Consider the following 144,179-nt stretch of genomic DNA (forward strand, 5'->3'; position numbering starts at 1 on the left):
AATTGAGGATATAGATGAACGATAGGTGTCTAAGGAGGCTCGAGCCGGCTTGGTCGAAGGCACCGAATCTTGGTGGCATCGTCTGGCCGAACTCATAGAAGTGAAAAGCTGGACGAGAGATGCAGAAATCGTGAATCCCACTTGGTCCACTCTATATCCAGATCTGTCATTCCACACCCATAACTTCACTTGCACGCACGCCCCCCCACAACACAACTTTTCTTCTCCTTTCCCTCGACCCCTCTCTTACCCTACCTCCTCTCAGGCGCTCCGAGTGTTGTAGATTCTTCTACGTAATTCTGTAGTTCTATCCTTAGGCATCGACACTAACTACATTGGGTATAGAGAAAGCTATAGCGGAGCGCCTAAAGTCAAACCGGGCTACCTCTATATACCTAATTATTGTTCAATTTACGAAGATTAAATATAGCGTCGCAACTACGCAAAATAGCGGTTTATATCTATAGGTATAGTTATACGTTTTAATATAATCTATTAGATTGCCTATATAAAGTAGTCGCGAAAATGTTAATAGAAGGATTAATTCTTAGTTTTCTAAAACGAGGCGATTATTATTCCCGTTTACTATCTACCCTACCTAGTATTACTTACCTATAAACGGTATATATAGCGCTAAACAAAGTACGTATAGTCCGTCGTATTAACTACCTCTCTAATCTCCGTACTTTAGAATACCTAAAAAGTGTTACTATTGCCTCTATCTCGCTATCTAGGGCTACGCGCTATACTCTTTACTATTTCTTTCTACTATTATAGCGACTATAACTATCTAGCGCTCGTATATATATATACGCGCGCGCGCGCTAGCTGCTTCGTATATATTCTAAGTTTGACCTTACTATCGCTACTTCCGCTACCGCTACTACCCTATCGTATCTATCGCCGATAACAATGCCTCTACTATAGTCTAATATAAGCGAGAAGTAGCGCCGCGCCTAGGCAAAGAAAGAGAAGAAAGTAGCCCTAAAGAAAGCAGCCTAGAAGAAAGACAACTAGCCTATTAGACCTAAGCTACTAGGTCGCGCTACCGTTAGTCGAGAATCGCTAGACTTTAGCTATTTGCTACTAGTCGAGTAGCTAGCTAGAAAGAGTAAATACAAAGCCTAGTTCTAGTAGCGCTACGATAAGATCTTCGATCCTGCGATATTACTTAAGTAAGTATAGCAATTAGTCTACGATACGATACGTACCTTAGAAGCTATTAATATATATCGCGATATCGTTACCTAAGGACTACGAAAGGTTCTCGACAAGATGTATCTAGGCAAGGGCTATATACTAAAGGAATCCTAGATCTATAGTGTCTAGTATTAGCTAGTAACTAGCCCTATATACCTAGGCTAAGTTTTAAGCCTATATAAGAGGCCTCCTTCTACATTGTAGATAGAGTACTAACCTTGTATAGTACATTATTTATATTACACTTCTATAATGCCTATATTGCAGGGCTCTAGTTATTAGCCTAAGCAACCGTCTTGTTATCCTATTATACTAAATATAGCTGCCTATATTGCTATAAGTTATATTACCCTCGGTAGCCTATACTATTACTATAGGTAGTAGTAGTAGTATTAGTTTCCGTCCTTTATTAGAGCCGAAGGTAGGGCTATCTCTTTATATCTAACAGGTTCGGGTATGTTAAAGGTAGTCTATAGGCACGAATAGCTATAACCGAAGCGAGAGCACGATAAGAGCCTATAATACGGACGATACCGAAGTATCTTAAGGGGCTATTACGATAAGTAGAGAAACCTCTTAACGAGGGCATCGCTTTAACCCCGAAAAGCTACAAACCCTTAGGACTATTATAGCTTAGGGCCTAGTCTATAGCTATAGCTAGCTTCTAAGGACTTAGCTCCGGGTCGAAGACCTATTTAGTACCGCTTACTCGAGATAAGCCCCGCCTAAGGAGGAGATAGACTAATTACCTATCGGCCTTGCTTAGTTTGCTAAGACTATTAATTAATAGCAAATACAGCTTGTAGGTCGGATAGCCGGGGAGTCCCCTATTAATCGGGTAGGGCGTTCCTAGATTCGTAGCCTCGCTTAGATAGTGCTTAGCCTTCTACTAGAAAAAGAAGGCTACCGCCCCCCTACCTAGCTAAAGGAGATATAAGCTAGTTTCTAGGATCTAGGTATAAATAGAGATTGTAGTCTCTCCCTTCGAGTAGCTTTCGTCTAATACTAAACTAAGCTCCTAGAGGTAGTTAGGCGACCCCTAGGAGGCTAAATCCTAATACTACCCTAGGGGTAATACTAGGAGAAATAGCCTAATATACTATTCTCTCGCGTAGCAATACTATAACAAACTAAACAAACTAAAGACACTAAAAACATTTATATAGCATTTTATTGCGACTTTATATAGCATTTCATTTTAACAATTTTACTAATAATCGAATAAGCTCTAGCTCTAGCGAAAACGAGTATTAAGAATTAGCGGAATCCTCTAAATCCGAAACCGCCCCTAATCCTATTAACGAAGAAATCAGGCGGCGACTAGTTAATATAAGTAAGCCTCCTACGCCCTCTACGCTAGAGGCGCTCTATAATGTTATTATAAAGATAATAGAGAAGCAAACTAAACTTCTCCGTTAAAACAAGCGTCGCCCGCTAGAACTAGGGAGTACTATAAACCCCTTATTCGAAGGGTGGAACGCTATAGTATATATAGAGCGTTTTAAGGAAGGCCTAATTAAGTACGAGCTCGATAGAGAGTCCGACTAGTATAAGATCTAGTCCCTTGTAAGGACTACTAGCACTAAGCTTTACCGAACCCTTAGAACCCTAGTTAGCTACCTAGAAAAGGACGATAAGTCTAATACTAACTAGGAGATCTTTAAGTTAGCCTTTCTAAGGGAGTATTAGGAGCGCGATAGCCGTCGTATTAAAGGCAGTCGCGCGTAGCTCGAGACCCTCTGCTTTGTAAGGCGCACTAAGGATAACGACCTAAAGGGGTATATCCGCGAATTTGTTAAGTTAGCGGACGGCATCGAGTAGAGTAACCTCGAGAACTCTTAGAGAACGAGGCTACTCCTCTAGGGATTGCTATAGCCTATAGCTTAGCGTATCTTCCGTCGCTATAAGCTTAGCGAGGCTGATCCTAAGAGCTTTAGGAAATACAAAGAGGTCCTAGTATATATTAAGGCCGATATTAATAGTATAGCCGATACGAGGAAGTTTATCTACGGCGAAGACCGGAATAACCTAGCGTAGATTAGGAAAGAAGCCTTAGGAAGCAAGGGACCTAAGTTCCTTCCTAAATCGTAAAGTGGTCCTAAGACTGTAACTCCTACTATTACTAAGCACTCTTAAGACGTCGCGGACTTAGCTAAATCCCTAGCCTAACTAAACCTAAATGCGAAAGCATTATAGCGAGTTAGGGAGGTTATTAATGCTACTATACTAGGCGATATACTACTAGTCTACTAGGTTTCAGATCCTAACTACCCTAAAGCCCTTTTAGTAGATGTCTACGCTATACGGAAGATCTATTCTAACTTAGATAGCAAGTGCTAGATATGTAGCGGGTTCAAATATATCTAATCGTCCTACCCTATCTAGAAAGAGCTTCTTAAAAGGAAGCTTATTATGTAAGTAAAAATGTGCTCCTAGGCGGCTAGCGCGTGCCTAGAGGAGTGCGAGCGAAGCTTTCGCCTTATATATACTAAGCTAATTCGGTTCTTTAGACCTCGAAGCTAGACCTCGAAGCTATTAATATTATTATACGATTTAGTTCTATTAGAATAGTTTATTAGGAATAAGTATTTTTATATTTTTGTATTACTATTTTTCTTTTCTAGTATTTTAGATACTACTTTTTTATTTTTAACTTTATATATATTACTTACTTTTATTCTAGTTTTCTCTAATTTTTTATATCTATTACTACTTTTTATATTATTAAAAAAACTATTTTTAATTTTTTTCTTTAATGTTTTACAGTTTTTCTATTTAGTATCTTACTTGTTTTACTTACCTATTTTATATTTTCTTATTTATTTCTATTATATGTTTTCTTTTTTCTAATACGTCTAAGTCCTCTTATTTATATCCTTATTTATTACTTGTTTTCTATCTTACTACTTAGTTTAGTACTAGCTTATTATTCAGTCTATTAATTAGCTTATTATTTAGTTTATTATTTACTTTGTTCTCTAGTTTTTTATTTAATCTATTATTTGCTTTATTATTTAGTTTCTTCTCTAGTTTATTATTTACCTTCTTTTTCACTTTATTATAAGTTATTTATTTACTAGAATATAATTTATTTTATTAATTGTTTAACTAATTGTTTAACTAATTGTTTAACTAATTGTTTAACTAATTGCTTTACTAAATGTTTAATTAATTATTTAATTAATTGCCTTACTAATTGTTCTACTATTGTTTTACTTATTGTTTTATTAATTGTTTTGTTAATTGTTTTATTTATCGTTTTATTAATTGGTTTATTAATTGTTTTGTTAATTGTTTTGTTAATTGTTTTATTAATTGTTTTGTTAATTGTTCTATTAATTGTTTTATTAGTTGTTTTATTAGTTGTTTTATTAGTTGTTTTATTAGTTGTTTTGTTTGTTGTTTTGTTAATTGTTTTACTAACTAGGATAGTACCCGTACATAAGTACTTCTGCTCCTTCTACTTACGTAGTAATAGCGGTAGCGCCCGCGAGTTTTTAAATTTTATATATACCTAGTATAGCGGAGCCGCGAATTTTAGGGTTCCTCGCTCTTATTCTCGCTCTCGTTCCTTTAATATTTTTCGGTAATTTTATAAATTTAAATCGTATGTTTTCTATAATTAAAATTAATTTTTCTATAGGTTCTTTTATTAAAAGTTGTTTTATAAATTCTTTTATTAATGTTTTAGTTAATTTTCTTATTAATTTTCTTATTAATTTTTTGTATATTTTACTATATATTTTACTATATATTTGAAGTATTAGAAGGAAGGCAAAAGGCTTTACTAGCGGTTGTTCGGGAAGTCGGCGGTTGTTCGGGAATTCGGCGCTTGTTCGGGAAGTCGGCGCTTGTTCGGAGATACCGGCGCTAGCTCCGAAAGTCTCTACTTGTAGAAATTGACCAATTAGGTATATAGGATTCTAAAATCCGGGGTCGGCTTGGCGTTACGTATAGCTAAGTGTACATTTAGCAACGTAGAGTAGTACCCTCCTTGCTATTGTAAGGCGAGCTTCGCTCGCAATTAGCCTTAGGTGCGTACTGCTAGTAGTAGTAGCGCATTGCCTGCCTTTGTTATTATTAGCATAAAGTCGCGTAAAAGTTAGATACGTAATTTTCTCGGAGGTTGTATTCTACCGTACCGTCCTAGCAGTTCTTATAGAATTCAGCTAATTAGAGCTTTAGCTTTTAGAATCCGGGGAATTACGTAGTAACAACTCGGCGCAATTAGCTACTATAGTACCCTTATTAGTATAAGGCGAGCTTCGCTCGCAAATAGCCGATTCTACTATATAGACACCGGCGACAAGATTAATTTCGAATAGAATCGGAGAGCCCCGAAGCTGCCTTAGCTAAAGACCCTTCTAGAAAAGAAGTATAGCGGCAAGATCGAGTTTAAGAATACTAGGAATAGTACCCTCGCCGCTATTACTAAACGAGAAACTTAGAAGGTTAGGGCAAAACAGGTTAAGGAGCGGAGTAGTAATAGTACTACTAAGCCTATTAAGGTTAACTTTGTTTCTTAGGATCCGGACGTAGTTACTAATATTTACGCGGTTACTAAGAATAGTATAGATGTCTACGCTGCTATACGGTCTTAGACCTAGTCCTAAAACAAGGGTAAGAGCCCTTAGAACCCTACTTGCCCCGGTATAGCAGCCCCTACTAGGATACTAAAGAACAAGGCAGCCGATAAGGCTAAGCAATAGCGAGAGTTAACTACTAAAACTAAGACTCTCTAGATAGCTATAGACCGCGCTACCCGATCTAGCACCGTACCTAGTACCCTACCTATAGAGAGCCTAGTCGTCCTAGAGACTCTAAAGGTCGATATAGAAGATGTTGCTACTAATATTAGTAGTACCCTAGGACTAGCTAATCTACCGGCCTATAAGCGGAAGTTATCCGATCTAAAGAGCTTTCGCTTTAATAGATATATAAACAAGTATAGTACTAGCCTAGCTAACTCTATAGATACAAAGGCAAACGCTCTCTTCTAGGCTTTATAGTTCCTAGACCTTAAGTCTAATATGTCTATAGGAGAGCTACTAGCGTACGGTTTGCCTACTAACCTGTTCTAGAGCCGAATCCCTAACGATACTACCTTTATAAAAGATCTCGCTACCCTCCGACGAAAATAGGGACGAGAAGACTATATTGACGTCTCTTCCCTATAGTTCCTTCCTAAATTTTTAGGTACCTAAGAGTTAGTAGAAGGCGAATTAGTAACCTACGAAAGCTAGGAGACTATCGATAATACTAACGAAGAGGGGGTTAAGGAGATAGGCTAAGGGGATAGTAATAATGCCGACTCTACTCTAGTTTTAGTTTCTATTAAGGCTATCCGATTTACTAGCTAACAAATCGGTCGAGTAGGACCTCCTCGACCTAAAGAACTTTATTCTATCCCTAATAATATAAACCTTTCCGTAGTTACCCGTTCCTTCGCCGTCGTTCCTACTATCTATATTTAAGTTACTATTAGGAGCTATAGTTAATAGATGCTAGCAATGCTTAATAATAGTTCGGAGTTACTTATTATAAGTAAGCGTTAGGCTAAACAACTTAGGCTGCTAATAAATAGAGATATTTCCCTCGGTATATAGGGAGTAAATAGAGAGGTTGCGCTAGTAGGTACTTACTATAATGTTATAGTAGACGCCTTCGGCATATACTTTTCCTTTACCTTCTAGATTGCCGCCGACCTAAATACGCTAATTATTCTAGGTCGACTATAGTCTCGTATAACCCGAGGTATTTAGCGCAACTGCGACGATAGCTCCTAGGAGGGAACTATTACTAACTAGAAGGGCAACCGAGTCGTATTTACTAGTTATATCGGCAATACTAGCTACAAGTCCTACGAGGATATCCTTACTGCTTCTAGACGGTCTTCGGGAAACGCTACGGCGCGGTTGTAAGACCGGCAATCTGCGCTATAAGTTAGTATAGCTTAAATAGGTTATTTCTAGAAGTACGCCGCTCCGTACGTTAAGGTAAGTTTCTAGGTTCTATACTAAGAAGACGAATGCTCGAAGCGATAGCGAGTATAACATAACGACTACCTAATATACGAGTTAAGGTAATAATACTATCGCAAGTATTACTACCGGACGCGGGTCTACTTAAACTAACTAATTAGAGCGCGAGTCTAATACTACCCCGGGGGTGTTATTACGAATCTAACGTTTTCGCCGGCGTTATAAATTAGGACTACTAGCTATATACCTATCGACTTAAGGAAACTTCTAAAGAGGTTTACGCGCTGTTTTGTTACGCTAATCTCTAAGCCTAGCGATAAAGAGAGCGAGCTCGGGTTCGACAATCGATTAGTATATATACCCTATATAAGAGGGTAGCTAACAAGATTAAGCCCGTAAAGGGCAGCGTATATATTACCGATAGGTCTAATCCTAGCGGGAATCCTAACTAGCGACAAAAGTGTCTTAATTAGGAAGCAATATTGCTACCTAGGGATAGTCTATACGACTAGAGATATATTACTAAAAAGTTCTCTACTATTCCTAAGGGTTTAAGGCTAACACCGGAAAGGCTTGCGAAGATTAAACCTAGTATAGAGCTTTCGGATCTTAAGCTTAACCTGCTATATAAGCTTCTATACAATCGCGAAGCTATATTAGCATATAACTTCACTTACCTAAGCAGAATTAACCCGGAGGTTGCCCCTCCGTAGAAGATCCGAACGATCGAATATAAGCCTTAGGCCTATCTAGGTTTCAAGCTAAACCTAAGCCTACGAGGTATAGTCGAGGATATAATACGGTAGCGCGTAAAGGCCGGCACACTTAAGCCTTCCTATACCTTGTATCGTAATCTATACTTCCTAGTTTAAAAGAAAACAGCTCCTAGGGAACTAAAGAAGTACCGTCTAATTAACGCTATATAAAAGTTTAACGTAGTTACGATTAGAGATACTAACCTCCCTCCGGAGACTAATAGGTTCTCGGAAGCTTTTGCTAACTGTATTATAGCCTTACTAGTTAATGTTTTCTTAGGCTACGACTAGATCCCTCTCTATCCTAATAGCCGCGACCTTACTAGTTTCGAGATACCTCTTAGGCTATATAGACAAACTACCCTTCCCTAAGGGGCAACTAACTCCGTAGCCTAGTTCGTTCGCATTATAAACTAAGTCCTCGCGGCCTATATCTCCTATATAGCGATGCCTTTCCTCGACGATATCGGTGTTAAAGGCCCTAAAACTAGGTACGACAATAAAGAAGTAGAGCCTAGTATCCGTAGGTTCTTTCTCGAATATATCTAGAATCTCGATAGCGTTCTCTGCGACCTAGAGCGAGCTAATCTAACGATATATAGGGAGAAGCTTTAGCTCCTATATAAACGAATAAACATTGTCGGGTTTGTAACCGATAAAAACGGCCGCTATCTTAATAATGTACAGGTCCTAAAGATAGTATCCTAGCCGGATCCTACCTATTAAAAGGATGTCCGAACCTAGCTTAGAGTAGTCTCCTACTTCCGTATCTAGGTCGAGAACTTTGTATTAGTATATAAGCCTTTATATGCCTTACTTAAGAAGGATACTAAGTTCGAATAGACCCTCGTATACTAAGCGGCTAAGGACAAGGTAACTAAGGCACTCGTTAGCGCACCTATACTTACGTCTATTAACTACTTAGAGGGTACGGGTTTAATAATTATTACTATCGACTCGAGCGGGGAAGGCTATAGCGAGATACTAATATAGTATAACCGTAAGGAGCTATCCTTACGTTATCCTATTAGGTACGACTCCGGACTATAGAAACCGATCGAGGCCCGATACAATACTAGTAACCGAGAATGCCTTAGAGTCTATAAGGCTCTAAAGAAGTTCCGGCTATAGCTCTTTAGTGTGTTCTTTCGTCTAGAAATCGATACTTAGACGCTAGTCTATTAGCTTAACCGTATAGCCTCCGACCTACTAAACTCTACGATAGCTCGGTAGGTTACCTAGATCTATTTGTTTAACTTCGACGTCTTCTACGTTCCTAGTAAGAAGTATACTAGACCGGATAGCCTTTCTAGAAGGCCCGCTATAGAAGAGGACATCGCCGAGATAATAGAAGAAGAGGATATCGATACGGTAATTAACCGCACTTTCTTCGCTACCTTCTATATTAATGCTATACTAGCGATTACTAGGCCTGCTACCGACGACTAACCTAGCGACTAACCTAGTAACTAGCCCGACGAGAACCCTACTACTAACGATAATAACTAGGCTAAAGCTAAGGCGGATAAGTTAGATAGGGACGATATCCTTAATAGGGTCTACTCCGACGACTCCTATTATATCGCCTACTTCCTAACCTATATAAAGAAAGCACCTAGTCTATCGAAGAGCTAATACTATCGTATTATTCGCTACTCCCGGAGGTTCCTTATTAAGGATCGCATCCTCTAGCGATAGGCTATAGTTAATGCACTACTCTAGCGTGTTATTAACGACTTAGCAGCCTAATAAGAAATCCTTCGTTCCGTTTATAACAAGCTTAGCTACTAGGCGGCGGAGGGCACCTTCGATATCCTTCGTCGGCGCTACTAGTAGGACGGCGTATAGGCTAATATCTCCTACTACTATAAGAGCTGTCCTAAGTGCAATTTTAGGAATAGCTACCGACGTCTAGGAGAGCTACGTATTCCTACTACCTAATTAGTCGGGGAGCGATAGTACGGCGATAGTGTCTATCTTAGCCGCAATAATAGCTTATATATTATTCGAGAGGGTCTTTCTCGATAGCCGGAGGCCTATTATTTCTATAAGGGCTACGGCGCTATTAATGCTCGTAATGTAGCTACCTTCCTATTTAAAGATCTGTTTTGCCGCTAGGGAACACCTTATAAGATTATCTTAGACAACGCTACGAACAATATAGCTAAAGAAGTTTAAGTACTACTTGTTTCGTATAGGGCGAAGAACGTTCGCATCTCCCCGTACTATCCCTAGTCGAATGCTATTATTAAGCGTAGCTATCGGTCTTTGATTAATGCCCTATCTAAGATAACTAATAGAGGGGATAGGTCCGTTCCTATCTCTACCCGCGTTCTAGCCTTTCTCTAGGCGGATCGAACTACTATTATCGATACGACTAGACTTACGCTAGTAGAGCTTATAATTAGGAGGGACGCCGTTCTTCCTATTAAGTTGTCCTATCGTACGTATAGCGTTTACGATTAGGGGTCTATTCGTACTAGGGCAGATCTTCTTACTCTACGGGCTAAGGCTCTTAAGGATATAACTACGACTTCTTAAGAGGGTCTTGCTCGATAACGGCGCCTTCGTAAAGAGGCTAAGCAGTATTTTAATAACTATAATGCTATTAATTAGGAGCCTCTAAAGGTTAGCGATATAGTTCTCCTATACCGGTCCGAGTTAGAATATAGTTGCTTCTATAAGCTAGCCTTTAAATAGAAAGGGCCTTATAGAGTGTAGGAGGTCCTTAACGATAGTTCTACGTACCGACTTTAGGAACTTAATAGTGCTACCTTAAAGCACTCGTACCCCTAGGCTAACCTAAAGAAGGTCGTCGAGTTAAGAGAGCCTACCCGCTCTCCCCCGACCGAGGAGGAAGTTAATACCTCTATAGACCCTCTACCTACCTTAGATATCTATCGAGAGGAGGATCCTACCGCGATTATAGATCCTATTCTACCCGATAACTTTATATATCCCTAGATACGTCTTAGTAAGCTATTAGGAATAACTTACAAACAAAGGGAGGGTTATATACGTATTAATTATATATAGAGCATTTCCGATATTAATTCCGATAGTAAACTAGACTTCTAGCTATCTAACTCTAACTCCGAGGAGGAGCTCGACTAGTCTAGCGACGAAGACCGCCTAGAATTATAGCTAGATCCCGAGACTAAATAATTGCTTGTCTTTCCCTACCTCTACTATATTATTTTCCTTGCCTTCTCCGCGCTATTAATATAGTACCGCCCTATAGCTTTAGTCCTTACTGCTTATTCCTACGGTGTTAATACTTATAGTTGTTGCCCTCTTTTGCTTTTACTTTGTCTATTGTTTTGCTCTTTAGCCTTCGAGATATTGCTATAACTTTATTCCTTTACTCTTGTTTCCTTAGATAGAACTATACGAGGCGTGTTTTCCTAATAATACCCTAGGGGTAGTATTAGGAAAATGGCCGAACCTAACCCTCTACCCTTCTAGGACTACTTCCCTCTAGATTTCTAGACTCTAGCGACTACCCTTAAGTAATAACGATAATAAGATACTCTACTAGAGGATATTCCTATCCTAATTAGTACTAGTTACGTAGGATACTAAGAAAGGGAGGATCCCTCTCCCTTCCTAGCTCTTAGATAGACATAGCAACCTAGGCCGATAGCCTCTAAGAATAGGGGCCTTAGGCTATTAAGCTTAGCGTCTAGAAGAAGGAAGAAGGAAGAAGGTAAACGTATAGACTACCTTTACGTACTTACTAATGTAAAAGGTAATGCTATATCTATAACGGCAGTACTATAGGCTAACGCACTAACGAATTAGCTGCGCTAGGCCTAGGCGACTTGCTCCTCGTTACCGAGTATCTCTAGAGAAAAGCTAATACTACCCCGGGGGTATTATTAGTCCCGCTAGCCTTACTACTATAGATTTCTACTAGGGACTCGAACTGACTAGTTATATTTCGAGTACGCGAGAGTCTACGATAGCTAAAGTTTAATAAAAGGCGCGTAGTCGCTACTAGCAATTAGCTAGATCGATTGTTAAACTTTAGCCTCTTCTAATAATAAAGAAGTCTCGTATATAGCTTTACTTTTATATATAGCCGTTATCCGTTTGCTTTACTAGCGCGGAATATACGGACTACGTTACCTTCGCACTATATTTAAAGCGAGCTTCCTAAGCTCCTTCTTCTACTCGATTACTAACTAACTCGCCGCCGCCTAACTACCCCCCCTTTTCTATCTAAACCCTTTAATTATTATTATTAAGCAACGAATATACTCGCAAACTCGTTTATAACCTACTTCCGCTTCGGTCGACTATGTCTTCCGGCGCCCCGAATCCGCTAGGCGCTAGTAGTAGCAACGACCTACCTACCTCTATTAACCTAAGCCTAGCTGCCCTAGTTCCGATCGAAGCCCTATCTAATAGCGCCTTAGCTACTACAACTAGCCTCTAGCACTGCTTCTAGATTGTTACTGCCTTTAAAGACCCTTAAGAGAAGATCTAGAACGCTCGTACCCTACTATGCGTTATTAATAGGAATATTAAGAAGGCTACTATCTTAGTTGCGTACGGTATAAACAACTTGCGTTAGTCTATCGGTAAGCGTATCTTTAAGCGCGAGGTTCTTAACGATATAGATATCGAATAAGCCTTTCCTATCGTCTATAGCCTCGAAACGGCCGGTACCTAGATTCGTTTGCGCTTTAAGACCCTTAACTAGGCCTTCGAACATTAGGGAGGACTAAGCAGTCTTCCTAAGAGCCTTATTAACTTCGCCTACGGTAGACAAGAGCGTACTAAGCAGGTCTCTTCGTTCGTTAATAAGTATAAGGTCCGTCGTTAAGGCGCCGAGCACCTTTCCTATACTATAATCTATCGCGTATCTACCGCTAGCAAGAAGGTAGGCAAGCAGTTACTTAACTTATCCTTTGCGCTTAACGACTTTACGACAGCCTACTAGAAGAAGCACTACGATACGATTGTCTAGGTCGATCTTAACGTATAGATAACTAAGGATCTACTAAAAGAGAAGGGCTATCGCATTAATAGTATAGGCTTTATTATTAAAGGTTAAGAGGCTCCTATCGTTAATGTCCTTAAACGTAAGGCTCTTCGCCTAGAAACCGAGGCCGATACAGCTACTAGTCTTACGCTCGCTATAGAAATATAGGCTAAAGATCGTCGCTCGACCTATAACCGTAAGGTCCCTTAAGAAGTTTAAGACGAGCGCGCTAAGGCCGAAGCAGCGCGTAAGAAGGCATTATATACTCGCTATGCCCTCCGCAAGGCTACTAAGAAGTATAGTACTCCTTCTAGTACCGACTATAGTACTAACTATAGTACTAACTATAGTAACTCGGATATTAATATACTAGATATACTACTAGAAGATATCTCCTCCGAAGGCTCCTTTAGCGAGCGTAGAGATAGAGGCCTCTCGCCGATCCTATTAACTAAGAACATCTATAGTTCTTATAAGGGCGACTCTATTGCGCACCTTATTACTAATATCGATATAGTTCCTAAAGCCGATATAGGTAAAGCTTCTACCGCCCTATCTATCTATTAATAGCTCGACGACCTTAGCAAGCTAGGTAAAGAGCGGTTTACTATATATACTAACTATATTAAGAAGGCCGCTAAGGTCTATAGTCTTTACGCTAGTACTAAGACGAGTGTTCTTATTAGTCGCCTATTAAAAATTAGACGCGAGATCGCTAATTAGGATGCCTTTACTGCTCTTAAGACTAGTTATACTAACTAGTTTCCTAGACGCCCTACTGCCGCCCTAACCTCCCTAGGACTCTATATATTTAACCCTACTAGTACTATTACTCGCGATCTTACGCTAACTAAGCGTCGGTACAAGTTAATTACTAGCATTCTCGGCTAAGGCACTTCCTTCGACCGCTTTCGTTAGACTAGTAATACTATCTTCCCTCGAGTCTTCGGTTAGATATAGTCGCCTCGTAGAGCGTACCTTCCTCTTATCGTCGACCTAATATAAGAGGAGTTTCGTATATTCTTTTAGTATATACGTAAACTGCCTAAGTCTAAGTAGGAAGGCCGTAATACCCTTTAAACCTGTAGAGTAAGTAACTAAATCGTCCGTTAGCATCCCGCCTTATAGCTCTTAGCTATTGCCCTTCGACCTAATTACGTATACGAGCTTATCTCCGTCCCTAAGCCTACTAAGTACTTTAAGGTAGGTAATAGTAGTTATAAGAACTGCCCTACTAAGGAGACTTCTCGTCTTAGATAAGATATAGTTAAGCTCGTAGCTAGTAAGGGTACTAGCTATCTACGTATTAAGGTTTCTCTTATATCTAAAGATAAGACTGCCTGTTTAACTATTATCGAGGGCATATACGAACTAGAGGTCTTCGAGAACTAGGTTAAGAAGCTTAATGCCTGTAGCCTAGTTCTACTAAACAAGATTAGCAAGCTTACTAATAAGTACCTTACTAACGACGACCTCGGCTATATATTCGATAGTTAGCCTAACAAAGGCGAGGCAGCTTAGTAGATCCTTAACCCTCTAAAGGAATGCGAAGTCTCTATTTAAATGCTATACCTTCCGTATAGCGAACTAAGCCTAAGAGCGACCGTATATTAATCGACCTAGGCTACTCTCGTATTATCGATAGCACTAAGATTAAGGGCTACGATAACTTAACCGTCGCTAAGGTTGCTAAGGCGTACCGTAATCTAACCGCCCTTCTAGGTTCTAATACCTTCGTACCGTTCGCCTTCCCTACCGCTATCTTAGTTAAAGGCCTTAGTTATATTTCCGATACCCTAGTCGGTAGAATTCCTTAGTTAAGTTACGTTATTTAGAACGAAGTTAAACAAATCCTCTAGTTTAGTAAGGAGGAGCTTAAGGACTATCTACGCGAGTAGGAGAAGGCTATATAGGACAAGGCTACTAATCTCCTCGTTAATTAAGCTTACTTCGAGGCAGAGTACTTTAGTGCTAATAGCTTTAATACCTACGGAGGAGTTTAGGAGAGTCGACTAGCTAATAAGGTTATTGCTAGTAAGGATTACGGTGCATTAAAGCAGCAGTAAGTTAGCGTAGTAGATTAGATGCTTAGGAAGTTGTTTTTGCATATTAATAGAATCTAGGAATAATGCTACCCCGGGGGTGTTATTACGGAGTTTCTAAAAAATAGCCTTAGCTAAGATGCCTAAGGTGCCCTATATAACTGTTTGTTTGTTTTAAGCGCGCAATGTAAAGCGTATCTAGTTAGATACGAAGAAAGGGAGGGATATTAGCTAGTAACCGGCCCTATATACCTAGGCTGAGTTTTAAGCCTATATAAGAGGCCTCCTTCTATATTGTAGATAGAGCACTAACCTCGTATAGCACATTGTTTATATTATACTTCTACAATGCCTATGTTGCAGGGCTCTAGTTATTAGCCTAAGCAACCGTCTTGTTATCCTATTATACTAAACATAGCTGCCTATATTGCTATAAGTTATGTTACCCTCGGTAGCCTATACTATTACTATAGGTAGTAGTAGTAGTGTTAGTTTCCGTCCTTTACTAGGCTCTCGTATTTGCCTACTCTAATATAATAATAATAGCAAAGACTAGCGAAGGCAAGAGTTTGCCTTTTTAGGCCTTTAGCCTATTAATAGGTATAGTAGTTATTAAGATTATACTATTGAATTGTCTCGGTAAGGAGTATATAGAGGATATACGCGAGACTACTCGACAAGCTAACTACCTAATTAATATAGTTAATATTACCGTAGAGAATAAGAGTATAGATCGTAACCTATTTTAGAAGATTATAGATAGCAAGGTCTACTATATTATCCTTAGTCTAGAAACTATAGCTAGCGAGGACTTCCGAGCTATTATTCGAGACCTAAAGGCCCGGGCTCGAATTGGTTTAGTTGTAATCGACGAGATATACCTAGTAGCGAAGTAGAAGGAATTTCGTAAGAAATATGCCTAGATCTTCTCTCTACGGAAGCTACTACGTACCGATACGGTATAGTTAGGCTGTTCTGCTACTAGTAAGTAGATCGAGCTAAGCTAAGCTAAACTAAACTAAACTAAGCTAAGCTAACTATCGCTAGTATCTAAGGAAACAGAGGAATTTATAGCTAAGAATAGTAGCTTCCGACCTCTTAGAAATAAACTGTATAAGACTAAGGTTCTCCGTAGTAGTATTAATCGACTAGACACTATATACATCCTACGTACTATTAACAAGGACGAGCTTAGCTACTACGACTACTTATACTTCGTAGTTAATAATAGCGTCGGTCTAGAAAAGGAGGCGATACCTTAGGGTATTAAGAAGGCTCTGCTATTTATTAATAGTCGGAAGTCGGTCTAAGAGCTCGCTAATACTATTCGTAGCTAGCTTATTGCCGCGACTACTAAATGCACCGATCCGAAAAAGCGATATACCTAGGACAATAAGGGCGTTAATATATATACTACTATCTTATTCTATACTAGTAGTATAGCTAAGCGCGACTAGACCCGTCGATATAAGTAATACAGCCGTACTATAGATAGCCCCGATAGTCTATCGAACATTCGTATTATAATCGCGACGACTGCGTTTAGCGTCGGTCTAAATATTCTAGATATCGAGATTGTCGCCTAGGTTAAGTATCCGATTACTCGAGACATTAAGGATCTAATATAGCGGCTTAGTCGTATTAGTCGTACCCTTCTATAGTAGGGTAAGCGAAGTGTAGCCTTAGTCTTCTTGCTATACCTAGTTAATAATAGTAAGAAGTAGCCTCGCCTAGACTCTTATTACTTAGCGATTAGAGTTAATACTCGAAAATCCTAATAGCATCGCTATACGCTAGGCCGTTCCTTAGGTCTATTACAATTATAGATCCCTAGAGAAGATGCTAAGGGAGACGGCGATACGAGTGCTACTAGCGATATAGATGCAGATATAGATATAGATGCTAGTATAGATCCCTAGTATTAGACTAAAGCAGAGATAGCTACCCGCGAGAAGATTCCAAAGATCTAGATACATTTCTAGAATAATCGATATCGAGACTATAGTATCTACCCTCGTAAGGTAATCCTCTAGTACCTTAGCGAGGATAAGGTAATATATCTATAAGACCTACTATCGAGCGAGCACTGCTATATTGCCTATAACCCTAACCTAGATCTCCTTTATAATAGTAGGCTACTAGTAGAAGCTATAGGTCCGATCTTCCGCAAGCTAGGAAATAGGATACGTCCGGCTATTGCCTTCTAGAAGCTATAGGCGTAGTTGTCTTCTAAGAATAATAAGTACCTAGAATAGACTTATCGTTGCATATTTGACCTCCCGTTAAAGACTATTCTAGAAGACCGAAGACTCTAGAGTATATACAATGTATTTACTACTACTAGCTAGTTCGAGCAATAGGAGAATATAGTCGTTAACTAGCGGCTCCTTAAGCAGAAATCGGTAGAGTTTATCGACTAGTTTAAAGCTCTAAATATCGACTAGCGCCTATTTGCGTTATATAAGCTAATTAATAAGATTAAGCGGATTAGTACGAGTGTCTTTACTAAGTAGAAGGCTAGTCTTAACGCGAAAGCTAAGAAGCGCACAGACAAATAATAAGCTATCGCTGCTACTGCTTCTACCGCTACTAGACTAATATCTAGTTCTTAATCCGCGGCCGGCCGATTATTACTAAATCCTCCGATAGTATCTCTAGCGCAGCGCCTTACTATATAGAACGCCGCGCGAAATGCCGTCTAGGCCGGTATTATAGAGTCCTTACGTAGCGAGGTAGCGAGAATAGGTCTTCGTATAAATTAGATCGAGAGAGCGACTACTACTACTACTTCCGGTCCTAGTACCGGCCCTCGCCTACCTAGTCGTATAGTTAAGCTAAGGGTAGTACTTCTAGGCAATCTAGCCTCTGCCTTTCTATCCGCTTCGGCTGTTGCTATAGGTGCTACTATCGCTCGTAGTCCGGATAATCCGCGTAATAAGCGTCCTACCTCTATAAGTCTAGTAATAAGCTAGGTACCTCGATATAGAGCGCGCCGGATTAATTAAGTTAAATCGGAGCGAGCTAAGAGAGCCGAGCAGTTATTAAGTACAGTTACTCGTACTACTAAGGAGAGAGGTAGCCGTAAGCTACGTAGGAACCGTACGCTATTAGAAGCTAGTCTCCGTCTTATAGGCTAGTTACTAGGTAGCTCGCCGATAGGATTACTAAGCCGTCGCCGCTAACTCTACCTAGTTAAGCTACTTCTACGAGAGCTAGCGTATAGTACCTAGTTTAGCTGCTTCTGCGAGAGCTAGCGCTAGAATTAGCGGTAAAATAGCGCTAGAATTGGCGGTAAAATAGCACTAGAAATAGTACTAGAAATAGTACTAGAATTGGCGCTAGAAATAGCGCTAGAAATAGCACTAGAATAGCACTAGAATTGGCGCTAGAAATGGCACTAGAATAGCACTAGGATAGTAGTAGAGTTAGTAGTAGAGTTAGTATTTAATAAGGTCCTTCCTTACTACCCTTCTATTATGTCCTTATAAGCTCGCTAAGTCCTTGTCCTATCCCCGGAAAAGTAAGCCGTAATACTACGCTCGATCGCAGGTTGTATACTATACTATCTTCTAGATCGGATAGGTTATATACTATAATATCTTCTAGATTAGATATCGGTAGCAGTATTAAGCTGCTTCTGCGAGAGCTAGCGTATAGTGCCTAGTTTAGCTGCTTCTGCGAGAGCTAGCGTATAATATAGGATACCTAGTTTAGCTGCTTCTACGAGAGCTAGCGCTAGAGATAGCGCTAGAATTGGCATTTAATAAGGTCCTTTCTTAGTACCCTTCTATTATGTCCTTATAAGCTCGCTAAGTAGGCTCTTCTATTATATCCTTATAAGCTCGCTAAGTAGGCTTTTCTATTGTGTTCTTTGCGACGAGGGTTTGTAGATAGTCGTAGGTATCGATAGTCGTATATATCGATAGTATATAAGAGCTAGGCGAGAAGCGTAAATTCGAGGAAGCGATAAGGATACCGAGTCCCGCTAAGACCCCGGATTTAGTATAGCAGAGCGCTTAATTAGTAGGATTAAACGTTATAGCTACTTCCTTCCGCGCATTTATAATACCGACTTTTACGACTTTTATAATAGTATTACTAGTATAGCGAGATACGTCGATTTAGCGCGTTTCTAGCAAATAGCGCTAACAAAAGTGTCTAATACGATAACGACGGCCGCCTTAGGTACTAAGAACTGCCTCCGAAACCCGAGAAGTTACTAATACTAGCGAGAAGTTACTAGCGAGAAGTTACTAGCGAGACTAGCGAGAAGTTACTAGCGAGACTAGCGAGACTAGCGAGACTAGCGAGACTAGCGAGACTAGCGAGACTAGCGAGACTAGCGAGACTAGCGAGACTAGTACTATACTTATTGCACCGCATGCTCTTATAGGTACTACAATATATACGGTAAGGATAGATACGTAGGGCGATAATATATATCGAGCGTAAGCACTCTTCGAGAAGCTACGATAGCCCTCTTACGTTAACGCCCTCTATTGCTTAGACTCTCCCTAGAACGATTATTCCGATAACTAGTTACTATATAAGGCAGAGAAAACGAATAGTAGCGTCCGGGGATCTAATTAACTAGCGGTACTAAGCGGCTATAGAAGCATATACTCCGAAGCATACTAGAATTATATATAGCCTATATACTACGCGTAATACGCAACAATTAACGCATTCTATTACTAACTATAGTACGAGGTATATAGGAAGGGACTTATTAAGCGAAACAATAACAGCTTATTCGCTAAAGCGATACTTATTAGTACCTAGACAATAATAGAGTATAACCGCGCCCTTAGTATTAGAGACACCGTAGAAAAGGGTTGTCGAGCGCGTTACAGTCGTATAGCAATATTAATACGCTTACTAGAAGAGGAGGCGCACTATAGTCGAATAGCAGTCTTAATACGTAAAGGGCTATAGTCGTATAGCAGTACTGCAGTCGTATAGTAGTAAAGACTAAGACTAAGACTAAGCGCCTTCGGGCTTAAGTATACTAGAGGCCCTTACGCACTAAGGTTATTATAACTAATAGTCTTAACGAAGGCGTTACGCCGACTTAACTAGATACGCGTATATTATCCTATAAAGAATCCGAACGTAGGAAGCCTATAGCCGCTACTTAAGGTATACCTTACTAAAGAGTTTTTACTAAGTTAGGCCTAGCCGCTACTTAAGGTATACCTTACTAAAGAGTTTTTACCGAGTTAGACCTATAGCAATGCTACGAACCTATCCTATCTACTTAGTAGGAAGGCGCTACCTTTAGCTACTTTCGGTGTACCTTACTAAAGAGTTTTTACCGTTAGCTACCGTCGGATAAGCTGTATCTATCTAAGACCTCTGCGACGTTCTAATAAAAACTATACTCTTTCGGTTAAATACGCAGTCGACGCCCGCTAAAGCTATAGTATACCTACTCGCTAGGAGAGTCGCCTTCGTAACGTCTTACGTCGACAAAGCCTATCGGAGACTAAAAGGACTAAACAAACTACCTGCCGAGGAACCTTAACTATTAGATAAGCGGCTCTATCGGTAGTAAGCCGTAGAACTAGCAAGGAATAGTGTTAATCGCTATAGAGCTACCTATATGCGACAAGGAGGTATCGACACTATTATATACGCCGATAGCTAGTGTATTACTAGGGGTGTTAGTATGTTAGTATATTAGTATATATAGAAGAAGAAGAAGAAGAAGAAGAAGTTAAACTAGGAAGCGTAGGTCTATATTAGCGTATCGCAGGTAAGGTTTGCCTCTACTAATAGGATTGCGGTATTTAGCTATAATAGCAAGGCAACAATAACGGCTATATATTATCGCACTTTTAACGCAATAGCCGCCGACTACTGCTAGTTAAATGCCTAAGGCTAGAATTGCTAGCAACTAGAGGTATAGGCAAGGACTTCGTATTAGGCTATAGCTAATTAAAAAAGCTCTTTACTAAAATTACCGGAGGCCTCCTTTAGTATTAGGCGCTCTGAATTTATATAGGAACTAAGTCTAAAGCAAAGCTAATAGTAGAGACCGCTACTCCCGCTAGTTAGAGTAACGCTAGTTATTAAGCTATTATCGTACGCCCGCATCCCCGACGAGGTACATACTCTAGTCTACTACCGACGAGGGTCTACTACCGGCTAGGCGCGCACTCTAGTCTACTGCTATTACTTCGCCGCTAGGCGCGCACTCGCCTAGTCTAGCTAGCTATTAAGCTATTATCGTACGCCTAGCCTAGCTAGCTATTAAGCTATTATCGTACGCCTAGCCTAGCTAGCTATTAAGCAATTATCGTACGCCTAGCCTAGCTAGCTATTAAGCTATTATCGTACGCCTAGCCTAGCTAGCTATTAAGCTATTATCGTACGCCTAGCCTAGCTAGCTATTAAGCTATTATCGTACGCCTAGCCTAGCTAGCTATTAAGCAATTATCGTACGCCTAGCCTAGCTAGCTATTAAGCAATTATCGTACGCCTAGCCTAGCTAGCTATTAAGCTATTATCGTACGCCTAGCCTAGCTAGCTATTAAGCTATTATCGTACGCCTAGCCTAGCTAGCTATTAAGCAATTATCGTACGCCTAGCCTAGCTAGCTATTAAGCTATTATCGTACGCCTAGCCTAGCTAGCTATTAAGCAATTATCGTACGCCTAGCCTAGCTAGCTATTAAGCTATTATTATACGCCTAGCACTAGAAGATAAAGCACTAGAAGATAAAGCACTAGAAGCTAACAGCCTATATTAATTAGTATAGCAAGGAACGGTAGCTAAGCGATAGATATAGTAGGTTAGATTTCTATATACCGAATATATTATCCTCTTAGTTAAGCTCGTTGAGATAGGTAGTTGTTTGCGGCTCTTGTGCCTCTATTAGGGCTAAAGAGGCTATACGTAATTGGCATGTAACTAGGCTAAGTAAAGCTAGGGTCTTAGTGCCTTAGGTAGGGCTTAGCGCTTAGCGTTAGGCTAACTCTCCTGCCTTCCTCCCTCTCCTCCTAGATCCCTATCGAATACTATACTAATTCACTACTACCCTATCTACCTGCTAATATAACCCTTCTTATATAGTATTCGATCTACCCTTTAAGGGTAGCAGCTAGATAGTTCTTATTTCAAGCTTTTAGCGGTATAGCTACGAACAAGACTAATCTAACTATATTGCGCCCGAAGAACGGGACCTATACGTACTATTCTATCGAAACAACCGTACTAATTATTAAGCAAGGCCTTCTATACGGCCTATTATACCAAGTCAATCGTACTAGACTAATATCTACTAATTCCGCTATATCCGCATCTTAGGGGCTAACAATATATTATTAGTGTTACCCCTTATTACAATAGCCGGCTTATTACGAAACAACAACCGTACTGCCGCTAGCAGCACTAGCAATAACAACGCTAGTAGTATAGTCCTCGCTAAAGTGCCTGCTAAAGTGCCTCCTACTAAAGAGCCTACCGGAGAGGCTATTAAAGAAGAACCTACAATTCCGGGTAATAATCTAGAATTACCTATTAACGATATTCTTAACAATATTATTAATCGACGATATAGCTAGCTAGCCTTTAGCCCTTAACTAGTAGGGAGACTTTAAAAAGCCACTTAAAACAGGCTTACTACCCTACGTTAAGAATAATAGCTAAAGGATAATCTCCTCGAGATTCGCCGTCTATAGGAAGCCCTAACAACTAATACTAAGCCGATAGTAGGGCCTTCCTTACTACCCGTCCCTGTCTAAAAGAAGGATACTAAGCTTAAGGACTGTACCGTATTTAACGGCTCTAGCCGCAAGCAATACAATAATTATATACGCGATTGTAAGCTTAACTAACGAAATGCGCCGAGGGCTCTTCTAGATAACTATTCACTAGTTGTCTACGCTATATAGCACATTAATAGCGACCTAAAGCGCACCTAGGATAACCATTTCGACTCCCTTACTAACTAGACCGCTATTTAGCAGCAAGACTACAAGACTATTATACTAGACACCCTTAGAAACCCTATACTAAGGCAATAATACGCTTAGGACTAATACCTTCGAGCTAAACAAAAGACTAATCAATCGGCTCGCTTATTTAAGGCCTATTTAAAGACCCTCGAGGACGATTTGCTAGCTAAGACCGACTCTATCTAGATTTCTAAAATACGCCCTAAATTGCGATAGGAGCTTATCCTCGAATTAGACCGTCGCCGTGTGTTCGAACAAGCTAATCTAACACGCATTCAATTTATAGCCGAAGTAGAAACAGCCGAACGGGCTATTTAGCTCTAATAACGACTAGAATTAAGGATCCGACTAACTAGTACTAACCGTAGCAACCGTAGCCGCGGAGGAAACTAAGGTTCCTACTAGGACAACAATGCTAATAATAGGAACAGTAACGATCGTAGAAGAGGCCGTAGCCGGCGGCTATATAGAGGAGGCCGCGATAGGGGCCGTAGAAGGGGCTCGTATCCCTATAATGCTAACCGCTCTACTAACAATAATAATAGCTACGGTAGTCTACTAACCGGATTGAAGTGCTTCAATTGTAATAGTACTAGCTATCTACTAGGCTAATGTAATAAACCTAAGGACTAGGCCCGAATTAACCGTGCTTCCGCTAAATACCGAAAGCACCTCTTAGCGGCTAACGCTACCCCTATAGGCTAACCTTCGAAAAAAGAGTAAGCGCCGTACTAACTGTTAGCCTCGTACGGCGTAAGACTATCGACATTGTGCTAGCTATAATACGCTCCTGCCTTATATAGGACACGAAGGGCACTACCTATTAAACTAAGGTTATACTAGATCTAGGAAATTCAGTTAGTGCCCTTATTAGCTATCGCCTAGCTAAGTAATTAGACCTTCGACAACTGCCGAAGACTAACCTACTAACCCTTGCTTAGTTTAATAACGCTCGGCACTTAACCTATAGGGCCTACTATATTCCTATAGTTCTAAAGGACGACCTCGGAAATAAACGCCTACTAGACTTTACTACCTACGTAGTAGATATAGACAACCTGTATAGGGGAGCTACTATTGTTATTAGCAACCCTGTTCTTAAGTACTACGCTATAGCTATAGACTTAGGCATTTAGAAGTAGCGATTTAGAATCGCTAGGAAAGAGGACATTAAACACATTAATGTTAGCGAGTGCCCTAACGATATTAGGGTCCTGTTTATTAGCAACCTAATACTAGCCTCCGCCTTAGCTAATCCGACTACCGATTTGCTCGGAGATAATAACGATAAACCTATGCCCCCTAATAATCCTAATTAGCTTGCTTATATACTAGAGCCTATCCGAGAGACCTATATTAATGTGTTTAAACACTACTTAGCATCGATATTGCCTATGTTTAAAGAGACGGATTATAAGATTAATATTATAGAGGGCAAAGAGGTCCCTTTTAGACCCCTCTACAACCTTAGTAAGCGAGAGCTTGCTATATTGCGTAAGTACCTAGAGGAAAACCTAGCTAATAGCCGGATACAGTATAGTAATAGCCCTACTAGTGCCCCTATCCTATTCGTACTAAAGAAGGATAGTAGCCTACGCCTCTATATCGATTATCGTAGGCTTAATGCTATTACTATTAAAGATCGCTATCTACTTCCTCTTATTAATAAGACCCTCGATCGCCTTTCTAGTACCTACTACTATACTATATTAGACATTAAGGACGCCTATTACCGCATTCGTATTCGTAAGGGCGATAAATAGAAGATAGCCTTTCGCACTCGCTATAGCTATTTCGAGTACTTAGTTATACTATTTAGGCTAGCTAATGCCCCTACTATATTCTAGTCCTATATCAATCGGGCCCTATTAGGCCTATTAGATTACCTCTGTATAGTTTACCTAGATAACATCCTAGTTTATATATACTTACCTAATATTATAGAATACTAGGCCGTAGTACGTAAGGTCCTCGACCGCCTACGAGCCTATAGACTGTATTACAAACCTTCTAAATGCACCTTTGCTACTAAGGAGGTATTATTCCTTAGCTTCCTCGTATTAACCGAGGGTGTTAAGGCTAATCCTAATCGGATCAAAACAATTACTAAATAGCCTGTTCCTACGTCTATTAAGAAGCTTTAATCGTTCCTCGGCTTCGCTAATTTCTACCGCCGCTTTATTAAGGGCTATTTACGGTATATAATACCCCTAACTAAGCTTACTAAAACCAAGGCTAACCTAACTAGAGAGTTCAAATAGACTAATAGAGTATAAGCCGCTTTTAACGGCCTAAAGCAACGCTTTACTAATGTCCCCTTATTGCACTATTTTATACTAAGCAAGTAGATCCGAATTAAGACTAACGCTTTATAGTTCGCTATATCGGCTATTATGTTATAGCAATTAGATAATAACTATTACTAGTACCCGATTGCCTTCTTTTTACGAAAGATAATCGATATAGAACGTCGATATAAGACCTACGAGTAAGAGCTCTTAGTAATCGTAGAAGCCTTTAAGCATTAGCGCTACTATCTCGATAGTGCTTAGTATACAATTCAGGTCTATATAGACTATAACAACCTGCGTAGTATTACTAAGGTTATAAGGGTTATAGGTCGATAGGCTAGATAGGCCGTCTACCTCGCTAGGTTCGATTTTAATATATTATATCGGCTAGGCGTAAGCAACCCTACTAATAGCCTATCGAGGCGACCCAATTACGATAGCGAGACCTAATATATCAATTCTTTGTTTCCAACCCTATAGTATAAGATTGCTATAGCCCGTATTATTAATAAGCAAGCGTAGGATAAGCGGACTTCCGGACCCCGCGGCGGTAACAAATACTATAGCGGAGTTGTCGTTCTTCTAGTACACATTAGAAAGGACGTAGATCGCTCGAGCTATAATAACTCGATTAAAGACATTACTATCTATAGTAATAGCCTATATAGCGATAGTACTATAGAAGAGGTTATAGTAGTTCCGGCTGCTAGTGCTATTAGATATATATAATACGTACCTCGTTCGATAGCGAGGGTGCTATTAAATAACCTTACAAATAGGGATAGTTAATCGTTTATAGATAAGCTGTTACGTGCTTAGTAGAGGGACGCCTTTGCTATCGAGCGCATTAATAAGCTTGTAAGTAGGCGGGCGACTCGATCTAGCAAGAGTAATAGTTAGTCGATCGACGATAAGGGTTACTTAAGGTTTAAGGGCAGATACTATGTCCCCGCTAAACAATCGATTAGATAAGAGCTTTTAAAGAGGCACTATAATAGTAAACTCGCTAGTTACTATAGTATAGAGAGGTCGTACGAGTTACTATCGCGTATATACTACTAACTAAATAGTAAGCGGTATATAAAGGAGTATATACAGACCTATATAGTATACTAGCGAGTTAAAGCACCGAAGCACTTGCTATTCGGCGAGTTGTCTTTACTCCCTGTTCTAAAGAAGCCATTTGCTAAGCTAATAATAGACTTTATTATAGGCCTTCCGCCTACTAAGCGTAGGGGCAGTAAGGACGTATATAATACTATCCTTATTATAGTAGATCGATTTACTAAAGGCGCTCGATATATCCTAGCGCGTAAGGATTAGACTACTATTAATATAGTAGAGGCGCTATAGACTAATATCTTCTATACCTATTAGGGAACCCCTAAGGGGATAGTCTCTAATAGGGGCTCGATATTTATATCGCACTACTAGAGCGAAATATGCCTATAGCTAAGACTAAAGTATCGGCTATTAACAGCCTTCTATCTATAGACTAACGGTTAAATAGAGAGGTAGAATACTACCCTATAGTAGTACCTACGCAGTTATATTAACGAGAATCCTAAGGATTAGGTTAATCTCCTATAGCCTACAGAATTCGTGTACAACAATAGTATACACTTATTAACTAAGGTTTTACTATATATAGCTATAATAGGTCAAAACGCTACTATACTATAAGACCCCCTATCGCTCGAGGCTAAGCGTAAGGAAAGGGAAGCGCGTTAAGTACCCGAAACACTAGCGGCTATTAAGAGGGTTTAGAAGATGCGAGAAATCTATACTAAGATAGCCGAGAAGTTAATAAAGGCTTAAGAGTACTAAAAGACCTACTACGACAAGCACTATACGCTAATAACCTTTAAACAAGGCGATATAGTTATACTAAGCACTAAGAACCTCCGTATCCGCAAACACCTATTACCTAATAGTAAAACAAGGCCTAAGCTCGCACTAAGATACATTAGCCTATTTCGTATCTAAGAACCGAAAGGCAATAGCTAGGCCTACTAGTTATAGCTTCTACCTTATTATACTGTCTATAACACCTTCTATGTCTCCCTCCTTAAACCGTACTACTAGCGCGAAGGCGATAAAGCGCCTACTAAACTAGAAGAAGTCTTAGCTAATAGCGAAGAACTATAGTCTATAGAACGCATCCTAAACTATCGGACTAGGCAAGGCAAGAAGGAGTATCTCCTAAGATAGTAAGGCTATTTACCTAAATAGGACTCGTAGGAAGCTAAAGACTCTTTTAAAGACATAACTAAGTTATTAGATAAGTATTGGACTAGCGTAAAGAACAAGAAGAAGGCTAATATTAAGATATTAATTAAATAGCTATCTAAATTAATAACGAGTTAAAGAAGAAAGAGAGAAAGGCTCTCTCGCGGGAGAGGCTTTTATCTACTCGGCGGATGCCTTAGGCATTAAGTTATATAACCCTTAGTTACGTAACCTCGAATTGTATATACAAGTCGCTAAGATCGTAATAGCACTCCCCCCCTTCGTAGGCGACGTCTATAGCGCTTTATCTACTCGTTGCTTATATAGTATTACGATTATAGCGACTAATAATAGTACGCTCGGTCGCATTAATATCGCTAAGTTAATAATATATAGTTACGGCTTACGCGGGTAGCGCTTATAATAGTCCTTTACTACTTCTTACGTATTAGTAGCGTTCTCGGCGGCTTCCTATATCGGTTTGTTATATCTAATCTATTTTACCTTATACTATATATTATCTCTTTTGCCTTTTATATCTAGTATTCTTTCTACCTCCTACTCCTTATTACCGTCGATAACTAGCGGTAGCGGTAGCTCGTATCGTTAACTAGGTATGCCTATTTTAAGTACTAGTATAAGTAACGAAGTATAGAAGACGTTATAGACACGTATTAAATTAGGTAGCTTTAGTTAATACGCGTAGGGCGATATTACCTTAGTAATCTTATACGGTCCTAAGTTCTTAACGTCGAGTTTAACGTTAGGTCGATCCGTACTTATATCTTTAAGCGATAGGAAGACTTTATTACCGATATAATAGGTAGGAGCGAGTCGGCGGTATTAGTTAGTTAAGTCTTCTATACGAGACTACTAATACCGTATCTATTCGATAAGATATATTTCGAGGCTTTATAGGTAATCGATCTAGGCTTAAGTATTATTATCTAATAGTAAATCTTCTTCTAGTAGGGTTAAAGGTTTACTTCCGAGACGAGGATTATAACTATAGCTAGCCTAGAATAGTAACAATCCGGCAGTTTCGGAGGGCGCGTTATTTATTACGAATTCGGTAATAGGGAGCTAGAGGCTCTAGTCGTCCTACTCGTAGTTTATATATAATTAGAGATATCCTTTAACAACTTTATCTAAGCGTTTAGTTTATCTATTAGTCTATAGATAACGAGCGGTCGATAGGTTACGCTTAATACGTAGGCGCTTATATAAGCAGTTCTAGAATTTAGAGATAAACTATATACTATAGTCGGAAGTAATAGTATCCGGAAGACTATAAAGCTTCTAAATATAAATAAGATAGGTATCTACTACTACTTAAGCGTTCGAGCGTCCTTCCTTATATATAAATAGGATAAGATATTATATCTTAGTTAGTCGATCGACGACGATAAGGATCGAGTTATAACCGGAACTATTAGAAAGACTAGTAATAAAGTCTATTGTTACGCTCTTCTATCGAGTAGTTGGTATAGATAGAGGCCGAAGAAGTCCTCGTTTAGCTTATTTTAAGGATTTAGTCTAGAAATAGGTATAGTAGGCGCCGATATATCGTTCGACGTCCTCGCGTATTTATAGCTAATAGTAGCTATAGCTAATAAAATAGAATATTTTTATAATACTAGGATAGCTAGTAGCGGAATAGTCGTAGTATACGCGGATAATATTAGTACGGAGCGACTTATCCGTTTCCTTAGCTTCTAGTATATAAAGATAGTCGTAATAGAATAGGAAGTTATTATTTTTAATCTCGTAGTCCGAAGAGAATAATAGAAGATTATTAAGAGGGTTCGCTCTACTACGAAGATATCCTTTTACTTATTAAAAGAGAGTATCCTTAATCGAGGTATCGCGAATTCGCTTAGTAATATTCTCGGCGTCGATAAAGGTCTCGGCGCCGAGAGTTTCTATAGTAAATATAACCGTACCGTTACTCGTAGTATTAATACGGGCTTTCGTAAATAGAGGTTCGTCGTAACCCTTACCCTAACCCTAACCCTAAGGGTTATCGTCGTAAAAAACGTAAAAGTCGTAAAATTGTCTGTTTCTTCGAGAATTACAATTATTTACCTTAGGGTTACGTAACCCTAATTCTAACCCTAACCCTAACCCTAACCCTAACCCTAAGGAGAAGATTTTATATATAGCGGATTAGAGGCCTATAGCTAGATTGTATAGCTTTAATACGAGCTAATAGTTGTATTTAATACGTAGGTCCTTAGCTAATAAAGGTAGGTTAGTAAAGCGGTATATAAGCGAGTCCGGCTTAGCTCTTTATCTACTAGGATAGTATATAATCTCGAAATTAAACCTACTAAGGAATTTACTCTAGCGAGCTTAGCGGCGATTAAGTTATTTAGTAGATATATAGAACTATAGATTACGGTAATCGGTAATAACTTAAATAGGCTCCTCGTTAGAGTAGTAACCTTCTAATTTAGGTCTCTATAATTTAAAGGCTTTAATAATAGCGAGAAGCTCTTTATTATAGATCTCGTAGTTATATTTAGCGGGCGTTATCTTCTTTAAGAAGTAAGTAATAGGTTTCTATACGCTATCGATATATAGTTAAGATATAATACCGGTAGTAATATAATTAGAAGCGTCGGTCTCGATTATTATAAGTAGGTCTAGGTTATAATAAGCTAATACTAGCGTAGAGACGAATATAGCTTTAAGTCGTTCGAAGGAGTCTTAGTAGGCTATCGTTTATACGAAGGGCGTATCTTTATACGTTAGTAGGACTATAGGCTTAACGATATATACGAAGTCGCGGATAAAGCGTTAATAGAAGTTTATAAAGCCGAGGAAGGACTATATATCTTTAATATTAGTAGGAATAGGCTAGTCGCGTACGGCTTCGATCTTCTTATCGTCTATATAAATACTATTAGTACTAATAACAAGGCCTAGGTACTTAACTATTATTACTTTAAACTCTAACTTTAATATATCGGCTCGTAGGCTAGCTTTAAGGAGTGCGTCTATTACTTAGCGAACGTAATAGCGATATTCTTTAATTAAATTAGAGTAGATAAGTATATTATCTAGATATATAGTATAGAATACGTCGAGGAAGGGTCGGAGAGCGTTATTAATATATTACTAAAAGGTTAATAGCGCGTTATAGAGCCCGAATAGTATAACCTTGTAATCGAAGAGACTATAATAGGTATAGAAGGCTGTTTTCTACTCGTAGCCTAGTTCGATACGAAGTTAATTAAAGGCCGAGATAATATCGAGTTTAGTATATATAACTACTTTACTTAATCGATCGAGTATCTCTTAAATAAGAGGAATAGGGTATCTATTCTTTACTATAATCTCGTTTAGCTTACAATAGTCTACGTAGAACCGTAAGCCTCTACTAGGTTTCTTAACGAACAGTACTAGCGAAGAGCACTATAAGGTTAATACTTAAATAAAGCCCTTATCGAGGTTGTCCTTTAAATAGTTATATAGGACCTCTAATTCCTCGTATAATATACCGTAGAGCGGGCTATACGTCGTTTCCTTACTTTTAATAATATCGATATAGTAGTTCTATCTAAGTCGGTATAGTAGTAACTTCTTCGCATCCTTCTACGAGAACAATATTAGCCTACCGTAATAGTACTAAGGGACTTTATCGGCCGGGTTAATATACTTCTTCTTAGCTATCTCTTTTTCTATATCCCGTAACGACGCGGCGAATACGAATAACTCCTTCTTCTTTATTTACTAGTCGAAGACCTATATACTTACTAGAGCTATAGTTATACCGGTAATATAGATAAGCGGTAGTAATAAGCGTTTCCGCTCTAGTCGAGGTAGCGGAATTAGTAGAGGTAAGGGCGGAGATAAGAACTAAGTTAATACCGATCGGCGCGTAGAACAATCGCGCTACGCGTAGTACTTTTATATCGAGTCGATAAGCTTTATCGTATCGGTATCGTCCGATAGGTTATAAGCTAGTTATTATTAATAGTACTACGTTGCTACGGGTTCGGCGTAAGCTAGCGTATCGTTATCTTCGCGGTCGGATAAGCCGTAGGCGCGAACGATAGTATACGAGTTATTATAATATTCCTTATAGTAATCGGAGTTAAACTATACTCGGTTAAGCTTCTAGTCGATACGAGGGTTATATTTATTAAGCTACGGACGGCCGAGGATAATAGGATAATATCCTAATATAGTAAGGTAGAAGGCCCTATATTCGATATAGCTATTAATATTAATAGTCGCTCTAGTATACTAAGTAACGTCTACTACGAAACTGCCGTCGAAAGTAGTTAATCTACGTAGCTCCTTTAGGCTATAGATAGGAAGCTAGTATTAGTGCGCGTAATATAAGTTAATAAAAGATAAACCGGTATAACCGTAATCGACTATTACTAATAATTAATATTCGGTATTCTACCCTACGTCTAATATACTAGACTAAGGTTTATTATAAGCCGTTAAAGTATAATATAAGACGAGATATTAATTATCGCCCTCGGGTATAATACTTCCTAATAATACTAATAAACTAATCTATAAATCTTTCTACTATCGATATTTCCTTCTATAATAGTAGCCTAGGTTCTTCGGTAATAACGATATAGGTAACTCTATCGGTATAGGCTCTTAAATACGACTTTATCTAAGAGCTATACTTTTCCCTCCTTATCGCTACTATAAGCGTCTTTATTATTAGTAGAAGATAGATCGGCCGGAGCGGCGGCGGCGGTACTAAAGGTAGAGATATTAGTATTTAGACGATTACTATAGCCTTAAGCGCGGCGGATAAGCTCTAGATAGGTAGTATCGGAGCAGACGTAATTGCTACTATAGAAGCGATATAGTCCTTCGCGGTAGCGACGATTTCTCTTTTCGAGCGTTATACGGCGACGATTACCCTAACTCTAACCCTAACCCTAACCCTAACCCTAACCCTAAGTAGCGGAGAGGTCTATAGCGTCTAGGTTATAGACAGTCGTAGTCGTAGTAGTAGTAGTACCGTTACTATTCGCCGAGGTAAACTATTCTTAGTTATTACGTAGAATAGTATATCCTTATAGAGGGTATCCGTTACTAGAGCCGCTAGCGTTATTACTATAGCTACGGCTAGTATTAGGGCCTTAGTTAGCGGTACTACTAGATCCTAGCTTAGTATTATTACGATTGCTTTCTATATAGTACTAACGGAGCCGATTGTCGATAATAGTTAGTCGGCGATAAAGTAACGAAAAGTTAGTAGGCTTATTATATATATTACTAAGCGCTACCTTTAATTTAGAAGACAAGCTACGCTTAAGGGCGTTAACTTAAGCTCGGCCTTTATAACTAAGTAAGGCGTTAAGTCGATTAAACTCTACGAGATAGTAAGCAAATTCCTTATTCTTCTACTTTAAGTTGTCTATCTTATAGCTAGTAGTAGCGACCTCGTTAAGGTTACCGAAGGCGTTAACTAGTAGGTTATAGAAGTCGTTAAGGTTGTTAAAGTCTATAATTACGCCGTATTCGTCGTAACGGACGTATAGTTAGACTATAGAACGGGCCTTACCGGTAGTACGACTATACGTATATATTAGTCGGTCCTATAGCGTTAGAAAGCGATTATTATTAATTATTAACTTAATCGTAAGCTTAGTAAGGAAGGGTTTTAGCTTTTTACGGTCTCTATCGTATTTCTCGGGGTCTAGATACTTCTCGCTCTTACTATATCTAGTATAGTTATTATTATCGTCGATACTATAGTTAAATCGAGAACGTCGGAGAGGCTTAGGTTAGTCGCAAAAGGTAAAGAGGTCGAGAGGTTAACGGAATAGAGGTCGGCTATTATCTAATATAGGTCCTCGACCGATTAGATTACGTAATAAAGACGCTTCGGCGTCGCGACGAGCGCGAGCGGCTTATTTACTAGCTCGTCGGGCGATATCTTCTACGGAAGACTATTATTATTATAAGCGAGCGACCTACTAAGCTAGGTTATTACGCTACTATTACGTAATAACTAAGGAGTTACGTACTAAATCGGCGGTTCGACGCTAGTATTCTACTTTAGTCCGAGCCTATACTAGCTCGCTATTAAGATAAGTGTTAGTCTTATAATAAGCTTGTTATATCTATTCTAGTATCTCTACCTCTTACTAGTATTACTAACGAAGTGTAGCTGCTAACTAATATAGCTTAGTTATACGCTAGAAGATATATTTAGCAGCCTCCTACTCGTTTACTCTATTAAAGAACTAATAGAAGTCTTAGAGGCTACTAGGTAGCGGCTATCGTAGTACGCTATCGATATCGGCGAGACTAGGTCGTAGACCTTGCGGTAGTTGTAGTAGTTCTAGTATACCGTTTAACGGGGCCCTAGCTATTCCTATATAGTTAGGTATATTCGTATATTCCGAGCCGCTACTACGATCGGTAGGCGGTCTTAAAAGATCTATAGCGAATCGGCGGTATTACTACGGTCGGGTAGCTTACTATACCTAATATAGATTAGTATATAGGTCTATTAGCACTATCGTATAATAGGGAGTATAAAAGGGCGATAGCGATCGCCGGCGGCGTAATTCCTTATATAGGCGTACGCGATAGCACCTACGACGTTATCGTAGGTAATAAACGAACTCGTTATTCTATTAAGATATTAATTAAATAGCTATCTAAATTAATAACAAGTTAAAGAAGAAAGAGAGAGAGGCTCTCTTATAGGAGAGGCTTTTATCTGCTCGGCGGATGCCTTAGGCATTAAGTTATATAACCCTTAGTTACGTAACCTCGAATTGCATATACAAGTCGCTAAGATCGTAATAGCTAAGGGCTTATAATATTACTAGAAAGGCCTAGGAGCAATGCTACCCCTAGGGTACTATTAAGCTAACTAATTAGAGGCAAGCAATTATTAGTAAAGGATAACAAGACTATACTACGATAACGGACACGTAACGAGTACTAACGAGCGCACTATTACTATTAACTAATCGCCTACTCTTTTAAGGAATCTACCTCTTTACTAGCGTATTCTATAAGACCCTCCTCTTAGCGCCCCTCTTATTTCTACGTTCTATCGAAGCCTAAGGCCTAGGCGGTTAATAGAGGCGGCGCGCGCGCGTAGGCGAATAGTATTAGTAATAATAATAGTAACGATAGCGTTACGCTTATACTAAAGGGCGATACGGCCGGCGCGGCTATATTAGTAATAGTATTATAGAGTATATTATTAGTCGAAGAAGGAAATTAGAAGAAGGTAAAGTTAGCGCTAAGACGACTAGCGCTGCTATTATTAACATTACTTACTATTGTCGCTACGCCTATAGATATAACCTTACTTATACTACGAGCCTAAGGCACCTTTAATTAAAACTTTAATTAAAAGCTTTAAGCCTATTAAAGGTTTAATTAAAAACGTTAAGGCTAAGTTAAAACTTTAACTAAGTTAAAAGATTAAGCGACTAATAGACTAACTAAGGGCAAAAACTATAGAGCTAAGCTAGCCGGGGTCGATCTTATAGACAATAGGTTACTCCTCGATCTTTCTAACCCTTTAAGCGAGGCGAACCTTAACTACTACACTTATAATAGCCTTTACCTATAGAAACTAGACGAGCTGTGTTTTTTCTAAAAAGTAAATAATAGCCCTCGTAATAATAAGAACAAACCCTCGGAAGCGGACAACCCTTAGAAGCGGATATTACTAGGTCTTTTAAGAGTAGACGCAAAGAACTCGATACAATATTACTTAGAACGGAGGCAGTGCTGCAATACCTCGTACGTCTACCTATTATAGTAGGGAAGACGCGCTCGTATTATAATTAGTCGAAGGCCTTTAGTTCTTATAGATATATATTACTTTTTAGTTTATTATATATAGATATAGCGTAGTTAGAGTTGTATATTATATTGTTTAGAGGTAAGGTTTGATATAGTTACATAATTAGGTAGTTAAGTGTTTAATTTAGCGCGGGCTAAGCAGCTTATTAGACTTGCTAAGTTAGCGGTAATAGAGGTCGTAGAATATAGACAGGCTACGAGGGCGCGGCCTTTAGAAGGGAAGCATATATTAGGGCTAAAGAGGCTATACGTAATTAGTATATAACTAGGCTAAGTAAAGCTAGGGTCTTAGTACCTTAGGTAGGGCTTAGCGCTTAGCGTTAGGCTAACTCTCCTACCTTCCTCCCTCTCCTCCTAGATCCCTATCGAATACTATACTAATTTACTACTACCCTATCTACCTGCTAATATAACCCTTCTTATAGCCTCTTATGCCCTCTTATCTCCTTACTTCTCTCCTAACTACCTAGTACGACAGTCGACGGTACTAGCCTACGTAGAGTTACTACTATCGACGGTAGAATCCTCGATAGCGCTAAGGTCGCTAGTAGCTACCCGCTTAGCAATAGTAGTAGCCTCTATCTCCTCGTTTATCGATATAGTACTACGACCCTAATAGTACTACGTATTACCCTCGTTAAAGTTAGCTACCTTCTCTAAGATCTATATGCCTCTAAGCTGCTAGATATTATTAGAGACGTTGCCGCTAGGGTTTCCGTATAGCTTTGTATACCTATTAGAGTATAACTTCTCGGCTCTACTAAATACGTCGATAGATGTATCCTTATAGGTATAATAGCTACTTAGCTTAATCCTAGTTAGATTAGTTATTATAGCACGTAAGACCCTAGACGGCTCCCGATTTAAGGCTACCTTCTTAAATGTAGCCTACATATTATAGGTCGAATTAGCGTATCGGTTAATATCCTCGGAATACTCGTAATTATAGAGCTCGAGACACTTATTAGCTGCGACGGTATATCCCTTATTGCCGTTTATAGAGACTATACTCGACGTTAGGATTGCTTTTTAAGCTACTAGATTAGCACTAGGACTAAGCAACTAGCGTAGGTAGGTTATTAGACGGCTATAGTTGCCTTAACGAGCACTAAAGAATAAGGGGATTAGGAAGTCGACTAATCTACGAAGATAGCCGATATCTATATTCCGAATAGACTTACGTAACGTAAGGAATTGCTCGATCTCCTTTAGTATTCGAGCTATAGTCGTAAACTGCGGATCTGTACCCGGTTAGCCGCGCTAGGCAGCTAGAGATAACGTATCGTTATATATCTTATTAACAAGATAGATATATTAATTACGAGTAAGTCGAGAGATAGCGGCCTCTACTATTTCTATACGACTATCCTCGCTAGCGATAATTACTCGGCCTTTATCGATAAGCTACTAAATAACGAGACCGATAATACGAGATTAGAAGCTCGTCTTTAATAGCTGCTAAACCTCGAAGAACTTAGCCTTATCCTTACTAATCTTATTGTCTCTATACTAAAAGGCAGCATTAGCCTTTAACGTCTAGGATACTAGTAATAGCTCCCTATCTCTGTTATTGTCCTAATAGGTCCGCAACAATGTAAGGCCGTAGTTTATTATAGTATAGAACTAGGTAGGAGAGAATAAGAGATTGTCTCGCTTGTCGTACGTATCCTTACTCTCGATACTCTTATTACGGACAGATAGGCCGCGTAGAACAGTTATCTAGTCGCTATTGTAGATAATTAGCGGTCTATTAGGTCTATTCTTAAAGTCCTTATCTTAATCTAGGTCTATAAAGTTAAGAAGGATATTATCCTAGACTGCGTATATACCTACAATCGTAGCCTCGTCGTTAAAGGATAGGGGTATAGAAAGTACCTTAGTCTAGGTAGCCGGCATCTTATCGATAACTAGCTACTTCGGACGACTAATAGTATTACTATTATCGTTATCGTCGTTACTAGCCTCTGCCGCCTCCTTCTTAAATATAGCTTTAACGGCCTTCGGGAAAGTATGTACGATAGCCTCGTTAATATAGAATAGGGCGGTCTTCTTACTAATCTTAGTAATCTTAACTGTCTCGGTACTAGCAGTTAGATTAGCTATATCCTTTAGAACCTATACCTAGGCCTTGTCTTCGTATATGTTCTTAAAGATATTATCTAGATCGAGAGGCTTATCGTAATAGATTATGCCCTTCTTTAAACCGCCCTCCGGGATGCTCTTATTCTCTATAAGGTACGATATAGTAATACTTAACATTTCGTTAGTCTCGCTACCGCGCTAGATAGTATAGGTCTTTATACGATTAAAGTTGTCGATAGTCTTACTACACTACTTATTAGGATCGTTCGCTAGCTCGCTAATCTTCTATATCTAGACCTCTACATTCTTGCCTATAAGAATCTATACGGTGCGATACGAAGGAACAAGCCCTAGGTTACTAAGACACTCGAGTATTCGCCGGCTAGCACTATTACTAACTAGAAAGATACTAAGCGCCTTCGGGAAATACGAGGCGTTTGTATATACTATCGAAAATAGGACCTACGAGGTAATTATTATAATCCGCTTCTAGATCTAGTTATACTTGTCGATAAAGGTCTCCTAGTATTGCTTTTAATCTCGCTATAGGTTAGGTAATAGTTCCTCGCTAAGAAGTCGATACTAGGTTAGTACGATCTCTTTAATAGTAGTGCTTATACTACTAAGGTTAAACTTAGTATAACTAAAGTCTAGATTATATATACTAAAGTAGTCTCGGCTAATAAGGCTCTTTAGTTCTTTATAAACAATACGACCGCTAAATAGACGCTCTTCTAGAAAGACGTCTAGAAGCGACTAGAGATTTCTCTTATACTACTTTAAGCGCTTAGTCGACCGATAAGGCTATAACTAGCCGTTTTCTACTATAGATTTTACTATACCTAGCTTGCCGACTAGATACTTAATAAAATATAGTATAGAGATACGGCTCTTCTTTATTAAGGCTTTAATCTCCTCGTACCGCTTATTAAGGGTTGTCCTAGTCTATTCGTTAGTCGCTACTCGGCGCTGTTCTATAGCGGCCTCTTCGTCTAATTCCTTTTTACTACTATCGCGAGCCTCGAGGTCCTCTTTATCGTTAGATATCTCCTCGTCGTCCTCGCTAAGGTCTTTATTTATAAATACCTTATCCTAAAAGTTACTAATCTTATCTATCCCGGCTAGTCTAACTAATTTATCTAGAGGGTTAGAGAGAATGCCGCCGCTACTTAGATAGATTAGTAGATCGGTCTATACGTCTATAAGAATAGTCTATTCCTTAGGTCCTCTAGGTAAAGTAGTATCGTCGTCGTTTAGGCTAGTTATATTCTTATTATAGTTATAGGCGATAGCACTACCGACTAGGTTATTATTAGATAGTAGAACTAAGGTTAAGGAAGATAGATCGTCGCTCGATATATTAGTAGTAGTAGTAGTAGTACTAGTAGCTATAGTAGCGGTCTCCTAGCTATAGTAGTAGCTATAGTAGTAGCTATAGTAGTAGCTATAGTAGTAGCGGTACTAGCAGCGGTACTAGCAGCTATAGTAGTAGCTATAGTAGTAGTAGTAGTAGTAGCGGTCTCTTAGCTATAGTAGTAGCGGTAGTAGTAGCGGTCTCCTAGCTATAGTAGTAGCGGTAGTAGTAGCGGTCTCCTAGCTATAGTAGTAGCGGTAGTAGTAGCGGTCTCCTAGCTATAGTAGTAGTACTAGTAGCGACTTTTAGGTATTTTAACTTTAGCTTTAGAGTCGCGTCTACTATATAGTAGCAACTTAATAACTATACCTCGGATAGACTTATACTATATATAAAAGGTGTTTAGAAATAGTCTATAAAGGACCTCGAAGTATCGAGTCGGCTATAGGAAGGTTATCGATTGCCCTCGAAGGCTATAGAGTAGTTAGTAGATATCGGATAGAATTTTTACCTACCTAAACAATAATTACCGGCGTTAGGAGAAGGACCTCTAAGTGTTAGCTAGGCGATGCGGTATATTATATATTAAGGTGTTTCTAGTAGTATAGCTAGCCGCCTAGTAATCTAGATAGCTATAGTCGAGTCGGCTTAGTAGAATAGCGAAAACTTAACGTACTAACGTCGTATAGACTTGTTTAGTAGGTAGAATAAAGCGCAATTAGTAGGGCTATAATCTCCGCTATTTAGATTGTTGTATTTGCGTAGTCGCGAAAAAGTAGTACGTCGCAGGCTAGTTTAGCACGGCTTGTTCTTAGGCTTATAGGCGAAGAATTATTAGGTGTGTTTGTAATTGGCTGGTCGGAAAGTTCGGAAGCTAGCCCTAATTACTAATCTATCACGTACACTCGGTCGCAGTTTGATTCTTCATGCCCACAAGCCTGATGGGAGGTAGCTCTTACCCATAAACCGGCTTCTGACTATACCCAGGAAACCGCTCCAACTGCCCCGCATCAATACCCTTCAGCTGCGGACATCCCAAAGGCGCAATCAGCGTCCCGATCAAATCCGTCAGCGCGTTCAAAGCTCCCAGCAAAGCATCAGGTTTCGCCTGCGCCGAAAGCTGATACACGAAACATCCGAGATTATTCCCCTTTAACAGAGTCCCCGCGTTGAAAACACCCCCGGTCAAGTTGGCGACGTCGACGCCGGTGAAGGAGTTGGTGGTGCCGGTGTTGCCTCCGATGTCGAGGAATTTGGGGTGCAGGGAGGCGGCGTTCAGGACGTCGGCGAGGAAGTAGTCGACTTCGTAGGGGTAGGCTTTGGCGCGGCGGTACCAGTTTTCTGGGATGCGTTCCGTGCCTTGTACGGCGTTGTAGTTTCCGTTTGTTCCTTCGACGCCGAACCAGGATTGGATGGTGGAGTAGCTCAGCAGGCCGGTGGGGTCGGTTTCGGAGTGGTTGGCCATGAAGCGGAAGATAAAGGTGTAGGCGGCGGGTTGGACGAGGACGCCGGTGAAGGGGCCGTTGAAGAAGTATTTGTTAGAAGCGATTTGGTCGTCGAAACGTTTGGAGCGGAAAGCGGTGAGGGAGTTGAGGGTTACGGTTCCCGGGGAGTTGTTGATTAGGTCTTGGAATTGGGAGGTTACGGTTTTGTAGTTGTTGCCGGATTGGTAGAGGTCTGGGCGGGTTGGGGAGGCGTCACCTTCGTATTCTGTGAGGAGGTGAAGTGTTAGAGAGGTGTTGGGGATGGAGATGGCGTGGTGAGGAAATTCTTACTGTTGTGCGAACCGATGAGACCGTTTCCGAGAGGTCCGGTCGCACCACCTTGAGCGATGGTTGGAGTGCCTCCCATACTCCATGAGGAGAGGTCGCCGTCGATAGCGCCACCGAGAATGGACAAGAAGCCGGCCAGCAGTGGTCCCATGCCGACCACAGCCTCGGTGGCGTCGATGTACTGCTGGACAGTGGCGTAGCCGTTGTGTGGTAGGAAGCCGTGATTGGCGAAGGCATTCAGACCTGAAACAACATCGTCAGCGACTACAGTCAAGCAGCAATCATCGATATGCTGCTACGTACCTGGGCAAGGCCCTCGAAGGTCACCTGGACCTGGAGCCACATACTCGTGCCCGCTTCCCTTCGACACATCGATGTACTGTTCTGCAGCGTTGAATGTGTTGCTGGGCTCGAAGATTGCAGTCGCAGCATCAGCACCAGCCTGACGAGCATCGAGCTCGCCATTTCGTCGTCTCTGGATGATGTTGTTGATTTCGAGGGCACGGGCGGCCATCTCTGGATCGCTGGCCACCCTTTCCAGCATAGCAGCTGGGAAGGCATTGGCCAATGGAGCGGCCGCAGCCAAAAGGACTTGGGAGGTGGTGAACTTCATGGTGATTGAACTGACGAGTTGACAGTCGACACGGAGTTCTCTCGAAAGGCTGCTCAATCCAAGGTATCGCGATGGGACTTGCGTCGCTTATTTATTGTCCTCCCTATTCGCGCCTCCATTCCGTTGCCCCAACTGTGCTTCGATGCTTCGTATCGTCCTTGACACAGTCCACTCCACGCGAAGTACATCAGCGTTGAACCCGGCGGAGGCGAGTTGGTCCAGCACTACTACTGGCGAAGAGTTTGCAGGAGACCAAGAACGACCAGTTATTCCAATTCTGGCAAGTCGAGATGTTTAGCGGTGCCGATCGACAGTGGGGACGTCGGATTGGGCTGGTCGAGGACTGCCTTCCAATCGAATGAAGTGTATTAATTTGGGCCTCGGCGTTCTCCAATATCAGATTTTGTCTTATGAGTTTCTTGTTGTTCGTCGATAGGTGCTCTCGTACAGCCGGATTGCAGCGAAGCTTTGCTGTGTTTGCGACTATGAAACGTTGCACACACCCTAACTGCGTGGCTCGTATGCTTGTCTTGCGCATGCTATCAGATGACAGTCTTCTGCTTCGATCTTGCAAACGTATAGATGTTTAGCGTGTAGCTGGCTGTCCATTTCCTGGACCATTGATGGTCAGCACCCACAAATTGCTATGCGACTAAGCCAAACGCTTCCCTGGCACTGCTGCAGAGCCCGACATTGACTTTGAAACTTTGCTGTTTCCTCGGCGAGGGCAAGAATTGGCGATTGCTGCATGGGACGGCGTTGTAGGGCTGCCATGTGATGAGGCAAGTTCGCTGCTATCACCATCTCGCGTGCTGAATCGCGAGCCAGGCCGTCGGTATCTTCCTGCTTTGTGTGCATTGCTGATACCCATGGCAAGCATCATGGAGAAGCTTAAAATCAATCGCAAGATCATGCTGATGGTGAACCAGAATTTCTGGTGATAATTAGATACGAGTCGGCTCTGATTAGTCGCCATTCCATCTAAGACTGTGGTCGGCGCTTTAGTGTCCGCCTCTTCGACGCCACGTACGAAAGACGCCACCTAAGAGCGCTATCACTTTCCAAATAGTATGCTATGATGAGGGTATGATGATGAAGGAAGGAGATTTTTTCGACGTCGTGGAAGTTCTCGTAAGGAAGCGAAGTGTATACGAGAGCTGAGAAATTTATGCATGAAGTCGTCTGAATACGCTTCCGGCATGCGGTGATCGTTATGCTGATCGCAACGGCACTCGTGTCGCAACGACACATCCGTGCCGCGTGTGCAGGAAGGGCTCGGCCACACCACTGCGCAAAGTATTAATACGGATGTTGGAAGTCCTGCAGTGACAGCAGTTGACCTACTTCCGCGCAGAAAAGACTTGAGCTTGAAATCAGTTTCATTTATTTGATTGACTTGACTCACTTCATCGATCAACTACTTGTATTCCGTCCTGTTCTCCGCCGATGTACAGAAAGCTGTGGTGACTGGAGGTGGCAGTGGAATCGCAGCTCAATGCAAGCATTCTGAGCTTGTATCTCGTCCATTCGTCGATGCCGTAGAACCTTTATCCGAACGCCTCGCTAACCTCATTCAATTGCATGGCTGTCGTTTATCCTATGCAAGCAGCTCAATTTCAACGCTGATGCTTCTTCACGACCCGATGTCGAGCATGACTGCTCTTAGCGTCATCAAGATCGGACCCAGAGACCAGAACAGCATCTTCGGACGTCGGAGTCTCTGCCTGGCTACCATCGTCATTTCTCTCTGGCTTCTGAGTGCCAGCTGCAGTTTTTCGCTTGTGTTGCTCAATACTGAAAGAGAATATACTCGATTCGTCACGCGAAATCTTCGCCTCGGATTGTGGCTCGCTCTTATCCTTGCTTACTTTGCTGTCCGCGCTCTTCTCGTCTTTCGAATCCTCACTGCTCCCGAAGAGATCGGCCCAAAGATCGGCGAAGATACCCTTGGACTCCTTCTCCTCCGCAGGTATGCCACTGCTTTCTTCGTCATCGATGGCCTCGCCAGTGATGGCTTCTGAGTACTCCCAGACCTCTTTGAATTCGCCTCGAATCAAAGCAGTGCCCCAGACACTGGTCAGGACACCTGGCACCAGATAGAGCAGTGCTGGCTGAGCATGCTGAAAGACTGACATGAAGATCAGAGTCGCTAGCATACCCACGATGTAGCCAAGGACTGATGCAGTGAAGTATGGTTTTGGAAAGCTGGTTGAAAGTCGCGCCGGAAGCAATGCACTCTTCACGCCACGAGTCCATAGCTTGTCGCCCCAGTAGCCACTGACTGTAATGTACGGTGCCTTCTCTGTTTCCATTGTGCATACCTCGCCCTCACATTTTTGCACCTTCTTTTGCTTCCGGAGATAGAATATGTAGAGGTCGAACCTTAGAGCAAGAGCAACCATGAGCCCAGGCAAGACAATGTCACCAAGACCAAGCATGCTGTAGCTACGCTTGGGTGCTTCTCCAGGCGCTGAAGGCTGCGAGTCTGGGCGTGGAAAGAGAAGTTTGATGGGGACATCGAGGTTCTTAGCAACTGTCACCATCAATGGGGTGAAGAACACGGCCCAGATGTCGTAGAAGAATAATCCGCTCAGGATCAAGGTTCCGGTGGCGAAGGTGGTGGGCGACATCAGCTGTAAAGCACCATAGGACACGGCAAAGCCTTGCAGGTTCGTCAACCACCAGGGCTTGTCGCCAATGAATGAGTACACAATGGCGACAACTCCCAGTATGGCCGAGAGTGCGTTGCTTTGAGTCATGATGAGCTTGAAGTTGAACAGATTCTTGGCATAGCCTTTGACCTGGAACTTCTTAAAGACGAGGTCTCGCAGGCACCACGCTACATTTGAGGCAAAGCTGGGCAATGGCAAACGACCGAAGATGCCAGCGAATGGTGAGCTACGTGAGCTGGTATCATCCGCGCCGCCTGCCATCGTCACTTGGTGCTTGTCTGCGCGCACCTTCCACAGCTTGCCTTGATCGACGTAGTAGCTAGGCATGAAGACACCTGCGACAGTGGTCAGGGCATCGTTGATGAGCTTGGCGACACTGAATGTGCCGATCAAGCCAAAGTACAAGCCGAGCACAGTATTGATCACGCTGGCGCCGTATATCTTGATCAACCAGTACAGGGTTGCCAAAACCATTCCTGCAGTGACTGGGAATATGATGGCATCTGTGGGTGTCAGACCTTCCATTTTCTGCTCGTTCTCGTCCTCCTCGTCCTCGTCCTCGTCCTCCTCATCATCTCGACCGTGGCGAGTGCGCTTTGGTGGCTTTGCGGCGGAGCTTGGGCGCGAGAGGGAGGCATGGGCGCCGATGTAGATTGGAAAGAGGGCGGCGAGCAAGAGATGGATATAGACGGGAATCAGAGGTCGGTTCTGTTGAAAGTGATAGGCGGCGGCTTCCGCGAATTTGTCCATGGTCGACGGTGTTAGATTGGAGTGGCTGGGTGGGCTATCATGACTTCTATCAAGGATGTCTAGCAAACAAAAAGCTATGTACTCGAGCTGACGACGCATCATGCAAGGGCCTGCATTTCTCGGCCCGGTCATCCGAACATTTATCCGACGTATCGCTGATCTCATGAATTGATATCACGAAGGCGTACTTCTTTCCACGCTCCGCCATATATGCGAGGGGTCGTACTTCCGGGAATATCACAAAGGATTTCAATACCAGGCTCGACTCTCCAGTACCATCCATAGTCGAGCACAAGCGGATGGCGATAGAAGAAGCCGGACTGATATCTGCACATGTGTCGATACGACGAGCTATTCCTCCAATACTGAGTCGGAGGCTTCCTATGGCTTGCGCATGTGAGTGAATGTACGGTCCAGAAGAGGCGGAAGAAGCTCACCCGTCTCTCCTTTCTACATTCTCACAGCTTTGCCAGGCTGGACTTTGCAATCGCGAGCCCAACATAGCACCTCTACCTGGGCCCATTTCAACCCAGCAGGCATCGCCGGTCTGTGGCAAGAAGGAAATCTCAAGATGGGTTCCGACATGGAGAAACAACAGCTGTACGAGAGTAAGGAGAGGAGAAGCACAGAGAGTCCACGACGTCTTGAAATACACTCTCGAATGGAATCGCTCACCCCTTCATCTCCCGCAAGATATGAGCATCTCGACGGTCTCCGTGGCTTCAAATCTAAAACCCTTGTGTTTCTCGGGCGCGTCAGCTTCGCTCTTTACCTTGTTCACCTACCGATGAAGCCGATCATCGAAGAACGGACCAAGCCTCTGTTTGGCGGATACACCAATGCACCGCTAGAAGGAACGTTCTGGAATCACCACTGGAGTGTCTCGGACGTGGGTCCGCCGGGTCTCAGTCCGAGGTACCTGATTGCTATGGCTGTCACAATGCCGTGTTTTCTGCTAGGTGCATGGGCAGCGACAATTGCGATTGACGAGCCATGCGTTAGGCTGGGGAAACATTTGACTCGAAAGCTGGGTCTTGATACGGCGAGGAAGATGAGTGCAACAGCGAGGCTGGAAGTATAGATTTGCAGTTGGTGACGAGAATGCGCGCCTGCGATGTCAGAGTCATGAATGTAAGGTGGTGAGTTTGCAGTATTTGCGACGGCGAGGAATGGCAAGGACTGCTGCCATGTGCGCTTGGCTTGGCTTGGCTCTTCTCACTTTCTTACTCTCAGGCTCAGGCTCCTAGATCTTTCCAGACAAGCACATCGGATGCATGCTTCGATGGCACCACGACCTGACATTCCCGGAACGTCCGCCAAAGAGCAAGCCAGAAAGGCGTGTCGTCGAAGCAGTAGCGCTCACCCAATTCCTTCTTGACTGCTTCTGTCGCTTCTTCCGCATGGTAGAATGGTATCTGGCTGTATGACTGCTTAGAGTTGCCGCCAGAAGTTGGGACCGGCCCAGATGTATGAGCGAGCACTTACGGAAAGAGATGATGGACGACATGGAAGTCGATTATGCCGTGGAACACATATCGTCCCACGATGCCGAAAGGCCGATCAATTGTGGACAGCACACCATTCATGTACGTCCAGCCCGAGCTGGCGAAGTGCTGAATGTCTCGATGTGTGTGATGAAGATATGTGATCGCGACCAGCCAATTGTTGACCCAGGCATATGGAACTCCGTAGAGGAGTGCCACATTGGCCCAACCGATCTTGCTAGCTGCCATGGCGAGGAGCAACAGCATTCCCAACAACCCCAGCGTGGACAACCCTACGAATGCCGCTTCTGACGCCGTAAAGATGCACGCTGCTGGATTCAAATGGCATCGATCAAACGTCTTGCCCCTCGACGCTCTCACCAACGAGCCAGGTCCACCACTTGCATAGCATGCGATGTACGCCTGCCAGCCGAAAAGCTGATGGCAGACAAGCAGAATGGCAGAATGCAAAGGAGCGTCCTCCGTCTGATGAAGAACTTCAGAAATTCGTCTGGACCATGTTATCTCCTCTTCCCTGGAAGGCACATACGCCGTATCTTTCTCAATATGGTTTGTGTATCGATGATGACGAGCATGCGTGTACTTCTACCAGGTTGTAGAGTTCGGTATCAGCAGACACCCCATCAAGAACCTGAGTCTTGGACTCGTTGAACTCACCCAAGAGAATTATGGAACAAGAAGAGCACTATGCAGGAAAAACCCGATCGCATCATTGACCTTTCTGCCCGGAAATAATGCGTAATGTCCGCACTCGTGTGCAAGAATCCAGATTCCAGTGAACACCAAGCCTTGGACATACCCGTAAAGCATCCACAGAGCAACACGAAGTGCTCGACTGCCGATTTGCGGGACGAGTTCGAGAGCTGCGAATGCAAGACCTACAGCCAGGAGAACATCTGCAAGAACGTGTGCAGCAGATCTCACCACGCTTGGACGAAAACATGCCTCTGGGATCGCTTTTCGAAGCCGCTGCAACGAAATCTTGCTGGTCGTTGTCCTGGTTGGAATACTCGACAGTCCGGAAATTTCTCCGACCTCATCACTTCCGGCGAGAAACATGACTTCGAAGATTGGAACATTGTTCGAGATAGGGATAGACGGTGCTCTTATCTTTTTGTGTCTGTGGTGCTCCAATGCTTCCAAAGTGTAAATGCACACATTGAGCCGGTCTTGAGCCGTTCGGACTCCGGAGTCAACCCTTCATGTTAGGTAGGCTATGCATTGGAGTTCTATGCTAGACGTAGGAATTCCGAAAGCCTTTTGGTCGGCTGGCAGGGAAGCCGTATAATTCCGAAGAGCCTTTGTTGGCGAGCACGTATACCGCGATTTGATATCTAAATCGCTTCTTCTAAGTAAACCACCCATTGGTTTGGTTGGGTTGGGTTCGGTTTTGAAACCGAACCTACACCGAAAATCTGTGGCTACACTGCCAAGAGACCGGTTACACTTGTGAGGACTATATAGGTCGTCTAACTGAGAACGTGCCCAGAGCTGAAGAGTCGATCTGTCATAGTCATAGGAGATCAGGAAGGCGACACTGACAAGAAACGAATGTCAAACATCTCGCTGCGTGTGCTAATAGTCAGCCAGCAGTCTGTTTCAGGTCCGGGACCACGTGAGCAGATCCAGATCCAAGAACAAGAACACCACAAAGAGCTCACCTCCAGCACTCCCACGCCATGCCCAAATAGGCACTTTGCATAGTCCTCAAGCCAGTGACAGCGAAGCTGTGGTCATCTCAAAAGCCAAACCGATCAGGCGACTATAGATGTTGAATTGTGAATATTCAGTTTGAATATATATTTATATTTAATTAAATGAACCTTAAATATAGGTAGACTAAATAGTAGGTATATTTATATTTAGGCAGGCTATACGTCGGCGTATATAGATCCTATATAGATTTTCAATTTTACGGTATTTTGGGCTCTTTCTTTATATAATAATAGGTATAAAGCGCGTAGAAGTAATCGAGGTAGATAGGTAATAATACTAGTTATTCTAGTAGTAGTGCTAACTCGTAATTAGCTGTTAGACTCGGAGTCTAAACCTAAGCTAATATCGTCGCTAGTAATATTGCCGCCGCTAATATTGCCGCCGCTAATAACTAAGCCTATTATTAAGACCGAGCCTACTATCGAGCGTAAACCGTTACTAATTAAAGAGCCTATTACGAAGAGGCTTTATAAGAATCCGAAGAAGACGTCGAAGGCGATAGAGTAGCTTAAGGAATAGCGAGCCGAGATAGATACTTAGTATAAGGTAATAGGGCGGCTACTAGAACAACGCTAGGAGATTAGGAAGGGATATAAGGCTATAGAATATAGGATAATTGCGAAGAATGCTAAGCTCGATATTTATCTAAAGAAGGTAGAGGCTTTCGACGAGTATATTCGGAAGAGTAGCAACTATGTGCTAGTATATCCGAGAGACTATCGTTGCGAGGTATATCTCGACCGTATTCGTAGAATAGAAGAGAAAGCGAGGCACTTTAGATTCGCGGACCCGTATAGTTATAACCTATATATGCTATATAGCGGTAAGGAATATAAGCTAAAGGAAGAGCTCGCTACGTAGCGCGCTCGTAACGCTTTAGCGGCAATAGCGATAGTAAAGGAGTATATTAGTAGTAGTGTTATAAATAAAGAAGATAGAATATAGAAGGTATTAGTTGCTTTATATACTATTACTGCTTATCTAGGGTCCTATAGCGTTATATAAGGCTTAAGTAGCCTAATAATCGTATCCGGATAGTATAACCGAGAGCGGTCCGCGATCGGGCCTTTCCGGCCGTATATTTCTAGTAAACTTAAATTTTTCAAATCTATACTAATAATTATACCTCGACTACTAACACCGCTATAGTTAACTTCCGCACTATATATAAATTAATATACAAAGTACAAGAAAATTTGCTAAATAGCTAGGCTTCGTAACGGGAAAACGACCTATATCGAAAACGTAAGCGTAGCGATAGCGCTAGCTATAAAAGCGATAGCGACCTCGAAGCGGTCCTAAATCCGATACTAGTCGAGATACCTTCTATTAATACGTAGTCGACTAAATCTATACAATAATCGACACCTTCTTTGCTATAAGTACTAAAGCTATTATCGGTACCTAGAAGCAAGAAGACAAGACAGAAAGCGGTAGATCCTAAAATACTAGCATGTATAAGAGAGCCTTATCCGTAGGAGGCAGAGTATATAGATAACTATAGATACAAGGTATAGTACTATATATTCGAGGATTGCTATAAAACAGCCTTCGAGCTAGACTTAGGTCTATAGTATAGTACGATAAGCAATACCGACTATTATTTAATAAGAAGGCATAGCTTATATACTAGTAAATACAAAGGCAAGGAGCCGAGATAGAAGCAAGCCGATATTCGCGATAGTATAGCTATTTAAGTACTTACTAAGGCATCTTCTCGAGAGGAACACGTACTATTAATCCTACGTAACGTAGCTAAAACATAGCAATATCGTAACGCTCTCGCTGCCTTCGCCTCCGAGTAGAGTATAGCCTTTAACAAGCTAGTTTCACCTAGTTTCTATAACATTATATTAGCCGTTAATCTATAGGCTTTACGAGTCTTCCTATAGTTATATACTTCGCTCTACTTACGAGTCTTCCGCCTCTTCTATTATATACGCTATTAAGTAGTGAAATACCTCTCTATAGCTATTAGCTATATTCACCTCTATATAGACACCTAGAAGTCGTAGTATAGCTATAAGTACTATTAAGCTATTAACTGCCAATTCGTCGACAAAGATAGTAAGCTATAATAAGTACTTCTCGACCTTCCTATCGTTATTATACGCTATACTAGAGCCGAGCTTATACAGCTTCTTATTAAGGCCTTTAAGCAGTTTAATATTGTTAACAATATCGGTTGGATTACAAGCGATAACGTTACGTCTAATAATACGTTAATACGTAAGATTGAGCGCTTTCTACGCTCCGAAGGTATTACTTAGTAGTACGAGAAGATACGCCGGCTTCGCTATATTAGATATATTATTAACCTCGCTATATAAGCCTTTATATTCTCGGAGTCTTAAGAGTCGGCTAAGATAGCCTTCGAGAAGGCAAAGAATAACGAGCGTGCCTTTATTAAGTAGCAGATAGCTGCTTATAATGCCGCTGCTACTAGTAACGATAATGTCTCCGTCTCTATATAGCTTAATATCGATACAGCCTCGTTTACTAAGCAAGAGACTATACAGAAGCTATATAACCTGTTACTCCGCCTCTAAGACGATATTATATAGGCTATATTTAAGTTCTTAGCTAGAGCCGCTACTATAGCAGCGGTACTAAAGACACCTAGTAAGACTCGGCAGAATAGCTAGCTCTTGCTTATAGACGAGGCTATTAAAGCTAAGCTAACATTAGACCTTCTATTCGTACGAGAGCCTTTACTATAAGACGTAGAGCTAACTATAGCCGACTAGATAGTAATTAAACACGCTCGCAACTTCCTATATCTATTTAAGGAGGTTATAATACGCCTATAGAGCTATAACTATATACTAGATAGCTTCTAAGAAGCTATAGAATACCTCGTTAACTATTACGAGAAGTCTCTCGAGCTATATAAGTATAGACCTGCTATTACGAAGTCTATTATTGTCTCTTGGCACCTGTTTAGTAAGTACTACTAACTTATCGACGAATCCGGTACGTACGTAGCGGCTCTCTTACTATACCCTTTAAAGCGACTTACTTAGCTTTAGAAGCGCTAGACTAGAGTAAAGAACACTAACTAGTTAGAGCTAGCAATAGTAAGAGCGAGGGCATTATAGTAAGAATATAAGGACAGGTACGAGCCTTTAGCAAAACTAACTACTACTATAGCGGTTATAGACCTTACTAGCTTCGAGTCGTAGTAATTAGCCGCGGAGGTTATCGATACGGTTAAGGACGAGTTTAATAGCTTCGTCTATGCCGCTCCGTGCCTATTGCCTGTTATCTAAGATAGCAGTAGTAACGACGTCCGAATAGGTCTATTACAATAGTAGTTATAACTAGCTTAGCGATAGGCGTAGCCTTTATTATCGTAGCTTACTATCGACGTCTTATCTACCTTCGCTATATCCGCTAAGAGCGAGCGTACCTTTAGTATAGCAAGGCGTACTATTCTATAGGACCGAAGCTAACTAGATAGTAAGACAGTGCGTATAATAGAGCCTTCTAAACAATAGTAGAAGGCTAGTATTACATTACTAGTAATAGATAACAGTACTATTAATAAAGATAAGATAGAAGACTTATTAGATATATAGTACTATATAGTAGGCGCCTTGTAGTAATATATCGATAGTATTATTATTATAGTATCTATAGAAGCAGTATCTATAACAATAGTATCTATAATAATAGTATCTATAACAATAGTATTAATAGACAGCGATAACGACGTAGAGGTAGCTATTAATCTATCTATCCACCTCCGCGGAAGACTGAATACTAACTATTCACCTGAATATACGAAAAGTTATATTCATATTCACTGAATATACCCTCTAAATACTGAATATTCAGTATTCAACATCTATGCAGGCGACGGTAAAACCGAAACCTGCTGGCTGTGGCTGCTCCTACCACCAGCTGAGTGCACATGGCATCTGTCACTACTGGTCTAGCTGACAGAATGGGCGTAGTCAGACCATTTCAGTCAAATATGTCAGACCTCTCGACACAAGATCATTGCCATCCCAAAGCCCATCTAGAATATCCCTAGCGATGTCCGACCCAAAATGTGTGGGATTCAAGTATCAAGTCTGTTCCAGCCGCTAATAGCTTTCTTCAAATCTCCGCCCAAAAAGGAAATCCAAGAAATTCGAGAAGCAGACCATACCTATATCCGCGGCGATCCGAGCACGCGGTCTCCATGTCCGTTTTTGAACAGTCTTTCTAATCATGGGTATCTGTAAGTGCCGCCTACGGTGATAAATGGAAACTTCGTAGACCAGCCAGAATTGTTGACCACGATAGCCCTCGAGACGGCACCGGCATAACACAATCGCACCTCAAAGCCGCATTGCTAGTCTCTGCCGACTGCACACCTCTGCTCGCGGACGTCTTATCCAGCATCGTGAAACCCCTCCTCCACTCAGACGGAACTTTCACACTACTCGATCTACGCAAACACAACGTGATCGAGCACGATGCCTCTTTCACCAGACTAGATGATCGGCAAGGCGATAATTTCACTTTCCAGCCCGCGATGTTTCAAGCCTTTCTCGAAGATGCTGCTCCAGGCGGTGGAATTACGCGTGAGAGTCTTGCGAGAACTCGTGTTAGGCGCGATAAAGAGTGTAAAGTAGCTTTTGGGTATAAAGGGTTGCGGAGTTTGGGGTTGAGATTGTATGGTACGACCTGGTCGCAGACGTGTATCCTGTTGCAGACGTTTGGCGAGAGGATTGCGGTCAAGGATATTACGGTCTTTTATACGGAAGAGAGACTGCCGGATGGGTGGCCTGGGACTAGACGGAGGAAGATGAGCTTCGCGGGGCTGCTGGCGGATATTCTTGTCGTGTACTGGAAGCATATTTTTGTGAAGATTCCGGATTCGGATGTGAGAGATCCAGAGACGAGAGGGTGGTGATGGTCCAGGGTAATACTCGAATTTCCAGGTGCGCAAAAATGACGAAAACCTCAAGTCTTCATCGTCCTCGCCTTCTTCAGCAAGTCTAGGTCTCGACCCCGATCAAGTAATTCTTCAAAATCCTCACTCGTCATGACCTTCGCATCAGGTACGCCGTGCTCACTCTTCATATAACTTTCCACGATAGATCTCGTACGTGCATCTAGATGATCGCAGATGCCAGATTGCGAGTGATCAAAGGTTGTGATAGTATAATCGCCACAATCGTGCCAAATGCAAGCAAATTGATGTTTCTGATAACTTGGCAACTCGCCCCGGCACCAAACGTGGCGCACGATGCCGTGTGAGTCGAAGAGATGCTGTCGTAGGTCTTGTCTGCCAGGGAAACTAGGCGCCTCGCAATCTGCTTCGGGGCAGGAGTAGGACCTATGCAAAGCGAATCTCTCCCAGCGTTCGGTTTCTGCTCTCTCCCTTCGAACCTCGACTAGAATTCTGGCACACTCTTCTAGTTGGTCATCGATAGTCTTACAGTACTCGTTGACAGCGTCTGTCATCTTTGACTTGGTTTCGTGCCCGGCCGATGCCCGGTGGCTGGCTTTTCTTGGCTGCCACTCGTCGAGACCAATATCGCAAATACCAGAAGAGCTCGGAATATTGAATCGAAAGTATAGCGGCTGTTTACTCTTGGGCAGATGTCTGATCGTCTTCTTGAGCTCTTTGTGCGGGCCCTCCGTATCTGTGAGATTTCGAGCAAAGTCGCTTAAGTGGTCTGCGGTGCGCTTGACGGTCTTGAGCACCCGCCAAGCACTGTGCGGCTGCCATTCTGCTGCTTCTCCAGTGCCTATTGAGATGATCAAGCGAGGTTGCTGAGAGTGATGCATCTGCGTGACCTCATTATATGCGAGTTGCACGGGATTGTTGGCATCAACGGCGCCATCCATGTAGAGAAGACCTCCGACTTCCTTCTCAGAGAAATAGGTCGGCGCAGCACTTGTGGCTCTCGCCGCTTCTATGATCGTAGTTGGAGGTAACGGGCCTGGATTCAAGTGATCTTCTTCTTGGCCATCGGTAAGCCGAGTGGACGGTTTTGGATGTTCGTAGCTCCGAAAGAGATATCGCATCGAGACACCGCCAAGGGTTGATGGTCCATGGGAGACGACAACGCTGTGATCATTAGTTGACGATACTTGGAAGTCGAGACCTTCAACCGAACAGCCCGACACGGCGACAGAGTATACATATGCAGGCCGAGCGAAAGGCTTCACGAGGTGGAGGCTGACTTACGTTCGTGCCGCACCCTCATTCTCATTCTGAAGTGCGAGCTCATCCGCCGGCCTCGTCAGCGTCTTCCCTACTAGGCCGTTCTGCAACACTTTGGACAAAGCTTGCTCCATGTCGCGACTTCTGTACTTTGGCACCATAATACTGCCCAAGGCAGTGACATACGGCCGTCCGCGGGCAAATACGCTGTTTCCAACCACGTCGTATTGCTTAAGCGCGGTAGAAACTGACATCTGAAGGCGGCCGAGCATAATGGAGCTCAATCTGCAGGAGTGAAATCAGCTAAAAGCCACGGGACGATGCGTTGCAAGAAGCACATGAGAAGCCGATAACTTCGTCAGGTTGCTATAGTACTCACCCTCCTGTACTGGTGCCGAAGAAGTAATCAAAGTAATGATGAGGACGAAAGCCCGCGTCGAAAGACTGGCGAGGGACATCGGGATTGGAGACTGAAAGGCCTGCGGGTACTTGTGTGCTATTCCACGGATATGCGGCGCTGCTCGTGATCTGTCCGTAGGCAGCGTGGTATCTAGTCTCATTGCTCTGCTCCATCCGCTCGACCTTCTGCATGAGACGTTCCAGAATTTTCAGCGACGCATAGCCTCGAATTCCTCCACCGTCTGCGAAGTCTGTCAGTCAAGTGGTTGATCCTGGAAATATGATGTCGATCGAGGTTTTCCGTACCTAGTGATAGAATAATTTTTCTTCGCCATGGACTCCTGGCTGAAGTGTCGGAATTGTATCGCCGGCCGCATTTAGGCAAGGTTCTAGGTATGACTATACCACTGTCGGCGCTACCGACAACTGCTGACTGCTCGCCTGACACAAGAACATCCGACTGTGAGGCCATTATAGAGGCTATAATGTTAGTTCGATAGTGAAGAGAGAACTTACGGCAAAGTTTAATACGAGAACTCAGGCTCCTGTGGAATGGTCAATCTGCGTGCAACATCTCCAGCCTCTCCTCTGGCGATGTACTGCGCCTTGTGATGCATGTCGGAGGGCTGCAACTACAAACACAACCGGACGTGCGCCTTCATGGTGATAATACCACAGCATGATGTCCTTAGCGATGTCCACAGCCGACGTACTCCAAATAAGCAGGTCGCGGTGACAGTCATTGCAGCCAACTGGTGAGCTGGCGGCAGGCTAACCGAGCGGCTGGAGGCGATGATGGAAGCGAGGCCGGTGCGTATGGCTCGAAGGCTGCGGGCAGAGGGGAGCGCGCACAAGCACTGCCTCCAAAGCGCCTGCGTCACGAAGAGAGCGGGACTGCAGTGCACGAGCATCACTCGATGCGACCGGTGTGTGGTCTGGCTGGGCCTCACAGGTGACGCAAGGTTCCACAGCATCTCCGCTGGGTAGGTGGCTGTGATCTGGAAACACATATTTAGCAGAGGCCGCCCGCCCGAGTCGTGGGGGCCACAACACATTGTCCTGAGCGAGATGACATTTAATAGCCTGCTGCGACGTATCCATACAAACCACACAGGAACTCCAACAGACAAGATGACCACACCTCAGCGCAGACCAACTTGGTCGAGAAAGTTCAGCGGCGATGACTTGTCGAAGAAATGCGTCTGCTACATCAGGTCAACACATAATGTATCCGTCGAGCCGCGAGATGTGATAGAGAGTAAGTTGCAAGTCTATCAGACCTGGTGACCTGCCTCAAGCTAACTCGACCGCCAAGACCAAAAACAGGAACCGATTGCAACGGAACGCATTGATCGCAATCCTTGGAAGACGGAGCAGAAAATTGTCATCCGACGGAATTCTTTGAAGAGCAATGCGTCGCTGTCGACTGCCACCGAGCGTTCCAGTGATGAAGACGAAGAAGATCCATTTCCTTCGTCAAATGATATGCTGTATCACTGCACTATTCCTTTCGACCATATGACCTGGGACCGCATGACTGGGAATGTACGGCAAATTCGGATATATGAGCAGCCTTTGAGTTATGCGATCAGCGTGCGTGCGTAATGGGAGAGATAGTAGTGATATGCTTCGCAATGCATTCGAATTTTTGAGGATAAGCTTCCAGCGCTATGGGTCGGCGCTCGTCAGGCTAGAAGATCAAGCTGCGTATCATATAGAGACGTGCACTGAGGCAACCAGACGCTCGCTGGGGTATCACATTCGCCGTCCGAGTCCGTATAAGGCTGCGAGGCCGAATCTCGAGTCTCCGGATGTTGCAAAGCCATCGCTAAGCACCAGGGTTGCGCAGGGCAAGAACCACAAATAGGGTACATACAGTACAATGCTCAATGCTGGTTATAGGGTGTTTTAGCTACCCGAGTCCATGGCCTCTATTGCCTTGAGGGCATTTTGTAGACAAGCATCCACCATCAGATGCGCTATACGCCATCTGTCTTGACACCTCTTGTCCGGCTACCGATGTAGCGACTGTCGATGACCCCCGAGTATATCGTGTTCTATACACCCGCATTCTTTCGGTATTGCAAGGGGTTCGTGGGGAGGAGATTCGACGCGCGGTGTAAGGTCTTCTCTTCAGAATCGTGTTTGCTGTTGCGTGGCTACTCATAAGCTGATGAAATTGCCTTAATGACCGGCACGCCCGACAGCGGCCGCAAAGCGCATTTCGCACGCGGTTCCTGACGGATTATTATTGACGATGCTGAGATGATATAATACGGATATTAAAGGCAGCCGGCGAACCGAAGCAGCGCAGCTTTGTGATGAGATGAACCGCACGGCACACTCACTTCACTTCTTGGCGTAGACTAGCGGATCGTGCCCGAGACCCTTGCTCAACCTAAACTTCAACTAAACTTTGGGGTCGGGGTCTTCACGTTTCCTCCTTCCGCCATGCACCAAAATTCTGTACCGCAGCCTTCCGACTCGCCGTGACCGCTCAGATCAGCAACAGGACAGGCTCCGGGTTTTGTGAACTTCATACACCATTGTGGGTGCTGTGTCGTATGCCAACGTCAGCAGATCTGTACTGTACTGTACATACATTATTCTCACCGTGCGTGGGAATACCTACGTCAAGGTAGGTATATCTCCTCACTACTGTGTATGCCTTCTTACCCAATCTCATCCCCGAACAAATTGCTTGCGTTGCCTACTGCTTTGTATTGTACGTACATCAAATGTCTTGTGGACTACCAAGCAAAAAGAACCGCTTAGAAGCTGACGACCATGATCAACAACCCCTTCGGATCCTTTTAACAAACGGCCGCTTCCCCGTCTCCCTGGACTTAGCAAGACAATTCAAACATGCCGGCCACAAAGTCTACTGCGTCGACCCGCTCGGGTATCCGATTTGCAAGTTCTCCTTAGCATCTGTCGCCAGCGCCCAAGTTCCCGCACCGCACGATGATCCCCGAGGATATATCCGAGCGGTGAAAGAGATGGTCAGGCTATGGAAAATCCATCTGATAATTCCCATCCACGAAGAGATTTTCTACTTAGCGGACAGCGGTGAGCCTGATATCATCGCTCGTCTCTTCGCACCGCCTTTCCACCTCCTGCTACGCCTGCACCACAAGTTCGAATTCTCGAAGTTGACGCAGGATATCGGTATGGATGTGCCCGAAGCCCATCTCTGCACTAGTATAGACGACGTCCTTCAGGTCCCCATGGACCGCTACCCGCACGGCATTGCCCTGAAACCAGTCTTCGGCCGCGCCTCCACAGGAGTCCACCACATCCACCCCGGCCAATCCATCCCCGAAAACCTCCCAATCTCCCCATCCAACCCGCACATAGCGCAAGAATGGCTCGTCGGCGACCGCTACTGCTCCTACAGCATCGTACGCGGCGGCCAAGTCGAAGCAACCGGCTGCTACCCAGTCCTCGACACCCTCGACGGCTCGAGCTCCGTATTCTTCCAACAAAAATTCCACCCGCCCGTCTACGAATACATCCAACGCTTCATCTCCTCCCTCCCCCCCTTCTCCGGCCAAATCGCCTTCGACTTCATCGAAACCCGCGACGGCCTCTTCGCAATCGAATGCAACCCCCGCGCAACCTCTGGCCTCCACCTCTGGTCCCAAACCCCCTACCTCGCCCGCGCCATCACAGGAACCTTACCAAAAGAAGAAATCGAACGACCCATCCGCCCTCCTCGAAAAATGTTAGGACGAGAATCACATTTCCAAGTCGCGGCGGGGATGTTGATGTGGGAGCATAAAAACGCGTCGTTTAAAGTGTGGTTGAGTCATATGAGACGTTTGGTTTTTACGCGAGATGTGATTTGGAAGTTTCGGGATCCGATGCCGACCATTGCGCAGCCGTTTTTGTTGACGGAGTATTATCATGCGTGTCGGAAGCAGGGGGTGCAGTTGCCGGAGCTTTTTCAACAGCAGTTGATTTGGGAGCCGAAGGGGGAGGAGATGGAGAGGGTTAATGCGGTTTTGTTGGGGGGTGGTAAACTTGGTGGTGGAGGTGGGGAGGAGGAGATGTTGGGGGTGCTGGATGAGCCGCAGGTTGAAGAGGTGACGGTGGAGATGGAGGATATTGAAGGTTCGACTTTGGGACGTCCGTCGATTTGAGTCGCGATTTGAGGTTGGACTTTCGGGCGGACGGTCCGGTGGTTTTCTTTCGTGAGGAAGCATTGATTACTACTCTCTCGGGATGCCAAGCGTTCTGCTTTGCGTTTGGATTATGTGATACCCAGATCTCTCCTTAAAGTTGATGTACTGCAGCGACATTCCTCTTGAAAAGCACCAGTTTGCTAGTTGTTTTCGTGATGTACGAGCATATCATCAATGCTCACAAAAGCAATAACCGTGATCCTCAAACTCCTGCATCGTGCTGTCGACACCTTCCCGAAAAGCAAGATAAGAATCGGTGACGTTTTCAGAGTCGTGGTAGTACAAAGCAGAAGCACATATGCGCTCATTCAGCTGTCCCTCAATGTGCCATGAGCCACCATCGTAGGTCGGCTTCTCGTGGTTGAGATGGATATTTGCAAGCTTGACTATGACCTGAAGACCTTGCTCGTTGAAGACCTTTCGCCACCGATTTATTTTCTCTGCTATCCTTGCATCGGCAAGCGCAAGATCTTCCGTGCTCGGCAAGGCATAGTTAGGAACTCTGCCCTCGCCTTTCTTAGGCGTTTGAAGTACGCTTCGTGGCACTCGGTGTCGAGGTTGAAATGGCAAGGGTTCCGGAGTTGCTATTAGGCAATGATATCCACCGTAGCAATATTCTTTATTGCAGCCATAATCGCCTTCTGGACACTTGTTCTCTTCAGTCTCGATCCATGCGTCGCCGAACTCGCCATGTATGCGACTGCCCACTGAAAGTTGTGTAGAGAGGATGGTGTGCAACCACATTGGAACCGAAGCAGGCATTACATCTTCGATAGCACGGTACAGATCCTCATTGTCGTGTGGATGCAGATTGTTGATGTAACTGGTGATTTTGGCTCGGTTCTCGGCATCCAAGGCAACTTCGCACGGCAGCCATTGAAATTCGTCCGAGTATCGTCCAAACTGAGCGCCGTTAGATGCCTCCGGTATGATCTCACCTTCGCAAATCGTCGATGAACACTTCTCGAGGGGTACCCTTCCTCCCGGCAGAATGCGAGATGGTCCGTAGACGAGGGGGAAAAGTGAGGGGTGGACCAAGTCAAGCACTTTGCTAATGGGAGCTGAATGTCGAGCAGGCGGAGTGGTCGAAGAAGTGGAGTGAACGGGAAAGGGGAAGGCTTGGCGCTCCGGTCGCGTTCAGGCGTTCTTTCCCTACCATTCAGCGTTGTTTCCCTACCATTCAGTTGCTCCTACCACAAAAACACCTATGGACGTGGAGCAGTACAATTGCTCCCACATTCGTGCTTCTCATCAAGCTGGCTACATGTATGTCTTGGGCTGACTAAGCTGGGTGCGATGGTCTAGACTGGACTCACTATGTGCACCTCTGCAGCATCATGTTTGCAAGCTCTCAGTATCTCGATTGCTGCCAAGCTTCCACCACTATGATCGCCAATGACCTTAGGAACATCCGTAGAGCAGGCTGAAAGACTTTCGACACTCGCTTGTTTCCCGGTTTCGCGCTCAGTAGCCGCGACCTGGCACTTGCTCGGCTCCCGGTCTGGGCCGATCTTATACCTCCTGGCGCCTTCGTGCTTACTGTTCTTCAGATACATATAGCCGCCTGTCTCCCGTCCAGTGGACATCTCACATCGATCGACGAGACACCTCAAAGTGCGCAGAGGACGAAGTGTTCGGCAAGAAGCTCCACGGACCAGAAAAATATATGAGAGCTTGGCAGAATGCAGATGCAGAGGCAGATCTTTGCTGGCAATCACAGAGGCCCCCTGCTGTCCGGATGATGTATGCTGCTGGGGAACACTTTGGACCTGGCGCTGCCGTGTTCCAGTCTACGGTGCGGCGTTCAAGACACAATTCTGGCCAACGCCAAAAGTGCCGGCTGTGTCTCATGTATGCACCAACGATCAAGCGTCGATCCAAGCATAGATCATGGCTCCTACGCCGCTCGGGTCCTGCTGTACATCTCCTAACGCCATGCCATGGCTGTGCCTGTGTAAGTGGTGCTCTTGCTCGTCTGGGCAGAGTGCAGCGGTATGGCCGAGCGCCGTGGCTTGTAGGGAAGCGTCTTTATCGAACCTCAGCTACGCCATGTCCAGCCCTATGCTATGCAATGCAATGCAATGCACGGCACGCATGATACTTGTTTGTCGCACGTGGCAGAAACGTCGACGTTATTCGGATGCGGCTGTGTTGACATTTGGTAACAGCAACGTCCACTGCCACTGCCCAGACTCTCCAACTTCCTCCATGGAATGTGTCTATGGAGGCTCCGAAGGTGCCGTTCGCAAATTGCAGCTCTCCATGCGTTATGCACCATGCGCCATGCGTTGCTGCTCTCCGGCTCCGGCTTCACCGTCTTCACCGCATGCAGCATGGACGTTGCTGTGTCAGAGGAGCGCCTTCCGAATTGGCACGAACCGCTGAGCACGTTTTGTCATCAACCACGAAAGTGAGCCGACAATTTGGGCTTCTCGACAAGCACGCTCTCGAGACAGACACACTACATGCACACCACATCCAACACCTCACCACGGCCCTCAATGGCGATCATAGAACGACTTCGAGCCTTCCGCAGTTCGCTCGTCTTCATCACCTTGGTCATCTCCTTCTCCGTATACACAGATCAGTTCCTGTACGCCGCCATCGTCCCCGTCACGCCCTTCGCCCTCAAGGAGCATGGAAACATCTCTGAGCACCACACCCAGTTTTGGACCGCAATACTGCTGGCAGTCTTTGGCATCGGCTGCTTCTTGAGTTCGCGTACGTTGTCCTTGCCTTACCCGTTTCGATAGTAGCAAACAGCACTGCTGCTGGACTGTTGCTGACACTTCGCAGCACCTTGGGCCTGGTACACCGACCACAGCAGAAATCGGCAGATCCCGTTCATCATCGGCCTGCTCATACTCTTGGGCGCCACCGTCATGCTCTGGCTCGCACCGACAATACACGTTCAAGTCGCCGGTCGCCTTCTGCAAGGCGTCGCCAGTACCGTGGTGTGGACCACAGGTCTCGCCGTTCTCGTGGATACAGTGGGACAGGAACAAGTTGGAGGTCAGCATACTATGGTCTGCTTCTTACGATGACTGAAAAAGTCGCGTCGAGACGTATAATCATGAGGCATTCCTCCCCACAATCTGCACATGCTAATATCTTCCAGAATACGCCGGGTACATTAATATTGCACTCAACATGGGAAGTCTTACTGCTCCGCTACTGGGCGGCATCATGTTTGAACGTCGCGGCTATAATGCAGTCTTTGCACTCATCCTTGGTGTCATCGGCTTGGACATCGTCTTTAGACTTATCATGAAAGAGAGAAGCTCTTCTACCGCCAGCAATCACCGACCTATCGATCTCGAGAATCGCCGCAAGGGCCAAGCAAGTACCGTGGTCGATACCCAGGAAATCGCCGAAGACACCCTATCAACGGCATCCACCATCGTCTCATCAAGCGTAAACCCAAAGATACCAGCCATGATCCGCCTCCTTTTCTCCGTCCGCTTCATCGTCGCACTCTGGGGCATTCTAGTACTCGCCGCAGTCTTCTCAGGATTCGAGACCGTACTTCCACTTCACGTCAATAAAATCTTTGGCTGGGATTCTGAAGGTAGTGGTCTGATTTTTCTACCGCTCTCGCTGCCAGCGCTGCTTGGGCCCTCGATCGGCAAGATCACAGACAAATATGGAGGCCGCTGGTTCGTGGCTGGCGCCTTTGTGGCCCTATGCCCTTCCCTCGTTCTTATGCGACTGGTGAAGGACAACACACTCTCCCAGAAGGCCCTGCTAGTCATCCTCCTGGTCGTCGTCGGACTCTGCCTCACAATCATCCTAGAACCGCTCTTCGCCGAGACGGCCCTCCGCTCAGACCAATTGCGCAAGCAAGAAAGAGATGCCGGCATTGCGCGCACCGGATGCAGTCGAGGATACTATGGGCAAGCATACGGCTACTTCAACATGGCATGGTCCCTCGGTAATACCGTGGGACCATTGCTGTCTGGATTAGTGATAGATGCTGCCGGCTGGGAAATGGCTGTGTTGAGCTTGGGCTTGCTGTGTGGCGTCAGTGCTGTGCCAATTGTGTTGTGGACTGGAGGATACATCTTCTCCAAACGAGGATAAGGGTCCGAGCTGCTGGGGGCGGGCCCGGATGGCCCCCAAAAATTTGCATCTACGTGAGCTGAGGTAGCTCAAGAAGAATGAAATAGAAATTCCAAACGCTTCTCTCTCGTGCACAGCTTCGACGCCTCTCGGCTCGCAATCGGCGCTTGCTGCGTTAGAAGCTTCAACGGAGCTGAAAATTTCAAAAGCCAGGTGCTGGTCGCCGTCGAGCTGTGCCTGCTTCGTACTCCCGGACTTACCACTCCTTCCATGACACTCCGAAGACGAATACCGTGGATCGTATGTGCGAGAAGAGTATCCCGTTATCAGTGTCTACGGAGAGATGTGAGTGCTCACGCGAGAGATTTTGCTTCTTTTTTTTTCCAATGCATGCCCAGGACCGAACGTTTCAGGTGTCAATCGCTCGCTGTTGCAGGGACTGGAGGAGTAGAGGAGTGTGTGAAGTGAGCTTCTGCGTGGTGCAGGAAGCGGTAGGTGAGATCTAGACTGGTTCACTTGGATCAATAGGTTCTCATCCGGGTACTGTACGCTGCGCAAATCAGGTGTCATTGGGGTGAAAAGGGATCGGACTCACCGCGGCTATATGCTTCCCAATTCGAGGTCATTACCACGCACCAAGGATCCAAGACCGCTGGAGCTGAGGAACGAGAGCCGAGAGTGTTGTGGTTCAGTCAGGTGATATGCTGGTCAGCTGATACCATTAGCTAACCTGTGCTAAGAGGAAGGATATACAATAGGTATATTAACTATAGTCTCTGTAGCAGGCTCCTAATCCTTCTTTATACAGTTATATAGTTGTTAATCCGATAATTAGTTGCATCCCTAGTACGATTTACAATAGGTTATAAGCCCGGCGTATACGCTTACCTATCTAGTTCAACTACAAAAGAACTGTTTCCAGAGTCTACCAAACAGAGCTAGCTATCTAGACCTATTAGGTACCTAGTTAAAAGCTCTAGTTCGGACTAAAACCTAGTAAGTGTCCCTTATAAGCCCTACCTAGCACTATACTAAAAGGCAGCTAGGAACGATAGACACTAATTAGACAAAGATAGTAAAGGAGAATCAGGTTCTTAGGAAGGGGATCAACTTCTAAGACTAGAAGCTTATATTCTAGGCGGCCCTTCTAGAAAAGGACCTAGTTAGTATAGTATTCTATAGACTTGACTAGGCTAATAAAATAAAACTACCTCTAAAAAGCATGTTTATAAGGGACTCAGCCGATCAGTAGTATAGAGACATATTTAGGGACTAGAAAAAGAAGGATATCTAAGCCCTAGGCATACTTATTACTAGACTCGACCCTGCTCTTAGACTAGACTTCGGTAATATACCTAAGTTAGCTAAGGATATATACGACTACATTGAGGCTCTATATAAGCCTATTATAACCGTAGACATATTTGATACTATCAAACTCATTAGGTATATCAGGATGCCCCTTACTAATCCGAACACCTAGTAGTACTACGAATCTTTTCAGCAGTAGTTTAATAGATTCCAAATATCGATAGAACAATTTGCTAGCTTAGTTACAACAACAGAAGCGCCTATAAAGTTATTAGACATTAAGATGCCTAATATGCTTATTAGGATGCTATTTATTTAGGGCCTTTCTAGTTACGAATAGCTTAGATCCTAGAAGTATAACAACAAGCCTAAAGCTAAGGACTCCTCCCTTAAAGTAATAATAACGTCCCTAAGGAGAGAAAAGCCTCCTAGACAGTTATCTAGCGGCTTAAAGCTTGTTAGAGGGGCTATTAGCAATAATAACGACTAGTGCACTTAGTATAAGTATAAGCATACCAACGCTAAGTGCTATAAGCAATACCCTAATATAGTACTACCTAGTTAGGGAAAGAAAGACAAGAGCAAAGACAAAGACAAAGATAAAGGCAAGAAGGGTAAAGGCAAAGGAAAGGGCAAATCTAGTAGTGCTATTAACAATAACAAAGATGAATTAGACTCCTCCTCTAACTCGGAAGATAAGGGAGACTATTAGCTAGACGGCCTTAGTAGGGGCCTAATTGGGGGAGCTATTGCAAAGCCGGGACTAGCTATAGCAAGCTCTAAGAACCTAACAGCTAATACAAAAGTGTAGGATACAGGTACATTACTACATATTATAGGGAATAAGAGCTAGTTTAGCGATCTTAAGCACCTAACTAAGCCTGTTTAGTTCTCCTAAGTAGTAGGAAAATCAAGTGTATTACGATTAGGAACTGTTAATATCTTCCTAACCTATAAAGGAAAGAAAACCCCAATTACTCTAATAGACGTCCTCTACTCCCCGAACTTAGATTACAACCTAATCTTAGTAAAGCGTCTTTAGAAGAAATGTAGTATTTACTTAGATAGACCTTTAGGCACTTTGATACTTAAAGGCAAGCTAATTAGAAAGGTTGAGGAAGTATAAGGAGTACTTGCCCTTAAAGATACTAGAGTTAAAATGCTAGGCTCAGCTTTAAAACTAAACTTAGAATCGAGTTAGAAAGGGCAGCTATTAGCCCTAGCTATCGCTAGACTACGAGCGGACACATTAAGATGGTATTAGAGACTTAGCTACGTCGGCAACAAGATCCTAACAGCTACTAAGGAAGCTATTCTAGGCCTAGAAGAAGTTGATATATCTAAACTCGAGCACTATAAGACCTACAAGCTCTCGAGAGCTTAAAGAGTTATATTAAGAGAACATAGAACTAGACTAGAAAAAGCCCTTAACGAAGTCTATATTAACCTTGTTAGCGTACAACCATTTAATCTGTTTAGAAACAGGTATATTATAATCCTAACTAATGCTAAAACTAGGCTTAGGTAGGGTCTGTTACTTCGAAACAAAGACAAGGTAACAAGTAGTAATAAGCTAACCAACTAGATAACTAGAATCAAGAGGCAATATAACAAAATCCCTAAGATTATCTTTAGTAATAGCGGGGGAGAGTTTACTAACAACGATCTAGTATATTTTGTAGAGGAAGTTAGCATTAGATAGGATGTATCTATACTATATATACCGGAGCAGAATAGCATTACAGAGTCGTTAAACAAGACGATTCTGCTTAAGGCAAGAGCAATAATAATTGACTCTAGTCTACCAATGTACTACTAGTGCTTTATAGTAATGCATTCGATTTACCTAACTAATAGACTAGTAAACTTAAGAACTAAGGAAGTTCCACTTAAGGCTTTCGAATCAGACTTGAATATCGGCAGTACAGACATTAACCTATCTAAGACGAGACGATTTAGCTATAAGGCATTTAAATACCTCGAATCCGGAGTTAAACGACTTAACTCCTAGAAATTTGTACTAAGAGCTTTCGTTTACTAATTTATTAGATTCTAAGAAAATTCGTTAATAAACTATCTGCTTTAGAACCCGCACTAGAAGGATAGCGTATAGCAGCATAATATTAGATTCTCTCTATACGTTACCTTTAACGAGGACTTTGTCTATAAAGACAATTTCACTAAGCTTCTAAGTACCCTTTAAGCTTAGGGGGAGTATTTGAGACTAGCTATCCCTTAGGAGACTATTTAGGTACTTAAAACCTAGTCTAACCTTTCATTTAAGTTAGGAATCCTAGCACTATTCCCTAGTAATAACCAAACACCTTAGCACTCTTTAGAACCTTAGGGGGAGCTATTTAGAGGTAGCATCCCTTAGCCTTAGTAGGCTTATAATTAGGAAGATTAGGAAGACTCCCTTACAGCTTAGGGGGAGCAAGGTACACTTAAGTAAGGAACACTACCTTAGCTAACACCTATAGCTAATAAGCCAATACTCTAAAATTACTAACTAGAACTACTAGCTACCTAACAGGAAGCTGCTCCTAAGAAAAATTAGCATACTTAAGAAACAGATACTACTAAACTAGAAGACACCCTAATTACTCCCTTCTAAATCCCTAAGACTACTAGTAAGAGAAAGAGGGCTCCTAACCTACCTTAGCTAAACCCTCCTTAAGCCGAAGTACGACTTAGGTCTAGCAGAGCCGTAGCCAAGCATAACTATAGCAAGATCACTAAGATTGCTATAGCTACTGCTATAAAAGATGCTTAGAAGCCAGCTAACCTAACAACCCTAGCTAAAGCCCTAAAAAGGCCTAACTAGGATGAATAGAGAAAAGCCGTTATAAAAGAGATAAGGTCTCTTAAAAAGTCTAGTACAATCGAGTAGATTCTAGCCGAATCCCTACTAAAAGGCAGAACACCTTTAATAGGAAAATAGGTTTTTAAGATTAAATACCTACTAGACGGCTCTATTAACAAATACAAGGCAAGATAGATAGCTAGAGGCTTTATACAGAAGCAAGGTCTTAACTATATTAACACCTATGCTCCTATACTAAGAGCAGCTACTGCTAGACTTGTCCTTAAGCTTTTAGTAAGCAAAAACTAGAAGCGAAGACAGGTTGATATCGAGACTGCTTTCTTGAATCCCCCTCTAGATAAAGAGATTTTTATTAGACCCCTAGAAGGCGCGTACCTATTCAAGAAGCACCCTCTAAAGTAGATCATCCGTATTAGAAAAGGATTGTATAGCCTTAAGCAGGCTGCTAATCTCTAGCACTATAATGCTTTAGACACTCTTCGTTAACTTAGCCTAAGTAGGATAAAGAGTAACTGTTGCCTATAGCAAGGTAATAGTATTCTTGTCCTCCTTTATATAGATAACTTCTAAATCTTTAGAACCTCTAAGGTAAAGATCGATGCTCTAATTGAAGGTCTTCGTAAGAAGTATATAATCAAGATTGTTACGTCTAACCTGTTTCTAGGCCTTTATCTAAAGGAAGACAAGGAGGGAAACCTTACTATCTCCTAGATACATTATACTAAAGAGAAGCTTTAGAAGCATAGCTTGGACTAGTACAAGCTAATAAAGCATCTACTTAAGAAGCTTTACGAGCCTCTTACAACCCCCTATAACCGTTAGGACTACTAGCTGTTTAACACTATAATTGGTAAAATGCAGTTTCTAGCTAACTAGACTAGACTAAACATTAGCTACGCCGTTAACTACCTTGCTAGGTTCCTTTAGAATCCCGGACCTAAGTATGTTATAGCTACTAAACATCTCTAGAGGTACATTGCTAGCATAGTTGATAAAGGACTTATCTTTAGAAAGAAGAAAACTTTGGAATTTTAGGCATACTCTAATGCAGACTTTGCTAGTAACCCTTTATTATTAAGATCAACATTAGGCGCCCTTATGCTTCTTAACAATACTCTAATTATATAGAGATTACAGCTTTAGAAGGAAGTCGTGCTCTCTAGTACTAAAGCGGAGTATATTGCTTTAATAGAAGTATATAGAGAAATCTGCTAGCTCCGAAATTTGATAACTAAGCTTCAACTACTTACTAGGGAAGAAGTTAATAGGATTTATATCTAGGTGGACAACTAGTTAGCCATTTCCCTTATTAAGGACTATACAAATTCTAAGAGGTCGAGGTATATTTCCCTTAGGAACTACTACTATAGAGAACAGTATACCTAGGGAAAGATTAGTATCGAATTCGTTACTACTAACAAACAGCTGGCGGACTGTTTCACTAAGCCTAAATCTCTAAACAGAATTCTCTAATAATATAGCGTCTCTAGGACAAACTCCTAAGTTACTCCTTTAGAAAGAAAAATCTTATTTGTAGGATTAGAAAACAAGCTTTATACACTCATTGAATTTCATTCTAATTTCTAGAAACAGCCTAGCTGCACTATACAGTCTAAGCTGCAAAATTTCTTTTATAACAATATTGAGACTAAGCAGGAAGAAATACCTTAGCCCTTAAGAGTCGGAAACTCTCTAATACTATAAGGCTTTTACTAATCTAGACTGCCTAGCCTATTTCAAAATCGAAAACATACATTACAGCTCTCTATCTACTAGAAAAAACCGAATCTCCCTAATCAGCTACCTATCTTAGTATTACTGTCTTCGTAATTAGAGAAACCCCTCTAAGGACTACTAGAATTACGAGTCGAGCTAGGACTAGTAGACAACCTAGAACCTAGACTACGACTACGTCCCTAAGCAGTAGCCTAGGCATAAGCATTTGCCTGCTATAGCAGCAAATTTGCTACTACCTAGGCGCCCTAAGGAGTACTCTAATCGATGCTAGACGGGACTAGTACGTATAGACGACGCTGATTAGTGCCTGCTCTACTCCCCGGATTGCGAGGCGGTAGAGGCGCTATAGGCGTCTAACGATTCGTATTAGAGCGTAGCCGAGAGACGTAACCTAACAAAAGAATTAGTGTTTTTGCTTTAAAAAAAATATACAAGACTAGATTCAACTTACTAGAGAACTCGCATTAACTATAATAATTTAGGCTAGTACAGTTAGTACAAGCGCCCTTTAAGAAAGCGATATCCTAACCGTTAATTCGATAACTTAGAGTTATATACTCTAAGTACGGACCCTTTAACTGCTTGCAAGGACCGCACTGGCTGTTACTAGTATATACGCGTCTAGTAGCAGCCGTATATACAAGCGCGGTAGGCAAGTAGTTAACATTCGATTTTAAGCCTAAATTAAATGCCTTAGCCGCCTTACGCAGACGCGGAGGCACACTTAGAAACAGCCGAGCATTATCCTAGCTCGTAATAAAATACCTAACATCAACGTTACGTAGCTAAGGCGGAGTCTGCTCCGGACTAATATTGGTTAAGCACTAGATAATTCTCTAGAGAATCGCGATAGTTAACTAAACTTCCTTAAGGACTACGCCTAGTTAGTAAATTGTTAGAAAAGGGGAAACTCTAATAGCAATACTTACTAGTCTCTATAAGCTAGAGCTTATTATAACGCGAAGGGTGCCGATTCTTGTTTGGATTATTACTACCGCCGCCGCTACTACTACTACCTATACTACTCGCTATACTCCCTAGGCTAGGGTAAAGAATCATCGCTATAATAAAGTCTCGGCTAGCTATTAGACTTGAAAAGTTTTAGTAAGAATTTAAATTCTAGTAGAGGCTGCTAGTACTTAGGGGATTGCTAAAGAGTGGATTGTAAAAGTTCAAGTTGTCTAGTTAAGTTTAAGTGTCTTTTATAGGCGCCTGCTAACCCTGCAATTACGACTAAGGATATCACTCTAAAGCAAACTAATTAGCAAACAATATAACATAAGCACGTGCAAGTAGCATAGTATATAAAGCTATATATAAAGCAGATATAGTCTAATATCTAAAGGCAGTCAGAAAATGAAGTGAAGCTCTAAGCCTAGATTTAGAGTGTCTAATCTAAATAGCATATTATCTCTGCCTAAGGGGGAGTGTTGTAGTTTAGTTAGGTAATATGCTAGTCAGCTGATACTATTAGCTAACCTATACTAAGAGGAAGGATACACAATAGGTATATTAACTGCAGTCTCTATAGTAGGCTCCTAATCCTTCTTTGTATAGTTATATAGTTGTTAATCCGATGATTAGTTGCATCCCTAGCACGATTCACAATAGAGAGAGCGCTTACACGTTCGCCTACTGCTATAAGCATAGGACCGAAGCTCTCGAGGTGAAATTAGAATGCTGTGCTTGCCTCGTGTCCGGTAGTAGTCCGATTATCTCGCTGTATCTACGCTACTAGTTGTGCTTCGTATCTCAATTGCTATCCCTTAGACTCTCAGTCATGTTTTTTTTTCTTCTCGAGGCGCGTTACGCTCTTCGATGTTGAAATACGCTCTCGGTTATTACATTCCGTAATTGAATGAAGTCTCTGTTCTTGAAATGTCTAAGCTCTCTGAATTCTGGCAATAACTTATACAATGTAATGTCGTGTTGATGTCGTGCGTTCGTAGAAGAAAGATGAACTAAAGTGCCCCCCTACCTAAAGCTTAACATTACCTCACCTTAGTCTCCGCAACATTCAATTATATGAATAATTACATAAGCATATGAATGAGTAACAACGTCTTCATTCAATTAATTATGCTCCTTCTAGCTTATGCAACCGCGTAATAATCTCGTTATTCAATTAGTTAATTATATAAAGAATTTAGAGCCTATTAGGTAAAGTTAGTCCGCCTCGTTATTGTCCTCGATAACCCTATAGTATACACTAAGGGTTAAGAGCTACAGTGATCTATAGGTTAAGTAGACAGTGTAATACAATATCTAGCGGTATTCTATAGCTCCGAGATATATAGATCGCTATATATAGTAGTAGATAAGGCCTCTTCCGAGAAGCTAATTTCCGGCTTTATAGGTCTAGCTTTATACCTATACTACGAGGCATTCTTTCTCGACAACTATACCTCTAATAGCATAGTATAGCTTCCGGATCTCGAGAGGTTAGTATTATAAAGTATATTTATTAATCTAAGTATATAGAATAATAGTAGTGTAATAGAACCCTATCGTTCTCGAGGCTAGTCTAGCAAAGCCGATAAAGCAGGCTAATAGCTTATTAGAAGTGCTACAATACTAGGCTACTTCTAGTAGCAAAGATATAGCCGCGTAGGCTAAGAGGAAGGGGTTATATAAGCGCTAGTCCTTAAATAAGAGAATGTAGTATCTAAAGAAGAGGTATTATAAACTATATATTCGTATAAGCAAGAAGCCGTTAGACCTCCAATTCCGGATGTTTCTATACGGTTCAGATAATAGTAGAAGTCCGGAGGAAAGGCTAGAAATACTTAAAGCTACGCCTAAGATACATAGATTGATTTGGCCGTATAACTATCGATGCTAGCGCTATAAATAGTATAATACTAGGTTAGGTTGTCGATTATAAGGTAGCAGAAGCTATAGAAGTTAGTATAGAAGTTTAAGTTTAAAAATACAGCCGATTTTCCGACACGTGTAGAAAGAGTGTATATTAAGCTTTCCGTATATAGATATACGTAGATTAAGCGCGGTTTAAAGTAAATCTAATGTAGCTGTATATCTAAAATCTCCGCTTAAACCTCCGAATTCGTAACTCCTAACTAAAACACTACCATTTAACGTACACTATTATTTTTTATATACTATCTACGCATCTAGAAAATTTTTCAATATGCCTCCGAAGTTATTAGGAAAACGACCTGCTACGGTTTCCCCGGCGGACGGCGATATAGGGCCGTTACGAAAGAAAACACGTCTTTTATAAGGTACTCTTGCCTTTAGCTAATAAATACCTCTAGCAACCTAGACCTTATAGCTTCGCCCTATATAACAACTATAGCGACAGATACGAAGTACCGAGATAGTAGAAAACCCTATCGATCTATCGAGCGATAGCGAAAGCGGCGGAGACAACGAGACCGAGTCTACGACTATAACTTCTTCTGCTATAGAACGAGACGAAGGCAGCTTTATTATAGCTTCTTAACGCGTTAACTTTAATATAGTTTACGACCGCCTACTAGGCTAGTTTCGACTACGTATACGTACTAAACACTATATCGGTAAACGTATATTATAGGTATTTAAACACGGCATAGAGCTTGCAAAGTAGTATCTAAAGAAGCAGAAGTATAAGGGTCGTTTCTAGCTCTGTTAACAATGCTATCTTAACAACGCCGATAAATAGGTATAGAGCGTAGCTTCTATAGGTACTCCGGTAAGGTACTATATTGTCTACTACGGCTACGAACCTCTAAGTAAACGTAGAGCGAAGAAGATTATAGATAAACAAGACAACTATCCGAAGAATAATAGCTACGACTAGCTTCCGCTAGAGTACGCCGCTTAGTAGATTTAAGACTTTATAAACTAGATAGCAAGACGCGATATCTCCTTCGAAGACGCCGCTTCTAAAGAGCTATATAAGATAATATTAACTAGTAGTCTATTAGTTAAAGATCTCTTGCCTTGTCCGCGTACTATACGTAACTAGCTCTTCCGTACTTATAAGGAGCGTAAACCGGACGTAAAGGCTACTATTTAGAAGGCTGTCTCGAAGATTAGTATCTCCTTTAATATCTAGACAATACCTAATAATCTATCGTTGCTAGCTATTATAGTATACTAGATTGACGAGAATAGGCAACTTTAAGTCGCTCTTATCGCCCTTCGACCGCTTCTAAGCTACTATAGCGTTGTTATTGCTCTAGTCCTTTACGAAGTCCTTTAAGAATACGAGATTAAGGATAGAATTGCCGCGTTTCAAACGGACAACGCAACTAATAACGATATAACTATTGCTAAGCTTATCGCTCTCGGTATACTACTCTACGAAGCAGACGCTCGCTATAGATATATAGGTTATAGTATTAATCTTATTGTCCGCGTAATGCTATTTAGTAAAGGAATAGGTTAATAGAAGAAACAACTCTAACGTACGAGCGACGACGATAGTTTCCGGCTCTAGCGCGAGAAGGTAGGCAATATTAGACGGCTTTATAATACCGTTAAATATATTACTCGGTTACTAAAGCGCTCGGCGCTATTTGTACGGTATTAGAAGAACTTAGCTAACCTAGAGTTAGAAGCTAACAACGTCCTTCTTCGCCTTATTAAAGATAGCGATATACGATAGAATTCAACCCTCTAGATAATATAACGCGCTTTAAAGTTAAAGCCGGTTATTTAACGCTTCTGCCGTCTCTAGAAACCTAATAGTAGCTACAACCTCGCTTAAGACTATCTAACTAACTCTAACTAGAAAGAATTATAGCAGTACGAGCGACTATTAATCCCCTTCCTCGAAGCTACGAAGCGGATTAAAGGCAACGCAATATACGGCTTATTTAGCGCTCTATAGGAGATTTACCCTATATTAGATACGCTGTATTAATCGCTTACTCGGCGGCAAGAAGAAGCCTATAGTATCGACCGTAACGACTTTAGCGATATATAAGTACTTGTTCTTGCTATTCTTAGCGCCTTATACTAAATTTTAGTAGTTATAGAGCTAAGGTTAACGTAGGCTTCTTGCGTATAGAACAGCTCTATAACGACCTTAATTCTAGCCGCCTTCTACGTAGCGCCGTTATCCTTTACTCTATAAAGAAACACGACTTCTTTAAAAAGAGACAGGTAGGCTTTAAGTATAGCAAAGATGCGACTAACGAGAATAGTAATAAGAAGACGGCCGCTAAGGAGATTGCTAAGGCAAAGCAAGCAGTCGTAGACTTGTATACGGACTTTGTTACCTTACTTCTATAGCTAGAAGATAAGCCTTCTTACTAGTTTGTATTACCTTAAGAGCTCCGTAATAACGAGCGCGATTGCCGCCGGTAAGATAACGACCTCGACTTCTTCGAAGACGCCTTCGCCGACTTTACTTCTAAAGGCAATAGTAAGAGGCGATAGGCGATAGAAAACGAGCTAGAGCGCTATCTAAGTAACGACTTAACAACTTATAAGTATATCGGCACCTCGCTAGACAATAACTTCTATAATACTCGGCCGCTAGACTAGTAGCGAGACCGTAGCGAAGGGCTATATCTAACACTCGTATAGCTAGCGTTTACGCTGTTTGCTATTCTAGCAATAAGCTTAGAATGCGAGCGAGTCTTTAGCTATAGCAAATTAATAGTTACGGACTATAGATACTATCTTACTATATAGTTAATTAAGGCCGACTAGTGTCTAAAGAATTGGCTTATTCGAGGCCTTGCTAATAGATAGGTAACCTAGTTAATAGCGGACGACGATAGTAGCAGCAGTAGCAGTAGACGTAATAGTAACGGCGAGGTTAAATAGCTAGTATTTACTTATTTGCGCTAGCCTAATTATTTAGTTAATTAACCTTAACTATGCGTTATTACATGCAATAGCCTATCTATTTATTCAATTATACGCTAGTCGCTCGCTATTCAATCTCATTTAAGCGCTATCTACTCAGTCAACCGGCCTATATTTACTCATTCAACCACACGATTGAATGTTGCGGAGACTGCCTCACCTTCACATTCGGTCCCAGTGACATACATCAACATCAATCCACAACCTCTCAATCCCTCTCCCATCTGATAGAAGATCATCACATCACCCACTCAGTCTTTCAAAATGCCAATCCTCCACATCGTCCTCTTCGAATTCTCCCCCACAGCAACCGACATCCAAATCAAAGACGTATTCTATTCTCCACCCAACCTCCCTTATATAAAAAAAAACATCACTCACTAACCCTCCCCTCCCCCAGATCTGCACCCGCATGCTCTCCCTCTCCCAAACCTGCCTCCACCCAACCTCAAATCTCCCCTACGTAAAATCCTACGGAGGTGGAAAGGACACGAGTCCGGAAGGATTACAAGTGGTTGATTTGTACCTATTTGAAGAAGGATCTGGCTTTGCTAATGCTGCAGCTAGGGAGGATTCTCGCATGGGTTTGTGAGTGAATTTCAAAATGAGGAGGATAGGGAGTTTTATTTGGAGAGGGATCCGGTGCATTTGGAATTTGTGAGTGAGTGGGGAGAGATGGGGAGTAGGGCTGATTGATTTATATAGGTTAAGAGTTTGGAGGGGATTGTTGTGAATGTTAGGGTTGTGGATTTTGAGCCGGGGAAGTTCTGAGGTGAGGTTGGGGGTAGATGAGATGAGATTGGAGGGAAGTGGGGGAGTGAAATGAATGATGATGATGAACGATGGGAAATGAGTTCGGGCAGAGCGTAGGTAATGACGAACACGGAAGTGCTGAGTAATCGGCATGGAAGATGATAGATGGTAGTTGATGGCAGAGTCGCCGTGGACAGAATGGCGGACACGATGATATTGTCGCCGTATGTACAATGTACCGGGTCGCCTTGCGCTTGAGCGCCTGCAATATGTAACGCTATGCCACTGTACAAAGTCGTTTCGATGCCGCTTGAAGCTTCTCATGAAATGCTAAATGATTCGCCACACCCACATTGTTCCGCTGTGAAGGGTATTAGCACGCGTTCCGAGCGACAATTTCTCCCTCGGCTATACTCACTGATGTTGGGATTCTTGAAAATAAACCTGGCACTCAACTTATCCTCCAACCAGTCCATCTCGCTTCCGATGATGCTGAATAATGCCTTGCTGTCAATCAAAACCTTGACGCCGTCCTGCTCCACCATCTCATCGAATGCTCCAGGTTTATCCACATACTCCAAATGATACGCTAGTCCACTGCAGCCTCGGTTCTTAACGCCTATCCGAATGAGCTTGCTTTCGGGCTGTTCAAAGAGTTCCTTCAGTTGTTCCACCGCTTTCGGACTTAATGTGATGGGCGCCTTTCTCGGCCTCAGCTTGCTTTTTCTGGGCTTGGCGGCAGTTTCCGGAGTCGTCGATGGCTTTGCAGTCGAGAATTGTGATGTCGATGCCGCCGTAGCCTTGCTTTTCTGTGCCTCCGCTTCCACTAATGCTGCATCAGGCTTCGCATCTTTTCTCTGCCAGGGAGACGTAGGTGGCCAAGTCTGCGAGTGGCTCTTGGTTATGCTCGTTTCCGGCGTGCCACTATTCCTGGGTGGCGGCATTTCAGGTTCTAATGTTTGCGGACGATGTGCTGACTCGGTCATAAGAGGCCTCTTAGACGACGCTGCTCTGGGTCGGAAGGAGGAGAATGGACATCGTTGTGCTTTGAGGCAGTGCGCGCATCGTCGTGTTGCTGGGGGCTGGGCGGAGAAGCGGAAGATGGTTGATATTGATGGAGTGGCGGTCCGCAATGTGGCCATGGTGGGAGATATGGTGCTAGAGGAGAGTCTAGCAGGTGTCCAAGAAGCAGCCGGTAGTGGTGGTGGTGGTGAATGGAGGATTAGCAATTGGAAATCAGTAGGATTAAGAATGGATCCCCCTCGGTGCACGATGACGGAAGTGGGAAGGTGAGGCTCAAACAACATAGAACCATAGAACCCTGACTTGCTGATTATCTTGCATGTGATTGGCTATTTTATCTTGTGCGGCTCATCCCGACGGCTCGTCGCGTCTCGTTCTTCGAGCTGCAGCAACGCGACAGAGGCCAGAATATCTTCCAGCACTTTCATCGTCTTCACTCTTCTCCCACCAAATATCATTCACTTGAGCGGAGCAATCACATATCGCCCAATCAGCACTATACAACGCTCGGTATCCGTTGAGCCTGCACCATGGCTACCAACGGTGCAGCCGTCGCGAATGCTCCAGCACCGCCAACACCGGCACAATCAGGAAACAAGCCAGTCCAGATCAGCGAAGTACGGCAGAGCAACTCGCGCGAGAACAGAACAGCAGCACACTCCCACATCAAAGGTCTCGGCCTAAGATCAGATGGTACTGCGGACACAACTGGTCAGGGATTCGTGGGCCAAGCAGCGGCGCGAGAAGCATGTGGTGTCGTGGTAGATCTGATCCGCGCAAAGAAAATGGCAGGAAAGGCGGTGCTACTGGCAGGAGGTCCAGGTACGGGGAAGACCGCATTAGCACTTGCGGTCAGCCAAGAATTGGGAACGAAAGTGCCTTTCTGCCCCATGACTGGAAGCGAGGTGTACAGCGCTGAAGTGAAGAAGACTGAGGCCCTGATGGAGAACTTCCGACGCGCAATTGGACTCAGAGTGCAGGAGCGGAAGGAGGTCTACGAGGGCGAGGTCGCTGAGCTTACGCCAGAAGAGACCGAGAACCCACTTGGCGCATACGGTCGCACCATTTCACATCTCCTCATCACCCTACGAAGCTCGAAAGGAACCAAGAAGCTGCGCCTAGACCCGAGCATCTACGAAGCGATACAAAAGGAGCGCGTGCGACTAGGCGATGTCATCTACATTGAAGCCAACACTGGTGCCGTCAAGAGAGTGGGCAGATCAGATGCGTTCTCTACTGAATTTGACTTGGAGGCCGAGGAGTATGTGCCTGTACCAAAGGGAGACGTGCACAAGAAGAAGGATATTGTGCAAGACGTGACTCTCCACGATCTGGATGTCGCAAATGCACGACCACAAGGCGGTCAAGATGTCATGAGCATGATGGGTCAGCTCATGAAACCGCGGAAGACAGAAATCACCGAGAAGCTGCGAGGCGAGATCAACAAGGTCGTCAACAAATACATCGACCAGGGCATTGCTGAGCTCGTGCCTGGCGTGCTTTTCATCGATGAAGTGCACATGCTAGACATCGAATGCTTTACTTATCTGAATCGCGCTCTCGAATCTACCATCTCGCCCATCGTCATTCTCGCGTCAAACCGAGGACAGACAACGGTGCGCGGTACTGCATCTGCTGTCTCTGGAGATCCGGGCCTGATCTCCGCTCACGGAATCCCATCAGATCTCTTGGCACGCCTTCTTATTGTGCCAACTCAGCCATATACAGGACAGGAAATCCGAAGAATCATCCAAACGCGCGCCAAGCTCGAGTTTGCATCACCAACTGCTCCTCAGCTTGCCGACAATCCACAAGCACTGAAGGTATCGGCATCCCTCTCGCCCGAGGCACTGGACGAGCTCACCAGACGGGGCGAGACTGTCTCCCTGCGATACGCGTTGCAATTGTTGGCGCCGGCAAGCATTCTCGCTCGCGCTCGTGGTAGCGATGGAAATGTCATCAGTGCTGCGGACGTACAGGAAGCCACTTCACTCTTCTGGGACGCAAGCAGAAGTGCGGGTCAACTGAAGGAAAGAGCAAGCGAATTCATCTCATGAGCGTGATGTGATCAGAAGAAGGAGCAGATCCAGGATTGAGCAGTCTCTGAGATATGTGGGAAACAGTCGTGTCTGGGAGCCGAAAGATAGGTAGCACTCGACCGAGACAGACGCCTTCTTGCCTTGACGAGAATAGGTTGGACGATTTACACGCGAGCTGCGCTGACCGCTACGGCGTCCGTTTCTATGGCACTAAGCACGGTACCACCAGGACTCGGCGATATCGATACGCCGCATGAATGAGTGGGCAACGATCGCCCGAGCACTCCACCACAGCAGCGATTTGAGCATCGAAAAGTTGCGATTTGAGCAAAGACATGTAATCTAGAGCCGCCTTCGGTTCGTCCAGCCGACCTTGGTTTGAATTGTATACTAGCGAAATGCGCAAGCTGTGTCCTTTCAACATCTGCTGATTCCTTCTATTAGTCTTCGCCCTACTTTATTTCCATTACTCGACGTGCTTCTTCAGAAGGCCCGAAGCCGCTTTCACCTTCTCAAACTCCGGCTCTCCAGGGTTTGCGTGCTCATCAAAGCCATAGTCCACATCATCCACCAACACTAGTCTAGCCTCGTGTCCAGCACGGATCATCTCTTCATATGCTCTTTCGGACAGGTCGAGGGCGGCCAGCGTATCCTTGGTCCCATGTCAGAAGCACGTTGGTGGATACGAAGTGATTCCGGAGAACAGCTTTGCAGGATCGAGAGCGAGGTGTCCTCGTTCGGCACGATCGAGGTGAACTGTGTTCCTCTGGCTACAGTATTGAACATCCACCCTGTCCTCGGTTTACTGAAGTCGCTACCGGCGGGACCATAGGGTGCTGGCACCTCAATCAGGTAGGGTTCTCTGACCAGACCTCTTCCAAAAAGCTCTGGTCAAAGTGTGGCAGGCTCGGACCAAGAAGTCCAGAGGCCCGACAGGGTCATCGAGATACTTCATTCCAGCAATGTCAAGTATAGCCGAAGGCGGATGAGATGGTTTTGCCTGGAAGCATGTCGATATTCTGTCGGATTTTCACCTACGGAAGCCTCAAGCAGCCTCGACTCCCCATCAAATGAGCCAGCGTACCGCTGCAGGAGCCTCCCGACGTCACAATCTTGCTGGCATCAACTTTGACCGCAAATCGGAAGCAAATTTGATTCACAGGTTTAAGTTGATTTGAAAACAGGAAGGAAAGGAGTGGGAACTGTATACGGTTGGTGCTACATCAAAGTAAGGGGTTAGAAGTATAACGCCAGGCCTACTGAACGTCGATTACCACACTGCCTCACCATCATAATGGAGAGGCTGCATCATCCAGAGCGAGCCATTCATCACCGCCCCATAAAACCCCTCAGTAATCCTCCAGGACCATATACATCAGCCTCCGCACCACCGTGATTACCAGAATTCGTCTGTCCACGCTGCTGTTGGTATCCCCACACATCTTCACCTCTTGCCCTCGCCTCCAAAATTCTCTGATCCAAGTTCCGATCGCTGATTACAGGACAATTACAGCGCCAATTTTCTGTGCCGCAGATATAGCAGAACTTGTAGCCGCATATATCACACCTAGATCAACCGGTCGTCAGTGAATGCAATTCATATCTGTATGTAAAGGTAACATACGTGATGTGGTTACAACCATCTGGAAGTCGTGTCATTCAGAGTTTCACGATATAGAAAGAAAAGGAAAGGGAGGGAGGAAACATACCCATCAACTCAGTCATACTCCCACAACCCGCACATTGCTTATACTTCTCTTTTTCCGCAAGCTCCAGAAACGCTTTCGTCTCTTCATCCTCCCTACACCCCTTCCCTTCATGTCTCGGCGACTTGCAAAGTAAACACATCCGCCCACCACACTTCCCACACGTCGCCAAATCTTGACTCTTATTCTTCGCTCCGATGTAAGCGCTACAATCAGGAACGCAACAATACACTCGTTTCTTATCTTTCAGCTCCTCACTACGCTCGTCGAGTTCGTTGACGAGTTTGCTACCGAGGATCTTGCGGGCTACGTGGATCGAGAAACGGTTTTGGGGGTTACAGCATGTGGGGGGCCAGGAGGAGAGGTCTTTTGTTGAAGAGCGGAATTTGAAGCGGACGCAGGTTTGACACCAGGTATGGCCGCAAGTTAGAGTATAAGATTTTCCTGGGGGGATAGACTCTAGGCAGGTCAGGCAGGTTTTGGGTGGCGGGAGAAGTTCTGGAGTGGTCTCTGGAGAATTTGAGGGCTCGTTAGAAGGTTCCCGGCTGCTAGAAGGCTTGGGTGGCTGTGTATGTACGAGTTTAGGTTCTTCTCCAAGCGCTGATGCATTCTGTGCTGATGCGTTGGCCTCTCTCGAATGGTTTGCGGCGTTTTCTGATGTGACGGTCTGAGTTCCATTTGTAGCTTGAGGCTCAGAATGGGCTTGTGCCGACGCAGCGTGGAACGCGAGATGTTCGTCGACCTGCGAGAGTCGCACGTACCGCAAGCAACCTGGTCTATGACATCTTGTTATCTGATCGCCATCAATGATCGAATGGCTAATGTTCTCCCGCATTCGCAAGGCCTCGCCGCCAGTCAGGTTCTTCGGCTGCTTGCTTTTATCTTCGAATGAGGTCAACGACGGGTCTTTTTCCATTGTGCTCCTCGACGTTTGTCCCGTGGGCTGCAAATCTTTGGCAAGATAGAGACCTTGGGCGTGGAAAGCCATGCTGTCCAGCTAAGCGATCAATTGCACAGTCGTACTCCGATGTGGAGGGGAAGGAGCTGATATATCTGGCTCTCGCAGTCAATATCTATTCACTATGTTTAGGAAGTCGTCTCTCTGCAATAGTGTATAAGGCACGTCTTGAAGAGTATGTAGTGCATCTGGAATGTAGTATGTAAGAAGTCCTGAAGAGCGGCGATCTCGCCTGGGGGTGGCCTGGTCGTTTGCTGCTCTGTCCTACTCCACGGTTCTTCATAGATCGTGGTCTATCCAAGCGTTTGTCCTCCAGCACAATCACGATGGTCTCATAGCAACCTTTGGAATTTAAATGGTGTCGGACCTTTCTGAGCAAGAGCTATAAGTCAGTCCTATCGCTCGCTCGTCACTTTGCCCCCTTCTTCTGGCCAAGCTTTGAAGCAGCTGCTTTGGCCACTTGCAAAGCTTGCGTGAATGCCCAACGAGCCCGGTTCTCCTCCAACACCAAAACACCTTGGATGGTCGAGCCACCCGGGGACATCACTTCGTGCCGCACAGCTGCTGGTTGGCGACCTTGCAAGATGAGCGATGCAGTACCCATCATAGCATGAGCTGCCATCTTCAACGCATCATCTGACTTGATTCCAGTAGCAATTGCACCCTCGATAAGACCTTCCAGGACAACCGTGAAGAAAGCCGGTGTTGATCCGCAAAGGGCTGTGCAGGCGTCCATAGTGAGAGCCTCCGTGAAGAACACATCACCAACTCTTTTGAAAATTGAGCTGGCGACGTCCATACTGTGCTGCGATGCTGAACCTCGCTCGATTACTGTGGTTGATTGCTTAGCAAAGCAGTTGATATTGGGCATGACTCGCACGATATGATGTTGATCTGTGCCACTGTGTTCGAGTGCCACCTCGATATCGTGCACAGTGACACCAGCCAGGACGCTGATGATGAGTTTTCCATCGAGAGCTTCCCGCATGCCAGGCTCATCAAGTAGGTTGCGCAGGTGATGCGGCTGCGTCGCAATGAGAACAATGTTGGCTTCTCGTACAGCATTGAGATTATCGCAGACTCTGATGTCTACGGCATTTAATGAGCTCAACCCTGCATTGCCGAGTCTGCGCTTCACTACGTCGGCCGATGCATTTCGCCTAAGTGTATCAGCGTTGTGTACAGTTCTCACGCGTCAAGATTCTTACCGGACACAAGCTATGAACCGCGATGGAATTTTGACCTTGCTGTCGTTTCCGTCGAGTTCCTCTGATGCGGGTGAAGTCGGCGAGCCTGAGAGAAGGCCGAGGAGGATGGCAGTCCCAAGGGCGCCTAAAACGGGTCAACGAGTTTGACAACGAGCCTGATCACTCCTCATACCGCAGCCCAGTATGACTAAGACGTCTGTATCGAGCATTTGTGGACGCCACTTAGTTGCAGTACCATTGCTCAATGCAGCGTCCATCTTGTCCCGGTTCCCGGCTAACGGTATGATAGTGTCGGCACTTGAAGTCAGTCGCTCACTATAATGCCTTGTGATGGCACACTAAGTACAGAATAGTCGCGGCCGTCACCTTTGATGTAGCTGCCCCTACATCATGCTAGTCCCGAACTGAAGAATATCGGCAGCTGTGAGTGGTGGATGGAAGCGGTAGGACCTCGGGCCATTCCAGGTCCAGGGAGGCCAGTAAGCAGCCTGCAGCGTTGAACGCAGGCGTCTAAAGTCCCGTAAGAGCATCCGAGCGCCTGACCCACCAAGAATAGCCTTTCCAGACCTTGCAGAGCGGCGGTCGGTGTAGATTGTATGCGCTTCCGCTCCGGCGCGTCGAGGCGCGCCTGTTTGTTTGGGTTCTTGTTTTCTACACCCCTACCACCCCTACTGACCTCGCTGTCGCTCCGCTCCGCCCTCTGTAACGAGCAGATTCCATCTCTTCCAACAGCGCCTTGTTAATTAAATCATGCCTTCAATCTCTTCTAATGCTGTATCAATTGGTGACCTCGTCGGCGATGGTGGAAGTGGTGGTGTGCTTGCCTCGGAGGCTTGGGGCGACTTCGCGTTGGAACACTACGGTATAGGTGCAAATTGCGCCCGGCGGTGGCGGCTTAGAATCGCTAACTTCTCGACAGAACGGCCGGCGGAGGACGAATCAGTCCATTCTGGTGAAGATAACGCGTCAGACGCGTCCGAGTCCTCCGATTATCGTCGCCCTCGAAAGTCTCGAGTTCTCGTCGAGCTAAGCGATAAACACACGTGGTTGCCGCACGTCGACAACCTCCGCGAGTGGCGAGAACGACTAATCCTTCCAGGCTTCGATGACTATATTGAAGTGTCAGCAAAACAGTGGTACGCGCTTCAGCCATACATTGACAATATATGGGTGAAGGACCGTGACCATATCGAGAAGAGCGGCCTAGAAACGACGCGTTATGTATGCCGCTTCCGCAAACAACCGCACTGGAAGAGTGATAAGACGAAGGGCCGCGGCGTGAAGAGGGATGCTAAGAAGATAGAGCGCGCTTGGTGTTGCACTGTAACGATGAAGGTTATCGCTGTTTATGGTCCGAGTGACATCGCGCTAGACGAGGATGGTGAAGGACTCGGTGGTGGCGGTGGTCAGGAGATTGTCGCATATCGGATACAGCGCATAAATCGCGACGACCATAGCGATCACTGCCAACTGGACAACTTCGACGTGTTCCGTCGATGCGGCGCTCTCTTAACTGCCGCCGGTCGGCAGGTGTGTCAAGGCTACACACCGAGTGCTGTATGGAAGGCGCTGAAGGCGGAGCACGACCCAGTCGCGCATGAGCTGTTCAATGCCGCCGGAGGTCGATGGATGCAGAAATACGATGTCTGTAACTCAGGTCGCGCCTTCCGGAAGGCATACAGGAACGGCAAACTTGGCGGCGCGTCGCTAGTATGGCAACAGCAGAAGGAAGACTTATTTGAGTGGTGTCGAGAAGGTGAGTGTATTATTTCTTGTTGCTATCTGAAGTTGAAGAAAGCGCAGCGGGCCGACGCTTCCCGCCGATCCGGACTCCGATTAACCAATTGATCGATGCGGAGCTCGTCTGACTCAGCCTCTGCACCGAGGAAGATATCAGACTCGATTGCCTACGAATAAAAGCCCGGAAAGCTGGAAGTTCAAAGAATCTCGAAATTTTGAAGTTCTTCGCTTAAAGCGGAAGCGCCGCAGAGCCTCAGCTTCGAGCCAATTAAGAATTTTAGAAGCCACGGCAACACCTCGGTCCGGCTTTTTAGCGCATCTTGGCAGGCCGAACCCCAAACTTCAGATTCGACGCGCTTCCTTTGTTTTGATTTTTGGTTTTCCATTATAACAATCACTAACACACTAGTGTAGAAGGGCTCTTTTGCGACAATATATCAGCAGTACGCCAGACTGACGGTGAAACAACCTGTGGTGTTGTTTGGGCGACCAAAACTGGCATAGAACTGCTGAAATCCCATACCACGATCGCATTTATGGACGCGACGCATAAGACTAATCATCTTGGTTGGTACCTTTACACCATTATGGTAAAGGACAAATACGGCATTTCGCGTACCGTTGCGCATATGCTAACTCCTACTGATGATGGCGATATTGTATCGACCTTCTTATGCAAGATAAGCGCGTGGACAGACGGAATTTGGGTACCCAAATTCATATTAACAGACGACTCGGCGGCAGAGCGACGCGCAGTCCGCATAGCATTTAGCAACCGCACAATACACCTTCTTTGCCATGTCCACGTTCAACGTACGACCCAGCAACAGCGACGCGCGCCGACGACGAGATCACGTTTTCTATGGTCACGCACACCACGGAGCGGACTTCTAGATCTCACCGAGTCCGCTGCGGCAGGCTGAGGCTATTCTTGGTGGAATCCACGCACTGACGCTCTTACGGGACTTTAAATGGGCTCCGTTGAACAGGCAAAAAGCCAATGCATCTGTACAGCGTCTGAACGCATCGGAGGGTCATGACTTTTACGCTTAACAGGGAAGCCGAGTTTTTAATTGGCCCAAACCCTTTCTAGCCCAGGATGTGAAGAAATGCATGGCCTTCCGATGCGTGAAGACGCTGTACTGTAGGATCTCGTGTCGATCACCATTTCCCCCGGTTGGAAGGTTGCATGCTGCCTGTCCGTTATACTAGACCGACATTCGCCGTCTGCTGTGCTGTCCTCGGCAGACTCATTCAGCCTCATCGTTGCCGTCTCGTCTCCAGCCTTTGCCAAAGAGCCACCAAAATCCGATAGCAGCGATCAGCATAACACCCGCCAATGCAGCGTAGTATATGACCAGCCATGGATCCCGTGCGGCTGGGCTCGTGGCGAGTCCAAGAATGCTCCCCAAAGCTGCGGCCACTTGCGAGAACGCTTGTATCATGCTCTTCGCATTCTGCGGCGAATGCGAGTATGCATACTCGCCTGCAATGACGAATCCAATAGTCTCTGCTAGAGCTGCAATGATGTAGATCGGCAGTTGAACCCACACGCTAATCTTGTTTGGACCTGTTGTGATGCCGCATTTCCTTGGTCGGTCATAGCATGGCGGCGACTGATAGATTAAGTGTTGAGTCAAAGATGCGAATCCAATCGCAATGGCGCAGAGAACAAAGGACAGCTCGATCTGGAAAAGTGCGCTGAGCGTTATCTTTCGACGTGCAAGGGAGCTCCAGAATGCTTGCAGGATTGGAGCGAACAGTATGCATGCAATTGAAGCGAAGCTGGGGATCATGTCGTTCGGAACGCCAGACAGCTCCATTTGCCCCGCTTGCGATACCAGATTGTTGATCATCTGGTTTGCGCAGAGGTAGAAAACCGCAAATGACAATCTAGAATGAGTCAGTAGATGTACGTGATGACATGTCCCTGTGGCCTTGGCCGAATCAGACAGCTTACAAGACCCGGCACGTGAGGAGTGTCTGGCGGACTTCATCAACAAATTCATCAGAGTAGGACGGAACATGACCATGATGTTCTGACTGATAACTGCTTTTGGCTCGGCGCAAGTCGAAGCCATTTCTCATGGCGCATGAGAGGACTTTTGACATTGGCACGAGTATATTCTCGCCAGGCAAAACCTTAACTGCCAACAGTCAGAACAGTTAATTGACTACCAAGGCAGAGAGATACACACACCAAGGTGACGTGAAGTCGCTAGAAGAAGTATCAGACCAGTACAAGTGCACGCAGTCGCGAGCAAGTAAGCTGCCCAGAACCCTGTGGTTCGTTCAAGGAACGTGCTAGGGATGATGGAAAGGCATGCGAAGTTTGTAATTCTGTTTGTCATCAGTCTCCAACACACCGTAATGTCGTTTAGAACATGAACATACCCATAGAAGACATTGTACATGAATTGCAGCGTCAAACGATAGTCAATCACCTCACGCGCCCCATCTGGCTTTTCCACCACTCGAGATTCGTGATGAGAGCATTGATCGCCCAGGAACGGAGAGAATACTGACTTGATACCGCCGGTTCCAATGCCTATAAGCACCATCGCTATTCCAAGCCCGGCTGGGCCTGCACCTGATCGGAGCAAAGCAGGAATGGATGTGATCAGCTGTACGATACATCCTGATGCGCCGAGGCTGAGACACGAAAATCGATGAGCGACCTTGCCAATGTAAAAGTCATACTCTTCTCACATACCTGAGGCTGATCACCAAGGTCTTGTACCTCCCAAGCCACAGATCTGCTATAATGGCAAGAGGTATGGGAGTCAAGGAAGAGAAGACCATGTAGGTGTTACTGATTGCTGTGGCTCTTGACTGTCCCAGTCCAAGCGCGCCCGGCACGTGGTCCCCATCGGCATGATTCTGCATGTAGTTCTCTGTCGCTGGTCAGCGCCGTCCCGGGATTTCTCGGATCTCTAAATAATACGCCATGGTGCTGTAACAGCATAGAAAGCAGCTCGCTCCAGCCCGCCGACGACAAGAACAAGGACGATTGGGATCGTCAAGCCGTCTGCTTTGCGTGGAAGATGTTTCCACTCATCATCTTCAGAATGCTCGGGGCTCTCTCTCTGCTTTTCCGGGGATTCACTCAGGCTGTCTGCCAGAACAGCACTTGCAGTGATCGATTCATCGCCTGCCTTGAGATTTGTTGGTGCTTCAGCAGCAGCTGTGTCATGTGCCATGCCAGCGACCAGATCGATTCTTCAGGAGGGCCAGGATGAGAGAAGCGAAACTCCGTCGTGTCACTCCGGAGCCGCTTGGCCCTGAGAAGTTCCTGCGTACGGGTGAGCCGGGGCGTGGCTCGTTTAGCAGTGGTGCATTATTTGCCGTCTCCTCCGCCCTCAACAACAACATATGGTATGAACATGAAGCGAGATCTGATCCTGTTTGTGCGACTGCTGCAATGTCTGCTGAGCATTTGCCGGATACGAGGAGAGTGTGGGCCCTTGCAAGGGCGGTAAGGGCGTCGATTGATGCGTCCATTCCTTCAGCGTGAAGATACGGAGACGTCTGGGCTTATCGTTGTACTGTAGCATTCGCGGAGACGATCCGGCCGGTGTTGCGGCGAGGGCCGGCCTTGCCGGGCGTCCATGATAAGGCAGACGCATAGTGCTACATGGGACTTTTGCATATCGATAGCAGATCGACCGTTCTCTAGGTATGAGAGGGGGCACTGTGCAGTACGGTAAGGTGTGAGACAAGTGCGCTTAACTACGCTAAACGCGGAGTTAACTATCGATGTAGGGATCCGTAGACGCTAAAGCGGGTGCGTCCTGTACGCGAAAGTTTTATTACGCTAGGATCTTCTATTACGCTAAGCGTTACGCGATATCTATACGCGTATCTTTGCGCGTATACTCTCTTCCTTTCTTTCTATAATATAATACTAGTATATATCTACCCCTAGCCCCTATCTCTATTTCTTTATATATTCCTATATATATACGCGACGAGCTAATAAGGCGACTTCGATATCGTAGCTAACCGAGTTCCCCTATACTACTATACTTAAGCCTATAGCTCTATATATGCCTCCTAATATACCGTAAGATATTAAGACTATTACTACTAGGTATACGGTTATAGTACGAAGGTATCGTAACGGTTATACGGTATAAAAGTTAATACATTCTCTAAGGTGCCGCGAGGCAAGCTATCTATATAATAGTCCTACTATTAGTAGCAATAGCGACCGTAGCGGTCGATAGTAACTGCTGCCTACTATCGTATATGCAATAGTATTATATCGTAATAGCCTCCCTCCCTACAAAAAAGGTCGGCACTATCTATAGTGTCCTAAAACAAAGGTCCTTAGTAGGCCGTACTATAGGAAGGTTTAAGACAAAAAGAGCGTAATAGCGTCGTATAAAGGCTAAACCTAAACAGTATACTAGAACGGTAATACTAGGTGCAGAATCGTATCTCTCTAGTAATAACTACGTCGGTTTTATACTTACTTATTACGACGGTTACAAAGGGCGTCGCGTAAGCTAGTTAGTATAGTCTAAACCGCCTTTAGCTACGGCTAAGGCGTAACAGTCTTTATAGTCTTATTATTAGATAGCGAGGTATTAACTACGTCCGCTATAGTAGTAGCGCGGTCTAACTAATCGATAGGGATGTTAGGGAAGTTAGTACCTAGTAATAGTAGCGTATCGGCGTCGCGTATAGCACCGTATAGCTTAAAGTAGTCGGCTATCTATACGTTAAGCTTAGCGATCTTATCCTTAGTAGTATTACCTTATACGCCGCTAAGTAGCTTAAAAGCGTCCTCGTTAATTAGGTATAGTATAGGGATTGCCTATTGCGGCGCGACGCGTAAGAAATCGTAGTAAAGATAGGTTAGCGATAGCGTAAGCGACTCCTTTAAGACCGTAGTAGAAAGACGATACTACTAGGCTATCTAGCGCTTAGTTGCTTCGCAGATCTATACCTTAGCTAGCATCTATTAAAGCTAGTATACCTCGGTTGCTACTAACTCGGACTAGCGTATATAGTAGAGAGCTTGTAAGTTAAGCGTATGTATACTAATTGCTATCGTATTATATTAGTATTGTCCGTAGGCGCCTATAGTGTTTTCCTATAGGGCGGGCAAAGGTAGCAAGCGTATCGGAAGCGCTAGGAGCTTATACTATAGCTATATAACCGTATTATTAGGCGGTAGTAGCTAAGCTATAGCTAGAGCCTTCGTAGGCGTAGAGAATAGGTTAGATAGTAGCGGTATCTTCGACGATAGGCGAGGCGCTAAGAACGGGCTAGCGGTTAGCTTCTAGCGAGTGTTTAACTTAGTCGATAGTAATACGCGCAAGGAGTTTAGCTAGATCGCCTTAATTAGCGGGGTAACGGCCGGAGGTTGCGGCTTAGCCCGAGTCGCGAGCTTAGGAGGGAAGATTTTACTAAAGAGGTACGCGTTAGTAAGGTCGGTCTCGTCTAGCGAGTAGTCGGGTAACAGTACTAGGAATGCGCCTATAGGATCCTAAGTATAGTCGATATTATACTACTAGTAATTCTTATTCGTTACTATCTTATCGTACTTGAAAATAGTATTGCCCTATATAATACGCTTCTAGACGCCTAAAGGATCGAAGACTAGATCGGTAGAGACCGTCTTCGGCAAATTATAGAACTATAGCGTTAGCGCGGGCTCTAATCTATTAGGGATAGCGCTGTCCTTAAGCGTCTAGATATAGGCGATAAAGGTAGATAAGGCGTATACCGGATCGATCTAAGTTAGCTAGCAGACTAGGCTAAAGTCTACTAGGCATTAACGGTTAAAGAGTAGTAGAGGTATGCCTTTGCCCTTATTAGCAGTATAGGTACCGTTCTAGTAGCGACCGCTACCTATAAGCTAAGTGTACTATTCCGTACGCGACGCATTAGTAGCCTTCGTATCCGTAAGCGCCTTATTAGTATAGAGGGCGGATATATAGCCCTTACCGCGAAGCGTATAGGCGTTACGGACTGTAATATACCGCTAGGTATAAGCGACGACGTCCTAGGTAATAGCTAGGCGACCTAGGTTACGACGGTATAGGTAGGGCAGACTACTAGAATTAAGAGACGACTCGTACTATTTATAGAGCTATATAGCCGACTAGGCACTAAGTTCTATACCGATTAGTAGTAGCTAAACTGTATAGTCCTTAAGCTAGGAGTCTAGTAGAGGTAGGCGCACTATCGAGAGTCGTCCGGTAGCTACTATCTATAAGAATTAGACTTCGCCGTAGGTAGTTAGGTCGATCTTATAATGCTTCGTCGCTCCGACGTATTCGCTAATAGGTCGCTTGCCCGTCTTCTAGTATTCCTTACCGTAGTTACGGTAGGATACGTCCTTACCGTTCTCGCTACGCTTATATAGGACTAGGTAACTGCCTACTATAATGCTATTGCGATATTCTTTTAGGACGAAGCGGTAGAACTACTCTTATACGAGGTCGACCGTTTATAGGAAGTATAAGATAGCGCGTACTATAAGACCGACGGCTCTATTACAGATTAGAGACAGTACTAGCTAGAATCGTAGGTCGCCGGTATAAGTGCTTAAGCTAAGGAAGTTCTCGTATAAGCGGGAGATGTTTGCTAGGAGTCGGTACTATAACTTCGCGTAGTAGAAAGTAATAGTTAGTAGAAAATTCGTATCGAGGTTAGCTAGGTTAGGAAGCTCCTTTAATTCGCCTATAGTTATAAGCGCTACGTACTCGCTAAAGCGTATCGCGTAAATCTCCTACTACGTATCGTAACCGTCCGAGTAGAGGTCGGTCCTAAAGATAGAGTATTTACGGGCGTAATCGTTGTTTACGATTCGGAAGGAGCACAGTTACGTAAAGAGTAGGTTTTTAAAATCGGTAACTAGCTTACTTATATACTAATGCAATTCGCGTAGAATCTAGAAGCGCCGATCGCCCGTAGTAAGGTATAGATAGTATAGGTAATGCTAAAGCCTTACTAGATAGTATTCGACGAGTCGCTTACGTAGGCGTAGGCGAAAGAGGTTAGGCAGTCGACCGTCTACGTTCTCGGCGTATACGTTATATACGAGTTTCGCGGCCTAGATAAAGCGTATATCTTTAGCCTTATTACGCTCTATAGGATTAGTAGCGATTAGTATATCGACTTTCTTATTATAGTCCTCGTATTCTATATACTACCGGATTGCCGCTTATTCGGGTATCTCGTTAGTACGAAGAAGACGCTTATTAATTAAAGTCTGTCGCGTACGCTACCCTCGGAGCCGCCGTCGCTCGAACTAGAGTTCTTTAGAGGAAGGGTCTAGGTATTCTTTATATACCGACTCGATCGGAGTAGTAAGTAGCTTAGAGGGAGCTAGTACGGGCGCTTGCGGCGAGCCGTTACTCGGCGCCTACGTTAGGGAGGCTAGTACCTATAATAGCGGTAAATTAGGAAGGGTATACGCTAGTAAAGATAGTAATTTTAGCGAAGCTAGTCGGTTTGCGGGTATTATTAATAGTAGTGCCGATTCTAAAGCCGAAGGCGTATAAAGAGGCTGCGCGCTAACGGGATTAGTCGGGCCGCTTTCCGTACCGTTAACCGGGCTACTAGACGCGTAGGCCGCGGCGTTACGGTAGAGGGCAAAGAAGCTAGGCACGGCGTCCTATAGCTTCTCGGCCTCCGGAATCCTAACCTCTAACGCTTTGCCTTTCTAAACAAACTCCTATTTACCTAAATAGTATAGCGGAGGGTCGCCGTTGTTAATAAAATAGTCGGCTATAGCCTTATAGAGTGCTCGACCTGTCTATCGGCCCTCGCCTAGTAATACTTTCGCTAATTCTGTTAACTATTTCTTCTTCGTAGTAAGCGCTATAACCGCCTATATAAACGACTTCCTATCAAAAACGTAGTCTAGATTAACCGCTACGATAACCGCCGGTACGCAATATTTTAGAAATAAAAACCGTCTAATATCGGAGAGCAGATAGTCTAGATTCGGAAGCACTATCGATAGGTTAGCGATAGTCTAACGCTACGCCGTACTAAACTTACTGCCCGGCGTTCCCTACGATTGCGGCCGAGCTATTATATCGAGCGATTCCTAATCGGACTCGTCTGCCTTATCCGCTAGGGGTAATAGTACTAAGCTTGCTATTAGCGTCCCGTTAATACGACTACGACCTAGGAATAACGGTACGCGTCGTTGTAACAGTTATCGGCCAGCGTCCGTTAATACGTAGTATAGCTCTATATCGGATCCGTCCTCGGTAAATATTAGGAAAGGCCGTATATACCTATCCTCGGCGGTATAGCTTAAGACCGTCTAAATCTCGCTAGTACTTAAGCTGCCGTTAGTAGAAATAAGCTATAGCGCCCTACGAAAGATCTATCGAATATTACCTTCTACTATAGCGAGAATTATAAAGCCTTCTAGCGTCTGCGTTAGATTAGTACCGTTTTCCTCTAGCCGCGGTTGTTATAGGTCGAGCGCGGCGTTATCTATCTCTCTACGATACTCGCCGATCTAATCCGCTATTATATCTCCTTTACCTACCGAATCCTTTATCGAGTTCTCTATATTCTCTATCTTAAGCGTAGCCGTACGCGTCTCGACCGTAGCGCCGGGCGCTATATCCTTTCTGTTCGTTATATTCTTAAGCTTATTCGCGAGCGTAGGAACCTCGATCGAAGAGTCTATAGCTGCCTCCTCTCTACTCGCTATATCCTTAGGCCTAACCGCGATCGTAGGAATCTCGATCGTAGTGTCTAAAGCTATATCCTCTCTACTCGTTATATCCTCTAGCTCCGGCGTAGCTATATAATTCTCGACCGTTTCGTCCTATACTATATCTTCCTTATTTGTTATATTCTCTAGCTCCGGCGCGGCTATACGACTCTCGACCGTAGTATCTAATACTATATCCGCTTTATTTATTAGGTCCTCTAGCTTAGGCGCGGCTATATAATTCTCGACTATAGTATCTAATACTATATCCTTATTACTTGCCTTACTCTCTAGCTTAGGCGTAGGCGTTAAGCCGGTAATAAATAAGGACTGTCCGGCTAATCCTAGACCGTCTAATAGTAGCGGTTCCCCGCGAGGAGCGTTAATCTTACTATTCCCTATCGTAGTGTCCTAAGGGTCTCGATCCTCGCTTCTACGATATTCCTCCGCTATCGCTCCTTAAAGGAGGTCGAACGTATCGGCCTTATAGTATAGGCGAGACGCGCGTTATAAATCCGACTCGAATAATATAACGTTTAGGCGCTTATATCGCGATCGGCGCTATAGAAATTTTTGCTAAAAAGCTGCTACTTTACGATCCCTACGGTAGACGCGGTTCTCGCGCTCGAGGTCTGTTTCTATTCGTCGTCGGTAATTAATAGAAAGCTCTCTTATCGTAGGATACCGGAAAGATCGATACTAAATAAGGAATAGCCCGCGCCTACGTATAACGGTTGCCTAAGTAACGTAGTTACGATAACGATATAAGGGTACGCCTAAGCGGATTACGACTCCGAAGGAGGAGTCGCGCCGCGGAGTTGTATCGATTTACGACGAACCGCGAGGGATTGCCTAGCCTCGCCTTTATCGGCGGAGCTAGCAACCTCTAAAAAAGGCTAGCGAGCTCTCGTCCGCTTTACTACCCTACGGAGGGTATAGGATAGCGGTGCCTCCTCTAGAGGGTATACGTTATTATAGATTTTGCGTAGATCGTCCGCGCCTATTAAGTCGTCGACATTATACTATATATTATAGGCGCTCCTATATCCTTTCTACTTTACTAGGTATTAGAGAACGGGCTAGCCTCTTCGGACGACGGTCTATCGCCCGAGAAAGCGCTCGATTTCGTAAGAATCGCCCTCGTCGCTAGAACCTAGACTGTCCTTAGCTACGATAGGCGGGGGCTCGTAATTAACAGTTCTCTTAAAAGGATCTAGGTCTTTAGGGGCTTTTTCTAACTACGAAACCGATATTACCGGATAGATACGCATTAATAGCGGCAACTCGAGATAGTAGGCTAGTCGTCCGACCTTCTTAAGAATCGTAAAAGGCCCTTTAAAACGGTAGCTAAACTTGTACGACTAACCTAGCACTTCGTAACTACGGTATAGGCGAAGTATAATACAGTTACCTAGCTTAAGGAATAGGGGCTTATACTTGCTATTATACCGTTCTTTTATTTTTACGTTCGCCTAAGTAATCGCGTTCTAGACTTTCTTCTAAATACAGCTACGCGCTGCCGCCCTATTATACGGATAGTCGTATAGTATATCGAGCGAGTCGAGATTCGTCCTTACGCCTATAGCAACCTCGTTTAGCGACTAACTAGTAGTCGCATTACGGGAGTTATTAAGCGTAGCCTATAGCTATAGGATAAACGTCGTCTAATCCTCGCTAGGATAATCCGCTAACTAGTAACGAATCGCCGTTTCGACCGTTTAGTTAGTTCGCTCGGATTAACTATCGGTTTAAGGGTAGTAGGCCGTAGACGTAGCTAGCTTCGTACGTAGGCGCGAGAAAACGCTCTTAAAGAAGTCGCTTAGCTAGCGAGGATTACGATTAGCGATAAGTACTGCTAGCAAACTTATATCTATTAAGCAAAGCCTATCGATTAGAGCGATGCCCTAGTCGTAGGCCTTCTAGTCCTCTTTACCTAGGACGACTACTACCCGCTTAGACGTCTTACAAGTAATCGTATATAGTATATTAAAACTATCGGTCGTAACCGGCAAGGCGGTTACGAGATCTATCGTTATAGTATAGTATAGGCCCTCTATATTCTAGATCGGGTAAAGTTCGCCGTAAGGAGCGTATCGGGGGGTACGTAAAAGGAGACACTAGTAATAGTAATCTAAATAGAGGCGAAGGTAGCGAGCGAGTCGATATATAAAGAAAGAAGCTTAAATGCGGTCGAAGACGCGCTAAAAGCCTTAGTAGCAACGGTTATCGTAAGCCTACTCGAAGATCTCGCCTATTAAGGCCCGAGGGATATAGAGTCGCTCGCGCCCTAAAGATTAGTTATAGAAATATAAGAGGCCGTCCCTCTCGAAGAATCGAATGCCTAGCGGACTATTAAACTTATTACCTACGAATAGGTCCGGATTTTTGCTACCCTTATACCGAACTAGCGTTTTCGTTACCGAAGGCATATTAGCTCCCTCCGAATAGAGGCGCTCTAAAGCATTCCGCGCCTACGCTTATTAAACTAGTCGCAAAACCCTAGACTAATATTCGTCGTTATTATACGCTCGGTTTAACCGACGTCGGAAATCCGGATCTAGCTCTACTAATATCGTATAGAAGTAGGCTACTTCCTCTAGATCGGCCGAAGAGGGCGTAACGTCGGTATAGTAAGAGAGCGGGTCTAAGTTCTTCTCGTCCGGCGTTAACTTAGGCGACTCCGTATCCCCTAGAAGTCGACTAAGGGCGTCTAGAACTAGGTATATCCGCCCTAGACGGTAAACTATATTAACTCGATATTAGGAAAGGAACATTAATGCCCTTACTAACTTTAGGTTCTACTTACCTATATCGGTAGTTATAGTTATCGATACCGAGTTAGTAAGACCGACCGCGGCATAGTAGTCTATAAAGATAGTCGTCGGCCTCGATAAAGCATACATTAAATAGCCTACCTTCTTTACTATCTATACGATTCCTAAGTATTCGAGCTCTATCGGCTAATATCGTATCTCCGCCTAAGTTAGGCCTCGGCTTAAGAACAGAATAGGCTAAACCTTATAGTAAGGAAACAACTGCGCCTTTCCCTTAGATAGAATAGGGTCTAGGTCCCTATCGATATAGTAGAGTACCGCGCTATAGCTAAACTCTTTAGAGGAATCTATATTAGCGTATAAGCGATAGTTAGGGTCGAAATAGTATAGGAAGGAGGGCTCGTAGAACATCGATTACAATAAGCGAAACGCTTTTACTAGCTCGTCGCGGTGCTAATCGTTCTTACCTAGCGTCGTAACGGCGATATACCGGCGACGACTATTGCTAGTAACTAGCGCCCCTTTTAATAAGCGTGTTTTCTCCGCCTATAGAGGCGCCGCTATCTACGCGTAGTATAGGATATGTTGCCGTAACTAATTAGTTAGACCGAGATAATGCTCTAGCTTCTATACGTTTTCCGGGAACTAAAGTAAGGTAATCGCTGCGATTTTCTCCTTACTCGTAGCTAGACCGAGGCCGCTAACGTACTAACCTAAAAGGGTCGTAGAGGGGAAGCCTAAGAAAGTCTTCTTCGGACTAATACTAATCCTTACGGCGTCTAATCTCTAGAAAACCGCTTCTAGATAATCGAGATACTTAGGTAACGTCTGCGAGAACACTACGATATCGTCGATATATGCCTACGCAAAGCTGCGATAGTCGCGAAGGATCTAATCTAGCTTCCGCTATACGAATTAGACACTGTTCGAATATCCTATAGTAGCGACCTTGTACTATTCCTAGCTACGATAAGTGTTAATCGTTAACTCGTAACGATCCTCCGGCTTTACGCCCTATTAGTAGAAGAAGGTTAGATAGTCTATAGTGCTAATATACTAGTACCCTACTAACTATACAAAGAGATCCGCCTAGAGCGGTATCTAATAGCTATCGGGGATCGTTACCTTATTTAAGGCGCGTATGTCGACTACCGCCTATAGCTTGTTAATTATACTACCTTTACCGTTAGCAACGCGCTTCTATACGACAAACACTAGAAAGCCGAAGGGCGTAGGCTCGGTTATATACTATATCTTCCCTTAGCGGTGCAGGTCGTTATATATCTTATCTACTACTTTACGATCCCTCTTGCCTAGGTTAATTATATAGGAGGGCGGCAACAGATCTAGGTAATTTGGCATAGTTAGGATAGGTATGTAATCGTGCTCGGGAATATTAACGACCGTTTAGCGATTAGTAAAAAGCTCTAGGTACCGCTCGACCGCTATAGCGATTTAGTCTGCCTAGTTATCGTTACCGTAGATCGTTACGCCTAATACGTACTAGTATTCCTACTACGTATTTAGCATATCCCGCGTAGCCGTAAAAGCGTTAGGACTCAATCCCGCTAGTCCGTAGTCGGCTACGTCGATATAGTAGGCCCTAGTAAAGGTCCTATTACTTAACGAACTAAGTAGCTATCCGGCTCGAATTGTTACTAGAGTCGTCGTATTATTACGAATATATATATAAGAAAAATTAGCGTCTACGACCTAATTATACGCCGTTACTAACGGCGGAGCTTATAACGACAATCCCTATATATTACTAGTTAGCTAGACTAAGAAACCGGCGTTAAGAATAAAATCCTAGCCCTTAGGGAGGTTACCGCCGTACTTAACTAGCGCGAGGGCGACCGTACGCGGCGCTAATGTTACGTCCTCCGCTAGCCTTATAGGGCGCTAAACCGACTTCCCTTTCTTGCGCTTAATAGCTACTTTAAAGCGGGCGTTGTCCTAACTAGCTACGGTAACCGTCCGTACGGGAATATCGATTTTTATTCTCTTTAGAGCAATCGTATCTATACCGACTAGGATTTTTGCCTTTAGTTTAGGAACTAGGTAAACCTTACGAGTTATTCGTACTAGGGAGACTATACCGTCCGTCTTTGCTACTAGGACAAATATGTCTAATACGACGTATTCCCCGGAGCGATGCGCGCCGGCAATACCGCTAATTTCGATCGGTTCGCGTAGCTTACGTATCTCTACGTCCGGGCGATAGCTTAAAACGAAGTCTTTTTCTATAATAGCAAGCGTATAGCCGGTATCTAGGCAGACCTATATAGATATACTAGATAGTAACAACCGAAGAGGGAAAGTTATATATTGCTAATTCTGGAATACGTAACCTTGCTAAGCTAACGGAGGCGCCTTCGACTAAATTACTTCTAGGTTTGCTAATACGCGTTCGATAATAGTAGAAGGCGTCGTCGCCCCTATATACTCCTTACGGACATGCTAGTATAGAAGGTTGCCTAACTTAAATCGCCGCCTATAGACCTTATAAGCGTGCTTCGTAGAGGCAAATAGTTAGATCGCCGCTAGTAGGGACGCTTTAGCCTATAGCACCGAGTTTAACGCTAATAGCGAGCAGTCGCCTACGCCCGCAAAGTAAGCTCCTAAGCTCGGATCGGAGTCGTATAGGTCGGTAAAGTAGTCGGCGTCTTCTCCGGCGTTACTAAAATAGCTATAATTATCTGCGTCGGTTCTCCTATTATCCTCCTAACTATCCTCCCGATAGCCGTCGTCGGCTTAGTTAGTATTATTTATAGTATCGCCTGCTTTCTTACTATTATCGGCAAAGTTAGCCTACTTACGAGCTCGATCGTTACGCTTTCTATTCTATCGATTAAATAGGCGCGAATCGACTCGCTTTAGGTCTTTCGAGAGGAAGGTAGGGCTACTACCCTTCGACGGTCCTTTACTATTTCCTACTAGCGGTAGGCGATTCTACTAAGGGGCGTTAGGCAGGCGATTCTGCTAATAGGCGTTAGTAAGGCGTAGTAGGTTCGGTCGGTCGACATCGCGGTTCTAGTAGTTAGAGGATGCTTTTACTAGAGCGAAGCTCGCTAGAGTATAAGAGGCGTTCCCTTCGTATCGGTTCTACTAGGCAGCCTTACTAGCGCGGCTATTGTTCCTAGTCGTAGCGTCTTAGCGACGATTAGACGAGGACGAAAGTATATACTCCTAAATTAATACCTACTTCTCGTAGTACGTAACCTACTTATCGACCTTTATACGACAATTTAGCTCGTCTATATTTAATTAGAGGCGCGGGTCTATTCGACGGTAAGCTTCTAAGAGCCGGTTCGATTTCCGTACGCTAGTATCCTTAGCGAGTCGCACCGTCTTAATAATAAAGTCTATTACTAAACGCCCTAAAGCGATATCCTACCGGTCGTAGCGTTACTTATCGAGGAGATCTATCGCCTTTATCGGAGGGACCTTCTATTTCTTGCTAAGATAACGTTCCTAGCGCTTTAGACCGTATCCGCTGCGGAGCTTTGCTCGGTTACGGCTAGAAAGGTAACTATAATACTAACTAAGCGCTATCTCTCGAAAGCAAAGGAAGAGGTTAAGATAAACCGTCTCTCGCTCTACGATATAAGTATAATCCTTAGCCGCTTCGATAAAAGCATATACCGAACGGTATATTATCTTGTTCCCGACTAAGGCGTAGTCTCCCTCGCCGTAATTCGTAACGCTAAGTAGAGGATCGAAGAACCCGAGATATGCTAGATCGAACCGTAGCCGCTAGGGGCGGGCGTAGTACCCCTAGATATAACTCGCTTCCGAAACTAGCGATTCCGCGACGTAGTCCCGATAATGCTAACAGTGTCTGCGACGGCGGGCGTATCTATAATAACTAGTATCTAAGGAGCTGTCGTTATCCGACAAGGATTAATCGGAGTCGTCCGAATCCTTACTATTCTTAATTTTAAAAACCCTAAGCTTTTTAGCCGCGGGGCAACTAATGCTGCCTCTATACATTCTACTATACTAATTCCACTACTATTCCCGGCATACTGTGTTAATAAATTCCGTTGGTTTCCTAATAAATACTATAAGCTTACCGCTTCATTTTAATGTAGATATCGACCTAATTAGTAGTATTGTTATTGCGCAAGAATACAGCGCAGATAGTAGGGCATATAGCGAGTTACTAAGCCGACCCGCTAAGCATCTATTTTCTGCTTTCTTAGCATTCTACGGTCCGTCTAATGCACTAATATACACTATAATCGCATAGCGCAGAGCTAATACCTAACAAAAGAAGAGCCTTTATCGCTATTGTCGTTGCCCGAAGGAGTGGATATACAAGACTAGACTTAGTTGCTAGAAACTCTTCCTCCTCTGCCTTTAATTGTAGTAGATTTACTACCGCCTAGCGACGCCTTAATATACGACAATACTAGTAATATTATAGCAATAGAAGAAGGCTTAATATATACTAAACGAGATCCAGTAGACATAGCTTTATTATAGGACGTAAGAAGGTAGAGTAGACGTATACGAAGTTAGTCTCGAAGCTAACAATATATACCTTAGTCCCTACTAGCCCTCTCTATGCCTACGAAGCGACGTACGCCGAAGAGCGCCGAAGACGCTCATTTGCTAGCAAAACAGCTAGAAGCGGAGGTTGCAGCTGCTTAGGAGTGTAACTAACCTATAAGTAAGAGGAGGAGCTTACGGGCAAGTTTAATAGCAAGTGCTTTAAAGAAGGCAAAGAAGGTCCAGTTTAAGGTTAACGAGACTCAATAAAGCGATATTAGCTTACTAATAAGCGACACTTTGCTAGAAGGACAGGAAGATAGACAAGAAGGTAGACAAGAAGGTAGATAAGAAGGTAGATAAGAAGGTAGACAGGAAGGTAGATAAGAAGGTAGACAAGAAGGTAGACAAGAACTACCCTTTCCGGAAGAGCTAGAGGTTACTATTACACAGGTTATTAAGAGGGCTAGGAAGCTACCTAAGAAGGCCATTGTCGAAGAAGCTACGCCGGCTTATAAGAAGGCTCCTTCTTCTTCTAAGGCTTCTTCTAAGGCTTCTTCTAAGGCTATAGAAGCCACTCCTATAGTTAAGAAGGCGGCTAAGCAACCAGCAAGGACCTTACTAGAGCCAGATACTATTAATCTCGAGTTATAGGTCTACTTTAACCGTAAAGACCTTAGCAAAGACTATAGCATTATAAACTACAGCGCCGCTAGTATTCGAAGGTTAATCGACACCGCTAAGACTACTATAATAGCCTATGCTAAAGCGAAGGGTTTCAACTATTGCTTGCTCCGCCGCTATTGTAAGATACAGGCCTTATTAGTAAAGAACGGTAAGCTACAATCCAAGGACTTCCTTATAACCGGAGGCTAGCAAGAATAGATAGGCAAAGGTAATAGTATTGTTAGATACTTCCGCTAGATAAAGCCTCTTAGTATTTAGGTCCTTCTAACTGAATACTAGAGCTATAGAGCCGACATACTACTTTCTAAGTTAGGTCCGAAGGTTAACGACAAACAGGTGGTGCAGCAACAGCCTTCTTTACCGACTAAAGCCTCTTCTAATGCTATTAACTTGCCCTCTAGTCTACTACCTCGAGTACCTAAAGGGAGCAAGAAGAAGGATACTAATAAGCTTACTCTGTAAGAGACTAATAACCGCCTATCTCAATACGAGGCCATTCGCAAGGCTTATGCCTGTATAGACCCCTAGTATACCCTTAGACGACAGGCTAACGTTGTAGGTTGTTACGAGTTAATAGGTTAACACTATAAGCTTACGGTATCAATCCTTAGCTTCTAGAGGGATCAAATAGCTCTTAATAAGCGGTGCTTAGTAGAAACACCAAATAAGAAGGTTATCGAGGAGATAATGCAGTGCTATAGGCTAAGGCACCCCGAGAACGAGTAAGGCAAGGCCGTTAGCAAAGGCAAGAATTAACAGGCGCTAGAGCCGTTAGTATAATAGCAATACCATTATTATAGAGCGCCTTAACCGCCTGTTTATCTATAGCCTTATTAGCCGCCGCCGCTACCGCTATATTATTATTAACCGCCGCCGGCCTAGTAAAGCGCTCTACGGTCGAGTCTACCTATTACGGACGACGAGACCGAGACAGCTGTACTTATTGTCTACTGCCGTTAGCTTCGTACTCGCTTTCTAGCTATAGCCGTCTCTCTTAGAGACGCTCAAACCTGGATAGTTAAAGAAGATTAGTATATACAAATAATTAAGAATTCAACTAAGTTTAAGGAGTTAAAGGCTAACAACGTGTCTACCGATAGTGCTAGGTTTAGGCTCGAGACTAAGGTTAATAGGTTCTTGAAGGACTACAGAGCGAGTCGTATTCCAGCTAATATGTCGAGTCTACTAGAGGGTATAGAAGAAGAAGAAGGGCAAGCTATAGCAACCTAAGGAGGATAGCTTTGTAATTACTATATAACACTACTACTACGCAAGATATACGCAAGAAAATTGCAGATAAGTGAGTCTATATATAATGCTTGTATTCTGTCTATTCACTTTTTCTATAATTAGTCTGCGTAGTGTATATAACATACATTTCAATCGCTAGCTTCTCTGTATCGTACCGCTAAGACTCCGCTTCTAGACCCTGTATTTTATCGTGTTTTCGCTTTGACGGCTACACTACATCGGCTAGCTACGGGATTTATATAAGATACATTTCCTATTGTGTTCTATATATATTAAAGTATTTATTAAAAAATTGGCGTGCCGACACGAGCCCTATATATTGTGTTCTTTGCACTTAAAGTGTATAGACTCGGCTTCTAAGCGACATAGAAAGCGGAGTCTTAGCACCCTTTACGAAATGTAATCTACTACCTTCTAAGCGACACTACTTAGTTAATATAGTATAGATTAACATACTTTCTTAACGAGGTTGTAGCGCCGACTAAGACCTTTCAAATCTATATCTAAACGCTTAGATCTAATAGTTAGTTCCTATCCTGTCGACTATCTTCCTAGGAGGTTATACCGGCGTAGCGGAACAACTTCCTATAGTCTATACCTTCACCCTAGCTATCGATTGCTAGCTGTAGATAACGCTCGAATTGAGACTGCTAATCGTCTGTCCGGCTATACTTAGGCATTATATCCTAGTATCGCCTTATCTAATGCTTAAAGAGTCTAAATAATAGCTCTATTAGATTTAGATGTAGTGAATATAGTAGTAAGAAGTTAGCAATAACGCCGTATAAGCGATAGAGAGAGCGTATACGTTCTCGTTAGTAAGTCGCGCAGTTATCTATTATTATAATAGACCGTGGACCTAGATATAGATTACAAAGCGGCAATACCTTCTCTTAAATCCATATAATAAAGGCGTCGCTATCGATACTGCCTTACTTAACAAGTGTTGCTCCTAGAAGCTAACTATCGACCGAGTACGCTAGCAAGACACTATATCGCTATAGACGGTATAGATAGTCCTTTGTAATACAAGGAAAGCCCTTAGGTGCCTATCCACGCCTTCGGATAGCAGAGCGCTTACTATAATAGGTCTCATCTATAAAGACAATCTGCTCGCTAGTCTAGTATTCTATATTAACTAGGTACGCTAGTTTAGTATATAGGTCTCGTTAAGAAGCCTGTCGCTGTGTTACCTTGTAGGTAAAGTCCTTGTTCCTAATATATCTTTAGATAGTAGTAACGCCGATATACACGCTAAATTCGAGCACTATATAGTCCTATATCTTATCTATCTAGGTAGTGCCTTTAGCGGCTAGAATGTCGATTATGAAGTCTCTTATATATAGCAGCACCTTCTTCGGTCGACCTAGTTTGCCTTTCTAGCTATACATAGTACTAGACACCTTTAGCTTGCGACTATACCGCTTAATAGCCGTAAACGACCCCCTTGTGTATTGCTTACGCTATAACAGCCATATATCCTTTGCCGACATGCCTTCTTCTAACAACTGGCCGATAATAGCCTTATCTTGCTCGGTAAGAGGCGCTATAGCGGAAATAACGCGACGGTGAGGTACTACGGCGGCGGGGACAGGATAGGGCGGTAGAGACTCGGCGGAGCGACAGCAATAGTAGCAACAAGCAACAATACTAATTATTAGAACTATAGACTAGATACAGCGATAGCAATTGCTCGGTTTACTACTAAATTAGTATAAGAGGTAAAGCCGATAGATGCGGCTTAAAAAGCTTAGGGTTTTTAAAATTAAGAATATCTAATAAGGATCTATCCTTACTCGGATTATCCCTATACCGACGGTGCCTCCGGCGTTACTTCTTGCCTTCCCGTAGTAGACTATACAAGTCTAACGGCGGAAAGGGCAAAGGCTAACCCTAAGTCGGCTTATAAGAGGAATTACCCGGATCGAAGTTACTAGGTAGCGGTAGTAGAGGATCGTTAGGAGGATTACTAGGTAGATTGCTAGGAGGATTACTAGGCGGATTGCTAGGCGGATCGCCTAGCGTAAACCCGCCCCGACGTAAGCGGCTATACCTACGGGTATTTATATATACGTCTACCCTCTACTAGTAATCGTATTAACCCGGGTTCGGCTAGGGCGGACTTAGCTCCCGCGTAGCTAATAGCGGAGAAATCGCCTATTCTATTAGAAAGTCTAGTACGACTTCGTTAAGATAGACTCCTCTCCGTCTAGCTAATTCGCGAAGATAATTACGACGCTAACGGTTTTGTTATATAGCGATATTCGCCCTATCGATCTCCTCGGTTATCTACGAGGCATCTACCGGGGTACGATATTAGAAACGACTACGCGGCTCGTTAGCCTACGGGTCGGCGAGGCCGTCGTTTATTAGAGGCAATTAGCCGCGACCGATATCCTAGAACGGTAACGTCGACAGATCGGAAGGCCTAGTTAACGGTTCCTTAGGGGAAGTCTTAGGCAGAGGCCCCTTTAGCTTCTAAGGATTCTCGTCCGCTAGGTATCGTAGCTTAAGTAGCCTCTATAAGAAAACCGATTTAAGCGAGCTATTAGGCGAACTAGGACGCTATTCCGGCGGCACGGTTGTTTCTACCGTAGTAATAGGCGAAACCGTAGGCCGCGGTAGAACTTAAGCCGGTCGGGCCGGTAGGCGCTACTCTGCTATAGGTAGTAGATAGATCTCCGGGTAGAATTAACGGTAATAGCGTAAATCGCGTACCGTTAGGAGCGCGGCTTTAAGCTCCTTAACCGATTTAGTTAGAATTCCTTTATCTACTACCTACTATCCTAAGAAGTTGTAACTATTAAGGGCGTCTAGGTAGAGTTCCTCGATTTTAGCCTATAGAGGCGGCGGATTTCCTACGAGCGGGTAATAGTATAGAACGTATAAGGCAAGCAAGTCGATTCGGCCGTACTTTGCCCTAAGCTAGGTCGCGAAGTTCTCGCTATAATCGACGTAGTTCTAAATATAGGAACAGATACGTAGGATATAGGGCTCTATATCTAGCAATCCGAGATTGCAGTACTAGGGCAGCGGTTAAACCGCTAGCTTAGCTGATTTCGAGGCTTCTACCGGAGTTAGAAGCGAGTCCGAAGGAGCTACGGTAAGCGAGTAAACTATTAGTAAGAGGGTAGAGGCGAGATAGTCTCTAGATAGAGGACAACAACGGAGAACCGACTAAAGGCGGAGGAGCGTAGCTTATTAGGGCAGGTCCTCCTAGGGAAAGCGGCTACCCCTAGACCTAAGTATAGTAGGCAATTGCTACTAAAGGTAGAAACTACTACTACTGTCTCCTCGGGGTACTAATAGGATCGCCGATAAGGCGCTCGCGCGTCGGTAGGGTATAGTGCGGAAGGGTAGTAAATCGAATAGGTACTGTCGTAACGGGTAGGAGTTAAATCGTAGTAATCGGCGGAAGATCGGTAGGACCCGTAGCTAATCGCGTCGATTCTCGTCGTAGCTATAACAACCGGGGTCGATTCGGGTAGAGGACTAGTAGTTAGTATAGAAGCTAACTAAGTATTAAGCGAAGCTACTAAGTTGCTAGGCATACGGTTACAGTACGAAGGTATCGTAACGGTTATACGGTACAAAAGTTAATACATTCTCTAAGGTGCCGCGAGATAAGCTATCTATATAATAGTCCTACTATTAGTAGCAATAGCGACCGCAGCGGTCGATAGTAACCGCTGCCTGCTATCGTACATGCAATAGTGTTATATCGTAACAATTACCTAGAATAATACCCTACTCGAGTAATCTATAAGTATAAAGACTAGGGTATATATCTGCCTATACTTATACCTATATAGAGCTCCTACCGTAAATGTAAGAAGCGCCTCTTCGAGAGCGAGTTATTTAATATGCCTAAGATAGAAATCGTAGTATATAATCTCTCTTCTACCTATATAATAGGCTAAACTAATGCCTATAGATCTGCCTAAAAACTAACTAAGAGGCCGTACGTACCTATATAGGTAAGGTATTTTGTCGCATACCGGTAGGATCTAAGAACTTCGAGCGGTTTAAGGCTGCCTAGAAGAATGCCGATAGGTATATATAGTATTATACCTATACTACTAACTATTGCTAATACTATAATAGAAAAGATAAGGACGAAGAGACGCTAAAGGAGTTATACGAAGAGAAGGGCTTCTATAGTATATAACTCTGTCTTTACCTATACGTATACCTAAAGCTAATACCTTATAGACTATCTGCCGTAACACTACGGCTCTCGCTATATATATCGTCTATAGTATACGTAGCTCCCTACCTAGAGCTTTGCCTATACTAACGTATATATAGTATAAGGGAAAAGTCGAGTAGCCTAAGGAGAAGGATCGTAGTAGTCGGTATACGCCTAAGACTAAGACAAAAAAGTGCATTAGTAGGTTTAGGCAGATCTATAGGTATAGCTATTTACTAATATGTCCCTTAGATTTCTTCGACAATGCCTAGGATCTGTACGAGGTTAAGTATAGCTATATCTTTACCCTTACCTTTGCCTATACTAATTCGTATACAGCCCCGACGCCTTAGGTATACCGAGCAAGAGCAAAGCTAAGGGCAAAGCACCGGCTAAATCTGCCGAGACAATCGAAGACTCTAAGACTAAGTCTAAGCCTAAGTCTAATAGCGAGATATATATACTAATCTATGCCTATACCGCTAGTTATATACTAACTCAAATAGGCCCTTCGTTATCCGGCGCGGCAAGTACGGTAAGGTATAAATAGTTACGTATATACCTTTACCTATACTAACGCCTATATAGATTGATTAGACTAAGGCTAACCGCGACTTCCGTACCGAGTTCCCCGAGGCTATAGTGCCTTACCTAGGTTGCTAGGCTAAGAAGGCTAAGAAGAGTAAGTCTAGAGCTTTAGCTATAGCAATGCCTATACTAACGCCTATAACAGACTACAACCTCGGTGCCGATACCTACAACTATACTAAGAACTATAACGTCCTTATCCTTACGGGATAAGGGTATAGATATAGGCATAGGCACGGGTATAGGATAAATATAGGATAATTATTGCCTATATAGGTACGTATATAAGTATAGAGCTAGCTACGGGTTAAAGGCCCCGGCTATAGTTAGACTTGAAATCTAACTATAGCTAAATCTTCTCCGCACTCGTAACTTCCTATATACGCCGTACTATAGCTATAGGTCGCCTTTTATAATATCGTAACTTCCTATATACGCCGTACTATAGCTATAGGTCGCCCTTTACAATATCGTAACTTCCTGTATACGCCGTACTATAGCTATAGGTCGCCCTTTATAATATCGTAACTGCTTTCGAGGCTTCTAGAGTCTAATAAAGGTAGCTTAACTAAAAAAAAAGGGGGATAACGAAAGGCTAGCGGTTATATCCTAGGAATAATAGAAGCTATACTAGTACTAATAAGTACTAATAGCTAGAAACTAACAATAATTATATATATACTAGGATATATAGGTAGTAGAAGCTACAGTTCAGACGAATTAGTGTAGAAAGTTAGAAATAATAGGGGCTATATTAGTAAAGTTACCTAGATTAAAATAATTAATACTAGTATATAGCGGGTAGGTCCTTTTTAGTATAGATAGCTAGAATTTTATAACTGCTAGTTTTAGTCTAAAAGACCTAGAGATACTAATCGATATTATACTATAGCGTTACTAGTAGGCTGGTTTTTAGTATAGGACAGATGCTACTACTAGTACTATACCTATTCTCTAGTCTTTAGCTATAGTAGTAGGGCGTTATTATCCCCTACTATTAATAGAATAAAGGTATAGTCTTTAAAAAGTAGGTTTAGGTATTCTTTTCAAGTTAGCTATGTACTAGCGCTAGTACGTATCTTATAACGCCCTAAGGTCTATATACTGTTCTGTCGAATACGTTATATATATTTAATTATATAAACGTATAGAAGTAGTAGTACTCTAGTTTAATACTACCTTGTATTAATTTATATATATATATATATATATACTACCGTATAGGCCTATATACCGACTAACTGATATTAAACTATATCTTAATCTCTAGCGTAGCCTAGTATCGGCCCTCGTATTACTCGAGGGACAATACGCTACTTACCCGCTTTCCGGCTAATAGTACTATTCTATCGGGTATAGTCTACGGATCTAACCTGCTTTTTTAGTTTAGTATACTAAGGTCGGCGAGGTATGTTTCTAACTAGTATCGAATTGCTCTAATACTATGCTATACTTTGAACGTAGCGAGCTGGATATATAGCTAATCGTATAGATATAGGTACTTTAGCTAGATATTACCTACCCGCTCGCCTGTACTAAATAGGACAGTATAGGCTATAACCTAGAGATAATCGGCTTTCTATACCAGTAGGCCGGGAAGGGTAATAGTACTTATATCTACTACTTTAAAGTCGGTAGCAATCGCACTACTACTAGTGCCTATTTCTATTTTATAGGTTAGTTTAATAATAAGGATTTGCTACTCGATCGTATATATCTAGAAGACTAGTTTGTATACCTGCTATACGATCTAATTCTAGCTAATACTAAGGTCGCTAACTATATTATATTTCCGAATAGTAGTATATTAGACTAGGACGCTAGTAAGGCTCGTGCTATTACTATAGTCCGCGGCGTAGACGAGTAGTATATCAATAGTATCTAGAGAAGTATGTTTTACTATAACGAAAATATTTAGCTACCGCTAACTAGGCAACCCTAAGTAGTACTATAAACGTTTACTATAGTTGGCCTAAGATAGTATTATATACTATCGTAGGTTAGCGTACTAGCATTGCTATACCCCGTAGTAGTTCGGGTTAGTTTGGTTTAGTTTACTAAGCCGAAATTCTAGGATAGTTTAAGTTAGTTTACTAAGCAACTACAGGAGTAGCAGGTTAGAACTATAGAATTAGTCGGTTTCTAACAAGTATAGGAATATATACGTAACTTAAAGCAAGCCCTTTTTAAGACTAGTACTAATAGAATTTTCGAAGACTTTTATTTCGGACGTCTAATAAAGCATAATATACCACACACATACCTAGAGAGTATTTACAGCGCGCTATATAGCGCCGTATAATAGCGGTATATTTTGTATACAGAAACGCTTACAGAGGAAACCAAGAACATCCATCCTACTAGAACATCTATCCTACCTACTACTATCTCGAATTTAGACATTCTAATTCTCAAGAATACAATCTAGGGCTTCAAAATCCTTACCTATAGTCGTAACGCGATTTACGTAGATAGCTATAAGGACAATAGCTAAAATAGTATTAGTATAGTTCGAAAAGAGGTAGTAGAATTTAGTAGGAAATTCTACCTAGATATCTTCCGCAGTTACTACTTTAATAGTAATAATACTACTATACATAGTCTAACTATCTAGTATAAAGACCCGGCTAGAGGTACTAGCTATAGTAATCTTATAAGTAACCTAACTCTATTACTAGGAAATATAATAAATATCTATACTACGGTAGGCTATACTAAATAAGCTAGCTATTTAGTAGGAACAGGCCTACTACCGTCTCTATATACCGGCTCCGAGTGCCGACTATGCCTCCAGATTTAACTCCCCCCTATCTCGAAGGCTAAGGTACCGAGTAGAAACCCTATACCTTATATTTACTCGGTTATCGCGGAGCGCTTATAAGTAAGATATTAAAAAGTATATAAAATATACGAGAAGAGTATCCTAGGATATAGGTCGTTAGTAAATAATAGTAGTACGCCTAGTTATTTATATAGTACGTTACTCCAAACGACTAGGAGCCTATATTATCTCGTACTTCGCTTATAAGACTATATTATATACGACCGGGTAAGTATAGTAGGGAGGTAGAGGTAGTATCTTAGGACGAGGCTTCTATATATCTTAGAATCTCTTATACGGGCTATACGTTCTTCTTCGTTAGACTCGTAGATAGAGTCGTCGCTAGACTCTACTAACTTATACTATCGATCTCCTCCCTAGTTGTCCTAGCTATACGAGTAGCGGTAAGCGATAATACCTAGATCGTATAACGATCTCTCTTCTTCTTTAGTTATATATACTTCTACTTCTTAGTATAGTTAAACTACGAATACTATCGAGGCAAGCCGGGATATAGAAAGAAACTAGTCTAAATATAGCTCGTCTCCGTAATAATCGAGTAAACATAAGGCGCTAGGTTTCTACTTCGGACCTTATATCTAGGTATAACGCGGGAATAAAACTAGGAGTATAGCCGGTATATATAGCTAGTAAAAGGATGCGAAAATAGGCCTCCTCCTAGGTTAATATAACGACTAAATACAAATCCTAATTAATCCGCTATAAACCGACGCCGAATCTTAGCTAGAAGCTATATATTTTTACATTAAAGAGCAACCCGCTTCGTATAGATAGTAAGGAGGTTAGAAAGCTTAAACTCGGTTATAAGAAATATCTAGGGTTGCGATAGTCTACTTTACCCCTCGCCTACGCTCGGGGATTTAAACTATACGTAAAGTCGCACTTTCTTAGTAGGCTATACGTAAAAGTCGATAATAGCACTATTATAGAGTAAATATAATAGGAAACTAAATATAAGTACGATAAGAGATAAGAAATAGTAGATTTCCGGTATATTAGTAACTAGTAAATTGCGACTAAGGACCTTAATCCGGCCTCTTAGCAAAACTCTAGTCTACTATATAATCGATTACTTTATGTATCGGCCTATATGTCTATTATGTAATCTACTACCCTCCCCGCCCTCTCTGCCTTAGTTAACCGCTTAGTACGTATCCTCTTTATATTTTCGCCCTTTTTACGCCCTATACCGAGTTTTCTATACTCTTTATATACTAGAAAGAAAAAATACGAGGAATACGCGCCTTATAATAAGGTAGACTAGCTTGCTAAGGATTATATAAGAAAACGGCGATAGTAAGGTCTATAGCTATAATATACTCGGATAAGGCTATATATATAATATTTAGACTCGCGGTTCCTTACTATACCTACCTAGATATCCGAATAGGACTAGAATATACGATTATATCGAGGTTTACGTATAGCCTACTAAGAAAGTGCGATTCTATATATAGTTGAAATCCCCGCGACTACGGGGTAAAGTATAACTAACGAAACCCCGGATACCTCCGTAGCTTTCGAGAGATTACTAATCGCCTTAGCCGTAAATTATATACTAGACTTAAAATCTAATATAATTACTTAGACGAGTCGCTAGAACGGAGTTATAGAGATTAAAAGCTCGGTCTACCTTTTATCTTAGAATAGCCGGATCTCGCGAAGGGTAATAGTACCCGGTTTAAGGCGCCGCTTCTTTATCGTCTAAACCTACCTTTTACCCTTTTTTATAGAAGAATAGCTTTTCTTCGTAATAGTCTTCGTCTGTCTACCTTTTTAGCTACTCTATCCTTCTTATATCTACCTAAAGTATTCTTATTTCGTAGTACTGTTTTCCGAGGAACCCCCTTCCCTTATATATACTATATATAGTATTCCTCTTCCGATTTTTCGTTCTCGCTACAGTCTTCCTATACCTAGCTTACTTTACTCTTACTCTATTCTAAGTTCTAAAGGTATCTTTATATACGTTTAGGCGACGAAGGTATATCGCTAAGACCTAGAAAATTAATAAGCCTATAATTGTAAAGAGATATTTATACTTCTTATACTCTAGACTAAATAGTCTTCTATTAAACCGTCCTAGTCGGTTATTGTTAGATTCGTAATTAGGATAGTCCGCGTCCTTACTAGGAAGTCCGAAGTATTATAGAATATCTCTTTACGATTATAGGCTTATTAATTTTCTAGGTCCTAGCGATATACCTTCGTCGCCTAAGCGCGTATAAAGATACCTTTAGAGCCTAAAGGGCAAGGTTAAAGCAAGCTAAGTATAGGGAGACCGTAGCGAGAACGATATATCGGAAGAGTAAGACTCTCCGTAGTATATATAAGGGAAGGGGGTTCCTCGGAAAACAGTACCGAACAATAAGAAGGCCTTAGATAGATAAGAGAAAGCTAAAAAGTGTAAGAAGGGTATATTAGTAGGTAGATAGGGTAGTAGTAGGTACGAGTAGTATTCGATAAGGAGCTAGGAGGAGAGGGAGGAAGGCAGGTAAGTTAGCCTATTGCTAAGCGCCAAGCCCTGCCTAAGGCACTAAGACCCTAGCTTTACTTAGCCTAGTTATATACTAATCACGTATAGCCTCTTTAGCCCTAATATATGCTTCCCTTCTAAAGGCCGCGCCCTCGTAGCCTGTCTGTATTCTGCGACCTCTGTTGCCGCTAACTTAGCAAGTCTAATAAGCTGCTTAGCCCGCGCTAAATTAAACACTTAACTACCTAATTATATAACTATATCAAACCTTACCTCTAATATAGCACAATGTCTAACCCTAACTACGCTATCCCTATATACAATAAACTATAAAGTAATATATATCTATAAGAATTAAGGGCCTTCGACTAGTTGTAATACGAGCGCGTCTTCCCTACTATAATAGGTAGACGTACGAGGTATTGCAGCCCTACCTCCGCTCTAAGTAATATCGTACCGAGTTCTTTGCGTCTACTCTTAAAAGACCTAGCAATGTCCGCTTCCGAGGGTTTATCCGCTTCCAAGGGTTATTGTTCTTGTTATTCGTAGTCTCGCTAGCCCTAATTAGCTAGGTTTAGTAGCCTTTAAGTGTTAATCTTATCTTATCTTTTTAAAAAACACAGCTCGTCTAGTTTCTATAGGTAAAGGCTATTATAAGTGCAGTAGTAGAGGTTCGCCTCGCTTAAAGGGTCGGAAAGATCGAGGAGTAACCTATTATCCGCAAGATCGACCCCGGCTAGCTTAGCTCTATAGTTTTGCCCTTAGTTAGTTAATCTATTAAGCTACTTAATCCTTTTAAGCCTTAATATTTTGACTTAGCCTTAAAGTTTTAATCAAAGTTTTAATTAAAGGTGCCTTAGGCTCGTAGTGTAGGTAAGGTTGTGTCTATAGGCGTAGTAATAATAGCAAGTAATGTTAATAATAGCGGCGCTAGCCGTCTTAGCGCTAACTTTACCTTACTTCTGATTTCCTTCTTTAACTAATAACAACTTAGCAACACTGTTACTAACATAGCTATATCCTTCCTTTCTTAAATAGTAATATACTCTACAATACTATTACTAATATAGCTACGCCGGCTGCGCCGTCGTTATTATTATTATTACTAATATTATTCGCCTACGCGCGCGCCGCCTCTATCGACCGCCTAGGCCTTAGGGCCCCGATAGGACGTAGAAACAAGAGGGGCGCTAAGAGGAGGGTCTTATAGGGTATGCTAGTAAGGAGGTAGATTCCTTAAAAGAGTAGGCGATTAGTTAACAGTTATAGCGCGTTTGTTAACGCTCGGTACGCATCTACTATAGTAGTATAGTCTTATTGTCCTTTATTACTAACAATTGCTTGCCTCTAATTAGTTAGCTAATAGCACCCCGGGGGTAGTATTAATCCTAGGCTTAGTAGTAACATTATAGGCATTATAAACTCTTAGCCTTCTTCGTGTTCTTTACGCTAGTCCAATACTTATCTAACAACTTAGTTATATCCTTAAACGAGTCTTTAGCCTCCTATAAGTCCTATTTAGGTAAATAGCCTTGCTATCTTAACAGGTACTCCTTCTTGCCTTACCTAGTCCGGTGCTTTAGAATACGTTCTATAGACTATAGCTCTTTACTATCCGCTAGTATATCTTCGTGTTTAGTAGGGGCTTCATCCCCCTCGCGTAGGTAATATAGCTTAAGGAGGGATATATAGAAGGTGTTATAGATAGTATAATAAGGAGGAAGCTACAACTAATAGGCCTATGCGGAGGAGCCCTTAACTTCTCGAATGCGGAATAGACTAATGTATCTTAGTGCGAGCTTAGGCCTTGTTTTGCTATTAGGTAATAGGTATTTGCGGATACGGAGGTTCTTCGTACTAAGCATAACTATATCGCCTTGTTTAAAGGTTATTAGCGTATAGTGTTTGTTATAGTAGGCCTTCTAATAGGCCTAGGCCTTTGCTAGTTTATTAGCTATTATAGCGTAAATTTCTCGCATCTTTTGAACCCTCTCTATAGCCGCTAGTGTTTTAGGGGCTTAACGCGCTTCCCTTTCCTTACGCTCGGCCTCGAGCGAGGTAAATAGATCTTGTAGTAAAGTAGCGTTTTAGCCTATTATAGCTATGTACGGCGACACCTTAGTTAATAAGTAGACACTGTTATTATACACGAATTTAGCTAGTTGTAGGAGGTTAACCTAGTCGTTAGGGTTTTTATTAATATAGCTACGCAGGTACTGCTATAGGGTAGCATTTTGCCTCTCGGTTTGGCTATCTGTTTATAGATAGAATACTATAGATAGGCGATGCTTAAGTCTTAGTTATAGGCATATCTTACTCTAATAATAAGATGTAAATGTCGAGCCTCGGTTAGAGACTATCCCTTTAGGGGTCCCCTAATAGGTATAGAAGATGTTGTTCTATAGCGCTTCTGCTATATCAATAGCAGTCCAATCTTTCCGCGCCGGGATATATCGAGCGCCCTTAGTAAACCGGTCTATAACGACTAGGATAGCGTTAAAGATGTCTTTGCTTCCTCTTCGCTTAGTAGGGGGAAGACTTATAATAAAATCTATTATAAGCTCTGCAAATGGCTTGTAGGGGATTAGCAATAAGGATAACTCGCTAAAAGGCTAATGCTTTAGTGCCTTAATACGTTAATATACGGCACACGTGTTTACGTAGTTCTTTATGTCCCGCTTACTATTTAGCTAGTAGTATGTGCGCGATAGTAGCTCGTGCGACCTCTCTATACTATAGTAACTAGCAAGCTTACTATTATAGTGTCGCTTAAGAAGTTCTTGTCTAATCGATTGTTTAGCGGGGATATAGTATCTGCCCTTAAACCTTAAGTAACCTTTGTTGTCGATCGACTAATTACTCTTACTAGATCGAGTCTTTCGCCTACTTACAAGCTTATTAATACGTTTAGTAGCAAAGGCGTCCCTCTACTAAGCCCGTAACAGCTTATCTATAAACGATTAACTATCCCTATTTGCAAGGTTATTTAATAGCACTCTCGCTATTAAACGAGGTACGCATTATATATATCTAATAGTACTAGCAGCCGGATTAACTGCATTAGTGCTTTAATCGCTATTACTATATATAGCGATATCGACTAGGGAGTTATTATAACTTCTCCTATCTGTGTCCTTAGCTCTTACCTTAATACGCACTATTAATATAGCAAGAGCATTAATATGCTTTAAGCCGTCGCGGAGTCCGGTAAGCCGCTTATCCTACGCGTGCTTATTAACAATACGGGCTATAGTAATCTTATGCTATAGGGTTGGAAACAAAGAATTAATATATTAGGTTTCGCTATCGTAATTAGGTCGCCTCGATAGGCTATCGGCAGGGTTACTTACGCCTAGCCGGTATAACACATTAAAATCAAACCCGGCGAGGTAGACGGCCTATCTTGCCTGTCGACCTATAACCCTAGTAACCTTAGTAATACTACGGAGGTTGTTATAGTCCGTATAGACCTATATTATATATTAAGCCCTATCGAGGTAGTGCCTCTAGTGCTTAAAGGCCTCGACAATAGCTAGGAGCTCTTACTCGTAGGTCTCGTAGCGACGCTTAGTATTAATTATCTTCCGCGAGAAGAAGGTAATCGGGTGCTAGTAATAGTTATTATCTGATTGCTAGGATATAATAGTCGATACAGCGAACTGTAAAGCGTTAGTCTTAATTCGGATCTGCTTGTTTAGCGCGAAATGGTATAACAAGGGGACTTTAGTAAAGCGTCGCTTTAGACCGTTAAAAGCGGCTTATGCTCTGTTAGTCTATTTAAACTCTCTAGTCGGGTTGGCCTTGGTTTTGGTAAGCTTAGTTAGTAGCATTACATGCCTCGAATAGCCCTTAATAAATCGGCGATAGAAGTTAGTAAAACCGAGGAACGACTGTAGCTCCTTAATTAACGTAGGAACAGGCCATTTAGTAATAGTTTTAATCCGATTAGGATTAGCCTTAACACCCTTAGTTAATACGAGGAAGCCGAGGAATAACACCTCTTTTATAGCAAAGGTGCATTTAGAAGGCTTATAATACAAGCTATAGGCTCGTAGGCGATCGAGCACCTTACGGACTATAGCCTAGTACTCCGTAATATTAGGTAAGTATATATAAACCAGGATGTTATCTAGGTAAACTATATAGAGGTAGTCTAGTAGGCCTAATAGGGCCCGATTAATGTAGGACTAGAATGTAGTAGGGGCATTGGCTAGCCTAAATAGTATAACTAAGTACTCGAAATAGCTATAGCGAGTACGGAAGGCTGTCTTCCATTTATCGCCCTTACGAATACGGATGCGGTAATAGGCGTCCTTAATGTCTAATATAGTGTAGTAGTAGGCACTAGAAAGGCGGTCGAGGGTCTTATTAATAAGCGGGAGTAGATAGCGGTCTTTAATAGTAACAGCGTTAAGCCCTCTATAATTAATATATAAACGCAGGCCGCTATCCTTCTTTAGCACGAACAGGATAGGTATACTAGTAGGGCTGTTGCTATATCGAATTCGACTATTAGCTAGGTTTTCCTCTAGGTACTTACGTAGCATAGCAAGCTCTCGTTTACTAAGGTTGTAGAGGGGGCTAAAAGGAACCTCCTTAGCCTCTATAATATTAATCTTATAATCCGTCTCTTTGAATATAGGCAATGTCGATGCTAGGTAGTATTTAAACACATTAATATATGTCTCTCGAATAGGTTCTAGTATGCGCTTAAGTTATTTAGGATCTATGCTATTAGGGGGCACTAGTTTATCGTTATTGCTACCGAGCAGGTCGGCCGTCGGATTAGCTAGGGTTAGGTTGCTAATAAATAGGACCCTAATATTATTAGGGTACTCGCTAACATTAATGTATTTAATGTCCTCTTTCCTAGCGATTCTAAATCGCTATTATTAACTGCCTGAGTCTGTGGCTGTAGTGTAGTACTTAGGAACAGGATTACTAATAACAATGTTAGATAGGAGGCTATCTATGTCTACTGCGTAGGTAGTAAAGTTTAGTAGGCGCTTATTGCCGAGGTCGTCTCTTAGGGCTATATAGACATAGTAGGCTCCGTAGGTTAAGTACCGAGCGTTATTAAACTAAGTAAGGGTTAGTAGGTTGGTCCTAGGCAGTTGTCGAAGGTCTAATTGCTTAGCTAGGCGATAGCTAATAAGGGCGCTAACTGAATTTCCTAGGTCTAGCGTAACCTTAGTTTTATAGTTAGTCCTATACGTGTCCGATACGAGATAGGTACGTATAATAGCTAGCACAATGTCGATAGTCTTACGCCGTATAAGGCTAATAGCTAGTACGGCGCTTACTCTTTTTTCGAAGGACCGATAGGGGTAGCATTAGCGGCTAAAAGGTGCTTATAGTACTCGGCGGCAGTACGGTCGATTCGGGCCTAGTCCTTAGGTTTGTCGCATTAGCCTAGTAGATAGCTAGTACTGTTATAATTGAAGCACTTCAATCTAGTTAGGGGGTTGCTATAGCCGCTATTGCTACTATTGTTAGTTAAGCGATTAGTACTATAGGGATACGAGCCCCTTCTACGGCCCCTATTACGGCCTCCTCTATATAGCCGCCGGCTACGGCTTCTTCTACGGTCGTTGTTACTATTCCTATTATTAGCATTGTTGTTCTAGTAGGAACCTTAGTTTCCTCCGCGGCTACTACGGTTGCTACGGTTAGTACTAGCTAGTCGGATCCTCGATTCTAGTCGTTACTAGAGCTAAATAGCTCGTTCGGCTGTTTCTACTTCGACTATAAATTAAATACGTATTAGATTAGCCTATTCGAATACACGGCGGCGGTCTAATTTAAGGATAAGCTCCTACCTAAGTTTTAGGCGTATCTTAGAGATCTATATAGAATTAGTCTTAGCCGGAAGATTATCCTCGAGGGTCTTTAAATAGGCCTTAAATAAACGAGCCGATTGATTAGTCTTTTGCTTAGCCCGAAGGTACTAGTCCTAAGCGTGTTGTTGCCTTAGTATAGGGTTCCTAAGGGTGTCTAGTATAATAGTTTTGTAGGTCTGCTACTAAACAGCAGTCTAGTCCTCTAGGGAGTCAAAATAGTCGTCCTAGGTGCGTTTTAGGTCGCTATTAATATACTGTATAGCATAGACGACTAGTGAATAGTTATTTAGTAGAGCCCTTAGCACGTTTCGTTAGTTAAGCTTACAGTTACGGATATAGTCGTTGTATTGCTTTCGACTAGAGCCGTTAAACACGGTATAGTCCTTAAGTTTAGCATCCTTCTTCTAGACTAGGACTAATAGTAAGGAAGGCCCTGCTATCGGCTTAGTGTTAGTTATTAGGGCCTCCTAAAGGCGGCGAATTTCGAGGAGGTTATCCTTTAGCTATTGTTCTTAACGTAGGGCAGTAAGCCTGTTTTAGGTAGCTTCTTAGAGTCTCCCTACTAGTTAGGGGCTAAAGGCTAGCTAGCTATATCGTCGATTAACAATATTGTTAAGAATGTCGTTAACAGGCAATTCTAGATTATTACCTAGAATTATAGGTTCTTCTTTAATAGATTCTCCGGCAGGCTCTTTAGTAGGAGGCACTTTAGCAGGCACTTTAGCGGGAACTGTGCTACTAGCGTTGTTATTGCTAGCGCTACTAGCGGCGGCACGGTTATTGTTTTGTAATAAACCGGCTATTATAAGGGGCGGCACTAATAATACATTATTAGCCCCTAAGATGCGGATATAGCGGAATTAGTAGATATCGGCCTAGTATGCTTGACTTAGTGTAATAGGCCGTATAGAAGGCCTTGCTTAATAATTAGTACGGTTGTTTCGATAGAATAGTACGTATAGGTCCCGTTCTTTAGGCGTAATATAGCTAGATTAACGATTTTCGTAGCTATACCGCTAAAAGCTTGAAATAAGGACTATCTAGCTACTGCCCTAAAGGGTAGATCGAATACTGTATAAGAAGGGTATATTAGCAGGTAGATAGGGTAGTAGTAGGTACGAGTAGTATTCGATAAGGAGCTAGGAGGAGAGGGAGGAAGGCAGGCAAGTTAGCCTATTGCTAAGCGCTAAGCCCTACCTAAGGCACTAAGACCCTAGCTTCACTTAGCCTAGTTATATACCAATTACGTATAGCCTCTTTAGCCCTAATAAAAAGAGCAAGGTAGACGAAGACTATTATAAAGAAAAGTTATTCTTCTATTAAAAAAAGGGTATAAGGTAGGGCTCGACGATAAAGAAGCGGTACGTTAAACTAGGTACTATTACCCTTCGCGAGATCCGGCTATTCTAAGATTAAAGAGGGACCGAGCTTTTAATCCCTAAGACTCTCTTCTAGCGACTCGTCCGAGAAATTATATTAGATTTTTAGTCTAGTATACGATTTGCGGCTAAGGCGATTAATGCTCTTTAGGAAGCTACGGAGGCATTTCTCGTAACCGAGTTTAAGCTTTATAACCTCCTTGCTATTTATGCGAAGCGGGTTACTCTTTAAAATAAAGATATATAGCTTCTAGCTAAAATTCGGCGTCGATTTATAGCAGATTAGTTAGAAATTTTATTTAGTCGTTAGATTAACCTAGGAGGAGGCCTATTTTCGTATCCTTTTGCCGGCTATATATGCCGGCTATATTTCTAATTTTATCTCCGCGCCGTCCCTAAATCTAAGGTACGAAGTAGAAACCTAGCGCTCTATATTTACCTAGCTATTATAGAGACGAGCTACATTTAGATTAGTTTCTTCGTATATCGCGGCCTAGCGGGTATTAAGCGAAAGGGCGATAGAACGTTTATAATACGTCTCTATTTAGACCTAAAACACAAAGGTCCTAAGGAGCCCTAGCATCCTAACTATAAGGAGATTCTTTAGTATTAGCACTTTAATCCTCTATACTACGAGGTAGATAGCAAGCCTACGAGACAGAAACTTTAACGAGAAATTCTCTATAATACGTAGCGCTATTATATAGCTATAGATACGCACTAAGTCCGGTAACTCGAAGAAGAATTAAGATAGCGTATTAGCAACCGAGGAGGAGATCGATAGTATACTAGTAGAGTCGAGGTCTTATAAGCGAAGCATAAGATAATATAGGCTCCTAGTTATTTAGAGTAACGTACTATATAAATAACTAGGCGTACTACTCTTATTTACTTACGACCTATATCCTAGGATACTCTTCTCGTACTTTTTATACTCTTTTCTAATACCTTACCTATAATCGCTCCGCGATAACCGAGTAAATATAAGCTATAGGATTTCCGCTCGGTACCTTAGCCTTCGAGATATAGCGGAGTTGATTCTCTATAATACGTAGCGCTATTATATAGCGACAGATACGCACTAAGTCCGGCAACTCGAAGAAGAATTAAGACAGCGACCGAGTAGGAGATTAATAGTATATTAGTAGAGTCGAGGTCTTATAAGCGAAGCACGAGATAATATAGACTCTTAGTCGTATAGAGTAACGTACTATATAAATAACTAGGCGTGCTACTCTTATTTACTTACGACCTATATCCTAGGATACTCTTCTCGTACTTTTTATACTCTTTTCTAATACCTTACCTATAAGCGCTCCGCGACAACTTGAACCGAGTAAATATAAGCTATAGGGTTTCCGCTCGGTACCTTAGCCTCCGAGATAGGGCAGGGTTGAATTTAGAGCGATAGCCGGCACTCGTAGCCGTTATATAGAGACGGTAGTAGGCCTTTTCCTACTAAATAACTAGCTTGTTTAGTATAGCCTACCTAACATTTCTTATATTTACTAGCAATAGGCCTAGGTTATTTATAAGATTACTATAGCTAGTAAGGGAATTACTAAAGAATATCTATACTATAGTAGGATACTATTATTACGCCGACTATTTATTAAAAGGAGGCTTTCGCCTATTACTATACCGGCTATATATACCGGCTATATTTTAAAGTTTGCCGTACCTGCCTTCTTTAGCCGTACCTACCTTCTTTCCTTGCTCTAACGTTACTATAATATAGGCTTGCGCGACGCTTACTCTATTGCCTAGCGATACCGCGATACTACCTCTCTCGCTATATTTAACCTTCGTATTAATACCTATACCTCTACGCTCTATATCTACTACCTCTATAATACCCTCGCTCCGCGCGCGCCTTCGTATACCTTCGTAACGCACTTTTTTCCTTAATTCGACGACTTTTATAATACCGAGTAGTCTGAGTCTACTTAACTAAGTTACGACGCCTCGTAAGAAGGGACCTACTACTTCTACGGGTCGTAATAAGACCGGAAGTAGTAGAACGAGTATAGTATATTAACGCAAGAAGGCTACTACTACTACCGCTAGCTCTAGTACTAGAAAGAGCGTCGCGAGTAAGGCTCCGCGTAAAACGACGGCGGATAAGGCTCTAGGTAAGACGACGACTAGCGCTTCTACTACTAGTAGCAATAATCGTACGAAGCGTCGATAGCGCCTAGGAAGTAAGTCCTATTTATAGCCGGTAGCGTAGCCGGCATTCTTACTATCTTTTTACTAATCCTTCTTTAGCCGTAGCCCTCCGTAAGATTCGGAAGTATTATAAGAGTTCTAATCTCCTAATCCGTAAAGCTCCTTTCTAACGACTTGTTCGCGAAATTGCCTAGTATATTATATAGGACCTTCGCTTCTAAGCCTCTATAATAGATACCCTTTAAGAGGCTTTAGAAGCCTACCTTATTTGTATCTACGAATATATATTTCTCTTCTACCTCTTTTCGAACTATACTAATACTATTTTAGCTATTGTCCCTATAGCTATCTACGCGAAGCGTATTACGATTATAGATAAGATTGCAAAGCCCTCGATTAGATTCTAAAAGGCTAGATTATCTATATTCGAAATAGTACTAGGTAGGACAGATATTCTAGTAGGAAGGATGTTCTTAGTGTTATCTATAAGCGTTTTCTATATACGAAATAAGCCGCTGTTATACGGCGCTATATACCGCGCTCTAAATACTCTCTAAGTATATATGTATAGTATTTTGTGCTTTATTAGACGTCCGAAATAAAAGTCTTCAAAAATCCCGTTAGTACTAAGGAGTAAAAACGCCGGCTGCGCTGCCGGCTACGCTAATAGCTACGCTACTAGGTCTTTTAAAGAACTAGAAGAAGATAGATATTCTAGTTAATTTGTATTAGTTTAGATTTTTATAAAAAGAAAATGGGGAAAAAGAAGCAAGGTTAAAGAGCCTGATACTTGTAGTTATAGGCATTATCCCTATTTTCTAGACTATATTATATACCTGCCTTCGCAACTCTACCTAATACTCCCTCTAAATATCCTTATACTCTACCTACTAGAAATTCAACTAGATACCTAGACCTATAGCTGCCTCTATATCTTTTACTATCTTCTGTAGGTTAAAGGACTCCTCTATAGCAGCCTCTACCTCCTTATATAATACGAAGTTACTACCTACCCTACCCTTTATATCTACTAAATAACTAAGAGTTCTAAGGAACGAACTAGCATTCGGCCTTAGTATAGCGAGTAACTAGTAGAACGTAGTGTAGAGCTACTTTGTAGCTCTTTTCTATACTATACCGATACTAAGGGAAGAGCTATCCTATTACTTAATATTAGAGAATAGTTTAGTAGGAAAGTGTTAGAACTTCTTAAAGAGGGCTTCTAGCGAAATCGATAAGTTCTACCTAGATATAGATAATAATATTCTACCGGGTAGTTAGGGAATTAAATAGCGAGCGAAAGGATGAAATTTATACCCAACAAGTGTAGTTTCTAAACTAAACTATAATAGCTTGTATATATATATATGCTCTTAATTAGTTAGTGCCCTTAGCTAATTATCTATAGATTTAGGGTTATATAAGTACCTTCCTATAACTAAAAAATGCCGGCTACGCTGCCGGCTATACTCTCGTGTCTTATAAAGGGCTTGCTTCGAGTTACGTATATATTCTTATACTTCTTAGAAACCGATAATTTCTATAGTTCGAACTAGCTACTCCTATAGTTACTTAGCAAACCAACCTAAACCAAACTAGATCTTCGGCTTAGCAAACTAAACTAAACTAAACTAACCTGAACTACTACGGGGTCTAGTCTCGACTCGTACGAGTTCTATACTACTTTAGGTACCGCTACCTAGCTTCCCTATTTTATATAGTATCCCGTTATACTTCTCGGTAGATATACTATATAGTTTTCGTCGCCGTTGTAATTATACCGTAGTTAACTAAAGCTAAGGCGAATAACGCCGTAGGCTTAGAGCTAGTACTACTATATTAAAAGGGCATATAAGGCTACAGTTATTGTTAAGTAGATTATCTCTACGAATACAAAACTAAAGAGCTTGCAGTCGGGTAGAATCGAGTATAACAACGCTTACTAACGATAATAATAGTTATCTTCGGCTACTTCTCCTTACTACCGTAGAGCTTCGTAAAGGCCTTTTCGAAAGACGGTAGTTCTATCTATAGGACTAGTTTATACTAGCCTTCCGAGACGCTATTCTAGTAAATAATAACTTTGTTTAGTAGAGAGCTATTCTGCTTATACTACAAATTTAGACGCTTAATTACCGTTCCTTCGAGCCCGTTAGCTATTTCTTAGCGGCTATCCTATATACAGATCGAGCCTAGCTATTAGAGTACATACTTATTAACGCTAGTAATAAGCGTAGCTATTAATAGCGTACCTTCGAGGAGCCTAGCGACGGGTAGGTAATATTAATACCAAATAGTAGTATTATCTTATTATCGAGCAGTTTACTACTAAAGGCATTTAGTATATAGTACGCTGCGCTACTACCCTTTAAGTTAAACTTAAGTACTAGATTACTAATATATATGCCCTATCTAATAAGCTTCTAAAGCTTCGATCCTAGAGAGTAGATAGTATATATACTAAATTTAATATTACTAAATTATTTAACACGAGCGTATAACTACTTATCGGCTTCCGGAATAAATACAAAGAGGAACCTAATACCTATACTCTCCTAGGCCGCTATCGCGAAGATATTAGTATTACATTACGTAGCTAGCGGTTACTAAGTCGCGATTCTATATAGTAGTAAGGGTCTCTAGTAAGATTTCCTACGTAGGCTTAATACGCTAGCCTATACTAATACTATATAACTTTATATACTTTCAAACTCTACTAATCAATTTTTAGGAATACCTAGGTTCCTATATAGCGTATTGCCTCGATTGCCTTTACAGTTAATAATTAGAACCGACTACCTAGGTCCCTATATAGCGTATTGCCTCGATTGCCTTTACGGTTAATAATTAGAACCGACTACCTATTAGATTTTCTAGGTCTAGTAAACTTAACGCTCTATAAGTTCTAGGAGCCCTTCTACGGCGTAATAGGTTTCGAATTCGAACTATAGCTTACGTAAAGAGTATCTAGGATATAGTCGGGTACTATAATTATACTAGGACATACCGAGAAGCTAAATAGCCTTATAGAAGTTAACTAAGGATTACTATTAGGATTAGTAAGACGAAAGAGTTATACACTATTCCTAAGTCTAGTACCGGGAGTTCTAGTAACAGATATAGCGTTAAGATTTAAAAATCTAGCTACGAATTTAAGTATCTTAGAAGTCTAGTTGCTACTAAGTAGGCGTTAATAAGGCTAGCTAGGACGGACTATATATAACTTTATAGGCAGATATTAGTAATTAGCGCACGTACCGACGTTAAGTACTAGACGATCTAGGTACCTACTAGTAAGGGCAATTCCGTAGTACTAACGGAAGTAATTATTAACCGTAATCTATCGTAGTATAGTATTTATAGGGTCGACAAAGCAGAATATAACCTAGTTAGTATTACTTAAACGCTAGACCTAATTCTTGTCGGCGACCTTCGTAAAGCCGATAACAGTCCTAATCTTAACTCTAATTAGCTTTTACTAGCTATCTTTTATATCGGCGGTATCGACCTTTAATATATAGAAGAAAGCTTTATGCTAGTTGAGATTACTAGTACGCGCGTTAGTCTAAAGCTAAAGTAGAAGTCTAGGTTGGTAAAAGGCACTAGCGGTAACGTTTAAATTAACTAGTAGACGGTTAACTACTAGGCGAATAGAGGAGTAGTAGCCTCGTAGTACTTATAGCCTCCGCCTAAATCGGAAAGCTCCTTCCTAGATAGCTATAGTATAGATAGAATTTGTTTTAGCCTACGTTATAACCGGTATTAGTCTCGTCTAGCGCCCTAGTTTAGACGATGTTTATAAGTAGTAGTATAATTTAGAGTATTAGGTAGTTTAAATATTTCTTTAAATATTCTCCTATTCTTTTCTAATATTATACTAAAACTGTCGTCTAGGCCCGTCGTAGTACTATAAGCTTAGTAAGAGAGTAAATTAGGCTATAAAATTAAAACAATTCTAGGACATCCTATTAAGTAGTCTTCTATTACTAAAATTTACCCTTATCTTCCTAACGGTTAGATAAAGTATTATTTGTTTATATATATTAGTAGATACTAAGATAATATTAACAGAAACTACTATACCGTTGCTACCGGACAACTTAGTCCTAAATAAAATTAATATATAAATCGAAGACGTACCTCGAATCTAGCGCGAATCTAACGCCGCTTTCTATCTAGAAAGTAAAACACGTTTATTCAAATTTCTCGGCGGTCTCTCGATATAACCTAATAAAAATTATATCGTTAGAACCGCGCAATCTTATTCTATCTAATATTAAACTTTCGTATAAATCGAGAACGTATCTCGAATCTAAGACGAATCTAACGCTGCCTTTCTAATCGGAAAGCGGCATACGTTATTTAGATATCTAGGCGGTCTCTAGATAGATTTTAGTTAAAAGTACCTAGTTCGAACCGCGTAATAAGGTTTTATATCCTAACTAGCTCGATACTATCGTACTACGAGCGGATATTATACTACGTATAATTAGTATTAGCTACGTCGAATACTACGAAAGGGTCTAAGGGAGGTACTTAGGTTATTGCCTCGCCCCTCCTAGTACCTAGATATATATAGCAAACCGGGCCTATAGTCTCTAAAAATAGGGGACGTTAGGCTATTCCCTATACCCTAGCAACTCGCTTAGCTAAACTTAAGTTTTCGGATTTTATATATTATAAGTTAAAACCGTCGGTATTATATATAATTATTATTAATATATTGTCTTCTAGACGCGGTAAGGTATAATAGTACCCGCTAAATTCGGATTTACGTGTTTCGAGGTATAGTTGTTGCTTATTATTATAGTATCGTAGTATTGTCGTTAGTCTTACTAGTATACGTTAGAATTCTCGGTTAGTCCTACAGAGTATCTACAGCAACAGTTGCCCATATAGCGATAGCATAATAAGGACCCTAGATATACTCTAAATTACCTTACTCCCTATACTTTATACTATAAGAATTCGAATAGTATTAATAAAGGCCTACTATAGGCGGAAGAGAGGGTTCTAAGAGGGGATTCTTCCCCCTAGTATAGCGCTAGGACTTGTTACTAGAATTCAGACACCCTCATTAACCTAGTATAATATACTATTCCTATATTATTCTAATAGAGGTACTATTATAGTGCGCTATATACTATAGTATAAATTATAAGTAGACTCTTCTAACTACTAAGTATAGCTATATATACTACGATAGGTTATACTACCTATAGAACCTTATACTATTATAGCTAATAGTAGTAGTAGTAGTAGTAGTAGTAGTAGTAGTAGTAGTAGTAGTAGTAGTAGTAGTAGTAGTAGGAGTATTCGTCTCCGCTTAGTACTACCTACTAGAAATCTAATTTACTAGTAACATTTAATTTGCTATACAGGCCTCTAACCGTATACTAATTATATAGGTTAACCTACTATTTGTCGAGATATAGTTAATACTATAAGGAGCTATAAATAGCTAGCAATAGTTAATACCTAAATAGTAAATACTCGCCTATCGGATTAAGTGTATACGTTATATTCGCGTTAGACCTTGCGATACTCGTTAAATATTATTGAAAATCTAAGCGTTTATAGAGGTAAAATATATAGCTAGAACTAGGTAATAGTTCAGATTAATATACTATTAGTCGAGGTATAGCTCAATTTAATTTACTATATAGTATTATATTTAGTCTAGTAGCTATTAATATACTAGGTATCTATCTTAGATCTTAGGTAGATAAAATATTTAGAAGGTTATAATTGTAACTCTTAAGACTATAGGTAACCTATATAGACTTAAATAGTCCTTAGGTTACCTTGTATCAGCAGTCGCGCCTATACCACTAGTAGAAAATTATTTATTATTAAGGTATATTCTCCTATATAGAAACCCTTTTTCTTCGGGCCTAGAGGCTAGTAGATAAAGCTTAGGTCCCTTCGTATTAGAATACTAGTTATACTCCTAGTGCTTATTTAATAGGTTTTAAGTTACTATCTATAAGATGCTACTAGTATTCCTATAAAGTCGTCTAGTAATATACTAGCTCTAGTACGTTCTTTAGTACTCCTAATAGTATAAGGTTTTATTCTATTTTTATAATAGACTATTACTAGTATATATTAGTAGGATAACGAGTCGAAGGCTAATTACAACTATACGAAGATATACCTAGTATATTAGTTCAAGTATTATATATAGCGAGATTATAGTAGAGTACTCTATTAGGGTCGAATAAGATATACTAAGTATATGCGTAGACACATAGCTATATATTTGCATATATCGGATCGGGAGACCGGCAATCCCGGATACGAAGATTCTATTATGCTAGGATTATATATTACGCTAAGTAAGGGTATAATATCTTTACGCTTTTCTATACGCTCGAACCCTCTTCTTCTTTCTCTACTACAAACTACTCGTACGTATTAGACCTAGAGCCCTCTATATATACCTATGCGTATTCCTAATCCGCTTAGTACTAGAATCAATTCTAGTATTTATATATACATCCGTATAAAGCTATACGCATAGCAGTCGACTATGCCGTAGGATATTAAGGGCTGCGTATTCCCGAGCTCGCTCGTTAACGGTAGCGTAAGTACATTCCTATAGCTATACGTCGCTATATACTAATGCGTAAACAGAGTAGCTACCGCAAGTATAAAAAGCGTCTGCTTGCTAGCGAGCTAGTCCCTCTACCTATTCTAGATGTCGTTGTAAGCATTCTTCTGCCCTTACCTATCTATATACTTATATATATAGACATACCTAAAGAAGAAAGTGCCCGCTATTCGCCTTTTTATAGGTAAGGTCGTTTATCGTATACCGGCTAGTACTAAAAACTAGAGTCGATTTATCGACGCTATAGAGGATAACGGGTATAGTTAGTATACTATTACGTATATCTATATATAGCACTAATCTCTATAGTAATAAGAGTTTAGAGGATATATACGACGAGGAGGGCATGTATTATATATAACCTAGCCTTCGCGTATATCTATATATTCTACTAATACTTGCGTAGATAATATGCCGCAATATAAGAACACTTGCAACTAGACCCCGTAGTAGTTCGGTTTCCGAACTACCAAACGTATATAGTTTGGTTTCTTAGCGGCGAACCAGCTCCCTAGTTCCGGTTTGGTTTTTTCGAACTATATAGATTCCTAGTTTAAACTAGAGACTGTATTAGTTTTACTATAAGGACACTCTTATTCGACTGCCGGCTACGATTGCCGGCTATAATAGTAACTCTGTTACATTTACTACGCTCTTTTGCCGTTGCTAGGGCGTAGTTGCTGTTGCTAGGGCGTAGTTGCTATTGCTAGGGCGTGGTTTTGCTATAAGGACACTCTTATTCGACTACCGGCTACGATTGCCGGCTATAATAGTTACTAGGTTGTATTTACTACGCTTTATTACCGTTGCTAGGGCGTGGTTGCCGTTGCTAGGGCGTAGTTGCCGTTGCTAGGGCGTAGTTGCTATTGCCGGGGCGTAGTTGCCGTAGTTGCGAAAGCTTACCTATATAACGTTACGTAGGCGGCAACAATTAGGGCTTCGCGATATTCTTATACTTTCAACTTCTTCCTCTATACCTATACCGATAACAACTACTATACGCTACGCCCCCGCCCCTTTCCCTTATAATAGTAAGAGAGAAGCGCGCCGCGCGCTAAATAGAAGATAGAACTAAAGACCGCGAGTTTGTTTTACCTAAGCGTCTAACTAAAAAGCGCAAGACTAAAGAGGAGTACTCTATAAAGAAGAATTCCGTACGAGACCGCGAGAGAAAGGATAAGATAGATAAGGATAAAAGAGCTAAGGATAAGAGAAGAAAGGCGCGGAATAAGGCATTCTATCGATAGCTAGCGCCTATAGAAAAAAGTGAAGGTTAGAATAAGAAGATAACCTAAAAGAAGGCTAAGAGGAGGAAAGAATTGCGGCTAGTTTTCGAGCGTAAAGTTCTAGTAGCGTAAGTCAATCTAGCTAGCGGCCGTAGCTAGCAGCTATAGCCGGCAGCCGTAGCCGGCAGCTGTAGCCGGTATATTTTTCTTTAATACGTTAACTAATAGCATTCAGACCTATAGCCGCTACCTCTATCGATACGACCGATAGTAACGGAGATATTTAGATAGCCGAGAACAATAATGCTAGAGTTTAGGATGCCGCGACAGAGCTTAATACTACGAATAAAGGAACTGAAAAAAGCGAGGAGATACTATACGTCGATCTAGTAACAGGTATAGTCTTAGAGCCTAACGCTATAGACGATAAGCGCTAGGAGTGGATCGAGTATAGTTAAAGAGACGAGATACTAGTAAAGGGCTAAGGTATAAGTCCTATCAATCTAGAAAATTATAGTTAAAGCTACTACGAAAAGCTAGCAAGGATTGGAATCGAGACTAGTCGTCTTTATATCCTCGATATAGAGTAGAAGTTTCTTTATTAGTATTAGAGCGAAGCCTTTGCGTCTATAAAGGCAAAGTAGCTTACGATTAATGCGATCGGGGCTAGGTATCTAAGGACGGCAGAAGTGTTACTATAGGAGGAAGGGGTACAGGTAATTATTCTATACTCGGCATATATAGCCGGCGTTCGTAGCCGGTAGATACTAATAGTTAAATAGAAAGCGTTTCTCGAAGGTAGAGTGCTACTACTATATGAAATCTTTACTAAGGCAGAGAGGGCTTGTATCCGGAATCTAAGCTACTAGTAGGATAGGTTAGCGTTAGAATTCTCTAAATCTCTATATAAGCCTCCGAAGGATTACCTATTTCAGCGATACGGCTTTATCTCGACTACTCCGTAGGTACCCGAAGAAGCTCGAGCGCTCTTTAAGGTCTTTACTAAGAAGCGGAAGGAGTTTAAGGATTAGGATTAGTTAATAGAGCTGTTAGTTAGTCTTAGGTTTCGTAGTTAGACTCGGCCTAAGTATTTGCTTGTCGAGTGTCTTATACCGAAAGAGGATGGATTAAGACTGAAAACGAGCTTAGATTCGTTAGGTATAGTAGCTCGGTTCCGTTAGTAGGAGAGAGCCGCCGTATAGAAGGCAAAATTCAGGTAGTTAGGGTAGCTAGGAAAGAAATTCTAGTAGTTAGGCTAGCTAGGGTAGCTAGGAAAAAAAATCTAGTAGTTAGGTAGCTAGGAAACAAAAAAAAAGGTAGCTAGCTATTTACTGCCTAGCTGTTCCTAACGATACGATACTATAAAAGAAAGGGTGTTTCTCTATAGCTACTAGTACACATCTACTACTCCTAAGTCCTTACCTTACCGTACGAAACCTTAAAACATGCCGACCGATATTGTATATATACTAGGCGCTACACTAGGAAGGGTAATAACGAGACGATAGTCGAAATAGTCTAGTATACGAGCGAGATTGCGACAACGTCGAGAGGAGGTCGTATACTTACCTTTAAGCCTATCGAGTCCTAGACTACGATTAGGGCTAGATTCATCCTCTCCGAATCCTAGTAGTAGGAATTCATTATAGGGTACTACTACCTAGTCCTTACCTTTACGGAGTCTAAGTAGAAGGTTGTTCGGAGATATAAGAATATCGAGTATTAACCCGGAAATCTTCGAAAAGGCTAGCTAGGCGTATCTTTAGAAACCCGAGTATATAGAGCAGTTCAATTAATAGGTCTATAAGATATAGTTCCCTTTATACTTACGTTCGAAGGAGTATAAACTCCGGAAGTACTCGATGCGATAGGGGAGTAAGGAGCGAACGGATACATTCTAGAAGTTCTTTATAGAGGGGGCATTGTACCGTTATACGACTTCTCGACTTAAAGGTTAACTAGTAATTGTCTATAACTTCTACGGTTCAATCTTAAAATACCCGAAACTAGGGGATAGGAACTTATCGCCTACGAACTATCTCTATTCTAAACGGTATCGGGAATCTTAAGGAGAGAGGAGAGTTAATATAGATATAGCGTTCTAGAAAGAGGTATATCTTCTAAAATGCCGGCTATAGCTGCCGGCTATAGCTACCGGCTATAGATTCCGGCTACCTAAATCAACCGTAGAGATCTAGCTAATTATTATAGGCTACGCTTAAGGAAGCTCTAGGATTAAAGGCTACCGATTTCTCCCCCGAAGACTTTAAGTAACTAGCAAACGAAATGCTAGCTATAAACGGTCTTCCGGAAGACTTCTACGAAAGGGAGTCTATATAGAAGACATACCTATATCTTATAAACTACCCTCCCCTATTTCTCGGCGCGATAACCTAGCGTATTATATTCGAAAAGAACAAAGAGGCTACGTTAGACGACATTCGGGAGATCCTCCGTAATACTCGCTAAGTAGCTATTACTATCGATAGCTAGTTAAGCCGGACTATAAGAGCCTCCTTCCTCTCGATTATGCTATACTTTATTAATTCGGATTAGAAACTCTAGGAACTTATAATCGGATTCCCTAAAATTCTAGGTTCCTATACTAGTAAAGGACGGAAACTAACACTACTACTACTACTTGTAGCAATAGTATAGGCTACCGAGGGTAACATAACCTATAGCAATATAGGCAGCTATGTTTAGCAAGATAGGATAACGAGACTGTCGCTTAGGCTAATAACTAGAGCCCTGTAACATAGGCATTATAGAAGTGTGATATAAACAATGTGCTATACGAGGTTGATAATCTATCTACAATGTAGAAGGAGGCCTCTTATATAGGCTCAAAACTAGCCTATAGGTGTAGGGCCGGTTACTAGCTAATATCCCTCCCTTTCTTCGTATCTAACTAGACACGCTTTACATTGCGCGCTTAAAACAAACATGTATACATTCTTAGCGTTCTTAGCTAAGGCCATTTTTAGAACTCCGTAATAATACCCCCGGGGTAGCATTAATCCTAGATACTATAACTATATAAAAACAACTTCCTAAGCAATACTATATAGACCTACTATTGCTTCAACGCGCCGTAATCCTTACTAGCAATAACCTTATCTACTAGTCGGTTCTCGAAATCTCCTCCGCATGCGTTAAAGCTATTAGCACCGAAGTACTATCCCTCGTAGAAAGCTTAATTAACGAGGAGGTTAGTAGCCTTTTCCTTCGTAGCATTCTCCTAATCGTATAGATATTCCTTAAGTCCCTCGTTATTAAGCTAGAGGATCTGTTTAACTTCGTTCTAAATAACGTAACTTAACTAAGGAATCCTACTAACTAGGGCGTCGGAGATGCAACTAAGGCCTTCGACTAAGATAGCGGTAGGGAAGGGGAACGGTACGAAGGTATTCGAACCTAGAAGGGCGGTTAGATTGCGGTACGCCTTAGCAACCTCGGCGACGGTTAAGTTGTCGTAACCCTTAATCTTAGTACCGTCGATAACGCGAGAGTAGCCTAGGTTAATTAATATACGGTTGCTCTTAGTCTTTAGATTACTATATAGTAGGTATAGCATCTGAATAGAGACTTCGCACTCCTTTAGAGGGTTGAGGATCTACTCCGCCTTACGCCCCTTACTATTAGGCTAACTATCGAATATATAGTCGAGGTCGTCGTCGGTGAGGTGCTTGTTAGTAAGCTTGCCGATCTTGCTTAGCGGGACTAGGCTACGAGCCTTAAGCTTCTTAACCTAGTTCGCAAAGACCTCGGGCTAATATATACCTTCGATAATAGTAGAGCAGCTAGTCTTATCCTTAGACATAAGACAGACCTTAATGCGTAGGTAACTAGCACCCTCGCTAGCTGCGAGCTTAACTATATCTTGTCCGAGACGAGTAGACTCCTTAAAAGGATAGTTTTTATAAGTACCGCTAACCTTAAAGAACTTAGTAGGCTTAGGGACAGAGATAAGCTCGTATACGTAATTAGGTCGAAGGGCGACAGTTAAGAGCTATAGGGCAGGGTGCTAGCGGACGATTTAGTTGCTTATACTATAAGTTTGAAGGGTATTACGGCCTTCCTACTTAGACTTAGGTATCGTACGTATATACTAAAGGTATATTTTAAACTCCTCTTATATTAGGTCGATAAGGAAAGGAAGATGTGCTCTACGAGGCTCTTGCAACTAGCTAAAGACTTAAGGGAAGATAGCATTGCTAGTCTAGCGAAAGCGGTCGAAGGAAGTGCCTTAGCTAAGGATGCCGGTAACGAACTTGCTCTAGCGATCCGTTAGTATAAGGGCGCGAGTAATAGTACTAGTAGGGTTAAACGCGTAGAGTCCTAGAGATATCGGGGCGGCAATAGGGCGTCTAGGAAACTAGTTAGTATAGGCCTAATTAGCCTTAAGGGTAGCGAAGGCGTCTTAATTAGGAACCTCGCGACTAATCTTTAATAGGCGGCCGACGAGGACAATCGCCTTAGCACTAGTATAGAGACTACAGACCTTAGCGGCCTTCTTAATATAGTTAGCACATATAGAGAACGGCTCTTCTCCTAGCTTACTAAGGTCGTCGAGCTATTAATAGATAGATAGGGCGGTAGGAGCTTTGCCTATATCGGCTTTAAGAACTATATCGATCTTAGTAATAAGGTGCGTAATAGAGTCGCCCTTGTAAGAACTATAGATGTTCTTAGTTAATAGGATCGGCGAGAGCCCTCTATCTCTACGCTCGCTAAAGGAGCCTTCGGAGGAGACATCTTCTAGTAGTATATCTAGCATGTCAACATCCGAGTTACTATAGTTAGTACTATAGTTAGCCCTAGAAGGGGCGCTGTACTTCTTAGTAGCCTTACGGAGGGCCTAGCGAGTATGCAATGCCTTCTTACGCGCTGCTTCGGCCTTAGCGCGCTCGTCCTTAACTTCCTAAAAGACCTTACGGTTGCGGGTCGAGCGACGGTCTTAAGCCTATATCTCCGTAGCGAGCGCGAGACTAGCAGCCGTATCGGCCTCTATTTCTAGGCGAAGAGCCTTACGTTTAAGGACATTAACGATAGGAGCCTCTTAACCTTTAATAATAAAACCTGCACTATTAATACGATAGCCCTTCTCTTTTAGTAGATCCTTAGTTGTCTATATATTAAGATCGATCTAGACAATTGCATCGTAGTGCCGCTTCTAGTAGGATGTCGTAAAGTCGTTAAGCGTAAAGGACAAGTTAAGTAACTGCTTACCTACCTTCTTACTAGCGGTAGACATACGATAGATTATAGTGCGGGAAAGGTGCTTAGCGCCTTAACGACGGACCTTGTACTTGTTAACGAACGAAGAGACCTGCTTTACACGCTCTTATCTACCGTAGGCGAAGTTAATAAGGCTTTTAGGAAGACTACTTAGTCCTCCCTAATATTCGAAGGCCTAGTCGAGGGTCTTAAAGCGCAAGCGAATCTAGGTGCCGGCCGTCTCGAGGCTATAGACGATAGGAAAGGCTTATTCGATATCTATATCGTTAAGGACCTCGCGCTTAAAGACACGCTTACCGATAGACTAACGCAAGTTGTTTATACCGTACGTAACTAAGATAGCAGCCTTCTTAATGTTCCTATTAATAACGCGTAGTAGGGTGCGAGCGTTCTAGATCTTCTCTTAAGGGTCTTTAAGGGCGGTAACGATCTAGAAGCAGTGCTCGAGGCTAGTTGTAGCAGCTAAGGCGCTATCGGAGGGGGCTTCGATCGGGACTAGTACGCCTAGGTTTAGGGCTAGTAGGTTGCTGCTACTACTAGCGCCTAGCGGATTTAGGGCGCCGGAAGACATCTTAGTCGACCGGAGCGGAAAGGAGTTAGTAACGAGCTTGCAAAAACGTTCGTAGCTTGTTAATAATAATTAAAGGGTTTAGATAGAAGAGGGGGGGGGTAGGCGGTAGTAAGTTAGTTAGTGCTCGAGTAGAAGAAAGAGCTTAGAAGGCTTGCCTTAAATAGGGTACGAAGGTAGCGTAGTCCGTATATTCCGGTAAAGCAAACGGATAACGATTATATATAGACCCTAAAAAGTGAAGCTATATACGAGACTCCTTTATTAGTAGGGCGGCTAAAGTTTGACAATCGATCTAGCTAATTGCTAGTAGCGACTACGCGCCTTTGTTAACCTCTAGCTTTCGTAGATTCCCGCGTACTCGAAATGTAACTAGTCAGTTCGAGTACCTAGTAGTAATCTATAGTAGTAAGGCTAGCGGGACTAATAATACCCCCGGGGTAGTATTAGCTTTTCTCTAGAGATGCTCGGCAACTAGGAGCAAATCGCCTAGGCCTAGCGTAGCTTATATTAGCCTATAGCACTATCGTTATAGATGTAGTATCACCTTTTATAGCAGTAGGTATATAAACGTAGCCCGTGCGTTCTTCTTTCTTCTAGACACTAAGCTTAGCGGCCTAAGGTCCCTATTCTTAGAGGCTATAGGCCTAGGTTACTACGTCTATCTAAGAGCTAGGAAGGGAGAGGGATCCTCCCTTTCTTAGTATCCTACGTAACTAATACTAATTAGGGCAGGAACAATCTCTAGCAGAGTACCTTGTTATCGTTGCTACTTAAGGGTAGTTACTAGAGTCTAGGAACCTAGAGGGAAGTAGTCCTAGAAGGGTAGAGGGGTTAGGTTCGGCTATCTTCCTAATGCTACCCCCGGGGTATTATTAGGAAAACACGCCTCGTACAGTTCTATCTAAAGAAACAAGAGCGAAGGAATAAAGTTATAGTAACATTAATCGAAGGTAAAGGCAAAAGCAAAAGACAATAATAGGATAAACTAAAAGCAACAAACGAGAGTATAAACATTAGTAGGAATAGATAATAGGTAAGGACTAAAGGTATAGGGCGGCACTATATTAATAGCGCGGAGAACGATCGATAAGAGCAAGGAAGCAACGTAGTAGAGGCAGGTAGAGGCAAGGAAGAGCAAGCAGTTATTTAGTCTCGGGATCTAGCTATAATTCTAGGCGGTCTTCGTCGCTAGACTAGTTAGGTTCCTCGGAGTTAGAGTTAGATAGCTAGAAGTCTAGTTCACTATTAGAATCGGAATTAATATCGGAAACGCTCTATATATAGTTAATCCGTATATAACCCTCCCTCTGTTCTTAAGTTATTCCTAATAGCTTACTAAGACGAACCTAGGGATAGGCATAGTTCTTAGGTAGAACAGGATCTATAATAGCGGCAGAATCCTCTTCCCGATAGGTATCTAAGGACGGTAGAGGGTCTATAGAGGCACTAACTTCCTCCTCGGTCGGCGGAGAGCGGGTAGGTTCGCGTAACTTAACGATCTTCTTTAGATTAGCCCGAGGGTAAGAGTGCTTTAAGGTAGCACTATCTAGCTCCTAAAGAAGGTATACGGAACCCGAGTAAAGGACCTCCTTTACTCTATAAGGACCCTTCTACTTAAAGGCTAGCTTATAGGAGTAACTATACTCTAGTTCGGACCGGTATAGAAGGACTATATCGCTAACCTTTAGAGGCTCCTAGTTAATAGCATTATAGTCGTCGAAATACTGCTTAGCCTCCTTACGAAGGCGACGTTGTCGAGCAAGTCCCTCCTAAGAAGTAGTAGTTATATCCTTAAGAGCCTTAGCGCGTAGGGTAAGGAGATCTGCTCTAGTACGAACAGACCCCTAGTCGTAAACGCTATGCGTACGGTAGGACAACTTAATCGGAAGAACGGCGTCCCTTCTAATTATAAGCTCCGCTAGCGTAAGTCTAGTCGTGTCGATAATAGTAGTTCGATCCGCCTAGAGAAGGGCTAGAACGCGGGTAGAGATAGGAACGGATCTGTCGCTACTATTAGTTATCTTAGATAGGGCATTAATTAACGACCGATAGCCGCGCTTAATAATAGCATTCGACTAGGGATAGTACAGGGAGATACGAACGTTCTTAGCCCCGTACGAAACAAGTAGCGCTTAAACCTCCTTAGCTATATTGTTCGTAGCGTTATCTAAGATAACCTCGTAAGGTGTTCCCTAGCGGCAAAACAGATCCTTAAACAGGAAGGTAGCTATATTACGGGCATTAATAGTACCGCAACCCTTATAGAAATAATAGGCCTCCGGCTATCGAGAAAGACCCTCTCGAATAATATATAGGCTATTATTGCGGCTAAGATAGACCCTATCGCTATACTACCGCTCCCTAACTAACTAGGTAGTAGGGATACGTAGCTCTCCTAGACGCCGGTAGCTGTTCCTAAAGTTGCACTTAGGATAGCTCTTATAGTAGCGGGAGACATTAGCTTATACGCCGTCCTACTAGTAGCGTCGACGAAGGACATCGAAGGTGCCCTCCGCCGCCCGGTAGCTAAGCTTATCGTAAACGGAGCGAAGGATTTCTTATCGGGCTGCTAGATCGTTAATAATACGCTAGAGCGGTACATTAATTATAGCCTATCGCTAAAGGATGCGATCTTTAACAAGGAACCTCCGAGAATAGCGAATAATACGACGGTATTAACTCCTTAATAGACTAGGAGCTCTCTTCGTATAGGTAAGGAAGTAGGCGATATTATAGGAGTCGTCGGAGTAGACCCTATTAAGGATATTATCCCTACCTAGTTCGCCCGCCTTAGCATCGTCCTAGTCCTCGCCGTTAGTAGTAGGGTCGTCGTTAGGCTAGTTACTAGGTTAGTCGTCGGCAGTAGACCTAGTAATTACCGGCATAGCGTTAATATAGAAGGTAGTAAAGAAGGTGCGGTTAATAACCGCGTCGACATCCTCTTCTTCTATTATCTCGGCGATGTCTTCCTCTATAGTAGGCCTTCTAGAAAGGCTATCCGGTCTAGTATACTTCTTACTAGGAACATAGAAGACGTCGAAATTAAACAAATAGATCTAGGCAACCTACCGAGCTATCGTAGAGTTAGGTAGGTCGGAGGCTATACGGTTAAGTTAATAGACTAGCGTCTAAGCGTCGACTTCTAGGCGAAAGAACACTCTAAAGAGCTAAGGTCGGAACTTCTTAAGAGCCTTATAGACACTAAGGCACTCTCGCTTACTAGTATCGTATCGGGCCTCGATAGGTTTCTATAGACCGGACTCGTACCGGATAGGGTAACGTAAGGAGGGCTCCTTATAATTATACTGCATTAGTATCTCGCCGTAGCCTTCCCCGCTCGAGTCGACAGCAACAATTAGTAGACCTGCGCCTTCCGAGTAGTTAATAGAGGTAAGCGTAGGCGCGCTAACAAGTGCCTTAGTAACCTTGTCCTTAGCGGCTTAGTAAACGGAGGTCTATTTAAATTCTATATCCTTCTTAAGCAAGGCGTATAGAGGCTTGCATACTAGCGCAAAGTTTTCGACCTAGATGCGGAAGTAGGAGACTACTCTAAGCTAGATCCGGACATCTTTCTAATAGGTAGGGTCGGGCTAGGACACAATCTTTAGGACCCGTACGTTATTAGGATAGCGGCCGTTCTTATTAGTTACAAACCCGACAATGTTCATTCGTTTGTATAGGAGCTAAAGCTTCTCCCTATATACCGTTAGGTTGGCTCGCTCTAGGTCGTAGAGGACACTATCGAGGTTCTAAATGTGTTCGAGAAAGAACCTACGGATACTAGGCTCTACTAGTACTTCTTTATTGTCGTACCTAGTTTTAGGGCCCTTAATACCGATGTCGTCGAGGAAAGGCATCGCTATATAGGAGATATAGGCCGCGAGGACTTAGTTTATAATACGAACGAACTAGGCTACGGAGTTAGTTGCCCCTTATAGAAGGGTAGTTTGTCTATATAGCCTAAGAGGTATCTCGAAACTAGTAAGGTCGCGGCTATTAGGATAGAGAGGGATCTAGTCGTAGCCCGAGAAAACATTAACTAGTAAGGCTATAATATAGTTAGCAAAAGCTTCCGAGAACCTATTAGTCTCCGGAGGGAGGTTAGTATCTCTAATCGTAACTGCGTTAAACTTTTGTATAGCGTTAATTAGACGGTACTTCTTTAGTTCCCTAGGAGCTGTCTTCTTCTAAACTAGGAAGTATAAGTTACGATACGAGGCATAGGAAGGCTTTAAGGTGCTAGCCTTTACACGCTGCCGTATTATATCCTTAACTATACCTCTTAGGCTTAGGTTTAGCTTAAACCCTAGGTAAGCCTAAGGCTTATACTCGATCGTTCGGATCCTCTATAGAAGGGCAACCTCCGGGTTAATCCTGCCTAGATGCGTGAAGTTATATACTAATACGGCTTCGCGGTTGTATAGAAGCTCGTATAGCAAATCTAGTTCAAGATCCGAAAGCTCGATGCTAGGTTTGATATTCGCTAGTCTCTCCGGCGTTAGCCTCGATCCCCTAGGAATAGCGGAGAACTTTTTAGTAATATACCTCTAGTCGTATAGACTATCCCTAGGTATTAATATCGCTTCGCGGTTAAGGTACTTTTGTCGCTAGTCAGGATTTCCGCTAGGATTAGACCTATCGGTTATATATACGCTGCCCTTTACGGGCTTAATCTTGTTAGCTACCCTCTTGTATAGGGTATATACGCTAACCGCTCGTAATACCCGAGCCCTCTCTCTTTAACGTTAGGCCCGGAGATTAGCGTAACAGAACAGCGCGTAAACTTTATTAGAAGTCTCCTTAAGTCGGTAGGTATATAGCTAGTAATCCTAATTTATAATTCCGGCGAAAACGTTAGATTCCTAATAATACCCCCGGGGTAGCATTAGCTCGGCGCTCTAATTAGTTAGTTCGGACTCGGGCTCGGGTAGATCCGCTTCCGGCGGCGATGCCTGCGATAGTATTATTACCGAGATTCGTGCACTAGGTAGTCGTTATACTATTATGCTCGCTATCGCTTCGAGCATTCGTCTTCTTAGTGTAGAGCCTAGGAACTAGCCTTATCGTACGGAGCGGCGTACCTCTAGATATAACCTATTTAAGCTATATTAACTTATAGCGCAGATTGCCGGTCTTATAACCGCGCTATAGCGTTTCCCGAAGAGCGCTTAGAAGCAGTAAGGATATCCTCGTAGGACTTGCAGCTAGTGTTTCCGATATAACTAGTAAATACGACTCGGTTGCCTTTCTAGTTAGCGATAGTTCCTTCCTAGGAGCTATCGTCGCAGTTGCGCTAGATACCCCGGGTTATACGAGACTATAGACGACCTAGAATAATTGGCGTATTCGGGTTAGCGGCAATCTAGAAGGTAAAGGAAAAGCATATACCGAAAGCGTCTACTATAACATTATAGTAGGCACCTACTAGCGTAACCTCCCTATTTACTCCCTATATGCTAAGGGAAATATCTCTATTTATTAGCAGTCGGAGCTGTTTAGCCTAGCGCTTACTTATAATAAGTAACTCTAAACTATTATCAAGTATTGCTAGCAACTACTAACTATAGCTTCCGATAGTAACTTAAATATAGATAGCGGGAACGACGGCAAAGGAACGGGTAACTACGGAAAGGTCTACATTATTAGGGATAGAGTAAAGTTCCTTAGGTCGAGGAGGTCCTACTCGACCGATTTATTAGCTAGTAAATCGGACAGCCTTAATAGAAACTAAAACCGAAGCAGAGTCGGTATTATTATTATCCCCTCGGCCTATCTCCTTAATCCCTTCTTCGTTAGTATTATCGATAGTCTCCTAGCTCTCGTAGGTTACTAATTCGCCTTCTGCTAACTCCTAGGCCCCTAAAAATTCAGGAAGGAACTATAGGGAAGAGACGTCGATATAGTCCTCTCGCCCCTATTTGCGTCGGAGGGCTACAAGGTCTTTTATAAAGGTTGCATCGTTAGGAATCCGGCTCTAGAACAGGTTAGTAGGCAAACCGTATACTAGAAGCTCCCCTATAGACACGTTAGACTTGAGGTCTAGGAACTATAAAGCCTAGAAGAGAGCATTTGCCTTTATATCGTAAGAGTTAGTAGGCCCGGCACTATACTTCTTTATATACCTATTAAAGCGAAAGCTCTTTAGGTCGGCTAACTTTCGTTTGTAGGCCGGCGGGTTAGCTAGGCCTAGGGTACTACTAAGGTCGGTAGTAGTATCCTCTATATCGATATCCGGAGTCTCTAGGACCTCCGGAGAGGCTATACTAGCTCGGGTTGCACGGTCTTTAGCTATCTAGAGTGTCTTAGTCTTAGCGACTAATTCTCGCTGTTTCTTAGCCTTATTAGCTGCCTGCTTCTTAAGTATCCTAGTAGGGGCTGCCGTACTAGGGCGGGTAGGGTTCTACGGGCTCTTACCCTTGCCCTAGGACGACTAGGTTTAGGACCTTGTAGTAGCGTAGACATCTATACTGTTCTTAGTAACCGCGTAAACATTAGTAACTGCGTCCGGGTCCTAAGATACAAAGTTGACTTTAATAGGCTTAGTAGTACTATTACTGCTCCGCTCCTTAACCTGTTTTGCCCTAACCTTCTAAGTTTCTCGTTTAGCAATAGCAGCGAGGGTACTATTCCTAGTATCCTTAAACTCGATCTTGCTACTATACTTCTTCTCTAGAAGACTCCTAAGTTGAGGCAGCTTCGGAGCTCTACGATCCTACTCGAAGTTAATCTTATCGCCGGTATCGGTATAGTAGAACCGACTATTTACTTATATAACGAGCTTCCTCTTAAGAAGCTCCTTCTAGATAGGGTAGTCTAATTAAACATGTTTGAAACCGCCGTATATCTAGCACTTGCTATCTAAGTTAGAATAGATCTTTCGTATAGCGTAGACGTTAACTAAAGGGGCCTTAGGGTAGTTAGGATCGGAGACCTAGTAGACTAGTAGCACATCCTTTAGTGTGCTAGCGTTAAGGACCTCCCTAACTCGCTATAGTGCTTTCGTATTAAGGTTGAGCTAGGCTAGGGATTTAGCTAAGTCCGCAACGTCCTAAGAATGCTTAGTAACGGTAGGAGTTACGGTACTAGGACTACTTTGCGATTTAGGAAGAAACTTAGGCCCTCTAGTTCCCGAGGCATCGTTCCTTACCTAGGCTAGGTTATTCCGGTCCTCGCCGTAAATGAACTTCTTTGCGTTAGCGGAGCTATTAATATCGTCCTTAATAGCCTCTAGGACCTCTTTATACTTCCTAAAGGTCTCGGGATTGGCTTCGCTAAGCTTATAGCGACGGAAGATACGCTTAGCCGTAGACTACGGCACCCTTAAGGAGTAGTCTCGTTCTCTAAGAATTCTCGAGGTCCTACTAGTCGATGCCGTCCGCTAACTTAATAAACTCGCGGACGTACTCCTTTAGGTCGTTATCTTCGGTGCGCCTCTCTATATAGAGGTTCTTAAGCTACGTACGACTGCCTTTAATACGACGGCTATCGCGATCCCGATACTCCCTTATAAAGGCCTATTTGAAGACCTCCTAGTCGGTATTAGACTTGTCGTCCTTTTCTAGGTAGCTAACTAGGGTTCTAAGGGTTCGGTAAAGCTTAGTAATAGTAGTCCTCGTAAGGGACCGGACCTTGTACTAGTCCGACTCCTCTTCGAGTCCGTACTCGGCTAAGTTGTCCTTAAAGCGTTCTACGTGCGCCGTAGCGTTCTACCCTTCGAACAAAGGGTTCCTACTGCTTCCTAGCTCTAGCGGGCGACGCCTATTCTAACGGAGAAGGTTAGTTTGCCCTTAAATTATCTTTATAACGACATTATAGAGGGCCTCGGGCGTAGAAGGCTCGATAGCCCCTAGGTCGACGGCGCTTATAATAACTAGTCGTCGCCTGATTTCTTCGTTAATAGGGTCCGGTAGGTTATTAGATTCCGAAGATTCCGCTAATTCGTAATACTCGCTTTTGCTAGAGCTTATTCGATTGTTATAAAGTAGTTGAAATAAAATACTATAGGAAAGTGTTTTTAGTATATATTATAGGTTTGGTTTGTTTCGATATTACTATGCGAGAAAATAGTGTGCTAGGCTGTTTTCTTCTAATGTTACCCCTAGGGTAGCATTAGAGTTTAGCCTCCTAGGGGTCGCCTAGACACCCCTAGGAGCTTTAATTTAGTAAATTTAGACAAAAGCCGCTCGGAGGAAGGAACTGCAATCTCTATTTATACCTAGATCCTAGAAACTAGCTACTTTACTAACTATTATTATCTCCTTTAGCTAGGCGGGGGGCGGGGACCTTCTTTTTCTAGTAGAAGGCTAAGTACTGTCCGAACGAGGTAGCGAATCCCGAAGTAATCTACCCGGTCGATAGGGGAACTATCTAGGTATCCGACCTATAATCTAGAAATTGCTATCGTATAGATAGTCTTAGCAAACTAAGTAAGGCCGATAGGTAATTAGTCTATCTCCTCCTTAGGCGGGCGGTAGCTTATCTCGAGCAAGCGGTGCTAAATAGGTCTTCGACCTAGAGCCGAGTCCTTAGAAGCTAGCTATAGTTATAGACTAGGCCCTAAGCTGTAATAGTCCTAAGGGTTTGCAGCTTTTCGGGGTTAAAGCGATGCCCTCGTTAAGAGGTTCCTCTGCTTGTCGTAATAGCCCCTTAAGATACTTCTATATCGTCTATATCGTAGGCTCTTATCGTGCCCTCGCTTCGGTTATAGCTATTCGTACCTAGAGACCACCTTTAATATACCCGAACCTGTTAGATATAAAGAGATGGCCCTACCTTCGGCTCTAATAAAGGACGGAAACTAATACTACTACTACTACTTATAGCAATAGTACAGGCTACCGAGGGTAATATAACCTATAGCAATATAGGCAGCTATGTTTAGCAAGATAGGATAACGAGACTATCGCTTAGGCTAATAACTAGAGCCCTACAATATAGGCATTATAGAAGTGTAATATAAACAATGTGCTATACGAGGTTGATAATCTATCTATAATATAGAAGGAGGCCTCTTATATAGGCTCAAAACTGGCCTATAGGTGTAGGGCCGGTTACTAGCTAATACTAGTAAGGACATAGCGAAGCTTATCTATACGGTAATAGATAGGGTTAGCGTAACAACGAAACTAATCTCGATTACTGCGGACAACGCTAGTAATAATCGAACATTATATAAGGCGTTATATGTACAATTCACTCGTATATGTCTTTAAAATCACTAATTGTATCGATAGGGTCGAGTGCGTAGAGGAGATTATAAGGTCTACAATCTAGCTTAATCTTCCGAATATTAAGCTCGCTACGATTCCGGATACGTACGACAATACGCACGATAATAACGATAAAGAGGAGCCTATTAATAGCCCTAGCCCTATTGAATCGGAGCCGACGTCGTTGCTAGTTGCATCCCTATAGAAGTTTCCCTACCTCGCTTATATAGTTTAAATCGCGATCCGAGCCCTCTTTAAGACGCTTAAAATTGCATTATTAAACGAC

At 42.8% G+C, this 144,179-nt stretch overlaps 12 protein-coding genes across 12 annotated transcripts; 4 read left to right on the forward strand and 8 right to left on the reverse strand.

The window, feature by feature from the left end:
* Nucleotides 1-39,652: 39,652 nt before the first annotated feature.
* On the reverse strand, nucleotides 39,653-41,082 carry MYCFIDRAFT_76786 (uncharacterized protein; the record flags this gene model as incomplete). Its single annotated transcript, XM_007922298.1, has 3 exons — nucleotides 39,653-40,407; nucleotides 40,473-40,712; nucleotides 40,773-41,082. 3 exons carry the CDS (start codon nucleotides 41,080-41,082, stop codon nucleotides 39,653-39,655), a joined length of 1,305 nt encoding a protein of 434 aa, XP_007920489.1.
* A 1,616-nt stretch (nucleotides 41,083-42,698) lies between these two features.
* MYCFIDRAFT_127641 (uncharacterized protein) lies at nucleotides 42,699-44,504 on the reverse strand (the record flags this gene model as incomplete). The annotated part of the gene is made up of 2 exons (XM_007923874.1): nucleotides 42,699-42,949; nucleotides 43,028-44,504. 2 exons carry the CDS (start codon nucleotides 44,502-44,504, stop codon nucleotides 42,699-42,701), a joined length of 1,728 nt encoding a protein of 575 aa, XP_007922065.1.
* A 1,191-nt stretch (nucleotides 44,505-45,695) lies between these two features.
* On the reverse strand, nucleotides 45,696-55,342 carry MYCFIDRAFT_86366 (uncharacterized protein; the record flags this gene model as incomplete). Its single annotated transcript, XM_007922485.1, has 4 exons — nucleotides 45,696-45,923; nucleotides 45,990-46,594; nucleotides 46,685-46,978; nucleotides 55,238-55,342. The coding sequence occupies 4 exons, from the start codon at nucleotides 55,340-55,342 to the stop codon at nucleotides 45,740-45,742; spliced, it is 1,188 nt and encodes a 395-aa protein (XP_007920676.1). The 3' UTR covers nucleotides 45,696-45,739.
* Nucleotides 55,343-56,266: 924 nt separating this feature from the next.
* On the reverse strand, nucleotides 56,267-56,973 carry MYCFIDRAFT_170909 (uncharacterized protein; the record flags this gene model as incomplete). The annotated part of the gene is made up of 8 exons (XM_007923875.1): nucleotides 56,267-56,315; nucleotides 56,353-56,418; nucleotides 56,451-56,457; nucleotides 56,486-56,547; nucleotides 56,589-56,653; nucleotides 56,703-56,783; nucleotides 56,823-56,915; nucleotides 56,944-56,973. The coding sequence occupies 8 exons, from the start codon at nucleotides 56,971-56,973 to the stop codon at nucleotides 56,267-56,269; spliced, it is 453 nt and encodes a 150-aa protein (XP_007922066.1).
* MYCFIDRAFT_210094 (uncharacterized protein) lies at nucleotides 56,971-59,075 on the forward strand. Its single transcript, XM_007923876.1, has one exon. The coding sequence runs from the start codon at nucleotides 57,026-57,028 to the stop codon at nucleotides 58,427-58,429; it is 1,404 nt and encodes a 467-aa protein (XP_007922067.1). The 5' UTR covers nucleotides 56,971-57,025; the 3' UTR covers nucleotides 58,430-59,075.
* Nucleotides 59,076-60,972: 1,897 nt separating this feature from the next.
* Nucleotides 60,973-62,551, forward strand: MYCFIDRAFT_25340 (uncharacterized protein; the record flags this gene model as incomplete). Its single annotated transcript, XM_007921500.1, has 3 exons — nucleotides 60,973-61,192; nucleotides 61,268-61,483; nucleotides 61,590-62,551. 3 exons carry the CDS (start codon nucleotides 60,973-60,975, stop codon nucleotides 62,549-62,551), a joined length of 1,398 nt encoding a protein of 465 aa, XP_007919691.1.
* An 11,938-nt stretch (nucleotides 62,552-74,489) lies between these two features.
* Nucleotides 74,490-74,996, forward strand: MYCFIDRAFT_28677 (uncharacterized protein; the record flags this gene model as incomplete). Its single annotated transcript, XM_007921690.1, has 4 exons — nucleotides 74,490-74,555; nucleotides 74,626-74,736; nucleotides 74,793-74,882; nucleotides 74,931-74,996. The coding sequence occupies 4 exons, from the start codon at nucleotides 74,490-74,492 to the stop codon at nucleotides 74,994-74,996; spliced, it is 333 nt and encodes a 110-aa protein (XP_007919881.1).
* A 308-nt stretch (nucleotides 74,997-75,304) lies between these two features.
* On the reverse strand, nucleotides 75,305-76,057 carry MYCFIDRAFT_121871 (uncharacterized protein; the record flags this gene model as incomplete). The annotated part of the gene is made up of 2 exons (XM_007923877.1): nucleotides 75,305-75,339; nucleotides 75,397-76,057. Coding segments are annotated over 2 exons (696 nt in total), but the record flags the coding sequence as incomplete, so codon positions are not given.
* Nucleotides 76,058-76,250: 193 nt separating this feature from the next.
* Nucleotides 76,251-78,058, forward strand: MYCFIDRAFT_185754 (uncharacterized protein; the record flags this gene model as incomplete). Its single annotated transcript, XM_007923878.1, has 2 exons — nucleotides 76,251-76,259; nucleotides 76,610-78,058. The coding sequence occupies 2 exons, from the start codon at nucleotides 76,251-76,253 to the stop codon at nucleotides 78,056-78,058; spliced, it is 1,458 nt and encodes a 485-aa protein (XP_007922069.1).
* Nucleotides 78,059-79,747: 1,689 nt separating this feature from the next.
* MYCFIDRAFT_121920 (uncharacterized protein) lies at nucleotides 79,748-80,176 on the reverse strand (the record flags this gene model as incomplete). The annotated part of the gene is made up of 1 exon (XM_007923879.1): nucleotides 79,748-80,176. A coding segment is annotated over one exon (429 nt), but the record flags the coding sequence as incomplete, so codon positions are not given.
* Nucleotides 80,177-81,113: 937 nt separating this feature from the next.
* Nucleotides 81,114-81,944, reverse strand: MYCFIDRAFT_128589 (uncharacterized protein; the record flags this gene model as incomplete). The annotated part of the gene is made up of 2 exons (XM_007923880.1): nucleotides 81,114-81,864; nucleotides 81,913-81,944. Coding segments are annotated over 2 exons (783 nt in total), but the record flags the coding sequence as incomplete, so codon positions are not given.
* Nucleotides 81,945-84,773: 2,829 nt separating this feature from the next.
* On the reverse strand, nucleotides 84,774-87,156 carry MYCFIDRAFT_55863 (uncharacterized protein). Its single transcript, XM_007922002.1, has 6 exons — nucleotides 86,597-87,156; nucleotides 86,366-86,546; nucleotides 86,047-86,304; nucleotides 85,853-85,992; nucleotides 85,613-85,799; nucleotides 84,774-85,545 (listed from the first exon to the last, which is right to left on the reverse strand). The coding sequence occupies exons 1-6, from the start codon at nucleotides 86,850-86,852 to the stop codon at nucleotides 84,903-84,905; spliced, it is 1,665 nt and encodes a 554-aa protein (XP_007920193.1). The 5' UTR covers nucleotides 86,853-87,156; the 3' UTR covers nucleotides 84,774-84,902.
* Between the last annotated feature and the right edge of the window lie 57,023 nt (nucleotides 87,157-144,179).

The sequence above is a fragment of the Pseudocercospora fijiensis genome (assembly GCF_000340215.1).
Source record: "Pseudocercospora fijiensis CIRAD86 unplaced genomic scaffold MYCFIscaffold_1, whole genome shotgun sequence".
NCBI classification, from domain to species: Eukaryota; Fungi; Ascomycota; class Dothideomycetes; order Mycosphaerellales; family Mycosphaerellaceae; genus Pseudocercospora; species Pseudocercospora fijiensis.

Bases quoted from the DNA above. Each gene is read 5' to 3' on its own strand.
- MYCFIDRAFT_210094 (XM_007923876.1), top strand. From the start codon at position 57,026: ATGTCTTGTGGACTACCAAGCAAAAAGAACCGCTTAGAAGCTGACGAC.
- MYCFIDRAFT_55863 (XM_007922002.1), bottom strand. From the start codon at position 86,852: ATGGCACATGACACAGCTGCTGCTGAAGCACCAACAAATCTCAAGGCA. The intron at 85,800-85,852 runs GTGTGTGTATCT...GACTGTTGGCAG, and splicing joins AGCGACTTCACGTCACCTTG to TTAAGGTTTTGCCTGGCGAG. The intron at 85,546-85,612 runs GTAAGCTGTCTG...GACTCATTCTAG, and splicing joins CTCCTCACGTGCCGGGTCTT to ATTGTCATTTGCGGTTTTCT.